Source organism: Phyllostomus hastatus, unplaced genomic scaffold (genome assembly GCF_019186645.2).
Source record: "Phyllostomus hastatus isolate PE091 unplaced genomic scaffold, TTU_PhHast_1.1 phas_scaffold_28, whole genome shotgun sequence".
In the NCBI taxonomy this organism is placed as follows: Eukaryota; Metazoa; Chordata; class Mammalia; order Chiroptera; family Phyllostomidae; genus Phyllostomus; species Phyllostomus hastatus.
In genome coordinates, this window is record NW_025334022.1 from 7521239 (window position 1) to 7653709 (window position 132471).

At 40.0% G+C, this 132471-nt stretch overlaps 2 protein-coding genes across 3 annotated transcripts; one reads left to right on the top strand and one right to left on the bottom strand.

The window, feature by feature from the left end:
* Positions 1-50395: 50395 nt before the first annotated feature.
* Positions 50396-107462, bottom strand: ATG4A (autophagy related 4A cysteine peptidase). Its single transcript, XM_045817588.1, has 13 exons — positions 107351-107462; positions 72375-72485; positions 69771-69842; positions 66819-66917; positions 64138-64239; positions 63887-63959; positions 60995-61074; positions 60068-60255; positions 59868-59946; positions 55565-55710; positions 53395-53451; positions 51445-51553; positions 50396-50930 (listed from the first exon to the last, which is right to left on the bottom strand). Exons 1-13 carry the CDS (start codon positions 107358-107360, stop codon positions 50860-50862), a joined length of 1197 nt encoding a protein of 398 aa, XP_045673544.1. The 5' UTR covers positions 107361-107462; the 3' UTR covers positions 50396-50859.
* A 129-nt stretch (positions 107463-107591) lies between these two features.
* PSMD10 (proteasome 26S subunit, non-ATPase 10) lies at positions 107592-117653 on the top strand. 2 transcript variants are annotated; one of them, XM_045817591.1, is made up of 5 exons: positions 107592-107767; positions 109886-109984; positions 110890-111036; positions 111131-111297; positions 116027-117653. In XM_045817591.1, the coding sequence occupies exons 1-5, from the start codon at positions 107654-107656 to the stop codon at positions 116178-116180; spliced, it is 681 nt and encodes a 226-aa protein (XP_045673547.1). In that variant the 5' UTR covers positions 107592-107653; the 3' UTR covers positions 116181-117653. The 2 variants fall into 2 exon arrangements, with proteins under 2 accessions (XP_045673547.1, XP_045673545.1); XM_045817589.1 differs by having other exon boundaries at positions 107601-107767; positions 111131-111218; positions 116027-116160.
* Positions 117654-132471: the final 14818 nt, after the last annotated feature.

The window sequence follows — 132471 nt, forward strand, 5'->3', positions numbered from 1 at the left end:
CATCAGAAGCCTTGCAACCTTGTAGTGTGAGTTATTACAAACCCTGGGCAAGCACACAATGGGCTATTTCCAAAGAGGCTGGGATCCAGATGTCCATAGTAATCCATCATCCTGGTTATTACTGAAGTGGCTACTGTGTACTTGATCCTGTGAAGATGCCACCTCTCTCCACTCAGTCCAGAAAGTGAATTTGATTGGTGGGCATACCCAGGCTGCAGACAAGACTTCTCTTGAACCTCAAGGAATTTCTTTCCTGGTTTAATTTTCATCTTCATTTGATTGGTCTAGGTGACTGCTGCTGCAGGGACAAAGTTGGTAAAGGAGGCTTAGACACAAAGGGAGGTGAGAGCTAACTAGGTCAGGAGATTCTCAAACACCAATGGTAGCAAATAAAACCCTTTCTTTTTGTTCACCTTCATCTCACACACACAATTGCCTTAGCACCACACTGAGCAGCCCCTGGTTGGGGAGGGATGAACCTAAGGCTGTGGTGCAAAGGCTAATATGACACTGCTTCAGAGGTTCCTTAGCAGAGGGTTATAGGGGTAGACGAGTACAGGGGTAAACTGGAATGCAGTCTCTGAGAGGGGCTGATTTCCTTCACCATGCATGTTGGTGGCTTGGCTGATCTCCACCTTGAGTGCCTTCATTTTCTGAACTTTACTGGGGCTATAACTTGCCTTGAGAGGCACCTGGGAAGATCTATGTGTGTCTATTTATTCATTGGGCCCAGAGTAAACTAAAATGTTAGAATCTTGGTAACCAGAGGTGCTTTCTACTCAGAGAATGAATTTTGCATTAATGAGGGAAATTCTGAATAATTACTGGTAGGCCATTTGTTATACTTATAAAACAGAACATCGGTAAAGCCAATTCTTGCTTTGTTGGGGGAGAAGGCTCTGAATTCAGGGATGTAAAGTAAAAGAGCCAGATACTGGTATGACTTGAAGGCTTGAGTTATCCTTATCACCATCTTGACCCTGCTTTGATACACAAGTGTGGTGTGGTGTATAGGACTGGACTGAGGCAAAAGGGAAGTATGTCTTTAATTTCCCCTGTTCTCTATTCATCTTTCCTTTTATCATTATTTTTCTTATCCAAGAACATTTCTAGAGGCCTGTCCTCTGTCCTGTCCTCTAAAGGTTTTGTTTTTATCTGGTTATTACTAGTGAAGAGAATCTATGAAACTGATCTGGTAACTTGAAGATGGATGGCTTTATATTTGGAGCCAGCACAGAGATACTTGTATTTTACCCAGCTTCTTTTTTAAAAAACATAAGGCAATGAAACTGCAGTGTTTGACACACTTGGGCCAATAGGCTATTGAAATTGTTGAGGCAGGAGGGTTTTATTCAGGGTCCGTCCCATGATATCATGTAGGGAGGCAATTTTTCAGCCTGGCCCAAAGGACTCAGGCCCAAGCCAAGAATAGGACTGGTATCTCATCCTGAGGTGCTTGCCCATAGAGCATATTTCCATAGTAACCCTGAATAACCCTGAGAAATAACTCCATCATCTCAATGTCTGGCAGGATGGAGATGTGGCCACCTATGAAGGAAGAGCAAGCCTATGGCCATCTCTCTACCTATGGAAACATGAGCCTGAGGTCTAGAAGCAGAAAGATGCTGCCCAGGCTAGAAAGTAGTGTCACTAACCTGACTGAGGCAGAAACCAGGAATGGCTTTGCAGGAACTATTCTAAATACTTCACCTTAAGTAAGATTAAAAAAAAACAACTATTATTCATTGAGCACATACCAGGATTCCAGGCACTGTGCTAAGTGCTGTTAGCATTATTTCATATAATCCTCACAAATACCATATGAGATAAGTACTGCCATTTACGCGATACTCAGAAAGGTTAATCATCTTGCCCATACAACTAGTTAGTAGTACAACTAGGTTACAAACTGAGCTTTGTTTGGCTTCAGAGACCAACCTCTTAAGCCAATACATTATACCATTTAATTTACAATTTTGATTTAGAAATAGAACAAATAGTCCAAAAATGACATCAACCTTCATAGTGGGAAATAGAAGTTGTATTGGAGGAGGAATGCCAGCCAGCTGAATAAGCAGTCTGAGTAGATAGGTTGTATACATATCTTTTAAGAAATGCAATTTGAGATTGATTTTCAGTATAGGCAACAGCTGTAGCAGTTTATTAGAACAGTTGGCTCCGTGGCTTAAAGCAGACTTTGGGGAATTCTTTTAATCAATAGGCAAGACTAATTTTAATTAGCATAGATACTTTTTGTAAATGGTACTTGAAGGAGTCAACATACAATTTGTTCACAAATATTTTACTAATTCTCCCCCTGTGATCTTATGAACTCTTTTATTTGCATTATTAATGAACAATGAAGAATTTACTAGAAGAAGGGATATGCATGCCGATTTTGATACCTTGAATATTAATATTGACTGACTCTTCTCCCTGAGTAACAGAGTTGGCAGTTTTAAATGAGGAGCTAAGGGAAGGATCACTGTTTGTCTGTTGTGGGCAAGAAAATGGTCTTCAGTGTTTGCCTCGTACAAATCTATGGGAACATCTAACCAAGGACAGTCAATAGGTTTCAACAAATCCCAACTGAGGTGCATCAAAAGAACTTGATGGTTTGGGAAAAGCCTCATTCCCCCTGAAAAAAGAGGCAGACATGTGAACTTGAGTGGTCTTAGCTTCAAACTCTTGTCATGTGGGCATAATGGATCCTTAAGACTAACTCAAAGCTCCCATCCTAGGGAGAGGTTCCATCTGCGGGCAGGGTGAGTAGGTCATTGACATTTGCTGCTGTTCCTGCACAAGCCACCACTAGGAAATCTTCATAGGTAACATTTGTTACAGAGATGACTGTCTGGCACTGAACATTGATGGTTTGGGAAGTGACATCCTGGCACTTGGATACTAGGGGCATTCTTATCTGCAAACAATTATACTAGAGCACAGATGGCAAACACAAGGCCTGCAGGCATGCAGGCTGCAAGGCCATCTGGCCCTCTACCTTGTTTCATCTGCCCAGCACCTTGTTTCTACCTGGCAGTAACACCAATCTCCTTGCCCCTAGTTAAGGAGTAGTTACAGTTATATAGCCCTAAAATTATATTCAGCCCTTTGAAGGCAACTGCAAGGCTGATGTGGCCCCCGGTGAAAATGAGTTTGACACCCCTGCACTAGGGTATCTCCCAAGAGCTTCTGATGCCAGAATTCTTATGTATTGGTTGCAGGTCCTGGGTGGGAAGAACTTGGTTGTGCCAGTTGATGGAATGAGAGTAAAGGTACATGCAGGGGGAAAATCATTCCTGACTTAGTGGGATCACCAGATGTTTACCTGTTACCATTTATAGGTATCACCTTGCCTTGTATTATTCCTGGGCCATATGGTCCTTCAGGATTCCCTGGAGCTCCCAGATTTTCAGGTATGAAATGAGACCAAAGGAAGTCACTGAGCACACCTGTGAAGACCATGAGCAAACAGGATCAGAGTATAGCCTGGTAGCATTTGGGGGTCCACATTTCTCCTGAGAGGGCAGCCTTGAGGACTGAGAAAATAGAATGGCTGCTGAAGAGTGCTTCATGGGGAGATGAGAATAAGATATGCCCTCCAAGAAACTAGGATTCTTGTCTGAACACCACAAATCCTACCTAGCCACACTGACTCACCTTTTCCCTTACCACTCACATTTGAGTTTTCAGGCCCTAAAGGGGCCTGTGACCTCCCTGGGACTCCAGGCCAGCCTGGATTTTGTGGAAATAAAGGAGAACCTAGAAGTCCAGAATCAGTTCACCTCATTGAATTGCCAGGTAAAGAAAGAAGCTTCTCCTCATCTACTTCTTTTTTGTGAGTATGTGTTTGGATTGTAGTAGCCATCCACCAATTGTAGGAAGTTAATTTTGCACTCTGTTGTAGATGGGATGGTTTTGATTTCATACTCAGGTCAGAGAAAGAGATTCTGATGAGTCAGAGGGAATTGTCCATTTCTATCACTTTGCTTAAACTCTGTCATTTCAACCTGAGCATCATTGTTCTACATTGCACCAATGGTTCTCAAACTGTGTTCTCTGGACCAGCAGCATCAGCATCATCTGAAAATTTGTTAGTAATGCAGATTCTTGGCCCTCTGGCAGAGCTACTGATCAGAAGCTCTGGGGTGGACCCAGAAATCTTGGTTTTACCAAGTACCCCTGTCCCAGGTGACTCAGTTTGAGAACCACTCCTGCTCTACGGCACAGGGCTCATCTTGGGCTATGTGCCCTGGCATTTGTCAGTGCCTCAGTTCTCTCTATGACCCAGAAAGAGGGAGGTATGACAGCAAGGGTTCTGAAGACTTCAGTAGAGATTAGAGCTTTGACAGAAGGTCCCAAGTATAATCTCTCTCTTCAGCCACTGTAGCAACCCCAGTGTTCCTGGGATCTGCCCAAGTCCTGGTCTCACTGAGCTAGAACCTCTGGGCAAATCCTCCCAGGACCAGAGACTCATGACCTTCAAGAGTAGTGTGACTCATATTATTATTTTTAAAGGTATTTCTTTTTAAGTATTGAGCTATAATTTACATATAATATTATATTAGTTTCAAGTGTACAACATAATGATTCAATATTTGTATATATTGTGAAATGATCACCATAATAAGCCTAGTTACCATCCATCACCATACATAGTTACATAATTTTTTTCTTGTGATGACAACCTTTAACACCTACTATCAGCAACTTTCAAATATGCAATACAGCATTATTAACTATAGTCAGCATGCTATACATTACATCCTTATGACTTATTTACTTTATAACTGGAAGTTTGTACCTTTTGACCCCCTTCACCCATTTTCACATCCCCTATCCTCTACATCTGGCAACTACCAATCTGTTCTCTGTATCTATAAGTATGTTTTTTTTAATTTTGTGGGTTTTTTTAATTTGGTTTGTTAGCTTTGATTTTTTAGATTCATGACACACATTATTGATATGTTCACTTTTCTAGTAAAAAACAATCTGTCTCAGAGAGCTCTACCCAGATCTAGGGCTTCTAAATCTCCATAGCCTTTTATTTTTGCCTCTTTACATTCAGGATTTCCTGGATCTCATGGGGAGAAGGGTTTGCCTGGGTTTCCCTGGAAAAGATGGCTTGCCTGGCAAAGTTGGCAATCCAGGTTTACCAGGTTCCAAGGGAGCCCCTGGTGACATCTTTGGTGCTGAAAATGGTGCTTCAGGGGAGCAAGGCTTACAGGGATTGCCAGGGGACAGAGGATTTCCTGGAGACTCTTGCCTTCCAGGACCCAAGGGTGACTGTTCCTGCCCCACTTATTTAACAACCTACAGAAAGTCTTTCCATAACCTATACACTTGCATGAACACTTGAATGAATCTGGGGTGATGGGTTAATGAGGGGGTTAAAATAAAAAGTCAGTCTGTTTGGGGAAATTTTTCCTAAATTGCCTAAGTCTATTTTCCTATCTTAGTAATTCCAGAAGTAACCATAGCCAATAGTTAGGTCTCTTGCAAAGCCTCTGATTAACTGCTGGGGATAGCAGCAAAGCTGAAGCTGAGAAGACAGTGGCAGCTGGGATGCAACTGGGACAAGCTTTTCTGGGGGAGTTGTTTTGGTGACAAGTCCCTGCTATTAATCCAGGCTGTGATCATCTGCCCCTTTCTTTCATTAGGTTTGCCTGGGAAGTTGGGCTTGATAGGTCCCAAAGGTGAACGGGGAAGCCCTGGAACACGAGGCCATATGGGACAGTCAGGCATCCCAGAGACTGTTGGTTTACTTGGCATCAAGGGCAAAGCAGGGCTACCAGGAACACCAGGCTTTCCAGGCACTTCAGGTAGGTCCTTTGGAGATAGAGCCCCAACTTGCCAGACCTAAACTAGGCTTTGGGCCCTGGCACCCCTAGGGACATTAGCAGCAGTGTGATGTGGCTGGAGTTGAGAAAGAAACTCCACTTTCCTAAGCTCTCAAGCTTTAAATCTCATCACCCTTGGAGTGCCAAGCAGAACAGATCTCTGCAGTTTAGCTTCCAAAATATTACCACAAATCCCACCCCATGCCCTTCCCCACAACCTTCCTCCCCCTTATCATGCTTCAGCTTCCCTCCTGCCTTCTCTAGTTAGAGAATCCCCCCTTGCCATGGAGGGGGGTCTAGCCATGTCCATGGACTTCACTGGGCCATGTGGAGTCATTGGGTCAAGGGAGAAGCTCGAGCAGAGTGTGGCATGTGGTGGCCTGCCTTTCAAGGGTGCATGTCTTTGAGGACTGTGGCCAAAGTGTCTCTCATTGGGCAGTGGTCCTGACACTACTAGTTCCAGAGTAGTGTTTGCAGCTTTTCTTCTTCTTGTACCACCCTACCCACCCTGCCTCAGTGACTATATCATCCCTCTCTACTCCTGGCCAAGTGACTACATAGAGTTATTTATAGAGCAACTGATATTCTTTTTACCCCCTTTGTCCTTCTGCATTTCTGGGGTCTTCATATGACCTTTCCAGATAATAAACTGGCACATAAGCTCACAGACTAACACCCCACTGGCTTTGCCTCTCAGGGAATTATCTTACTATACACTATAACCTGGCAAAGCCAGACCCTTGAACTCATGTTGTGGGATTGGTCCCCACTGAATTTCCTTCTCTTGTTGTGGAATCTCCTTCACAACCTCCCACTTGAATCCTGGGGCTTTCAGCTAGTTGATGCTTTTCAATCCATAGAAAGTCAAATGAGCCATTCATTTAGGTCCTCAGGGGCCCAAATACCTCTGTAGTCACTGGCTTAATCTTTTGGTTTTTTAATTTCCTTTCTTTGTACCTGAACATTCCACTTTGGCAGCAGCTCAGGAGGTTAATCCCATTGACCAACATAAAACATGGTGACAGAAGTCTCCAAATACCTAGGAGACCAAATGGGCCTTGAGGATTTCTACAGTACTTGGCACTAGGGGGTCTTTCAACCTTAATGTCAAGGAACTGGCTGACTTAACTGCTTGCATGAGGGATTAAAGGGGCAGCCCTGTATCCATGGTTCCCTGGGGAAGCTGAAACAATGGCTCAGCTTTAACCTTTACTTTACCGATTAGTTTAGGAAACAGCCATTATGGTGAGATACATATGGGAAGTTCCAGGGAATTAGAGTCTAGTTGCCACCCTGGCTTTCCAGAGCTCCATTCAGAGGCTAAAGTTTGAACCACCTTCATAAAATGGGGAAAAGTTATAATCATAAGGGGTCTGTGTGCCCTATCTATCAGCTACTGTGCCATGCTGGAAGTAATAACCATTGGTGTAGCACTCTGGATGGTAGGTGCTAATGCTTCAGCCAGCTAAGAACTCTGCCTGTTTGCAGCCTGCATAGGCCACTGTTGAAAGGCCATTTCAAAAAACAACCAGAAGTCATGGGAATGGGCAGTGGCCCAAATCTGGATGGAGTCTCACTTCACAGCTGTCCTGTGTTCTTTCTTGTGTGATTCAGGACATCCTGGAAAAAGAGGTCCAAAGGGTGAGGCAGGTTCCCCTGCATCAACTAGAAAGAGAGGTCTGCCTGGGCTGAAAGGCCTTCCTGGAAATCCAGGGTTAATTGGCTTTCAGGGGAACTCAGGCTTGCCAGGAGGCACTGCCAAGGGCTGCCATGTCTGAATGGTAAGTGCAGTGATCAGGAAGGCACCAGTGGTTGCCAGAAAAGGCTATCCACACTGCCCCAGCTTGCCCTTTCCCCTCTGCCGAGGAAAGGGGAACAAAGAGGGAGATTGGCAGGGCTTTTTGTGACAAGATACTTGGACAAGGATAAAGAGGACCCCACACAAGGTAAGTTACCCTCACTGCGTGCTATGTGGAACACTGGGCTGAATAACATGGTCAGTAAAGCCCAAGACTGTAGTAGCCTCAACTGGGTTTACTCATTTGTGCCACTCCTACCACAAAGCCTGACAGTTCTCATTTTCTGTGATTTTCCTGCTAGATACCAGAGATTGGGTAGGAGGCATTTCCATTTTATACAGGGAGAAGTGACTGGTCTAAGGTCACACAACTGGTTAGTAACAGCGCCAGACTTGAGCTCATCTCTCTGCCTCCTGGCCCTGGGCTTTTATGTGTGTATGTGCCACACAGGAGCTCTATTTTGACAAATCATAAAACACATGTCCACCTCTTCTTTCCATTTTGTTACTTAGTGTGATGTCCCTGTTCAGGGGAATAGTATAATGTGTAATGACTAGGAAATTGGGCTTTGGATTTAGAGAAACCTGGGTCTGAATCCTTTCTTTGCAACTTCCTAGCTGTATGACTTTAGGTAGGTTCATTAACCCCTCTGAGCTTCCATTTCCTTGTATGTAAAACAAGAATAATAATAGAAATTCCTGTTTCTCAACAGGTGAAAAGGAGTCTATTGGACCAATAGGTTTTCCAGGGATGCCAGGTCTCCCTGGTATTCCTGGTGCAAGCAGATTAAAGGGAATTCCTGGGTTAGATGGAAAAGTGGGACCACCTGGATGGGCTGGTAGCCCTGGTCAAAAAGGTAAGCTGGGGAATTGAATTCTGGAATTGCCATTTGTGCTTCCCAAGACACATTTTGTTTGTCAACTTTGTCATTCATTGGGCTTATACCAATCCTTCATCAGATAGTAAGATTTGGGGCTCCTGAATGAAGTCCTTTCAATGAAAAAGACCTAATTTCTTCTGTTACCACTGCATGTTAGAGGGCTTGTCATACATTACCAGATGCTCAACAGAGGATGGTTTTGAGTATGGTGTAAGTTGCTTGTGCAGTTTGGGTTTATTGAATGATAGAGCATACACATAAATGCAAAGCTGGGGAAATGGGTAGGCAGAAGAATCTGGATGGGCCCATAAAGGGGACCTGGGGGTGGTACAGGGAAGAGCTGATATGAAAGGTCAGCTCATTCCTGACTCCGTGTCTAAGCTCCCTCTTACACAGATCTCATGATCTCCATCCCTGCAGGAAACAGGGGTGACCTGGGGCCAGTTGGAATTCCCAGTCTAAGACTTCCAATGCTGAACCTCCAATTCAAAGGAGACAAAGGCTCCCAGGGCTCAGCTGGATTAGATGGATTTCCTGGATCCAGAGGTGCTGGGGCAGGGAATGGGCATGAGAAATGCCCAAGAAAGGTTTTAGAAGCAAACTCGACTTCCTTCTTGAGAAAAGGCTCCATACTACAAGGCCCTCCAGAGTGTCAGTGTGGGTGGTAGCAGGGGATCCAGAGAAGCTGACTTCCCTGAGCCCAAGGGGCACCTGGACTTTGAAACTGCTGATTTTCATTGTCTCTGTGTAACTGAATTTTTAAACCACAGACTGTTGTACCCTGAGAGGAGCCTGGCAGATGGTGGGGCATGGGCACTGAGCAGTTTTCCCAGTGCTGGAGCAGGGATGGCCCTGACTGGTACCCAGTAAGGCTGAAGGCACCACCCCAACCCCCACCTCCACCTCTGAGCTAACTGTCCTCTGGAGACAATTTTCCTGCCTGCAACCCAGGGCACCTGCACTTGGGGAGATTTTCTCTTACCCAGAATCTTTTTCCAAGCCATTTGTCTCTTTCCCAGGTGACAAAGGAGAAGCTGGCCTCCCTGGGTCACCAGGCTTACCTGGAGCTCGTAGATTCCCCAGTACCATCAAGGGACTTAATGGGAGACCTGGCTCCCCTGGTTCCACAGGACTACGAGGCTTACCCGGCCTGAAAGGCTCCCCTGGAATCTTGGGCTTCCCAGGAATTGCAGGAGAAAGTGTATGTGTGCACAAATCTTCGTCTTCCCACTAGGAAAGGTCCTCTATAGCAAAAGGATATGTCCTGACTGCCCACCATTTGATCCCAGTCCCTTCCCTAGCTTACCCCAGAAAAATCCCTTTCCTTGAGTCTGACAGGTCTTTCCCTCTTTTCCTGAATACCTCCTCCTCTGGGCCTTTGTTCTTGTTGTCTCCCCCATGTGGTAGACTTCCTGTTCTGCAATTGCCTAATACCTGTCCATCTTCCAGGCCCCAACACAAGTACCACTTCTTCAGAATCCCCCAAGCTTCCAATGTGCTGGCACACTATCCTTCTCACTACTTATATCCATCCTAATTGGTTCTGTGTGGGTCTGATTTCCTCAATAACATGGTTAGAACTTGAGAACAAGAACTGCCTTATGTGCATTTATCTGTATCTGCTGTCAGCATCCCACATGGAGTTTGGCACATCATAAGAACTTGGTACAGACTTCTTTTTTTTTATTGTGCATGTAAAGCACCTGGGTGTTTTTTTATACTTGTTCAAGTACAGTTGTCTCCATTTTCTCTCCACCACTCTCTCCCACCCCACATCCAACCCTTGATCCTACCCCCCTTTGTATATAGTACAGACTTCTTGATGTTTTTATTTCAGAAAAGTCTTTGTTGCCTGCATAAGAGACAACAACTGCCATATAATCAAATCCAGTTTCTCTGGGTTCTTAAAAGGCAGGGTAATAGATTAGGCTCAACATTGAGAAACACTTGGGTTTGAACCTCAGCTCCATCACTCATTAGGTCTGTGATTTTGTGCATATTGCTTAACTTGCCCAAGCCTCACTTTTCTCATCTGTAAGAACCTGCTTCAGACAAAAGTAAAGATTGAGATGATACATGTAAAGCACTTAAAATTGCATCTGGTGCATGGCAGTCTCTGAATAAATAGTAGCAATTATAGGAGTAGTATTGAAGGCACTAAATGAATCAGAGAACAACTATGCTCCCTGCAGGCAAAGTCCCTGTCCTTTAAAAGTGTCAGTCCATCTGTTGAAGAGAGCTCACACATACACATCACTGAAGCAATTGCAAAAGAAATAGTTCTCTGGATGTCCCTGACTACTCATATACTGAGAGGAATGGAATCCAAGAGGGAAAGAATTCTGGGGGGAGTCCACACATGAGAAAGGGATAGAATTAGTAGACATAGCAATGTGCAGAAAAAGCCACGTCAATGCAGCAGTGACCTGGGTAGTAGTCTAGTGAGCACAGTGACCCAGTATAGAACTCAGACTCTACCCAAGATACTAGGGAGCATATGTATTTACTGGGTTCATCTCAAAATGAATCAAAACCATACCAGATACCTGGGGAAGTATTATATTGGTGGTAGCTGACATGCCCACTTCCCAGATTCAGAGTGTGTTAGACATTAGCCACTGAAGCAGTTTTTCCTGTAGAAATATAACATTGGCCCAAATTCGGACTCATATCTGCACACATACAGCTTGATACCTGGTGGCAGAAAGATATTGTGCTCCCTGCTGAACCTGTGGCAGAGGACTAGCCCCACCTGTTGTAGCTATACTTTTTCCTGTGCATAATTGTTACCAAACAACAAGTGGGATCCTCCTGCCCACTACCACCCACTAGGCAAAATTCAGGAGGCAGAGGTTTGGTGAAAATGGAAAGGAGTCTTTATTCAAAACCTATACAATTTTGAAATAACAACTTTCCACATAAGCTGTTACTGAACTTAAGCCTACCAGCTAAAGCTGAACTCTTTTTATTTTATTTTAAAATTTTATTTTATTGATTATGCTATTACAGTTGTCCCAATTTTCCCCCTTTGTCCCCCTCAACCCAGTATCTCCCATTCCCTCCAGCAATCCCCCCTTAGTTCATGTCAATGGGTTGTGCATGTAAGTTCTTTGGCTTCTCCATTTCCTATACTGTTCTTAATATCACCCTGTCTATTTTGTACCTACCAATTTGTAGTTCTTAATTCCTGTATGTTTTCCTGCTTCCTCTCCCTTCCCCATCTCAGCTGATAACCCTCCAAATGACCTCCATATCCATGATACTGTTTCTGTTCTACTTGTTTGCTTAGTTTGTTTTAGATTAGATTATTGATTGTTATGAATTTATTGCCATTTTAATGTTCATAGTTTAGATCTTCTTTCTCTTAAATAAATCCCTTTAACATTTCATATAATGGCTTGGTGATGGTGAAATCCTTAGGCTTTAACTTGTCTAGGAAGCACTTTATCTACCCTTATATTCTAAATGATAGTTTTATTGGATAGAGCAATCTAAGTTGTAGGTCCTTGCTTTTCATCACTTTGAATATTTTTGGACAGTCCCTTCTAGCCTGTAAAGTTTCTTTTGAGAAATCAGCTGACAGTCTTATGTGAACTCCTTTGTATGTAACTATCTGCTTTTCTCTTGCTGCTTTTAGATTCTCTCTTTATCTTTAACCTTTAACATTTTAATTATGATGTGTCTTGGTGTCATCCTCTTTGTGTCCAACTTGTTTGGGATTCTCTATGCTTCTTGGACTTGTATGTCTAATTACTTCACCAAATTAGGGAAGTTTTCTTTCATTATTTTTTCAAATAAGTTTTCAATTTCTTGCTCTTTCTCTTCTCTTTCTGGCATTCCTATGATTTGAATGTTGGTTCATTTGAAGTTGTCCCAGAGGCTCCTTAGCCTATCCTTGTTTTATTGGATTTTTTTCTTCTTGCTGTTCTGGTTGAATTATTTTTTCTTCCTTACATTCATAATCATGGATTGGAGTCTTATCTTCATCCACTCCACTGTTGGTTTCCTATACTTTTTTAATATTTCACTTAGTGTAACCTTCATTTGTGCCTTTGTCTTTGTTGTGCTGTTGAAGTTACCAATGAGTTCCTTGATCATCCTAATAATGAATGCTTTCAACTCTATATCTGATAGATTGCTTATCTTCATTTTGTTTAGCACTTTTTGTGTAGTTTTGTTCTGTTCTTTCATTTGGGCCCTATTTCTTTCTCTTCATTTTGACACCCTCCTTGTGTTTGTTTCTATGTATTAGGTAGAGCTTCTTCAACTCCCTGTATTAGTAGCATGACCTATTGTACAAAAGCACACCAGTAAGTTGGTTGGTTGGGGTGAAGACTTAGGTAATTGCCTGGGCAGAGCAACCCATGTGACTCAGATTGATGTAGTCTCCAACATGGTATTGCTGCTCTGTGGCTCTGTGTGGGGAAGGGTTCAGAAAGGGCACAATGATGCAGCCTGGCCTCTAGAGTTTTTTCTGGGAGAAATCTGTCCCCTGCCACTGACCCTGATGCCAGACACTTCGATTTCTCCCTGTATGCCACTGGTGCCCTTTCAGCTGTGTCCCTGATGCTAGAGCCCAGAGGGAGTGAGTCTGTGTAAGTCCTAAGTCCACTGTAGGCCCTTTAAGAGGAGACACCTGAGAATCCCACAGTTTCTTCCACTACACCAACCCCCACTGATTTTTACAGTCAGAAGTTATGGGGACTTATCTCCCTGACACTGGACCCCTGGGCTGGGTGGTCTGGTGTGGGGCAAAATTCCACACTCCCAATGTGTCCTTCCTGGTTTTTATTCACTACACGTGAGTATGTGACTACCCATTCTGCTTTTCTGTGCTTCTCTGTGCATATGTACTCCTCCTACCCATCTGGATGAATGTGACTTCTTTAATTCCTTTGTTGTTAGACTTCCATACAGCTCATTTTTCTGATGATTCTGGGTGATAGTTGTTTTGTAGTTTAGTTGTAACTTTTGCTGTGGTTGTGTAAGTAGAAAATCTGTGTTTACCTACACCTCAATCTTGACCAGAGGTCTAAGGCTGAAATGTTTTTAACTCTTGAGTTCCAGCTTGAATCACTTAAGCCCATCAACTGAGGCTAAAATCTTAACTGGCGTTCCCCTATCATTCTCCTTGCTAGTTTTTAGTTACCTTATTTCTATAAGATTAGCTTATGAACTAAAACATGAGATACAAAAGCAACACAATTTCAGAAGAATAGCAGGCTCCAGCCTCAGAGCCAGTCCTCTCTAGAACACCCAAAGACAAATAATCCTGCTATCCTCTGCCAGGCCAGACTAATCCTAGGCTGTACCTTGAGTTCTCTCTCCCATTTAAAATACTATCCTTTAGGAAACACAGCTGGCTACAGCACAATCATCCAGGCATCCCTGAGGAAGAGAGAGAGAGAGAATCAGTCTCTGTCTTCCTTTTCTTTAAATCTTCCATCCCATAATTCTATGCACATTAGAGGTATTCAATTCAGCCAATCCCATCCTAGACTGTTTTCCATTTCCTCAAGCAACCTCCTCCTACAGCCCCTCCCTTCTCCTCCTCCATAAACTGATCAGACCTCTATCAATATCCCCCTTTAACATTTCCGGACCTTTGAAACCTTACAAAGGCAAATGGGTGAAGGTCTTGAGGTTATAGTCCTACCTATTCCCTGGTCCACAGAAACCTAATAAAAGGGTATCTGGAGTGGAGGAAGGCCTTCACATGAGGGAGAAGGATATTTCAGAGTCCAGGTCAGTTGGCTACCCCTGGTAAGCAATGTGCACAATGTCCAAAGGATGGCACTGCTAGACAAGGTGGCATCCTTGGTGATTTCTGGAAGTGACAAATTTGGCAAGAGGGTTAGAAGGCACAGTCAGAACCATAATAGTGAAATGACAAAGGTAGGTACTAATACAATGTCCCACATTAAGAAAGAGTGGCTTCTTTGGAGGAAGGTGTGCAAGGTGTGTCACACCTGTCCAAAGTTCTTTTGCACACTAAACTTGGGCTGAGGAAAAATTCTAGGATTCCCCCTTTTAACACCTTTAGGCTCTTTCCTGCCCCCTAAACTGTTAAGGCAGAAAAGGAAACAGTTTTAAGCAAAACTGACAGTCTCCTCCATACTTTACCAACTCAACCACTTAATCCAGTCAAATGATTGAGTTTTAGGAGGTGGAGATGCAGATGGGCTTCTCCAGTCAGACCTATACTATATAAATAATCCTCTAGATAAATGAGATCATAAGGTATACAACCTATAAAAACAAAAGTGAGAGCACACAGGTTACTTCACACAACAAATCACAAACCAGTCTCTGAGTCCATGAGACTGTCTTTTGACAAGACATCCACTTGTAAGGCCTTTGCTGGTATGACATCAAACAATGACAATTTGACAAATCCTTCTTGTCCATGAATTGAACATCTCTGGTAATGTCACAAACTTAGTTCAACTTTCAAGTGAAAACAAAACTTTGAAGACAGCTGTTCTAGAATCTAATGTTCACCACTGGCATTGTGATTTCCTTTTCATACACAATTTTTCTCCTTAAGATCACCCTCATTGTCACTAAAGGGACTTCATTAAGTTCAATTTTAATTTTTTGCCTGTTCATTTGCATTAACACAACAAGAGCAACCACTGACCACATATGATCTTTAAGTCTGCTTTGCTGGAACTCATGCAAGGAACCTGATTGAGCTTTAGTCAGTCCTTCAGTGCACAGAAGCCAAGCCACAGAACTGCCACATTGCTTTGCCTGAAGTATTTGTATTCCTCAAGTCCTTGAGGTTCCCATCATGTCTTAAGGTTCCTTCTTGCCATCTTTCAGGAAAGCAACCTTCATTCCTTCCTCAGAAAGGCTGCCAGGAACCACAGGACCAAACAAGGTACCAGACCACTTTTCTGGTGGGCTTTTGTTAGCTTCAAAGTCAATCTCAGTTCTTCAAGTCTTTCTGGTTACAATCAGAGTCCAGGCATGCCTCCTTCAGGCATGACATTCTAGACAAAGTCTTGGTTATTTAAACCACAATTGGAAAGTGGCCTTACTGGTTTTATGCAAAGAAACTTTATGCCATTACTCATTAAGAATGCCAAATTCATGAGGGATCAGGTAAGGGAGAAAAATACAAAGCAAAAAGGGAAATCCTTGTTCTTTGAATATTCATAAAATTGAACCTTCATGTCTTATACCCTCCATTACTTACTTTCCCATTTGATATTAAGTTTTAATTCTCCCTGGGAAACCTAAATTTCCTTTCAGAACAGAAACAAAGTGAAGTCTAAACCAAAAATAGAGCTCCAAAAAAGAGGGGGGACTAGGACTAGCCTTAAAATCTCATCTCACACCAACTAGTCCCACTAACCAGTCACATAGACAACCTTTCAAGATCACAAATGGCCCCAAGCCCCAATGATAGAGACATTCTCCCTCCTACCAGTGCATTCACTGGTTTCCTGGCAGAGATATGACCTCTCAACAACCAGTCTCATGGAAGAGACATGCTCTCTCATCCCAGCCAGACTCTAAGCATCACCATATGACTTTTCCTAGGTCCCAATGGCATAGAAATTCTCTTGCCTACCAATCTCATGGTAGAGACAGAGGATTCCAGGTGTACACAAAACAGCAAAGTTCAAATCATGCCCCTATAAGATCAGAATACAAGCAAAGAAACCAAGCAAACAGAATAAAGCAAAGAATACTGTACCCAGGAGCTGAGGTTTCCATTTCTTGCAAGTTTAAAACTTTCACAACCTTCTGTATGCCTTGTACTCATTCAGAAATAACCATACTCACTTTCAATCCTCGTTTGTTTGTTTTTTTTTTCAAAACTGAGAAGGACCACACTCAAACTCAGTATCTGATAAATGAAAGTCTCTAGCTTTCCAAACACGTAAATACTTTGCATTGGGGTTCACTGTCCTCTTCTGAAAGAGAAAATTCAAATCTCCTTCCAGAGTGCAGGTCCAGCATTCTCTTTTAGCATCAACCACAGTAGCAAGATTCAAGTCCTCCTTAGGTGATGCCTGTTTTATCTGTATGTGGTGAATTCAAGGCTAGATTCTCATTAGCTTTAGAGAAGAATGTGTTGTCAACAGCACATCATATCTTGGTGAGGACTTCCACCTTCTTTATTTTCCCTTTTGAATGTCAGGCATTCCCTTCTCCAGTGGCCCCCTCCTTGCAATGGGCACATTAATTGGTGCCTAATGGGTCTTTCCTCCCTCATTTAGATTTCCATTTCTCCTTCTGGTCTCCCCACACTGTTTGTAAGAAAACAATGGCCTGTCCTAACTTCCTTGCTTCCTGAGCATTGTAAATTTTAAGGCTATGTCCACCAGCTGAAATTGATTCATTCCCATTGTCCCATCTAAACAGTGGAGTTTATTTCTGATATCTGGGGCACTTTGGCCAATGAAAATCATGTTCACCATCCCCACAATGTCTGGTGCCTCTCGGTCAGCATCAGTGTGCTTTCTATAGGCCTGATAGATCCTTTTTAAGAATTCAGAAGGAGTCCAGACTTGATGTGGCTCAGTTGGCTGGTCATCTTTCCACAGGGCAAAAGGCCAGAGGTTCTATCCCCAGTCAGGGTACATGCTAGGGTTGTGGGCCAGGTCCGTGGTTAAGGTGAGTGCAAGAGGCAACAGATCAATGTTTTGTTCTCACATCAATGTTCCTCTACTTCTCTTTCTACCTCCCTTCCCCTCTCTCTAAAAGCAAATAAAAAGTTTTTATAAAAATTCAGAAGGATCCTCATCTGGTATTTGTTGAATTACCAGTATCACATTCGGGCTCTTTTGTTTAGATATCACTTTCTTTAACCCTTCCAGTATACACTTTCTGTAATGTTCCAGGAAGGCTAGTCCCCCATCATTTGGGTTCCAGTCAGGCTCAAGGATATTACCCCAGCTCTGCTGGCGGTCCCATTGGGATTCTTTTGGTGGAGATGTTGGGCTTCTTTGTTTGCTTTATTTATTTATTTATTTATTTATTTTTAGAGAGGGAAGGGAGGGAGATAGAGAGAGAGAGAGAGAAACATCAATGTGCGGTTGCTGGGGGTTATGGCCTGCAACCCAGGAATGTACCCTGGCTGGGAATCGAACCTGGGACACTTTGGTTCCCAGCCCGCGCTCAATCCACTGAGCTACGCCAGCCAGGGCTTTGTTTGCTTTATTTATAACCAGCCATTTCTCATCTACTTTTAACAAGATGTTATGGAGATCCTGTATATCTGCCCAATTTGCATGATGAATGGCAAAAATGGAGGTGATGAAATCTGCCAATCTCTGAGAATCCTCCCTATATGAGGGGTTGGAATTCTTCCAATTCAGTAAGTCTGAAGTGGAGAATGGAGTATGGGTCCAATAGTAGCCAGGAGGCTGGCCTTCTGAGTTATACCATCTATGGCAGGCATGTCAAACTCATTTTCACCAGGGGCCACACCAGCCTTGTGGTTGCCGTCAAAGGGCCAAAATAATTTTAGAACTATATAAATGTAACTATTCCTTAACTGTTAAGGGATTGAAATTACATTCAGCCCTTTGAAGGCAACTGCAAGGCTGATGTGGGCCCTGGTGAAAATGAGTTTGACACCCCTGATCTATATTGCCTCAAAGGGAACTGTCTGCTCCAGATAGAGATGCTTCCTGGCCAAATTGGGTGCCCTGATGGGTCTTTGAGGAGGGATATCCTTTCCTCATCACACAGGGTGGGGCCGTTGGTTCTGTGGACCCTATTTCAGGGGTATCTAGCAGTGGGAGTAGAGACAAGGGAGGTCTTCCTGCTACTAATCCTGTGTCCCCTGGGTTCAGGGCATTTATGAGACTTATTTCCTCATTTTCCTTTTCCTCTTGCATTCTACCATCAGGAGGTGTTTTGAGGCAACTTCCTACCTCTGTAGCATCAAACAATTCTCTGTCCCTGGTGAAACCCTATTATGTAACAACATAAATGCCTTGACATAACAGATTTCATCCCATTTGTCTAACTGTTGGCAATATATTTCTAATTGAATGATGGTACAGTAATTTAAGGAACCATTTAGGGGCCATTTTCTCCTGCAGTCTAAAATATACATAGGCCACACAGTATTACAATAAAGAACCCATTCCTCCTTAGACATTGGATAATGGCTGTATATGCTCCAGTCTGCTAAAATTCTACTCAGTGAGCTTCCTTCAGGAGCCAACACAGAAAAGCCCTTATTGTCCTAGATGTACAGGCCAAAAGCTATGACCAAAAGAATGTAGGCAAACTGGGAACATATAAGCAGAACTTGGACCCACAGCTCGATTATTCCAAATGAGTGCTCACAAGCAAGTTTTCTACTAACCAATCTCACAAACAGCGGCCTCCAAACAATGGCCTCCCAAAACTTGGCCAGTCCTCACCAGGACCTTGGTTCACAGACCCAAAACTCAGGTGATCCTCATCCCTTCTGAGAGTCTATGCCCTACCCAGACCCATTTCCTTTCCACTTACCAGGCATACATAAGCAGCCAATGCCTCATGTGGGCGTGCAGAGAATTTCCCAGAGATTGGGAAACCCCCTAGTCCAACTCCTGGGGTGTCAGCCTGCCACAGGCAGCTAGGATCCCACCGGAGTTGCCATTACTATTACTGTTACTGAACATCATGGGGTCCTACTGCCCACCTCCCATAGGCAAACTCCAAAGGCAGAGGTCTGGTGAAAAAGGAAAGAGGCCATTTATTCAAAAACCACACAATTTTGGAAGAATGGCAGGCTTCCATCTCAGAACCATTCCCTCTAAAACACCCAAAGAAAAACCCCCACCACCTTTTGCCAGATTAATTCAAGGCTGCACCTGGAATTCCTTCTCCCATTTAAAAATACCATTGTTTGAGCCCTGGCTGGTGCGGTTCAGTGGATTGAGTGCCAGCCTGCGAACCAAAGGCTCACTAGTTCGATTCCCAGTCTAGGGCACATGTCTGGATTGCAGGCCAGGTCCCCAGTAGGGGGGGAGTGCAAGAGGCAACCACACATTGATGTTTTTCTTCCCTCTCTTTCTTCTTCTCTTCCCTTGTCTAAACTAAATACAATCTTCAAAAAAAAAATAAATAAATAAATACCATCCTAAAAGGAAACACAGGTGGCTACAGCGTGACCATCCAGGTGGCTTAGATAGTTCCCAGTTGCAGGCTGGCTTCAGGCATCTTTCTGGAGTCTGTGTGCACCAGTGTCCTACACGCTCCTACTCACTGTGTGCTGTCCTTTCTTCTTGCTGCCCATTGGCCCACCACCTGTGCCCTATCCTTCAGGCCACTGGCTGGACAATGCATCCATGTGCCCAGATGAGTAGGACCGTGCAGTGTCAGTCACCCAAGCCCCTCTACAACACCCAAAGGAAAATAACCCTGCTACCCTCTGCCAGGCCAGACCAATCCTCGGCTGTGCCCAGAGTTCCTTCTCCCACATAAAATCCTGTCCTTTTGGAAATGCAGGTGACTACAGCACGATCATGTAGGAATCCTTGAGAAAGAGACAGAGAGAGCCAGCCTCTGTCTGCCTTTTGTTTCAATCTTCTGGGCCATAATTCTATGCACACTGAGGCATTTAGCTCAGCTAGTTCTGTCCTAGACTGTTTATGATTGCCTCAGGCAACCTCCTCCTATGGCCCCTTCATACTCTTCCTCAGTAATCTGATCATATCTCCCTTTATCTTAATGACTCCAGAGCCTTGGTCTGAGCAGTGATAATCAATTGTCCTCAGAGGACACTAAGTGCTTGGCCTGACTTTCACATTCCGTGTTTTCTAAGAAACTTGCTAGAAAACCTTGATTTCCTAAGATTCCAGTTTTAATAGGCATTGGGAAGTTATGAATGACAGGACCAGGATTAATCACAAGTCAAATATCCCCCCTAAAAACTCAAGGATGCATTCCTACCTTCCCCTCCGTAGGATGCTCATCATCTTCCTCTCTGCAGGATGTCAGTCCCCCCCCCCACCCCAATTCACTCCCGCCAGAGTACATGATAGACATCTCTCAGGGAGTGGTTCAGGAAGGGAAGGGAGTGTGAGAGTGGGAGGCCCTGAGCTGTGGGCAGAAATAATGATTCCTATATTGCTTTGAAGGGTTCACAGGGTCTCAGTGGAGCTCCTGGGCTCCCAGGAGCATCTGGCCTCCCAGGTTTAAAAGGTAAGGAGTATTTCCTTTTTTAATGTGTTTTGCCAGCTGGAGGTGAATTTCTAGCAATGCAGGGCTCTCCTGGGGCATAGTGTTAGGGGGACACTCTGTGTTTAGGGGAAAGTGTTGATTTATGTTTCTCTTTTGGCCAACCCCCCTTTGCAGTCTTTGTTCCTCCAAGACTGCAGCAAACAGTGGTTCAACTCTCCTGCCTTCCACACTCAGAAGTAGAGGAGAACCTTGGCTCTATATGGTCTTCTCCCCTGCTGAACCCAGCCTACTGAGCAGGAAAAATCCCCATCTTTGCTGTCATCATTGTTCCATTCTGGTGATGTTTTAGGGCCCTTTCCATTATCTTTTCTGCCCATACTGGGTCCTAGTAATGTTTCCTAATGAAGATATGTTACCTGTAGCAGCATATCCTGCCAATAGCTGAGTAGCACTTCAGCCTTTTTTGGTGATTGGTCAAATGTTACCCAATAGGTAATTTTGTCAAAGAACTCCTCTGGCTATTCTAAATCTGGAAACATTTTTGCCTTCAAAAGACCTTGTGACAAAATGAGCTATATGTTCTCCTGACCATTTGAACAATGTTTTGATATCCACAGGAGATCAAGGCCAGACACTTGGACTTTCTGGCAGACCAGGACCTAAGGGACAACCTGGGGAACCTGTCTTGCATGGTAAGGTCCTACTTTTGGGGTCACTCACAAGTTTATTTACTTTTCTTTTTTTATTTTTTTATTGTTTTTCAGTTACAGTTGTCCTTGTTTTTTGCCCATTATTCTCCCTTGCCCTACTCACATACTCTCCCACATTCAATCCTCCTCCACCATTGTCTTTCTCCATTGGTCCTTTATACATGTTCCTTGACTTGACCCATCCCTTTCTTCTCCTCGTTATCCACCCCCTCCTCCCCGCTGGTCACTGTCAGTTTGTTCTTTATTTATTTCCCTGTGTCTTGTTCTATTTTGCTCACTTGTTTATTTGATAGATTAGGTTCCACTTATAGTGAGATCACATGGTATTTGTCTTTCACTGCCTGGCTTATTTCACTTAGCATTGTGCTCTCCAGTTCCATCCATGCTGTCACAAAGGGTAGAAGCTCCTTCTTTCTCTCTGCTGAATAGTATTCCATTGTGTAAATATACCATAGTTTTTTGATCCACTCATTTACTGATGGGCACTTAGGCTGTTTCCAGAACCTGGCTATTGTAAATAATGCTGCTATAAACATAGGAATGCATAAGTTCTCTTGAATTGTTGTTCTAAGATTCTTAATGTATATTACCAGCAGTGGAACTACTGGGTCAAAAGATAGTTCTGTTTTTAATTTTTTGAAGAATTTCCATACTGTTTTCCACAGTGGCTGTACCAGTCTACATTCCCACCAACAGGGCACAAGTGTTCCCTTTTCTCCACATCCTTGTCAGCACTTGCTGTTTGTTGTACTTGAAAAACAATAAAAAATGTTTAAAAAATTATAACTACCTTAAAAAAAAGATGGCCCTTCTGACTGGTGTGAAGTGGTATCTCATTGTAGTTTTAATTTTCATCTCTCTGGTAGCTAGTGATGTTGAGCATCCCTTCATTTGTCTATGGGCCCTCTGTTTGTCCTCCTTGGAGAAGTGTCTGTTCAGGTCCTTCACCCATTATTTAGTTGGGTTGTTCATCTTTCTGGTGTTGAGTCATATGTGTTCTTTATATATGTATTTTGGAGATTAATCCTTTGTCAATGTATCATTGGCAAATACTTCTCCCACACAGTCAGTTCCCTTTTCATTTTGATGATGGTTTCATTAGCCATGCAGAAGCTTTTTAACTTGAAGTCCTGTTTGTTTATTTTTCCTTTACTTCCCTTGCACATGTACCAAAAATATTGCTATGTGGAATATGTGAAATTTTACTGCCTTTGTTTTCTGCTAGGACTTTTATGGTATCACAACTTACATTTAAGTCTTTTATCCATTTTGAGTTTATTCTGGTGAATGGTGTAAGTTGTTTGTTTAGTTTCATTTTTTTGCATGTACCTGTCCAGTACTTCCAACACCATTTATTGAAAAAGGTATTTGTACTCCATTATATGCTTTTGCTCCTTTGTGAAATATTAATTGACTATAGAGACATGCATCCATTCCTGGGCTCTCTATTCTGTTCCAGTGATCTATGTGTCTGTTCTTATGCCAGCACCAGACTGTTTTAATTACAGTGGTCTAGTAGTATAATTTAGTGTCAGGTATTGTGATCCCTCCAACTTTGTTCTTCTTTCTCAAGATTGCTGTGAATTTGGGGTTTTTTTCTTGTTTCATATAAATTTTTGAAGTATTTGTTCTAGATCTGTGAACTATGCCATTGGTACTTTAATAGAAATTGAGTTGAATCTATAGATTGCTTTGGGTAGTATGGACATTTTAATGATGTTAGTTCTTCCAGTCCATTGACACAGTATATGCATCCATTTATTTGTATCTTCCTCAATTTGTTTCTTCATTGTTCTCTAGTTTTTTGAGTACAGGTTTTTTACATCCTTGGTTAAATTTATTCCTAAGTACTTTATTTTTGTTGTTGCTGTTGCTATGATAAATGGGATGCTTTTTCTTAGTTTCTCTTTCTAATAGTTCATTGTTGGTGTAAAAATTAAAGGCCATTAATTTCTGAATATTGACTTTGTATCAAGCTACTTGCCAAATTCACATATTAGATTGAATAGTTTTTTGGTGGAGCCTACAGGGTTTTCTATGTACACTATCATATCATGTACAAGTAATGACAGGTTTATTTCTCCCTTTCCAATTTGGATGCATTTTATTTCTTCTTGTCTGATCACTGTGGCTAGGACCTCCAGTACTATGTTGAATAAGAATGGTTAAAGTGGACATCCGTGTGTTGTTCCTGATCTTAATGGAAATGCTTTTAGTTTTGCCCATTGAGTACTATGTTCGCAGTAGGTTTCTCATATATGGCCTTTATTGTGTTGAGGTATGTTCCCTATATTCCCACTTTGCTGAAAGTTTTTATCATAAATGGAATGGATTTTATCAAGTGCTTTTTCTGCATCTATTGATATGATCATGGGATTTTTGTCTTTCCTTTTGTTTATGTGGTGTATTACATTTATTGATTTGTGAATATTGTACCATCATTGCATCCCTGGGATGAATCCCACTGAATCATGGTGTGTGATCTTTTTAATGAATTTCTGAATCCAGATTGCCAGTATTTTGTTGAGGATTTTAGCATGCATGTTCATCAGAGATATTGGCCTGTAGTTTTCTTTCTTTCTTGTGTCTTTACCTGGTTTGGGGAATGGGATAATACTGGCCTAGTAAAAAAGCATTTAGGAGTCTTCCCTCTTTTTGAATTTTTTTGGAATAGTTTGAGAAGGATAGGTGTTAGTTCTTCTTTTAATGTTTGGTAAAATTCACCTGTAAAGCCATTTGGTCCAGGGCTTTTGTGTGTCAGTAGTTTTTTTTTTTTATTATTGCTTCAGTTTCACTAGTTGTCATTAGTCTACTCAATTTTTTCTGCTTCTTACTGATTCAGTTTTGGAAGATTGTATGTGTCTGAAAATTTATCATTTCACCCAAGTTGTCCAATTTCTTTGCATACGGTTGTTCATAGTTATTTCTTATAATCTTTTGTGTGGCATCAGTTCTTACTTCTACACTTTCATTTCTGATTTTATTTATTTGGATTCTCTCTCTTTTTTCTTGATGAGTCTGATTAATGGTTTGTCAGTGTTGTTTATCTTTTCAAAGAATCAGCTCCTGAATTAATCGATCCTTTGATTTGTTCTTTTAGTCTCTATGTCAATTAATTCTGCTCTGATCTTGATTATTTCCTTTCTTCTTCTTGTTCTGGACTTTGTTTCTTGTTATTCTGCTAGTTCATTTTTTTTTTTTAGATGTACGGTTTAGATGTAGGGTTTGTTTATCTCAGATTTTTCTATCTTTTTCAGGTAGGGCTGTATTACTATGAACCTCCCTCTCAGGACAGCCTTTGCAGTGTCCATAGGTTTTGGGTTGTTGCATGTTCATTTTCATTTGTTTCCATATACTTTTTGATTTCTTCCTTGATCTCATTATTAACTCATTCATTATTTAATAACATGTTATTCAGCCTCCATGTATTTGAATATTTTTGAGCTGTGTTCTTGAAGTTGATTTCTAGTTTCAAGCCACTGTGATCTGAGAAGATGCTCGATATTATTTGAATTTCCTTGATTTTGTTAAGGCTTGTTTTGTGTCCTACCATGTGGTCTATCTTTGAGAATGATTCATCTGCATTTTAAAAGAATATATATTTTGCTTCTTTTGGGTGAAATATTCTGTAAATATCAATTAAACCCATTTCATCTAGGATGTCATCCAATTCTGCAATATTTTTCTTATTTTTTCCTTTGGACGGCCTATCCATTGTTGACAGTAAGGTGTGAAAATCCCTTACAATGACTGTAGAGCTGCCTATCTCTTTCTTAAAATCCACCAATATTTTATTTATATAGGTAGGTACACCTAGATTGGATGCATATATGCTTACAAGAGTTATATCCTCTTGTTGGACAACTCTCTTAAGTATTATGTAGTGACCTTCTTTGTCTCTTGTTATGAACTTTGTTTTGAAGTCTATTTTGTCTGATATAAGTATTGCTACCACAGCTTTTTTTTTTTTTTTTGTCTACCTGCTTGGAATATTTTTTTGCATCCCTTCACTTCCAGTCTGTGTAGATCTTTTGTTCTGAGATGGGTCCCTTGTAGAAGGCATATACAGGTCTTGTTTTCTTATCCATTCAGCTACCTAATGTCTTTTGATTAGAGCATTTAATCCATTTACATTTAAGGTTATTATTGATAGGCAGTTATTCATTGCCATTTTCCCTTTGTACTTTTGTTTCACTCTCTATTTCTTTTTTTAAAAATTATTTTACTGTTGTTCAATTGCAGTTGTCTGCATTTTTCCTCCACTACTCCCCCCTGACCCCAGTGAAACCCACCTTCCTCCCTTGCTTCCACCCTTGCCCTTGGTTTTGTCCATGCATCCTTTACAGTAGTTCCTGAGAAACCTTGCCCTCATTGTCCCATCCCCCTTCCCCTCTGGTAATTGTTAGATTGTTCTTAATTTCAATGTCTCTGGTTATATTTTGATTGCTTTTTTCTTTTGTCCATTATGTTCCAGTTAAAGGTGAGATCATATGGTATTTGTCCCTCACCACCTGGCTTATTTCACTTAGAATAATGCTCTCCATTTCCATCCATGCTCTTGCAAAGGGTAGGAGATCCTTCTTTCTCTCTGCTGTGTAGTATTCCACTGTGTAAATGTACCATAGTTTTTTCATCCATTCATTTACTGATGGGCACTTAGGTTGCTTCCAGCATGTGGTTATTGTAAATCGTGCTGCTGTGAACGTTGGGGTGCACATGTTCTTTTGGACTGGTGTTTCAGGGCTCTTAGAATATAATCCCAGCAGTGGAATTGCTGGGTCAAAAGGCAGTTCCATCTTTAGTTTTCTGAGGAAATTCCATAATGTTTTCCACAGTAGCTGCACCAGTCTGCATTCCCACCAACAGTTCACTAGGGTCCCCTTTTCTCCACAACCTCTCCAACACTTGTTGTTTGTTGCTTTATTTATGATGGCCATTCTGACTGGTGTGAAGTGGTATCTCATTGTGGTTTTAATTTGCATCTCTCTGATGGCCAGTGATGCTGAACATCTTTTCATATGTCTTCAAACCCTCTCTATGTCCTCCATGGAAAAGTATCTGCTCAAGTCTTTTGCCCATTTTTTTAATTGGATTTTTGTCTTCCTGGAGTAGAGTTGTATGAGTTTTTTATATATTTTGGAGATCAAACCTATGTCTGAGGCATCATTGGCAAATACGTTTTCCCATATAGTTGGTTCTTTTTTCATTTTAATGTTGTTTTCTTTGGCCATGCAGAAGCTTTTTAATTTGATGAGGTCCCATTTGTTTATTCTTTCTTTTATGTCCCTTGCTTTAGGGGACATATCAGTGAAGATGTTGCTGCATGGAATGTCTCAGATTTTCCTGCTGATGTTTTTATGGTGTCATGACTTATATTTAAATCTTTTATCCACCTTGAATTTATTTCTGTGTATGGTGTAAGTTGATGATTGAGTTTCATTTTTTTCATGTATCTGTCCAGATCCTGCAACACCATTTGTTGAACAGGCTATTTTTACTCCATTTTATGCTTCTTCCCCCTTTGTCAAATATTAATTGACCATAGACACTTGGGTTTATTTCTTGGCTCTCTGTTCTGTTCCATTGGTCTGTGTGTCTGTATGCCAGTACCAGGCTGTTTTGATTACAGTGGCATTGTAATACAGTTTCATATGAGGTATTGTGATCCCTCCTGCTTTGTTCTTATTTCTCAAGATTGCTGAGGCTATTCGGGGTCATTTAGGGTTCTATATAAATTTCTGAAATGTTTCTTTCATATCTGTGAAATATGTTATTGGTACTTTAATAGGGATTGCATTGAATCTATAAATCGTTTTTGGTAATATGGACATTTTGATGAAGTTAATTCTTCCAACCCATGAACATAATACATGCTTCCATTTGTTTGTGTCTTCCTTAATTTCTTTCTTCTATATTGTATAGCTTTCTGAGTACAGATCTCTTACCTCCTTGGTTAGGTTAATTCCTAAGTACTTTATTTTTCTTATTGCTATATCATATGGGATTTTTTTCCTGATTTCTGTTTCTGGTGTTTTGTTTTGGTGTACAAAAACGCCTTTGATTTCTGAATATTGACTTTGTATCCCACTGTTTTGCCAAATTCATTTATTAGGTTGAGTAGTTTTTTGGTGGAGTCTATAGGATTTTCTATGCACACTTTCATGTCATCTGCAAACAATGACATCTTTGCTTCCTTCTTCCAATTTGGATGCCTATTAGTTCTTTTTCTTGTTTGATTACTGTAGCTAGGACTTCCAATACTATGTTGAACAGGAGTGGTGAGGCAGGCATCCTTGTCTTGTTCTTGATCTTAGTGGGAAAGCTCTAAGTTTTTGCCCATTGAGTGTGATGTTGGCTGTAAGACTCTCATGTATGGTCTTTATTATGTTGAGGAATGCTCCCTCTATTCCCACTTTGCTGAGTGTTTTTATCACAAATGTGTGCTCTATCTTATCAAATGCTTTTTCCACATCTATGCATATGATCATGTGATTTTTGTCTTTGCTTTTGTTTATGTGATGTATTACATTTACTGATTTGTGAATATTGTACCATCCTTGCATCCCTGGGATGAATCCCACTTGGTCATGGTGTATGATCTTTTTAACGTATTGCTGGATGTGGTTTGCCAATATTTTGTTGAGGATTTTAGTGTCTATATTCATCAGTGATATTGGCCTGAGGTTTTCTTTCTTTGTTATGTCTCTATCCGGTTTTGAGTTTAGGATAATGGTGGCTTCATAAAAAGAGGTTGGGAGTCTTCCATGTTCTTGAAATTTTTGGAATACTTTGTGAAGGATGGGGGTTAGCTCTTCCTTAAATACATTGTAAAATTCTCCTGTGAAACCATCTAGTCCAGGGCTTTTGTGTGTCGGGAGTTTTTTTTTTATTACTGCTTCAATTTCATCAGCTGTTATTGTTCTGTTCAGACTTTCTGCTTCTTCTTCATTGAGTTTTGGAGGGTTATATTTTTCTAGAAATTTGTCCATTTCACCTAGGTTTTCAAATTTCTTGGTATATAGTTCTTCATAGTAATTCCTTACAATCCTTTGTATTTCTGTGGTGTCAGTTGTAATCTCTCCTGTTTCATTTCTGATTGTTTATTTGGGTCCTCTCTCTTTTTTTCGTGATGAGTCTGCTTTAAGGTTTGTCTATTTTGTTTATCTTTTCAAAGAACCAGCTCCTGGATTTATTGATCCTTAGAATTGTGCTTTTAGTTTCTATGCCATTTAATTCTGCTCTGATCTTGGTTATTTTTTTTTCTTTCTACTTGCTCTGCACTGTCTTTGTTGTTGTTCCTTGAGTTCTTGTACATGTATAATAAGGTCGTTTATTTGAAATGTTTCTATCTTTTTTAGATAGACCTGTATTGCTATGAACTTCCCTCTCAGGACTGTTTTTTCTGTGTCCCATAAGTTTTGGATTGTTGTGAGTTCATTTTCATTAGTTTCCAGAAACTTTTTAATTTCTTCCCTAATCTCATTCTTGACCTATTCATTTTTTAATAGCATACCATTCAATCTCCAGGAGTTTGAGTGTTTTGAGTTTTGTTCCTTGAGGTTGGGTTCTAGTTTCAGTCCCTTGTGGTTAGAGAAAATGCTTGATATGGTTTCGATTTTCTTGAATTTGTTGAGCTATCCTCAACAATTTGTGTCCTATCATGTGGTCTATCTTTGAAAATGTTCCATGTGCACTTGAAAAAAAATGTGTATTTTGCTGCTTTGGAATGAAAGACTATATTTATCAGTTAAGTCCATTTGATCTATGGCATTGTTCAATGCCACAATGTCTTTGTTGACATTTTGTTTGGAAGATCTATCCATTTTTGACAGTGGGGTGGTGAAATCCCCTACTATAATTTTGTTGCTGTCAGTATCTTTGTTGAAGTCCTCCAAGATTTTCTTAATCTATTTGTGTGCTCCTATGTTGGGTGCATATATATTTACAATGTTTATGTCTTCTTGGTGGATTCTTCCCTTGAGTATTATGAAGTGACCTTCCAGGTCTCTTATTATGGCTCTTTTTTTGAAATCTATTTTGTCTGATATGAGTATTGTTTGCACATCTCTTCTTTTTTATTTTTCCTTGCTTGGAATATTTTTTTCCATCCTTTCACTTTCAGTCTGTATAAATTTTTTGTTTTGAGATGGGTCTCTTGTAGGCATATCTTGTTTCTATCTTTTTTAGGTAAACCTGTATCACTATGAACTTCCCTCTCAGGACTGCTTTTGCTGTGTCCCATAAGTTTTGGATTGTTGTCAGTTCATTTTTATTTGTTTCCAGAAACTTTTTGATTTCTTCCATAATCTCATTTTTGACTCATTCATTGTTTAATAGCATGCTATTCAATATCAACCATATACAGGTCTTGTTTTCATATCCATTCAGCTACTCTGTCTTTTGATTGGAGCATTTAATCCATTTACATGTAAGGTTAGTATTGATAGGTAGTTATTCATTGCCATTTTTCCCTTTGTACTTTTGTTTCTCTCTCTCTGTATTTCTTCTTAAAGCAGTACCTTTAGCATCTTTTGCAGTGCTGAAATCATGAAGATGTACTCTTTTAGTCTTCTTTTATCTAGGAATCTCTTTATCTTGCCTTTCATTTTAAATGAGAGCCTTGCTGGATAGAGTAGTTTTCATTGCAGTTCCTTGCTTTTCATCACTTGGAATATTTTGTGCCACCCCTTCTGGCTTGTAGTGTTTCTGTTGAGAAATCTGCTAGTAGCCTTATTGGAGCTCCCTTGTATGTTACTAGCTATTTCTCCCTTGCTGCCTTTAAGATTCTCTCTTTCTGTTTAAATTTTGTCATTTTGGTTGTCATGTATCTGGGAGTGTGCCTCTTTGCATTCATCTTGATTGGAACCATCTGTATTGCATGTACTTGCATTATTTTTTTCCCCTAAGCAAGTTTGGGGAATTTTCTGTTATCATTTTTTTTTCAAACAAATTTTCTATATCTTGCCCCTTTTTATCTCCTTCTGGTATCCCCATGATGCAATTATTGTTATGTTTCATATTATCCAAAAGCATCCTTAAACTATCCTCATTCTTTTTGGGTCTTTTTTCATTTTGTTGCTCTCAGTGTTTTTTTCTACTTTGTCTTCCAACACACTGATTCTATCCTCTGCTTCATCTAGCCTGCTTTTCATTTCTTCTAGTGTATTCTTCATTTCAGATATTTCCTTCTTCATTTCCAAGTGTTTCTTATTTAAGGTTTCTATGTTCTTTTTTATTTTACGCAGGTTCCACTAAGTTCCTTGTAGTTCTCACTAGGTTCCTTGTGCATCCGTATTTATAACCATTACTTTGAACTCAATGTTTGATAAATTGCTTACCTCACTTTCACTTAGGTCTTTTTCTGGACATTCCTCTTTTTCATTCTTTTGGGAGTTGTTTCTTTTTCTCCCCCATTTTAGTTGTCTCTTTGTGTTTGTTTCTATGTATTAGATTGATTTGCTTTGACTCACTGTCTTGTGAGATGGCCTTACCTGTTAGGGGTCCTGTGGGACCCAGAGGTACAGACTCCTTGATCTCCTGACCTGGATATTCTAGGAATGATCTTTGTGTGTTTTATATGGATCCATTGTATTTGGGTCCTGATTATTACTGGCCCATTGACTGATGGGAATTCCCCTGTGTCTGGCTCACTAAGGGGCTCAACCCCTACCACATGTTGTAAGCTGTTATATAGGTACTGGCAGAAGAAAGTAAAACAATATAAAAACAACACCAAAACAGGTACCCCCCCAACCACAGCAACATCAACCAAGAGAGCAAATAATAATAGCAAAAAGTGAAATGGAATAGTAGAGGAAGTAGGAAAGGAAAGCGAATATGAGAAGACTAAAGGAAAGAAAAGTAATCATGAGAGGAGAAAAGGGAGGAGAACTATTACTTGTAATGAATTGAAAGAGGAAAGCAGGGAAAAGGAACACAGAAAAGGTAACAAAAATCTAACAAGAGAGAAGAGAACAGGGGAATAATCCAAGATAAGAGTAGAATAGGAGATATTGAAGAAAAATAGAGCACCAAAAAGAAAAGGAAAAAATAGATACAAAAATAAAAAGGCTATAAAAAAGAAAAAGTAACTAAGATGATGAAAAAAGAACCAAGTGGATTTGTCTCAGCACAGTTTAGATCTTGCCTTCTGGTTTCTCCCTTTGGAAACTTCCCTGATGTCTGAGTCTGGTATAAACTAATGGCAGGTGCTATCTACAATTGCTGCTTTTCCACCTTTTTGAAGCTACAGGTGATCCAGAGTTTATGACTGATTCCCCTGGTCATGACCACTCCCAAGGTGGGCCAAGGTGCTATGCAAAGCTGGCTTTTATCAGCACTGGATCCAGGGGTGGATCAGCAAACATCCCAAGTCACCACATGTTCCACCTCTGCCTGTTTCTGCCTCTAGTCTGCTGTCAGTTGTAGCCTAGTCACAGACCTGACTACTTTTGAAAGGCTGCTGGTGGAAACAGGGAGCGGTGATTCCTGGATCTCCCATGGCAGGTGCCTTTCAGACTTCAGGGAAGATGGTGGTTGTGTCCCCCCACTCCAGCCACTAGTTTCAGTCTGTCTGGGATTATTTCCCTGTACCTGTCAGGGTGAGCCCCTAGCAGGGTTCCAGAGTCCAGAGTTTGCATCTACTGGACACCAGATATCAGTGGGTGTTTCTGTGGCTCTCCTGTGAGGGTGAAGTACCAGTGTGTTTCCCAGGATAGTGTATGGATTGGCTGCACCCTTCCTCTAGTCTCTGTCAACCCCTGAGTCTATTTATGTTGCTGAACCCTCAACAAGAGTTAAGATGAAGGATGGGAGAAAAGAAATAAAACAACAACAAAACAGAACAGAACACCAAGACAGAACAAAACTGAAAAAATAACAAAAAAAGTTGCTGAGTGGAGCAAACATGATTTCAGAAGTTGTGGTGAGGGGATTTCCAGAGGGTAAGGTAATTGACTCACAGGATGAGGTAATTGACTTTCCTCTGGGAGGTGCTAGCTCTTCTCAATAAAGTTCGTTGCTGTGGAGATCAGGTATATCCAGGCCCCCAAAATCCCACAGCTGCTCCCCCAAGACTCTCCCCAGTGCCTCTTACTCCAGACTCTCTTTGAGAGATTACAGTCCATGCCACCCTCCCTTCGCTGGAACCTGAGATGAGTAGCCGTAAACGCAAACCTTCTGCTTTGCCCATTTAAGGAAAAAAAAAATGGTGGGTTTATCTCCAGCAGTTTTTGTCTCTCCCCAAAGCACACAGACCCACAGCACAGACTTCTTGATCTCCTGATTTAGGTGCTCTAGGAATCTTATGTGTGGGTTATGTAGACTCTCCTGTTGTATTTTGGGACCTGATTTTTAACTGGTCCACTCTTTGTTGGGAATGTTCCCCCATCTGGCTAAGGGGCTCCACCCCTTACCCCAACCACCTCTGCTTTGAGAGGGCTTCTAGGTGTGGCTTGCATCCCCAGTTGGGCACATACAGGAGGCCACCTATCAACTCTTGTCTCTCACACCAATGCCTCTTCTCCTATCTCCCAAATCAATAGGTTATATACTGTATACATCATCCTCTTTCAAGTCTTATATCATCCTGATGGGGTGGGGAAAGGAAGGGAAGGGTCCAGCAGCCAAAGTATAACACTAGACAGTGGCAGGGCGCTCGTGCTACTCCCTCTAATGATTCTGAGCCTCCAGCTCCCACTGCTGCACTCCTGCCATGGTCTCTGCCGCCAGAGCAGCCCTGGCTGCCTCTCTCCACCCCCCAGAACTCCTGGCTCCTCCTCTGATCTGCAGCCTTCCTCAGAGAGACTGTCCTGTCCCAGGTTACAGCAGTGCCTGGGGCCTGGAAGGTGAGGCCTTCTGGCAATTATTGCAGTCCCCAGACCCTGGCTCCCAGTGGTGGCAGGGTATGCCCAGGGAAGAGGGCACAGAGATTAGTCTGGGCACCAAGGCACAACCACTCAGCAGATTCTTCTCAAGGAGGATATTATAATTTCCACAAGATGCTCCTGCTCCAAGTCTGTGCAGCCAGATTAGGCAGGCTGGCTGGCAGCAATGGCAGCAGCTCCACCAGGAGAGCTGGAGCAGCTTGGTTCTGAGTGCCCTCCCAAGGCAGACAGGTACTCGCAAACTTGCACATGCACCCAAAAACTAGTCCATGCACATGCTAACTCATACCCACTCTTACTCACACTCAGCTGGATTTTCAAGTTGATTGCTCTGTGGTTTATATGTAAGACCAGTCCAGGACTGGGAGCAAGTGGACGGAGTTTCCAGCTACTCTGCCACCTTCTTGGAACCTTCAGCATTTTTCTTGATATTAAGGTATGAAAGGAAAATCTGGACAAGTTGGTGACATGGGTTTCTCAAGAATTAAATGTGACGATGGGAAAGTTGGTGTTCCTGGAGATGTTGGCCTTCCTGGCTCTTGAGGAAGAGCCAGGAAGCAACGTGGCAACTTTACTCTGAAAAAGTTAGGATTTCCTTCAAGGCATGACCCATTCTGAACATCTGCCTTGGTTTCACTTTTAGGACTCCCTGGGATTGCAGGCATGAGAGGAAATCCAGGGCTTTCAGGTTCTCCAGGCCACCCAGGGCCTCCTGGGCCTGTGGGATCCCCTGGTATAATAGGAACTAAAGGTATATGTATTTTGAAGACAGTGAGGAAAGGGTTCTTTCCCTCAAAAAAGGACACCTACTACTTTATATTATGAGATACTAGCTGGGGTTAAGCCATATCCAGGAGAGTCATTGACTGGGCCACATGAGGGATAATGGGAAAGGGGGGTGAAGAGAAAAAAAATAAGGGCAGCATAAATGGGAAGAAAACAATTCAAAAGGTCAGTGCTCTGGGATATAAAAGCCTTTCCCAGATTTAGAGATTGCGCACTGAGTCTGCGGGAGCTGGCAATTCAAGGTATTGGCACTGGCACTCTGAGCTCTTCTTAAAGAAACCTAATTATCTATTATCCTGTTCTTTAAGCTATATTGGTTTGTAATAAGAGTCTGGAAAACCTACAGTGGGGTATATAGGTTAAGTGTGGTCCAGTCTCCCTTAGGGCATTAAGTAATGCCTCAAGAAAGACCATGACCTTTAAAATGAGGACTTTTCAATGCCCTTTGGGACAGGACATTTTTGCCAAGCCTTCGTGATTTACAGTTACTAGAACCATTTCTGATATTGTCTCTCCTCAGGTTATCCTGGAGTTTTTGGTTTGCATGGACTAAATGATCTTCTAGGAACCAAGGGGACCCATGGAACTCCAGGTAAGGAAGACACTCAAGGGCAAGGAGGAGAGCACCAGCTCAGCAACAGAAACCTGGAAGGGGCTGGCCATGAGTTCTTTACCATGGTGTATCCCTTAGACTGGGACTCATAGATCTCTTTGTCAGGCCCCAATTTGGGCTGCATTGATATGGGGAAGAAAGAGGATAGGGTTTGTTCTTCTACTTGAATGAGCTCTGCTTTCTCTTATTTCATACAGTCTCCCAGTAAATGGCATTAGGGCCTCACCCCTCACTGAGATCTGCTGCCCCCTTCTCTCTCCATCTCCTTCTAGGATCTAGTATAAATGGTGTGCCAGGGTCAGCTGGCTTGCCTGGTCCCAAAGGTGAAAAAGGTTCTCCAGGAATTGGCACTGTAGTCCTGGGGAAGCCAAGCATGAAAGGACAAAAAGGTGGCCAAGGTAAATGACCCCAAGTCAGGCCTTGTAGAAGCTGAGTAAAACCTGAGGAACCAGGGTTGCCATTTGTCAGGGACATGAAGCTCACAGGGTTGAGCTGTACGTGTCTTCATATGTCTGGGAACCTTATAACCCAGTGAAACAGACTACTGAGGAAAAGAGGGTAGGCATGTCTAGGGCTTTCCTAAGAAGGGGTGTCAGGGAGCAATTCAGAGAGTTCTGGCCTCCAGGTTTCCTCTCTCTTCCTTATTTGAACTCAGGGCTTCTCTTGCACACTTGGCCAGAGCCTGGGATTAATAGTCCTGAAGAATAGAACTTGTTCACTTAGTGGTTTGTCAGAAATTTCTTAGTGCCCATTGTGGATGGTATTCCCAGGGTCCTGGGAAGACAGTGTGGCTGCTGCATGGAACCCAAGACAAAGGATAAAAGGTTCCTTTTGACAGGCACACAACAGGCACTCAATTAGGATTTGTTGGATTTATGTAAAAGTTGGTTTTGCCCTAATCTTGTCCCCTAACCCACACATTGTCAGAAGTCCTTTTTTGAGCCTCCCTTTCCTCACCTTTCAACTAGTGAGAGTGAAATCTGATTCTTTCACTCTTGTTAGGAATGTTCTGAAGACCCATATGTATCCCACTCAGTATAAAAGAGGAAATGAATTTAGTGTAGAATTATGGTTAAGAGTATGGTCTCTGAAGTCAGACTGCTGGATTCAAATTCCAGCTCTACCTCTTAGTAGCTGTATGATCTTGAACAAGGAAGTTACTTGCCCCTCAGTCCCAAATGAACCCCTAGTTTTCCTTTCCTATGAAATGGGCATAATAAGAGAATTTACCTCAGAGGTTTGGTGAGGAATCAGGGAGGAGCAAGGTAATGTATATAAAAGCCCTTAGCATAATGTCTGGCATGTAGTAAGGTGCTCAAAAAATGTTACCCATTATATCATTACATGTTAGCTGAGGAAACATTTGCAAAATGTTCTGTTCCTCATAGTTCTGGGGCCTGGTGTTCCATATTGTACTTACTTATGAGCACATTTGTAAAGTGTTCATGTTTATATAACAGGTGTATGTTTCCCAGGATCTATATTCATATTAATTCAGTTCCTGACACATTTATATTGTCCATCTGCTGTCTCTCTTTATTCTTTCCTTTGGTCTGGCCCAAACTGTTCTTTTATGAAAGCCAGCAGGTTCTCCAGAATGAGGGCCCAAACAGGGTCTGAGCCTGTAGGGAGATTGTATGATTCATTTCACAGGTGATAAAGAAGAGGCCCAGATACAAGAAGTATAGGGGCATTGCCTTTTCTAATTTCAAATCTGGACTATGAATGCCTGGTCATTAAATCATTCATTTCCTTTAGTATCTCAGGTAATAAAGTCACAATTATAAATGCAATAAGCAGCACATGTCAGGATGGATACATTTCAGAAATGCTGAAAGAGGAAACAAAGCAAGTACCACAGGAATATACTTGGTATGATTCCATTGTTAAAGGTCCATACATAAGCAAATACAACCAATATATTGTTTGGGATACAAATATGCATGGTCAAACTGATGAAAAGGGAATGGTGAACACAAAATTCAGGAGTTGAGTGCCTCTGAGAGGGATGGAAGGTAGTAGGATCTGTGAAGGACATGCAAACAAAGATAACACTATCTTTTTTTCTTAAATAATTGAGGGTTAGAACAATGTTCATTGTATCTGGATTGTTTTTTACACATGATTTCTAAATATTCTTGTGCTTTTCTCAATGTCTGTCTCTGATTTTATCACAGAAATCAGTGTGAAATGATGATTTACCCCCAAGGAAACTTTCTAGAGCAATCTCTGACTCTATAATACCTTTATCTAAAGAATTTATGTTTTTTTTTAATTTTTAAACTTTTATTAGTATTTATTTTATGCTGAATTTACTCCTGGGCCATAAGCTTTTGTTTCTTCAGTTTCTTCTGGGATATCTTTTTCTTCTTTGCAACTTCCTCTTCTGGTTTAGGAACAATCTGCTCTTTTTCAGTAAATGTCCTCCAATGCAGCAGGGAGGGCTCATGTGTGGGTTAATTCTCCATGAGCACTGTAAGTTCTGCACCACATCTTGGGAGCTTTGTTCACCTGGATGTGCTCAATGACCAAAGAATCTACATCTAGACCCTTAAGTTCAGCATTACTCTCTGCGTTTTAAAAATCAGCACCCTTTTTGGGCCACTGACCCTGTGTCCAGCCCCACTGTTTGGCCTGGGCACGCCTATCAACTCCACTATTGTATCAATGGAATTGGACACACTGCTTCTTTAAAGTGACATCTTTCAGATACTTGGTGGCTTTTCAAATATGCATACCTTTGATGGCCTGGCCACTTTCATAAGTGTTCTTAAAATGAACACAAAAATTTGAACCTCTTGCTTTGCATGATTTTGTGGGGTTTTCTGGGTCAAGTGAAGACTGAACCATTTTCAGAGGTCACCTCTGGGCACTTTCGGGAAGAGTTAAATAATTTCAAAATACACTACTCATTTATATATTTGTACTAAATATTTAGAGGCTGAATTTGTGTATTTAGGGTTTTCTAAGGCTCTGACATTGGGATAAGTTGGGAAAATATGCCACCTTGCATTTTCATATGCTCATTTAAAGTGCCTTAATGAGTTTTTTTCTACTTGAGGTCAGTAATACCTTTATTTCAAGTTTAATGGTAAATTGTTGTGATTATAAAATAAAGAAACAGTTAAAAAGAGGAGGTGGTTCCAAACATTGAAATGGGAATTTTTATAATCCATGCATTGCCCACTCTCAGTCTATTATATATGGTGTCTCATTTAGTGGTTTTGCATAATTTCAGCATACACATTTTTTCAAGAAATAAACCAATATGTCTCTTTTCAAATTTTTACTTCTGTGAAGATGAAAAATAGTTCAAAGGTTTTTCAAGAAATACTTGACAATATTATAAGTAACACCATGTGGCTTGGCAACAAGTTCTTCTTTATATTTTTTAATTTGTTTCTTTTTTGGACCTGTAATAATTGGAGACTTTTCTTGAAATTTATTTTTTCCTTCTCTATATTCTCTCAGCATTCAATTAATTAAGGAGCTATTAAAAACACCACCAGTCTACCATCTTTCTGTACAAGTTTTCATGGATTTACCTTTACTATTCCTTCCCTAAGTATGAAAAATTCAGCATTAATATAATCAGGTTGTCAAAAATAAATACAACTAATATTTTTGGATTTTCTTGTCACAAACAAAAAATAAAAATCTCAACTACCAGAACAGTTTATCGACCAATTTGACTCTATTTCTCTTCATTTGAAGATCTTCTAAAATATACCAAAATAACAAGTACATTCCTTCCATGCTAAAAGTATAGTATGAACGTCTCCATTTGTGTGTATGGCTTTGATATGCTTTTTCATCAAAAGTTCTATTTATGTATTCAATGTGTGCATTAAATAAGTCTGTCACAGCTGAATTTTTTGCTTTGAACATATTATAATAGAAATCATTCTACAAACAGAACACTTGTAAAGCAGTATTAAAGTTTGAACAAACAAATATTCTGTGTCTGCTCTAATACATGACTATTCTCTTTGGCCAAAGAAGGGGGAGGAATTTAGTACAGAGAAATTTGCTCTCTAGCCTTAATTAATCATGCATGCAGCTAATATCATGAATTACCTATGCACGTATTTACCAGTTTTCCTAGAAGACCTAGAAGTTAGCTTTACAAGACATCAGGAGGCACAGTGCCCTGGGCACCTCCATTCTGACCCAACATGTGTCTATTCTGACTAGTTGGGGACTCTGCCCCATCTTGATCTGTAACCTTTTCTGAACAACAACATCAGATATAACTGGCTAACTTAATGAAATTTGCAAAAAGAATAATAGATTTAAAAACACTTTGGGAAACTGCAATTCCAGGTGCTGCAGTCATGCCTTTTTTCCTGATTAGGAGGAAATCTAAAATACTTCTACTGCCAGTGAGATTGGGGAGCTAGAACTTTTCAGAGCTCCATCCCAATTAAATGCAACACCTGCTAGGATGGCGGAGTCTCTGAACCCTGTCAGCTCCTTCATCTGCTGGCTGCCAAAGTAGAATGAAGGGAGAAGAGCCCTCTGTTGGTGTCTGCTGGTCTGGCAACTCCCTAACTGTTTCTGTTTTCTGTGTAAATGTCCATTTTCTCTGAGAGAGCCTGGCCCTCTGCTGGACGCATAAAGTCCACGCAACTTTTTATTTGTTCTTTGCAGGTTTTCCAGGTCTCCAGGGTCCAGCAGGTCCCCCTGGTGCCCCAGGCCTCTCTTTGCAGGACTGTCTGCAGACTCTGGGAGACCTGACCTAGATGGAAAACAAGGTAAAGACAGGAGCCCAAAAGGAAGCTAGCCAATACCTTTTGTCTGAAGTTTGGGGAGGTCCCATATACAGTCCAGCTCCATCCCTATGGCAGTAAATACATGGGCCTGCTTGGTCTCACATCCCTCCCCCAGCCAGGACATGGATGGGAACAGGCTGCATTTTGCTAAAAAGGTTTGGGAAGGTCTGGGACCACACTGGGACCCTACAGATGGCAAGATAACATTCTCTGCCATGGGGATGGGCTTTAGTTTCCTATCAATCCTAAGGCTTTCAGCAGTGGCTACTTTCTGCTCATCTGCCCTTACTTATCTCTCTTCCCATCTCATCCCTAGGCTTTCCAGGGCCCCCAGGGCCCCCAGGTACCCCTGGGCCATCCTCTGATCAAGGTGATCCTGGAGACACCGGCTTCCCTAGAATTCCTGGCCCTAAAGGGCCCAAAGGACACCAAAGAATTCCAGGTTTCTCTGGCCTCTCTGGAGAGCTAGGACTAAAAGGTACGACTGCTTGCTTGGTGGGCTGCTGGGCCCTTTCCCATTCTACAGTCAGGCATGTCCCCTTCCTGTAGCCCTGTGATGAGAAGCCAGCTGATAGTGCTCTTCCCACCCTCAGGTCAGACTAGTCTGTACTCGCTACCAGCAGCACCACCATGCCAGGCCCTGACTTGCTTTCCTTTGGAATTTGCCAGGCATGAGGGGCAAGCCTGGCTTCATAGGGACTCCAGGCAAGGTTGGGCCACCTGGAGACCTAGGATTACCTGGGATGAAGGGGAAAGCCGGCCCAAGAGGTGAGTTGAGAGCATGTGCTGGGATGGTTCAAGGGAGGGGTTTGGGGGGTCACATTCCTTCAGGAGTCACTGCACACCACTCCAAGAAAGCCTAGAGGCCTGAAACAGCTTGATTAAGCAACTCTAGGGAGGCAGTTTAGGGACATTTCTGCCTCCATCAACTCCTAGGACTGAAAACCACTGCTACTTTGACCCCATCCACCTCGCCACTGGTCTAGCCATTCTGCATTAGTGGGCATTGTGTTTGTACTCAGATCACTACTCATCCATTTGCTCAATCCATAAATGAAGAACCATCTTTCTCATCCTTTACCACCACCTCTGACACTCACAGATATCTGGTCCATTAGCAAGCCCTGAGGATTGCATCTCCTAAATGTGCTTTGTACCCATTCACCTCTTATCACCTACACCACTATTATCTAGGTCCAAGCCATTGATATTCCCCAGATGAATCACTGCAGTTACCTGCTAACTGGTCTCCCTGCTTCTGTTTTGCACCTTCCCCAGCAGTCACTTCTCCACACTGTGGTGGGAGAAATCTCATAAAAACTTAAATCATCTACTGGCTTCCCATGGCATACAAATTAAGTATGGCCACCAAACCCCTATCTGATGCCTCCCTCCCCTTTTCAGGTCACTGTGCTCTTGCCACACTAGCCTCTCTGTTATCTAAAAACACCTGGCCACAGGGCCTTTGCACATGCTACTTCTACTTCCTGGAATACTCTTGTACCACCACCACTCCCAGCTCTTTTTAGTGCTTTAATGGTCTTGGCTTAAATGTTACTGCTTATAAGATGCTACTTATCACTCTCTCTAAAGCAAGTTCTTCACCTGATAACTCCATGTCCTGCTTGCCATTGCCACTTCACTGTTTATTTCGTTTGTAGTGCTTCTCACAATTTGCAGTAAAACTAATGATATTTGTCAGGTTATACATTGTTCATTTTTATCACCACACCATAATGTCCATAAACATAGTATTCTCTGCTCTACCCCCTAATCTTAAGCAGTAGGCACTCGAGAAATAGTTATTCAATAAATTAGTAAGCAAATTGGCTTTAATAGTAAACCAGCTACCTAGGTTTGGGGTTCTAGGATGTGATGCCAACTGAACCTCTGAGATTGGAGGTGTCCCCTCACCCTCCTTCGCACTGTGCTCTTACCAGTGAGTAAACCAACCATCCTAGCTCCCAGCCAAGTCTCAGACTAGCATACTTACAACAAACATTTCCTGACTTGCCCACCATATACCAGGCCTTGAGAAAACAAGATAAATACAACTTAGGTCCTATGCTCAAGGAGCTACCAATCCACTGGGCAGGTGGATGGGTAAGAGGACATTGGGTAGTACTCAGTGGGGGCTGTGAGGACAAAGAGGAAGGGCAGAGAGCTAGTGATTGAGGCAGAAAGGAAGGCTTCCAGGCACCAACCCTGGCTGCCTCCTTGGCATTTGTCTGACATTTTCATACCCCTGCCCCCACCTGCCCAAAGGCTTTTGTGGCCCCCGAGGTGCTCCTGGCCAAACACCAATTGCAAAAAACATTCAGGCTCCTCCTGGACCCATGGGTCTACCAGGCATTGATGGCATCCCTGGTCTCATGGGAGATCCTGGAGTTCAAGACCCAGTAGGCCTATAGGTAAGGATGGTGCCTGAGAAAGGGGAACTGAGACATCCTTGGCTGAGAGGTCAAATAATCTGGCTGGGAAGCCCAGCTCCAAGGGAATGCCTTCCTCAAGTGTTTCGTCTACTCCTCACAGAGCTCTCAAGCTTCTTGGCAGGAGGGCCAGCAGAACCAGCAGTTATTCTTGGTTTTAGGGAATGTGTGGGCTGAGCATAACAGCTACTCCAGACTGCTTGACCCTTACTAACATGCTACTGAGAGAAGGAGGGAGTATGGCGGAGGATGAAAAGCAATGGAGAAAGTCCAGGGCTTGGGGAAAGGAAACCCAGCTTCTAATCCATTTTACCCCCAACTAGAGTAAATTAGCAGTCTCTCTGGGCTTCCATGTCCTCATTTCTGACATGAGATGCCAGCAGTGGCCTTGCATTCTTCCCAGTGTTGCTGGGAGAATAAGAGGAAGGGAGGAAGAAATAAATATGAAGTGGATCAGAATGGCTAAGTTTAGAGTGCAGTCCCAGGGCCCAGATGCCCCAAACATGAACTAAGGACTAGCTCACGAAGCTCAGCCCTGAGCTCAGTGTGTGCTGCAACATGATAGCCTGTGAGCCCTCTCCTTGTGAGTCTTAGGCATGACATACAAGTCCCCCTTTTCAGGAGGGTTCCTCCAGACTCTCCATACTCAGTACCACACACTGTGGGCCTTCTGTCTTTGTAGACTCCTAAGGTTCACCTGGCATCCCTGGCAAAGATGGCCCAAGTGGGTTCCCTGGCCCACCTGGGGCTCTTGGTGATCCCGGTCTTCCTGGACTGCAAGGCCCTCTAGGATATGAAGGTCTCGTGATGTTGACACTAGGGGCAGAGGGCTTCTGTGAGGGTTTGGGGCTTGGTTGCGAGTTAAAATCTCAAATTTGAGAATTAGGAAATCTGGTGGGAAAGCTTGACATTGCCCAGAGGCTAGAAAACTGGGTTCTAATTCATTCCCTCTGAGCCTGTGAAGGATTAGAGTCCTACATTCTTGAAGACAAAGTCCTGTTCCAAATCCTTTTCTTGGTTGTCTTCCAGCTCTTAAGAGCCCTGACCCTATTATATAATATAGCCTCCTGCCCTGCACCTCCTCTTTTCTACCCAGGGGTTCTGAAATGGCAGAATTATTGTTGTGGATGGGAGGTGGGTGGTTCAAGAGATAAGAAAGTTTGAGATCAGATATATTTTTCTGCTACTTACCTCCCATCTTATATCAGTGACAGCAAATCAGTTGTCCTGAGTAGAGAACAGTTCTGAGGCCCATGGCGAAATGGTATGATCATTTGCCATGGTCAGGAGAGGAGGCTGTGATTTTGCCCCACTAATCCCCACTCTGCTTCTGTTGTCTCTGATTCAACCAGTAAAGGTGCTTACTTACCTCCTATGAGAGCCTTGGCCTGTGAAGTAAACCCCTCCAGTGTTTTGGGTTCCCCTCTTAGAGAACCCAAAGCCAGGAGACTATGGAAGGGAAGTTGGATAGTGTGCTTTTTAAAGTGGGGATTCTGTAACTGGATACAATCATCCCCCATTATCTACAGGGGATACATTCTGAGATCCCCAATGGATGCCTGAAACCACTAAGAGTACTGAATTCTATATATAGTGGTTTTTTCCTATACATGCATACCAATGATAAAGTTGAATTTAGAAATTAGGGACAGTAAAAGATTAATAACAACAATAATAAAACAGAACAATTATAACAATATACTATAATAAAACTTATGTGAATGGATTTGGGGTCATTATTAGGCAAAATAGGGATCACTTGAACACAAGTGACCTGGTAACTGAGATGGCTACTAAGTGACTAATGAGCAGGGAGCATATACAGTGCGGAGATGCTGAATAAAGGGATGATTCACGTCTTGGGCAGCACAGAACAGGATGGTGCAAGATTTCATTATGCTACTCAGAATGGCATGCAACTGCTTAAAACTTATGAATTGTTTATTTCTGAAATTTTCCATTTAATATTTTCAAACGGTGGTTGACCATAGGTAACTGAAACTGCAGAAAGCGAAACCCCAGATAAGGGGGGAATACTTTACATCTAAACTGGCATCCTAGCTCCACACTTGCTAACTGGGGGACTTCTGAGCCTCAGTTTCCTCATCTATAAAGCGAGGTGATGAAATTGTGCCTTTCTCAACAGTCAGCACAAAGCGAGTAGCTGCTATTATTATTGGCCTCAACTGGCTCACCCCTTTTCTACTCTTCTCCTCTCAGGACCTCCAGGAAAACAGGGCCCCTTTGGCAAGGCTGGATTGCCTGGACAGAGCATGAGAGTAGAATACACCTTGGTGAAGCACAGTCAGACAAAACAGGAGCCCCTCTGCCCCTCTGAGATGACCCAGCTGTGGGTCAGTTATAGCTTCCTCTTCATGGAGGGGCAGGAGAAGCCCACAACCAGGACTTGGGTAGGTACTGATTCTCATAGCCAATTCTGGCCATCTGTCCTCACAAGAACCAAGAGCCATGCTCTTCCCTCTGCCCAGCCCTTGATGGGCCCACTCTTGGGTAGTGGGTTACAATCACCAGCTCTGGAATCAGGTCTGTGTTCTAACACTAGTCATGTACCCAGGGACAAGTTGCTCAACTTCTTTATCTTTCCACTTTCTCCTGAAGGGAACAAGGCTAATTCTAGTACCTATCTCATGAGATGGTGTAAGGATTACATGAACCACCCAATGTAAAATGCTTAGAACAACATTTGGCACATATTAAGCATCAGAAAATGTTAGCAATTAGTAGTAGCAATAATAACATGACCTGTGAGGCAAAGATAATTACCCAAGAATTAATTGTGTTGTCTACAGGTAGGCTAATTCTGAAAAGCAGACTCACTCTATTAAATGCTGGTTTTACAAAGCAAATTAATTAAGGAGACATTTTCAGTTTATAAAAATATTATTTTCATTATCAAACTACCCTGGTGCATTAAAAATAGGATTTGACCAACAGGCTTCAGTGTGTGTAGTGTTCCAGGATGGTAAGGAGAGGTGTCCCTGTTCTGGTACAAGTCATTAGATATAAAACCAAACCACCATGCCACTAAATCCTAGTAGCCCTGTGCATTGTCCCAGCCATACTCTTGCCTACATTATCTCCTTCCAGGGTTTGCTGGCTCCTGCCTGCCCCACTTCAGCACCATGCCCTTCATCTACTGCAACATCAATGAAGTGTGCCACTATGCCAGGTGCAATGATAAGTCCTACTGGCTCTCCACCACTGCCCCCATTCCCATGATGCCCATTAGCCAGACCAAGATCCCTCAGTACATCAGCCGCTGCTCTGTGTGTGAGGCACCCTCACAAGCCATAGCTGTGCACAGCCAGGATATCACCATTCCACAGTGCCCCCTGGGCTGGCGCAGCCTCTGGATTGGGTATTCCTTCCTCATGGTAAGGCCCTTACCCCCAGTGTAGAGACAGAGGGCAGGGATCTCTGGGAGGGTCCCTCAGACTTGACTTCCAGGCTCAAGGGACAGCAGGCAGAAATTGGAATTTGAAAGAAAGGAAAATGCTTGGCCTAGGCTTGGCTAAAGGCCAGAGAGCCCAGTTCTGTGTGAATGACAGGTAATTACAGATATGAGTAGAAAGGAACAGTTTGCACCCAGTGGTTCATGGGTGAGAATAGCTATGAATCACAGGCTGGACAGTGAAGGACAGGGTGTCCCCACTTTGGGCTGGGACACACTCCCACTGGTCAGGCTGGGCATGGCCCTCCCTTCTCTTCTGCTCACTTTTCCTCTAGCCACTGCTACCTCCTCCCAAAAGGCTCAGATGAGGGCATGCTGTGTTTTCATGTCCTTTCTGGGGTTTCTGCTGCCTTGCCATTTCTGATAAGAAGGCAATGTCCAATCATGCTATGAGATTGCTTAGCTCGGGCAATCTGTAAGCCCAAGGAAGCATCAGGTCCCTCAAATGACATTCCATGAATAACTAGGGACATTAAAAGAATGAAAAGGCAAGTTTAGTGCCAGGATATCTCCCAGGGCAAACCAGTGTGCATCCACAGAAGTACCTACTTCACCAGAGCTTCTTCGCTAAATCACCAGGGTGAAATGGTGAGAGTGTCTTTGATGAATTACCAAAGTGCAGTCTTCCTCACAAAAGTGTACCAACCCGGGGGTGAGGTACTTCCATTCTTGCTTTATCTTTGTGAATTGGGCAGTTTGTCCCAATTTAATGTAGAATCATTCACCTATCAGTCTGTCCTGTCCACTGAGATTCCACAAGGAATGGTACAAAAGTTATACAGGAAATCTCATGTACTTTGCTCATATGAGTTCTCTTAAACCCTCATTCAAAATCTCTTTTACTGTACATATAATTCTAACATACCATATATATATATTCCTGAACACGTGGAAAGGTGGGAATTTGGACTGCCTAGTAAGTCATCTTGAAGCAATCAGACATGCCTGCTGAAAGGGATAAAAGAGGGAGAAAATGATTCAAAGGCCACCCAAGAACTCTACAAGCTGCTGTGTCTCTTGGTACAGGGTACCTGCATCATCCTCCAAAGCAAAACCTGACATTCACATTGACAAGCATGGGTCATATGCAAATTGTAAAGTACAGTGTCTTCTGTTTAGTAAGGCAGGGTAATGTCATTCATGCTAGAAAGTTTTCTACCTTAGGAGCAAAAAGAAAAAATTTGATGCTTCATTTATTAGGAAACATCACTTTTATGGAGAAACACTTTGCCAGAGTTCTGCAAAGTAAGGTGTTACTGTGTGTTTCACTTAGGCGTTTGTCCCATTGGCCATTTGCCGACCTAGATGTGTATGGGGCCTCTACCCCCACCTCCTGTGGTCCAGATAATAACCCAGCTGAGGTGAGGCGGAGGGAGCAGGAGTAGGGAGAGGGGTCTTCTGTCTATGGGTACAGTGACCAGAAATTACCAGCTTATGAGTGGCACTGATGAGGAAAACCTGCAAGTGAGTGCTGTAGGAGCTTCCTAAAGTGAGAGCCAGGATGTTAGGCCAAATCTGAGGCTAACATGTATACAGCAGGTAACAAACACTATATGTCACCCTAAAGGTTGTGATACAGATTGAAAATATAAGTTGTAATGAAGGTAAATTCAGAGTAAGAGCTAATAATAGATATGCTGGGAGAGGGCTGATGGTTTAACCACTTTGTGAAATATTGTGTGCTCCTTCCCTTCTTGGAGTATACCAACAGGATCTGGAGTAGACAAAGTACTCTAAGAACAACTGCATTTTGAAACCTATTGAATTTTTCATAATTCAGCCTTTCTTATGCTTATATATCCATGGAATTTGGAGGGTGGAGCAACAGTGCACCTCCCCGCTCCAGGCACCAGCAGTTTGGGAAGTGGCTGGCTGTGATGTGGCTGCAGCCTATGCACAGTGGGGTGGGGGGACACCAGGGATCTTGGAGGGGATGTTCTGGGTCCTGAGGCTACTACAAAGGAGGATGAGAGGCCCAGGTCCTAAAATATAGCCTTTGGTCTGCTGGCTAGACATTGGGGTTGAGCAAAGGGGCCTGAGCTTAGGAATGAAGCACCTGTCCATCATCTCCCATGGGTCCAGCTCACACCTCACCCTTGTTCGTTTCAGCATACTGCCGCCAGCGCTGAGGGTGGAGGCCAGTCCCTGGTCTCACCTGGCTCCTGCCTAGAGGATTTTTGTGCCACTCCTTTCATTGAGTGCAGTGGTGCCTGCCACTACTTTGCCAACAAGTATAGTTTCTGGCTGACAACAGTGGAAGAGTGGCAGCAGTTTGGGGAGGAACCTGTGCCAGAAACATTGAAAGCCAGGCAGCACCACACCCGAGTCAGCTGCTGCCAGGTGTGTATGAAAAGTATATAGGGTGGCCCCTGCCACTCTGCCCTTTTCTCTCCCTTCCCCCACACAGTGGTCACCTCACAAACCCAAACCATCTCAAAAAGGAAGGCCTCAGCCCATTTGCCTATCTGCCAAGTTGTACACTGGAGTCTTGTTTGGCCTGGACTACTGGACAGTAGTTACGCCAACCCTCACACCCAGTGGGTGAGCCCTCCCTGCTGAAATCTGCTGTTCCATTTCCGTCAACTTGGTGCTACTGTTTAATTCAGATGTTTGTGTGACTATTCATGGCTACCTCAGAAAAACCAGCTGGGCTGCCACTTTCTTAGACTGCTAGCTTTCCTCACTGTCTTGATCACAAAGTGTTTCTATAGTAGCTGATAAGACATTTCCTTATGTCCAGAGGTCACCACACATTATTCGGCTTAAACCAGAACCCAGTGTTTCCACATGAAAAAAAAATTATCTGACTGAGCATTCATGGATAACTCAAGTCTGCATAGACAAGCGCTTACTTTTCAAGAAAACCCACTGTGACTAGGCAGGCAGCAGAATGAGAATGAGGTGCCAACCAGTAGCCCAGGGTGGGCTTTGACTCCTTCAAGAGTGATCATGCCTGGTCCCATATTACTTAGGGAAGTTTAAAGGCCAGCAGCCAAAAAAGGCTCATTAACTTCATATTGTCCTAGACAAATTACAGCCTCTTTACTGTCTCCCTGCACAGGCAATGACTATGACTTGGCCCAGTCCAGAGTAGAGTAGAGGATGCACCAAATGTGGTGAGGACCACGTAGAGAAATGAAAACCACAGTCCTTTCTCCTAGGCCAGGGGTAGAAGGTTGGGTGGGTAAAGAGGTATGAAGTTTACTTTTGACTCCAGGAACAAAAAGGTAAATCTCTTGTGCCAGTTTCTCAGAAGTCCCTGTTTAATTCAAATGCCATCCAGATATGTGTAATGTGGCAAACTGAAGCTCCAGTTTGTTGGTTCTTTTGCATTTTGAGGCTGTTAGAGGCTTTCCATTGCAGTGTCCTCCCCATTCCTCTTTTATAGGTAGCCTGTTAAGCTATTTTAATACATTTTTAAAACCTAAGTCAAGCCTGAGTTGTAAAGTGTATTATATTCTGTTTGGGGGGATTTATTTTAATGGTTTTCTTTAATTATCAGTTTCCCAGAATACTTAGCTATGTTGACATAAGACAATTCCTTCCAGATGACTCTATTTCCTTAACTATTATGTAAACTATGCCATGCAAACAAAACATAATCAGTATATTATGAATCATTGTTACCTTCACCTCTTCTCTAAGTAATAAGCATGGTGTCAGCTTTGTATATTGCAAATAAAGGAAATTAAATATGAACATTTGACTCTTGATGTTCTTTGATGAAAACTTGTCTAAAGTCCATCTCACTATAATTCATGAGTCCCTCTATGAGCCATTGGGGCTCCTGTTACTGCATGTTGAGCTTTATAACAAAACATTGATGTAGGAAAAAATACCATTAAAGTCAAAGGACAGAAGGAATTCTCTTCCAGGCAACAAATCTACAACCTATTTCAAACGAGTCTGTAACTGCTTTTAGCCCCATCACATGCTAGAGTTCAAGGAAGGAATTTCCATACTTTTGGGACCTCTGGATCACTTTCAGATAAATTAACAGTAGAAAAATGTTAAAGTCATTAAAATCAAGTCTAAGATATATATATATATATACACACACATATATTTGTATAATATATGTATAAAATATATCCACTAGAAAGATAAAAATTAATAACATAGTAAATCAGGGAATGAAACTGATATATGGGAGGGAGAGACATTTCATTGAATAGTATTTTGAATCATTTGAACTTTGAGCCACTGGAATATATTACCTACTGGGAAGAAAAGGAAAAATTGGAATCTAAGGAAACGAGTGCTATAATATTCTTACATATGCAAAAAACCCCCACAAATAACCTTTATTTGGTGCTAGCCTTCAAATTGCAGGCCTTCCTCAGAACTTTGTTGAGGATGGAGGTGACATGCATACTCACTAAGAGGGTAAGAAAAAACTTGGAAGACACTACTGCGACTTGAGCTGCATCCACACAGGTGAATGGGTAGCAAGGGCACTATGATGAATATGTGCTTTAAAATTTAATGTGTTGCTAATCCTTAAATGGTTTGGAATTGTATTTGATACATATATTAAATGTCACCACATGAATAATTCTTTCTAATATGGCTATCAACCAAAATAGAGTCTAATTCAATTATAATTTCTAATTTCTCAGACAAAGATCAATATTTTAAGTCAGTGATTGGCAAACTACAGCCTATGGGCTAAATCCACCATCCACCTGTTTTTGTAAATACAGTCATATTGGCTTACAACCAGGCTCAGATTGTCTATGGCTGCTTTTGTACTTCCAACAACAGTTAAATAGCTATGACAGAGGCGGCATGGCCTACAAAGCCTGAAACATTTACTAGCTGTTTTTTTACAGAAAAAGTTTGCTGACCTCTGATCTAGGCAATTGTGATTTTATTTAAGGACAGGGTGATGTCTGACAAAAATATCAGTAAAGAAGTGGGTGACCCATTAACTAGTAAGTTTTCCCCAAAGAGTCAGGAGATCAATAAATCCACATTTGATGTAATTTCTTTGACAAACTTTCTGATATAAATTATAATGAAGTATAATCCATCAAAATACATATTCAAATAATTTTACAAGAACTTTTTCTCCCTGATGTAATCACTTTATTATTAGAACAAAGGAATAAACTGCTTCTTAGTATTTAGCCCAAAAGAGGTCACACCTGAAAGGGTGAGGAAGCACAGTTAACCATATCTTATCTGCTGATGCTTGAAGCAAGATGGGAACTTCTGTCTATGTTCCAGATGTCCACCTCCTCATTTCAGTAGTGGCAGACTCCCTGTGGCTATGTAATACAAGCTGGGAAGCAAGGGATGACTCCTAATCTCTTTGCTCCTAGATTTTATAATTGTTCTAGTTCATTCTGGGGAAGGGTTATTCATTGTTTTTTCTGAGGAACAGTGATTGGCTCAGTCAGGATTGATTGCTATCACATTTGTATGCTGTTGGCATAACAGGCACTTGCTGACTAGAAAAGTTTTATGCACTGAGTTCATGTTCTTCTAGTACCAGATCAAAGACACACCTCAGGTTGAGTTCCTACTATTCTTCTATACACTCAGAATCTCAAAATCTTCCTCCAGGTCAAACTCCTCTAGTTGTTCAGTAGAGTCAATGAATTCTGTCAGAATACAGAAATGAGAAAGAGTTGAAAAGCTTGATGCTTAGGATGAAGTTCAAAATATTACTGAGTAGGAAAGACTATGCATTTTTAATTTGTTTGCTAAAGAAAAGCTGTTGTGAAGGAGGCTTACAGATAGGACCACTGTCAAGTATTAGAAATTCTCTATAAAGAATCAAAATAATCAGACTTTTTACATATTCCTAATCGCAGTGATGAGGATGAGGCTCTGTAACAACTTGGAGGCACCTTTTGACTCATTCATAGCTTTTGATTTGTTACTCTGAACCAGAGCATGGGGAAAAAAATGTCTAGTCATTATGATTTTACATGGAAGTTTTACGTTGAACTCATTATCTGCTATTAGCATTCTTTGAAATTGGTATCAGTTTATCAGAGGATTCAAATAATCACAAGCACCATTTCTTGATTAGTCTAGACAATTGCTTCTGTCTCATAAACCAATTGCTACATGTGGGTCTGCTAGTCATAGAGCACCTGAACAACCACTTACCTGCCCCAGTGGTTGTCACCTCTGGTTTGGCTGGAGGTACAAAGGGAGGCCAGTGTGATGGATGTTTCTGAACTAATTCAAACATCCTTAAGTTTTCCTTTAGAATTTCCTGAGGAGATACAGAAACAGCTATAAACACTGCAGAGTCACTATATTTCTGTCCAATTGGCAATCTATGACCCCAAGCCCTAAGTGTCCTAGTTGTGGAAAGATGAAAGCAAAGGCCAAGCAAACACAACCATGTTCTACTTGACCATCTAAAGGCCCAGCCCTCTTCAATTCTAGAACTTCCCAGGAAGGAAGGCCACTGAAGGGAGTATCCAATCGAAGGCCAGTACTCACTGCCCAAACTCCATCATAAGGTTCGGGTCATATGCCAGTTCCATGGGCTCAATTCAATTTAGGGGAGAGATGTTCCTGAAGTGTTGGCTCCAAAGAAATGTTGGTTAATCAAATAAAATCTGCCCCAAGGAAATACTGGTACATATTGGCATGGTTTCCATTTAGTCCAATACTTATGGTATACATCCCAATTTAAATGGCATAGTCTTATCAGAAAATTTTTCTTCTAACTTTAAATGTGATATAAACAGTTTTGCTGCATTCTGAAATGGAAGTATTACTTTTAGGAAAGGATTCTTTATGTCTCAGCTAATTATTAACTGGGGTTTCATATTCAGCTAGGGACATTCGTGTTATTTGTTCACTTGTGAACAAAAATCTTCCTTCCTTAAACCTGCAGGAGGATCTGGGCTCCCATCTCTCCAATCTCTTTGTTTTGCAGATAGGAGAACATTGTGTCACTTGCCACCCCATCCAGAGCTCTACAAACTACTCCCTATGATCTCCCTTCATTTTTTAAATAAATGTTTATCAATCTTCCACATATTTGGCATGTGTTAGAACAGGGGTGTAGAACTCATTTTCACTGGGGCCACATCAGCCTCATGGTTGCCTTCAAAGGGCCAAATATAATTTTAGGACTGTATAAATGTAACTATTCCTTAACAGTTAAGCAAGAGCTTGGCACTGCCAGCAGGTAGAAACAAGGTGCCGGGTCAGATAAAACAAGGTAGAGGGCCGCATTTGGCCCACAGGCCTTGTGTTTGCCAACTGTGTGTTAGAAGCTGAGGGTGAGAGAGGCAGAAATAAAGATTGGTGATCCAGCAGCACAATAAATACTCTTACACACACACACACACACACACACACACACACACACACACACAAAGGAACAACTTGCTTTAGGATTTACACAGATTTATGTAAACTGTAGTCTCCTTTAACTATCAGCATGACTATATTTTATATAAATCAGGCAGTTAATAGAAAGGCAAGTCCTCTAAAGCATGAGTGTCCAATCTGTGGCTCGTGGGGCCACAGGTGGCCCAGGGTGGCTATGAATGTGGCTCAACACAAAATTGTAAATTTACTTAAAACATTATAAGACTTGTTTGTGATTATTTGTTGCAATGTATTTAATGTGTAGCCCAAGACAACTCTTCTTCCAGTGTGGCCCAGAGATGCCAAAATGTTGGACACTCATGCTGGGCCTACACCATAATGGAATACATTAAACATAATTGGACCACTATATACATAGCAAAGTAGTTTAGTTTCTCAACCATCTCTGTCATGAATAGACTAAGGAAAAATTTAGGCTGAGCTATATTAAATTGTCATTTTAGGTTAGAATGGTAGAATATTAGTTGAATATTTCATGACTTAATATAGCTAAAACATTGCTCACTTGACTTACTAAGCATATTTCTAACAAAAGATTTTCATTGGTTCCCCCAAAGTTATGCACAGTTCCCCACATCTTAGTTTCCTTTTCTTGCAATGAGGTCATATCAGGCTAGGTTTGTGTTACTATGGAAAACAATCTCAAAAAGGAATCACAATGAATAACTTTTGTTTTTCAAGACTAACAAAAACATATATCCTTACCTTCTGAACAAGGTTACACCAGCTATCAAAGTCTTTTTCTTCTTTGCAGAAAAATCCCTTGGGGGGAAGCAAAAGAACACAGTTTAGGACTGGTCAGGTGGAGCCTAGGCCAGGTAGCTCAGTTGGTGAGAGTACCATCCCTATATGCCAAGGTTGTGGGTTCCATCCCCAGTCAGGACACATACAAGACTCAACCAATAAATACATAAATAAGCCCTGGCTGGTGTGGCTGAGTGGATTGAGCACTGGCCTGTGAACCAAAGGGCCACGGGTCTGATTCCCAGTCAGGGCACATGCCTGGGTTGTGGGCTAGGTCCCCAGTGTGGGGCACTCTAGAGGCAAGCGCACACTGATGTTTCTCTCTCTCTCTCTCTCTCTTCCTCCCTCCCGTCCCCTTTCTAAAAATAAATAAATTTTTAAAATCTTAAAAAAAATAAGTAGAACAACAAATCAACATTTCTCTCCCAAAAATCAACAAATAAAAACAAACGTAAAGAACAGTTGAGGGACACCAACAAGGGTCCCCCTGTACTGTAAGATGGAGCCACTGGCTCAGAGTCACATGTGGGATGTGGGCCACTTTCCTTGGATGTGATTTCCCAACAATTAGGAGGAAGAATGACTAGGCTTATCTCTCTCCTAGATTATTGACACAGTTGGATACAAGCGTTTGCTCATTCATTCTCCCCCACCCATTCCTCTCCCATCTCTTTTTGTCTGTCCCTCTCCCTCTATGTCTCCATCTCCCTCTCCCTCTGTTACTCCTGTGTCTCTGCTTCTCTCTCTTATTCTGTCTCTTTCCCTTTTTCCCTGTCCCTTTCCCTCCCTATCCCTCTCCCCTCATACTGTAAATAAGATATAGTAACTTAAAGCCCAATCTCCAAAATGTGGGATTAATTCCATTACATTCAGTTTACAAATATACACATCTATAAAGAATAGTAAACCAGTAAACAAAAGCCAAATAGTACTTCCAGGTAGAGGCAATACTTAATAAGTTGGCTTTGACCTTAAGGAAATTATCTATTATAATAAAGAGAACTATCAGCCTCCTTCTCCATCCTCAGAGCTATTGTACTGTACTGAAAGAGTGGTCCAAAATATGAGAAGGACTCTTTGGACACTGGTGCTCTGAAAATTGGATTAAACTGGAAGAAAGGGTAGAGATAGACCTCAGAACCACCAGCTCCTTCACAGGCAGCTACCCCTTCAATGTATGTAAACAGCATTGGTACTTCTGGGGAGGGGGAAACCCTGCAACTTTCTGGATTTGTGTGCCTAGAGGAATGGACACTGTCTACCCAGGGGGCTGTGCCCTCTTCACCATCCCTAGCTATGTCCCTTTGCCTGTGTGGCAATAATTAGAGGGTGAGAAGGAAAAGAGGAAAAGATGGTAACATTAATAATAAATAACATTTATAGAATGTTTACAACCATATAATTTCACTTATATATGAAATCTAATGAACAAAGTGAACTAACAAGCAAAATACAGACAGACTCATACATAGAGAGCAGGCTTATAGCTGTCGGGGGTTTAGGGGGCTGGGTGGGGTTGTAGGGGTTGAACAAAAAAGAAAAAAGACAGAAAAACTCATGAATACAGACAACATTATGGTGATTGCTGAGGGGAGGGGACGTGGGGGAAAGCAGAAGAAGCTATAGGTGGAATAAACGGTGATGGACAGAGACTTGACTTGGGGTGGTGAACACACCAGTACAGTGTACAGATGATGTGTTGTGGAACTGTGCACCTGAGACCTGTATAATTTTGTTAACCAGTGCCACCCAAAAAAATTCCATAAAAAGGGGGAAAAAGGAATGTATGCAATGTTCTAGGCACTGTGCTAAGTGTTTTATGCACAGCATTCTTCACACAACACTACAAGGAAGAAATTTCTGTTTTAATCATTTTAGGGATGAGAAGACTAAGGCTCAGAAAGGTAAAGGGACTCTTCCTAAGTCCATAGCTAGTAAGTGGCAGGGCCTGAATTCTAACTTGAGTAGTTTGGCTTCAGGGTCCATTCATTTTCCACTACACTATGCTACCTCTCCTGGGGATGGTAAGTGAATATATTATGCCACCTTACCTAGTTACCTGGATAACCCACAGGGAACCAATCTGTAATAGGGTGGCAGTGTATCTCTTGGCATACCTTCAGATACCCACCAATGCCACAGAAGGATCCAAGTTCAGAATGCTCATTCGCTGTGGTGACTGCAGACAATGGAAAGTCTGATCATCAACCATTCCATTCTCTTCAGTGTCAACAAAGGTCTGGGTTGTGTGAGGGTCCAAGAAAATGAGCTCATCACCTGTTGGAATAAGACATGCTTAACCCTCAAAGAACCACTGGCTCTGGCCCCACTGTTATCCTCGGGAGGAGGCACTCTGGTCTCCCTAACCCTTCCCTTGGTGACAATGAAAATGAGATGACAGAAAGCCTAAAGAAAGGTGAACATGCCTAAGGAAGCCACCTGTACCCAGATCTATTCATTCAATGAGAAGACTTGTCCTAGCATTCATATCTCCTCATAGTCCAAGTCCACAAGTAGAAAGCAACAGATTTGGGAAAAGGTAGAAATGAAAGATCACAGATGACGTGGCAGGCTCTGTGAGCAGCAGCAAAGAGGTTGTAGGTAGAATCACCAGGCTGTGAGTTCAGGTGCTATTAGGGGGCTTCCTGCCCCTTTCAACATTGGAAAGCATCTCTTTCCAGACCATTGGTTCTCATACCTATGGTCAGAGAGTGCATCTGGTAAGGAGAAAGACCTTGGACTCTAAAGGAAATGGGGATGCTGACTTGCTGTAGATGAAATATGAGGGAGCTGACTCTGGGTATTGATGAGCTAGCAAGCTAGTCATTGTTATCTAGTTGGTAATCCCTGTTAGAAAACACTGCTTTGGTCACGTGAACATCAGTACAGATACAGCTTTATGGGAAAACTCACTTTGAGATGATTAATATTTATAAATGAGAGGAAAGTCATGCTTTATTAAATTGAAAAAGCCTAGCCAAATAATAACCTTGGAGGGCTTCAGGATAATAACATTTTGACTTTTATCTGATATTCAAAGGGCTGAGACTCCCTCTAATGCTCACCAGCAGCATGCTGAGTAGACAGAAATACCTCAGGGGGGCACCCTAACCTCACTGTCCAGGCCTGAAGACCATCTGGACTTCTGTGGTTTAGACTTAGTTAGGCAGAAAAACACAAAGAACTAAACTTCTGTGGTTTTTAGACTGAGTTAGGCAGGAAAAAAAAAGAAAACCATGTGTAGCAGGAGGATGGGGTAGGAAGGGATGCGCTAAAGACCTTCCCTGCAATGGCATTCAGGAGTGTGTTGGGCACATCTAAGTGCTTCTGTTGGAAAAGAATGTGTTTCTGATGCCTCATGAAAACTTAACCTGTCTCTATCATAGACCTAGAACAAGCCTCTTAAATCACTGTCTTAATTTTCCTGTTTTTAAACTGGGGTCATTGGGCCTGTTCCAGTTACCTCATAAGGTATTATAAGAATGAGAATTCACCTCTGTGGAATGCTAAAACACAATGCAAATACAAAGAAGTCATAGAAGTATCTTGCTTAGACTCAAATGTATTTCCCTACAAATAAATGTTGGAGAGTATATGGAAATTAATGCTGCCATATGACATGTTCCCCCAGACCGTAGGTGGGTGAGATTAGTCAGAAACAACTAGGATGTTTAGAGGGAAGTCTACCTGAGACCATAGAAAGGTAAGAGGAGACGGAAGTTGTGCACAAGAAAATACAAACCCAAAGCAGGGTTGTAACCAACCAATCTGCTAGTGTGTTTCAAGTTAAAGTGCTGGGAATAACAGCAGCATCCTCTCTGCCTCCAACCCTTTCATGTGTGTATGTGTGTAGTGGAGCTGTGCGGGCTGCCTTGTTTCTGAGAATGCTTAAAAGAGTTCTAGCAGAAAATCTAAAAAGTTCTAGGAATGAGGTGGGAACTAAACCAAGGTCTCTAATGAGGCCTGAAGAATAGAGGCAGGCTGGTCAACCAAATGCAGACTCAGGCCTCACACTACAGATCTCCAGATGGCAGGCCCTACTGCCCCACAGGAGACAAACATTTCCTCTATATGCTGGAAAAATCTGACAGTCAGAGTCTCAGTTTAGTCAGAGTCTTTCACAGCAAAGCTTCTCCCAGCTACCCACCAGACAGCAGGGCACTAGGGAACCAATGTGGTACAGTAGGCAGGGATGACCAAACTGGGGTGTAATACTGGCTTTGCTACTTTCTAGCTGGGTGATCTTAAGGAAACAACCACTCTAAATCTTAGTTTCAACAGGTGTAAATGGAAACAACAATCTCTACCTCAAAGGGATGTTATGCTAACTATATGCATCTATGTATCTGTATGTATACATGTATATCTATACAGCTATATATAATTATCTATATCTGTACATCTATATATAACTATATACTTATATCTACATATCTATATCGATGTATTTATCTATAGCTCTATATGCATATATAACTACATATCTATATCTATACATCTATATATAATGATCTATCATCTATCTAAAGAGGGAGAACACTTGGCAGAGTCCCTGACACAAGACAGCTGTTCAGAAAATGGCATTTGTCATCCATTCCTTCCCTTCAGACATTCTACCAATATGGATGCCCGAACCTAATACACTAAAGGGGTGAGTTGGGGGAATCAATGGGACTTTGGAGCCTCAAGTGAAGATTAAACAAAGGATTTTTAGAAGGTAGAAGGCACTATGTAAACCTCTGTCTCTGGAACTAAGAATTTCCCACACCTCTTTCATGAGTAGTCAAACTTTATGAAGTTGCCCCAACCCAGTGGCCTCAGGAAACAAAAGAACTTCATGGACTTGGTGAATTCTGTCTGGGTAACTTGGGATAAGGAAGACTAGGGAGCCCAGGAGTCACATACACTATTTACTGAGATCCCTCCAAAATTATCTTCCAGCTTGTTTCAACTTTGTCCTCAAGCACATATAATAAGAAATAGATTTTTTGCAACATTTATTTGACAGGAACCTAAAAGCTTAGAAGCAGAGGACATTGAAATGTATATAACTATGCTTTTGTACTTCAAAACCTCCCAATTTTCCACCAAGTTGTAGTTCTTAGGCTTGACCAATAGAAGGGAGCACTACAGACAGCTGAGGCAACTGTGTAGAAACACCAGCCTTAAAGAGAGGAAGAAAAACAAAAGAAAAAAGATGTTGAGGTCAGGCAGGGTGCTTAGCTCTTTACTGAGTGCTCTCCTGAGTGACAACATGGTGAGTGAGATGTTAGGCCTATTTTCCATAAGAAAAGCCTAAGACTGAAAGAATTGATACTCTTCTGATGGTCACAGTGCTAGCAAGTGTGAGACTGGCATGTGAGGCCAGGTATGTCTGTTTTCACTCTACCTCACCTCCCTGCATCTCCAAGGAGGAGATGGTAGAGGGTGACCAAGCCCACCTCACTCTGTCCTCTGCACATCCCTCATATCATTACCCACAACTGCTCTGGCTCTCCCTTGCCATTCTAAGGCTGTGCCTTGCAATCTTCTTCGAGGTCCAGTTTTAAGCCACTCCACTCCTGCAAGAGGGGTCCTACACCAAATTTCCCTAGCTGCATCACTCTCTTCCTGGGGCTCTTCAGCACTAACCATGTGTCTATGCCCTTGCTATTCAAAGTGTGATGTGTGTACCAGCAGCAACAGCACTACCTAGTTAAAAAATGCACAATCTCAGGGCCTACCCCAGACCTACTGAACTGCATTTTAAAAAGCTCTCAAGGTGATTCTTGTGCATAAAGTTTAAGAAGCACTGGACTAGCTCATCGTGTGTGCAAAGGGCTTTAAGTATCTCTGGTCACAGCTAGTAAATAAGGTGGTTGGGTTTCCAGAGGTGTCAGCCTAGGCAGTGAATGCCGGGCTGCTTGTTAGAAGGTTAGTGTTTTCAAGGCTCAGCCTCCATTATCAGAAAAGGGATAACTGTCTTTGCCTCCTCTAATTCTCAACCAGTCATGGTTCTGAACAATGAGCCAGCAGGCCCAGCTGCGTGGACCTGGGAAATCAGAAGACAGCCCCTAGCCTAACTGCTAGAACCCTAGTAAGGCAGAGGTCAACAAGGCCAGGAGAGTGATACCCTGTCACCCTGGGCCCTTCAGAAAGGAGGGAGGTATGCTGAAGCAATGCTGTGAACAAGGAGCATTCCCATGGGAAAAGAGCGTGGAACCATCTTATGAAGAGGCAAGGAATGAACCATTCATGGGGGATCTGCTCTGTCAGGCATACCACAGTGTTATTCTCCACAGATCAGGCCAGAGACAGAAGCAGCTGACCAGAGACCATAGCATTTCCAGGTTGGACAAGGGTCCCCTAACTGGAATTGCCAGGTCTCCCATGCAAACCTTCTGCCCGCCCTCCCCTAGCCCACATTGACTTACTTGTGATTCCTCTTTTCTTACCTAAGAATCCTATGAAATAATAGGCGTTATTTGGTTTTCCTCCTAATGCCCCTAAAGACTGTGGCATCTTAAAACACTCCTAGAGGGAAAGACAATGCAAGATTCTCAATTCACTTGTGGACTGCTGCTCACGGATCTCTGTGCTCACATGGCAATGTGATGGGCAGGCGACAACGGGCTTGGAAAAGGGAGTGACTTACTTTGAATGCATCAACATAGACAGGATTGATTTGGTTTATGCCCAGGCGGAGGGGCACAATGAGCAGCAGGGGTTTCCAGGCTGGGCAGCAGGCAGAGGTGGCTTTATTGTGGTTCGGAGGATTCAGAGGGTCATAGGGTCTCTCACTGGGCATGCCAGCACTCAAGGGAAGGACACAACACATTTTTTCTAGAAACAGAAGACAAGAGAGCTGAGTAAATCAGGGATACCCAGCCCTAGGAAATATGCCAAGGGCAAAATTAAGGGACACCTCACATGACACCCCCTGCCTGGAAGACCTTCTACTCTCCCAGTAGGACCCACCTCATCCCACCTCCCATGGGAATCCCCGGCCACTTTTCCAGCCTTTACATCTTTTCCTGCTTGCAATTGAGCACTCCCTTACCTCCTGTCAGATACTATGTGCTCACTGAAAGAATCTCATTTTCTCAACTAGAATGCAAGGGCCTTTGGGACATGGACGACTGTGTCTTTTGGTTTCTTTAACCCCATAGTGGGGAGCACAAGGCTGGATTAGGATCAGCCTCCACAGAAGACTTGGTGGTGGTGTAATTGATTATCCACACTTTGGGTGTCCTGCAGGGAAAAGGTCCGGTACTGCACTAAGGAGCAGCAAAGATCCTCTAATTGTTTTCTCCCTTTCAGAAAGTTGAAAGGAAAGAGAAAATAGGGTTCAGGGGATGATTATTAACCAGAGTCCTGTGCTCCCATAAGTTCCTTTGCCCTGGTGGAGCAGGCCAGAGAGTAGGGGTGCATGTGCATGTGTACATGTGTGTGGTGTGCGTGTGTGTCTATCTGTCTCTGTTTATCTATACATCTATCATCTATCTCTCACCCCCAGTTTTGGAACGGTGAGGAAGGACCTCATCACCCACCACCCAGAAAGTTAAACAGGCTGGGGACTCACTGATATCTTCAATGACCACTGTGTTATCCATTGAAACATAAACAGCCAAGGAATTCCACTCATCAAATAAAGCAAGTTTTCTGTAAAGCAACACACAATGAAGTCACAATTTGGGAAGTTGGGAATTCCAGCAGGAAGCAACATAATCCATGCCCAGTGTTCTGAAGTCACTGGATACTGAGCCTCAGCAAGGAGGTTCAGGTTAGTTCCAGCTCCTTTGAGCAAACACTGAAACATTTTGTGTTCAGGGACCTTGAGAACATGCCACAAAGTCACAGTGTCTGAACCTTGAAAAGGAGACCCTGCTCTACAAAATGGAAAAGTATATCTCACAAGATGAGGCTACTTTTCTTGGGTAAAACGGAAAACTTACAAAACATCTTGTTTTCTTGCCTTAAATAAAAGATACTCTGATTTACTGCTTTTTTTTTCAATAAATACAAACTCATTAAAATGTGTATTTGTTTGGGAGCATAGATAATATAGAGAATAAGCTCCAGGACAAGAGAGAAAGAGGGAGAGGTGATCTTTTCTGTCCTTCCCATGTGCTATGAGAACACTGTTGGAGGACACCTGAGCTGCAGATGGCCTTGGGTGCGCAGATGAAGAGACAGAACATGCTGAGTTGCATGACCTAAGACATTAGAAAGAAAACCCCTTTCAGAGCTTATCTGAGGTCTGAACAAAGTATCATGATTATTTCTCCTTTATCTTCTTGTCTTTTTGCCAGTTTGAAAGAAAACACATTTAACCTGGCTACTCTGGGATTCCTGGGTAAAGTCCAGCCTCACTAGACAAAAGAAAAAAACAGTCTCCCAAACTGAAGTAGCTCCTAGAAAGAGGATCATTACCATTATACTTTTGGTTTACTTGTTTTAATATACTCTATTTTCCCCAAAGAATAATGAAAATACGTACTGCTGTTACGGATAATAAATAACAATTGAATCCGAACCCACTTAAATTCTTTTTAAAATTTATATTTCCATTTGATATTTTTGTTGGAAACCTCAAAATTGAGAAGAAAGAAGCAAATCCTGAGGAATATTTAAACACCAACCATTTTAAATTGGGATTTGGGCTCAGCACAGCTATTGTAACCTACACTTTCTACCCTGGGTACCCACAGTGGTTCCCAAAATACTGCCAAATCCTCACTCAGCAGAGTTGATGGTGTCCCAAAAGGCACTATAGACTAAGGTAAAAGTGGTTTCAGGCAGACTACACTGTGAGCAAAGATATAGGTTTCACCTGGGTCCACAGGAAATCCAGGCTACTCCCCTCACAAGAACACTTACAAAGCATTCTAGTTCTTTGAAGACTGATTAATAATTGAATCAGCACCCCATCTGTACTTTGCATGGAGCAGGTTTCACTGTTATGCTCCAGAGAACCCAGGATTGAAGCATGCTCCATCAAAGGAGATCCAATGATTTCAGTCTTCTGATGCCTAAATCCAGTCCCAGATTCTGGCTACCATTTTCATTCATTCATCGAATATTTACTAGACACTTATGTGTGCTGGGCAGTTTTATGTACTAGTGTTCCAACAGTGAACAGTACCAAATACAACTACAACTCTGCCCTCATGGAGTTTTCATTTGGTGATATGTTGTGAGGAACTAGAGTGACAACAGGTGAGATGGCCTGCAGGTGCAGGTCCTGATGCCTCTCACCCTATTCACTTACAAAACATCAGTCCTGGCCTCTCCACCTTGACCCTTGCTGTGGGAGGTAAATTCTGGGATTTAACAGAACAAGTGCAAAAGTATTAGGTTGGCCAAAAAGTCCATATGGTTTTTTCCATAAAGTAAATGACACATTTTTCCTTTTCACCAATAACTTTATTGATTTGGATATTTTGAGTATGTCAGCTATCTCCCACATGGTATAATGTTGATTGTTCTCAATTAATGTCTTGATTTGGCCACTATCAACTTCAATTGGTCCACCTGACTATGGAGCAACATCCAGCAAGAAATCTCCAGCACGAAACTTTGCAAACCACCTTTGACACATTCAATCAGTCACAGCACCTTCTCCATATACTGCACAAATTGTTTTGCATTTCAGTTGAATTTTTACCTTTCTTGAAATAATAAAGCATAACATGCTGAAAATGTTGCATATTTTCTTCCATCTTCAATATTAAAATAGCTACATAAAAATTCACCAATTCTGAAAATGATTTTCATACACACTGATATGACATCTGTCACAATACAATCTAACAAAATTGTTTTGAATGAAGCTAAAGACAGCTAAGTGCTACTACAGCCATCTTATGGAAAAAAAAACAAACAAATTTTTTGGCCAACCCAATATAATGCTTGGGTGCCTGAAGTCTGCTAAGAGACCACGGACTGACTCCAAGATTCACTTGGGGTTTCTCTACTCCAACAAGTCATGAGTTCCTTGAGGCAAGGACTATGCCTAGTTCATTTCTATACACCAAGCACTTAGTATAGTAAAGGTACCCAGTAAATGTTGAGTAAATAAATAGATGAATGAGTGGGTTTTAAATACTCTACAGGGTGGGAGTCCATGTCTTGCCTAAGCTGGCTCAGCCTCCACTACTTAGTATGAATATTTTGGCTTCAAAGTGACTTTCATGCTAGTGCCTCCCCAGCACCCATGTGTAGGCTGTGTAGGAAATACTGAATGAGTCCTGATGTGCCACCACATATACTTGTAGTAATGACTATAACTCTGATGTACCAAGACAGTTGTGTCCTGTTACACATTTCAAAGAACTGTCTGAGCAATACGGTATAGATTTTTGGTGGCTTAGTGTGATGGCAAGAATAGTAAGACTGATGGAACATTGAGTTGGCAGAGGAGGGAGGCATAAGAGACAGTATAATAAAGTGAATGCCAGACTCTTTTACTTACTTTAACACCTGTGCGACTGTATTTGGTCCAAACCATTCACCAATTGACTTCCCTTCTCCTACACCCATTTGTGCTGTTTTTAAGTGGAAAGAAATAAACAAGTTAGGAAAAGGTCTTCCAGCATGCCACAAAATCCTATTTTTTTTTTTTTTGCCTAAGTAACTAAACAGATGGACAGTTTAGTGGAGCCACATGCAAGGCAGGGAATTCGGGGAGCAGTTATTGTCATTAAACCACTGATGTGACCTTACCCATTTGATGAATAGAATAGCAACAGTCTTTTCTATCTAAGAAGCACTGTAGGATCCGCTGGTATTCTTTGGGTTGTTCTTTTTGTTTCTCCCAGTTCCAGTCTTTTAGGGGAAAAAGATGAGTTAAGTAATTTTTATAATTGCTTATTACTTCTCTGAACTCTTGTTATAACTACAAGGTTAGAAGGACAACAAAAAAGGCTGTATCTGAAAGCCAGGAATGATCAACTTAGAAGGTTCCTAAAAAACTTGAATTTTGATCACAAAGACATCCGGAAACTGATTATTTTCAAAGACTTGATGGGTGTAAAGCAAGAGTAAAACAAGAACTTGACCAAGGAATGGACTTAGCCTCAGGGCTTGAGCTAGATAAATATATGAAAACAGTCTCACAAAGGCCTTTCTGGTCAGGCTGTCACACAAAACTGGGCAATATATCTGTATATCACCCAGACACCAGTGTCTCATCTTCACACAAACAGTAAGAGCTTTGTCCTTATATTCTGGCAGCATTGCCAGTAAAGTCTCATGGGGGGCAAGTGCTATTCTGACACACAACAGTTCACAGGGGAATATACACAATTTAAAGTGAAGGAAGCTTTAAAAAACTGTCATGCTACCATTTTTACACAACCTTTAAAAAGTCCACACTGAGCTTTGGAAAAACAAATACCTTTGCTATCGTCATTCAAGGTTTTCTTACGACCAAAACCAAAATAATCAAATCAAGAGGAATCCCATTCATGCCTTAGACACCATACCCCGAGTCCTACAAAGGCTACTTATTGCTACTGAGGACAACTGCAAAAACTTGCTATAATCACTGCTGTGGATGGGATGCACTACTCCCATTCCCGCAGCTCTAAGGACTCTGTCTACTGGGACAGAATTCTGAGTCTTAATTTGCTTACAAGACTCTCCTGAGGTATTAGAGAGACTTTGAATTCACAATTGGAATATTCTTGAAGCCAAAGGCCATTGTTTCAAGAGTCTTCCATTCTCTTTGCTTCTAGTATTTCTGAAACCAAAGTTTTGAACTTCATATTCAGCACCAACTTCAGAGGGCAAACTATACCCAGCGGTTTTTCATCGGCTACCAAATTGTCCAAGTCTGGAGAAATCTTGATTAGCTGGCTGCAAGTACCACTAAAAGGTTTCTGATGATGGTGATAAGTAAAGACCTCACCTCAATAATCAAATAGAAGACACTCCAAAATACTTCTTTACAAAATTACACCTTCTAATTTATCTTTGCTACAAGACCTATCCCCCAATTCTTCCTGTTACTTGCTTTTACATTAAAACAATTGAAACAGCGGAATGGGGTTCTTTCTTCCAGTTTGCTTTTCACAAAATTCACTTACAGAAGTGTCATCTTAAAGTGTTTTATAAATAAGAAAAAGTTAAATAGTAAGAACAAGTCTGCTCTAAGAAATATGTGTGCCACAGAGAAATCTCTGGTCAAGGAGACAGAAGATTTGCATTGTATTTCCAAATCTATGCTTTCTTGCTGTTGGACTCTAGGCAAGTCACCTTACTTCCTAAGACTCAGTTTTTTCATCTGTTAAACAGAAAGCAGGCACAGGATATCTTAAACCCTTAAAAACAGGCTTTAGGCCCTCAAACCTCCCAGACCCTCCTGCAATTGTCAGTGATAATAGCAGCAGAGTGTGTGAGGCTGTGCAGTGGGAAAAAGGAATAATGTTTCCATGCCTCTGATCTCAATGAGTTCAAGAGCCCAATCTCATTCAAGGTGTCCTTTCACTCCCTCCTGCTCAAGTTGAACCAGACTTTCACCCAATTGCCTACACATGGATGTCCATGCATCGCTGGCATCCAGGTCAGAGTCAGCCTACAGATAGATACCCATGGGGAAACACACAGGTTTTAAGAAAGCAAGACTTAAGAGTTCCAAAAGTGATGAGTGAAACATTCTTTTTAAAAAAAAAAATATTTATTTATTTTTAGAGAGAGGGGAAGGGAGGGAGAAAGAGAAGGAGATAAACATCAATGTGTGGTTGCCTCTCATGAGCCCCCGACCGGTCACACGGCCTGCAACCCAGGCATGTGCGCTGACTGGGAATTGAACCGGCAACCCTTAGGTTTGTAGGCCAGCACTCAATCCATTGAGCCATACCAACCAGGGCTAGTGAGATATTCTTAATGAAATGCCCTTTTGAGGAAGCTAATTTAAGGATCCCTTAATTATCATCAAATGAACATCTTTAGTGAACCAAAAGCAAAACAGCACTAGCTCCCTCATTAGACACTTCCTTTATGTCATTTACATCCTTTGGCAGGCACATACTTTAAATGAGGTCAAGAAACAGACTTACCACCACACCTTTCCTCCTGCTCCCTTTGTTATCTGACCTGTTTAAGGACCCAGTCAAACACTAGCAAAGATGGAAATTAATGACACACCTGCCTCAATGTTCAATTGTGTCCCAGGAAAATAACTCTCTGGCTTGGTAAATTACAAGGAAATGTCACCTGTTTCCTTCTCATGGGAGACTTTGTCAACTTATCACCCATACCACTTGAGCTTACAGGGAACACTTTAGGAACTGCTATGGCTCTGTTAGTGAGTGTTCCTCAAGTTCAGTACCAATGCGAAACCACCAGCAGTAAGCGCTACTGAAGAGATCTCTAAGGCAGTATAGAGAGCAAACTTAACTCACCCCTTCCCAAATGTCTGCAGATAAGAGCTTGAGCCAGCATCATCTGTCCACAGCGCAGCATACACCCCCAGCCAGCATCTGACGAAGGGCCTGTTCCCCCTGTTGGCAAAATGGAGGGCAGTGAATATGAGCTCTTGAAATTGCCCTTCCACCAAACAATCAGCATACCTGTGGATCACACAAGACAGACCGACACACATACCCTGAAAACAGAGGCAAGAGATATAGCTAGATATCAAACAGGGTGTGTTATAGGGTGGAACTTGCAAAGTTAATGCTGAGTTAACCAAAACAGATTTTATGGCCAAAAACAAAACAAACAAATGAACAAAATCTACCCCTTATGTTTTCTACTTGGAGACTTCTACGTATACATGCAATTTTGGTAGATGGCTGCCATGTATGACTATGGACACTTAGTCCATCCCATATCACCATCTGGCTGATAAAACCTGCCTTTGCACAGCTCACCTCTCAGAGAAACTAGTCTTTTTAAATTGAATTTATTGGAGTGACATTGGTTTACAAAAGCATACAAGTTTCAAGTGTACAAATCAACAAAACATCATCTGCCAACTATATCATGTGCCCATTGCCTCAGAGTGTCTTTTGTGCCTACTTTCTTTTCCTTTACCCACCTGTACCTACCCCTACTCCCCTTTCCTTATGAGTATCAACACACTGTTGTCTGTGTCTCTGTGTTTTATATATATATATATGTGTGTGTGTGTGTGTGTGTGTATTTTTTTTTAATTCTTTCACCTTCTTTCATCCAGCCCTCAATCCTCATCCCCACTGACAACTGTCAGTCTATTCCATGTAGCCATGTTTCTATTTTGTTTGTCAGTTTATTTTGTTCATTAGATTCAGGGAAACCAGTCTTACCTTAGTTAACAAATAAATGCTACCAAAGGCAATCATCAAAATGGTCAAAGAGATCTGGAAGGCTCTTGACTGTTCCAAATGTATATTATAGAGATATGAACAGCAAGAAGGACAATGTAAAACGAGGAGAGTCTTAAATTAGGCATCAGAAGACCAGTCTCTAGTAATGCAAATTATGGAATGTAAATCTTATCTATAGACTTGGGATAATAGCATATATCCTGCCTATCGTTAATGGGTATTCTAAGAATTAAATGAGAAAGTATCTGTGGAAGTGTTCTACAACCCAGTAAGGATAATGTAAATATTTGGTGATATCAGTAAGGTCACAATTAAGAGTGCTATTAATAAATTAGAAGTGTACTTCATCTTTAAGTGGCATAAAACTAGTTAATAAATAAAATAAGAGAAAGAGTTCCATTTTAAGAACACTTGATATATCAAAAATCCCACATATGTGGCCAGGGTGAGCTCAGTATCTTTTTTCATGGCACCAGTGAAATCAGATAACTTGGATGGCAGAGGAGATATTCTGCTTTCATTTCTTTTCTTTCCCAATATGGAAGTGGAAAAGTATGCCATAAGCATGATCACAAAGAATACTGTATTTTGCTGTGTTTAAAACACTTTTTTTGTCTGCATTTTGAGGGAAAAATAAGGATGTGCATTATACATAGGTAGTTCTAATTCTGTAGCTAAATAAATGTTTTTTAATTCTTTTATTTATGCTTATGCATTAAAAGTGTAACTCCTGAAAGCAATAATGATATCTGTATGCAAAATAATTCCCTGGAATACGATAACTGGTTTTGTTCCTAAATATAAATAAGTAAAACATTGAATTAAAAAATTTAAATGAAAGATATTTTTCCTGAAAGTTTGGGCCAAAAACATGGGTGCACATTATACATGGGAGGGAGCGCATTATACATGGCAAAATATGTTAACTTTAAAGGGGGCCATCAAGCTTATAAGACCAGTGGGCCACAGTGGCTGTCCCTTTCCTTTTGTTGTGGGGACTGAAGATTTGCTATAGCAACAAGAAGAGGGTTGAGCCTATTTGTGAGCTGGAAGGGGAGTTCTTTATCTTTTGCTCATTTTGGGATTATTGGCCTGATTAGTGTGGAAAAGATGCTATGAAGCCCACATAAAGAAGAGAGCATTTATTGCTAAAACGTTGTCAGAGTTGAACTGTAAATGTTTTCAAGACTTGCAAAAACCTCTCCACCCAGAGAAAGTTAACAGTTTAGAATCACTGGGTACCAAAAATTGTTCTTTTGTTTGTTTTATGGATAAGGTATTTCCTGTGGAGGGCAAAAAAAAATTTGTCTGTATGGACTCCATTTTTGGTACTTATCAGAAAGGTGGATCTGACACTAATTACTAGGTCCAGTACTGCACCAGAATTGGTCAGCCAGGTTTCCTGCTAGGAAAATAGCTTCCACCATTTGGGTTTGGTAATCTTTTCATACAGGGACATGATACTAGGAATAGGTAGGTCACCCTACTTGCAAACATTTTGCAAATTTTCTCTAGAGAGAGCCTGTTCACTTAGCTCATTAAACTGTCCTTTCTTCTAGACAGCAGCTGGTACTCTAACAGCCTAGTATTAGGTCCAAGTGGCCTAATTATCTCCCAGTGGCAAGGTGTTTTCATTTCATAGGAAAAAACAATCAAAATAATTATTTTCTTTCCTTCAGGTACAGTTGTCTCTAATAATCAAGAAGCTGCACAAAGCAGTAGATTATAATTTAATAAACACTGCTCAAACCAAAAGTGACTTTTTCCTTACTCTCAGAAGTAAAATAAATAATACTATCCAGAGCCTGAACACTTAGAGGTGGGCTCAAAACAATACTGGCATTATACATTCACACTATGGAGACATACATGACGAGGTACCTTGACAATGAATCTTTTGCATAAAGTGTAAGACTTAAATACTCCCCTAAATCAAATTCTTAACCATAATGAGCTGTTAATTTGGAGGTTTCTATGAAGTCACTGATAACTTCAAGCAAGCTATCTACAAGGAAGAAAGCACAGTACAACAAATGATATACCTACCAATTGGTGAAAATTTCCTTCTGTATGTAAACCATAGACGAGCACTTATATCAGACAACAGCTTAGATTTTTCTGTAATTAAATGTGAAATTCAAATTAAATTACTATATCTCATATTTGCCTTTGATTTCTGAGCTAGCAACAAACTCATTTTCAAATAACTAGTTAATTCTATTGTTTTGGGGCTAGGGGAATTCATAGGAAATCCAATCTCATTTTAAACAAATAACTTCAGCATTTCTTCCTACCTATGTTTTGACTAGAGCCACTGAGTATTACAATGATGCTGTGTGGTTCTTGTCTCTTTTTCAATGAGCTCCATGGCTCTGGCGGGTACTAACACTGGGTCATGGCCAGAAGACAAGGAATAGGATAAGCAAGGACACTGAATAACTCACTAACAAGGCAATTTAGCCCCTGCTTGAATGATGACAATTGATTGGATCTGTCATTAGTATTCATTGTCTGTTATCTAAAACTGGGTGTGGGTGTGTGGGAGGGGTGGCACACAGGTGTACACATTTAACTAAAAAGGAAATGTCCCTGTTAAGCAAATTAAGCATGTAAGAAGTATATCAGTACCACCTAGAGCAGGGTGTCAAGCTCATTTTCACTGGGGGCCACATCAGCCTTGCCATTGCCTTCAAAGGGCTGAAATAATTTTAGGACTATATAAATGTGACTACATGTTAACTCTTAAGGAGTTGAAATCACATTAGGCCATTTGAAGGCAAATGCGAGGCTGATGTGGCCCCCGGTGAAAATGAGTTTGACAACCCTGACCTAGAGCAACTGGCATTTATAACCTAAATGGATGTATAACATCATAAAAAATTATATCTTTTTTGAAAGCTTGCTTTCTTGTATTTTATGACAAATTTAATTTGATGGCCACAAATATGGCTTCCATATTCTCATTGGTACTTAGATGTGGTTCTATCTTAGTCTTCTCTCTTCCCCTTTTTAACAACATAGCCATGCTTGTATTCTGTGTAGAACTTATAGCCATTGCATTTAAAAAAAAAAAGGAAATTCAATTTTAGCCTATAGTTTCTATTTTCTGTTCTGCCTTTCCTTTGAACTAATCATAAAATTGAACTGTCCAGATTTTCCAGCCCTTTCATGCCCAGAATGTCCAGCACATTTTGGGAAGCAGATGTCTAAAGGTTAAGAGAAAGATTCTTAGGAGTCAAACTCCTTTGGGTTTGAACACTGACTCTGCTACTTACCAGTTGTGTAGCCTTGTCACTACGATTCACTTTCCTCATCAGTAAAATGGGGAGGATAATAGTACCTACTCCATAGGGCTGTGAGCATTCAACAAGTTGATACATGGAAAATGTTTAGATGCTACAGTATGCAGTAAGCCTGTGATAAATGTTACATACTATTATATATACTTCCTCTCAAAATGTTCAGATCAGTCACTCTTTCCTCTGATATTCTCTATACCTCTCAGTTTGCCTATATGCTAGAACAGCTGGGGAAGTTATATGGACATCTTAAGAATTTCACTTAAAAGGCATTTTCTAACTGAACATTTGAATATGGGCATGTTTGACAATCTAGAGATTTCTGTTGTCATGGAATACAGAACTAGAAGAGATGATCTCCAAGCCCTTCACCGTATGTGCTAGTGAAGGGAGTTAAACTCCAGAAAGAGCAAGTGATTTATCTAAGGCAGGAGAAAAGTCTGAACAGAAAGATTCTCCTAATTGCTATCCTTGAGTATTCTGCCCTGTTTAGGATTTGCCTATCAAAATGATGAAGCCAGATTCAGGAGCTACAAAATACCCAACTTCCTCTCCTGCCTTTTGATCAGCTTCTTCCTGTTTTTCCCTCTATCCTATGGCCTTTTCTCAAACAGATACAAAATCAGAACTGTCTCTCCAAGCTCAGGCTTTATCTGAGTGCAAGGTAGCAGTTTTAGGTTTAAAGGTCTTTCCCAATCTACAAGACTGTAAAGGTAAGAAAGAAAAACTGAAGCCTCCTCTCCATCTATCTAGCTACAATAGCTGTAAGTTCTATATAAAATCAGGATAAATTAAGGCAGAACTACAGTCAACAAAATATCTAAAACTACAAGACTTCTCAGTGTCTGATATTGTTTCAGACAGCCATGGACTGTTTAGAAGTCTTCTGAGTGATAGCGTTTTTAATCTAGACAGAAAAGGGCATGTGAGGAATTAAAAGTATGTAGCCCAATCAGCAAAGACTAGATACTAGTAAGTGATACCAGGAGTGGCTCCATACTTTTTTGGGACCTAAGGCTTATAGAATTCAGGGGTTCTTATTTAAGGAAAATAATACAAATATGTGATTTTTCACATTGTACAAACACTTAATGACGGTGTGAACATGCAAAACTGGCCTCTTAGGGTCTTGGAAGGGGCCTGTGCAAGTGAAGGGCCTAAGGCTGAAACTCCTTTTGTTGTATGATAAATCTGCCTAGGAGTAGAATTAACAGGTTTCAAGGTAATGTTCTGCCAACTCAAGGAGGAAAAACATATAGGACCTTAACCTCAAGCACCCACCTCATTTTGGGTCTCACAGACAAATGTTACCAAACCTTACCTGTTTTTGTTTTGTGTTTTTAAACCTTACCTGTTTTAAGGAGATGCTGTTTCCCCAAGATCCATACCAGCTCATCTGTGTCTGGAAATTCTTCTAGGTAGTCAGTGAAAATAGTAATCTGGTTTTCATACTTGGATAAAACTGAAAGAAAACAAACAAACAAAAAACAGGAAAATTTAACAGAAGGGGTTTGCTTGTGTAGTTCACTGATTATTACCTTTGTACTAAGGGTGAAAGGCCATGGGCTTCAATCTAATGGAAGCAAATTATTTTTTATTTTTTAAAAAAGATTTTATTATTTATTTTTATAGATAGGGGACGGGAAAGAGAAAGAGAGAGAGAGAAACATCAATGTGTGGTTGCCTCTCGTGTACCCTCTACAGGGGACCTGGCCTGCAACCCAGGCATGTGTCCTGACTGGGAATTGAATTGGTGACCTTTTGGTTTGCAGGCCTGTACTCAATCCACTGAGCTACACCAGCTAGGGCCAAAGCAAATTATTTTCTTTGAGGAACAAGGACAGTCACAAGGCTGCAAAATCCTTCAGCAGGGTTATTTCCTCTTGATCACCTCTTTTGACCTGGTCCTATTTGGCACCATGTCTTAATACTTTTTTGGCCACAGTTATCTCAAAACCTTTTTTCTCATGGGGCCTTCTTTGTAAATAGCCACTTATCTAGCTTTTCTGAAGGTGAGTGTATCAAGATAATGCAGTACTATCTGAATATCTAACTCCTGCTTATGTCACAGGGAATATTGTGAGGTTTCTAGTGGCTAGTGGCTTGGAAGGGTCAGCCTGAAAGATTATACAACCGTGAAAATGTAGTATTTTAGCTGGAAGACTAAATTTTTTTAAGTTTAATAATAGTTTTCAATTTTTATTATTTTTGACATTGTTATATTATTACCAAAAAACTCTGTTGTATTTACTTAATGGATTTATAGCATGTTTACAAGTCTGGACAGTTACTTAACAAATCTAATCATTAACAACAACAACAAAAAATCCCAATATTTGAAAGTATCATGATAATAAAGTTGTATTTTAAATGTTTTGATGGTACTTTTATTTGCCATTTTACTCACATATGACTTCTTCAAAGAAAGATCTTATGGATGATGATAAATACAGGGTGGGAAAAAAGTAACTTTATCATTGTGAGTATGCAGAACACAGGGTTTACTCTCACATTATTATTTATTAATTATTGTATTATTTTCCATACAAACAACTGTAAACATATCTTTGCCCCATCCTGCATAACTTCTTCTTGGGATTCACCAATGACTATGATAATCTCTCAAAATAAAGTAAGATATACCTATATCTATATCTATCTATCTATATATTATATATATAATTAAACCTCATAAGATCACATGCAAAACTCTTAGAACTTATAACCATGTAATGTAGGAGGAGTTAAAATTCACTTTTGTACTACTATGGGGAAAGCGTCTGCTAAAGTAATCAAGACTGACTTATGAAGGGGTTTTATCTCAAAAGGTCTCTAAGTAATTTTATGAGGGAAATAATATTGTAGACAGTAAATAAGCTTCCAAGGCAGCCCACAAAAACCTATTTAACCTACAACCAGGAAAATCAAATTGATAGTATATTTCATAGGTTATGGTGTTATATCTGTAAGACCTATAATATACATCAAGTTCAATACTAAGACACCCAACACATACCTTCTCCTCTCAGCTCTCAGAGTCTCCCCATCCCCTGTGGGGAGCAAAACTCAGAGAGAGTAAGGGCCCTTCTGTGCAGCTACAAGCAGCTGCGGGGACTCTCCGAAAGTGATTGCTAAGAACCCCATGTGAATGGTTTCCTATAAAAATGGCATTGTGGGATGTGTTTAACTCACTTGAAAGAACAGATTGTTTTCTAAGGCAGGAGCATACTCTTTTCATAGAAACAAATGTTTCTAAATATAAATGGGTCATATCTGGTCATGGAAACAGGTTCATCTGCTCAAAACACTTAGTTGGGGTTGAAGTTTTACTTTACATAATTTATACAAGTTGCAGTTATAATTTGCTTGAAGTTATAACTTTAGAAACACAGCTACCCAGGTATACTGCCTTTCTTGAAACATTACAGAAGTCTAATGTTTCAGGGATTTAATTAGCCTTTCTCCTCAAGATGTTTTCATTATTAAGGTTATAGTTTTGGCAGTATTTCAAAGATAAAGAAGTTGGAAATGAGCCAACCACTTTTTTCCCCAATGAAAACTCATCACTGCCAAATATTCCTGAGAGCCAGTGCTATCTTAGCCTTTCTGTCACTGGCCTCAGTCCTTGGTCCATGTCCAGGAAATACCAGGCTAAAAATGATTGCCCAGGTCAGGCATCCCCAGGAGGTGGTGGACTCAGGTGGTGTAATATCACACTGTGTACCATCCACCCTACTCTCTACCCCTCACAGGCTGGAGGATTCAGGTTAAAATGAATATCCAGTATATCCTAGAAAGAAAAAAAGTCAGAAAATATGTAGCTTGAGAGGAATGTGGGAAAGAGGTAGCCTCTCTGGCATTTCTCTGATTGGGGGGAGGAAGGGTGGCATTGGATGAATGTATAGAATTGATGTGATATAGGCCTTGGGTCTCTCTTTAGTACTTGTTTAAAAAAAAAAACATATCTATCACCATCCCTGTCTCAATGTCATGGCCTAGCTATCCTGTCAAATTAGTACCAGTGCTTAAAGCCTGTGATCACTGTGCTGCTTCCCTTGGGGTGACTCTGACCAAAATGGTAGCCAAAGAATTTTCCTCTTCCTCTTCAGCTCATCTCAGGCCAGCAAGAAAGTCACTATTGTCATTATTCTATTTAATCCTTCTCTTCCTTAGACAATATATTCCCAGAATGCATTGTGTCAGACCAGGGCCAACTCAAGTGGAAGCTACGCGGTGAAACAAATGAAAGCCAGAACAGGGGATGAGACTAACAGAAGCAAAGAGCAGTAACATAACAGAGTATGTATAAGGAGGTCTAGGGAGGAAACAGAAATAGGTCTTCCACAAGGAGATCTCAGGGAGATGAAGAAGCAAACTGGGACATGGTTGAGATTTGGAAGAGAAACTGAATTTCCAACAGAATCACTTCTGACAACAGTAGGACCCCCTTATTGTGGTTTTGATTTCTGCTGGATCAGTTATCTGCAGTCAACAGTGGTTGGAAATACTAAATGAAAAATTTCAGAAATAAGCATTCATGAGATTTAAATTGATACCACTCTGTGTAGCATGACAAACTCTAGCTCCATCCTGTTCCATCTGATAACACAGGGATCTGGTGAGATCGCTGAGGAGAGGGAAGGGATCCTGAGGTGGGGTGTGACAGCCTGTGTTCCCGATGGTAAGGGAGAGGTCAGGAAATGCCAGAGGTGGCAGGACTGAAACCTCAGAGTGTTGTGTGACAGATTAGCATATCCCCAGGTCAACGATAAACAGGCAAGTGCACAGGTGTTGCACTGACCCCGCAACTGAGCAGCACAGTGTGATACAGCGGGAAGAGGCCCCTGCATGGAGCATGCACCAGACTAGTGAAGTGTTTGGAAAGAGGGAAAAAGCCCTCTTACTTACTTCCAGAGTGCATGGAATTTTCAGACCAGAGATTTAAATAGAGGGCAGACAGAGTCCCTGTCAAAGGGAGCAGAGCGCTCGCATACTGGCAGGCACTAGAAGCTGTTTGGCCAGGTGACAGGCCTGGGGCCCCTCCCAGCGCAGAAAGTAGTGGTGGTGTAGGTGACTAGTGTGGCACAGTCCTACTCAGTCAGGTGCATGGATGCTCCAGCAAGCCAATGGCCTGAGGGATGGGGCACAGGGGGTGGGCCAGCATGAAGCAAGCAGAAGGGCAGACAGCACACGACAAGTAGGGCACTCATGCACACAGATTCCAGAAAGATGCAGACTCCAGGAAGATGCCTGAAGCCAGCCTGCAACTGGGAACTATCTAAGCCACCTGGATGGTCACGCTGTAGCCACCTGTGTTTCCTTTTAGGATGGTATTTATTTATTTATTTATTTTGAAGATTGTATTTAGTTTAGACAAGGGAAGAGAAGAAGAAAGAGAGGGAAGAAAAACATCAATGTGTGGTTGCCTCTTGCACTACCCCTACTGGGGACCTGGCCTGCAATCCAGACATGTGCCCTAGACTGGGAATCGAACTAGTGAGCCTTTGGTTCGCAGGCTGGCACTCAATCCACTGAACCGCACCAGCCAGGGCTCAAACAATGGTATTTTTAAATGGGAGAAGGAATTCCAGGTGCAGCCTTGAATTAATCTGGCAAAAGGTGGTGGGGGTTTTTCTTTGGGTGTTTTAGAGGGAATGGTTCTGAGATGGAAGCCTGCCATTCTTCCAAAATTGTGTGGTTTTTGAATAAATGGCCTCTTTCCTTTTTCACCAGACCTCTGCCTTTGGAGTTTGCCTATGGGAGGTGGGCAGTAGGACCCCATGATGTTCAGTAACAGTAATAGTAATGGCAACTCCGGTGGGATCCTAGCTGCCTGTGGCAGGCTGATACCCCAGGAGTTGGACTAGGGGGTTTCCCAATCTCTGGGAAATTCTCTGCACACCCACATGAGGCATTGGCTGCTTATGTATGCCTGGTAAGTGGAAAGGAAATGGGTCTGGGTAGGGCATAGACTCTCAGAAGGGATGAGGATCACCTGAGTTTTGGGTCTGTGAACCAAGGTCCTGGTGAGGACTGGCCAAGTTTTGGGAGGCCATTGTTTGGAGGCCGCTGTTTGTGAGATTGGTTAGTAGAAAACTTGCTTGTGAGCACTCATTTGGAATAATCGAGCTGTGGGTCCAAGTTCTGCTTATATGTTCCCAGTTTGCCTACATTCTTTTGGTCATAGCTTTTGGCCTGTACATCTAGGACAATAAGGGCTTTTCTGTGTTGGCTCCTGAAGGAAGCTCACTGAGTAGAATTTTAGCAGACTGGAGCATATACAGCCATTATCCAATGTCTAAGGAGGAATGGGTTCTTTATTGTAATACTGTGTGGCCTATGTATATTTTAGACTGCAGGAGAAAATGGCCCCTAAATGGTTCCTTAAATTACTGTACCATCATTCAATTAGAAATATATTGCCAACAGTTAGACAAATGGGATGAAATCTGTTATGTCAAGGCATTTATGTTGTTACATAATAGGGTTTCACCAGGGACAGAGAATTGTTTGATGCTACAGAGGTAGGAAGTTGCCTCAAAACACCTCCTGATGGTAGAATGCAAGAGGAAAAGGAAAATGAGGAAATAAGTCTCATAAATGCCCTGAACCCAGGGGACACAGGATTAGTAGCAGGAAGACCTCCCTTGTCTCTACTCCCACTGCTAGATACCCCTGAAATAGGGTCCACAGAACCAACGGCCCCACCCTGTGTGATGAGGGGAGGATATCCCTCCTCAAAGACCCATCAGGGCACCCAATTTGGCCAGGAAGCATCTCTATCTGGAGCAGACAGTTCCCTTTGAGGCAATACCCTATAGATGGAGTAACTCAGGAAGGCCAGCCCACTGGCTACTATTGGGCCCATACCCCATTCTCTATTTCAGGCTTACTGACTTGGAAGAATTCCAACCCCTATATAGGGAGGATCCTCAGAGAATGGAAGATCTTATCACCTCCATGTTTGCCACTCATCATCCAAACTGGATAGATATACAGGCTCTCTTTAATATCCTGCTGATGGCAGATAAAAGGTGGTCGGTTATAAATAAGGTTAATGAGGCTCAGCACCTCCACCAAGAGAATCCCAATGGGATGCCCAACTTTGCTGCGGCAATTCACTTGATGGAGTCCAACTGGGCCCCAAACAGTGGGTACCTAGCCCTCCTAGAACATTACGAAAGGATTTGGAGTGTGAGTCAAAAATTAAATAATATGCATAACATTTAGGGCAAAACACTAACCATTTTACACAACTTTGCTCATTGCAGGTCCATCTATACATTTGATGAGCCTGCCAGGCGACTGAGTCTTACTAAAGACCTGAAAGACATGTATAAAATGGGCACCACTTGAGGAGGACTCAGACCTTGCTACTATGGTTGATGCTGAAAGGGGAAGCTGGACCTGCACTCCTGAAGGAGAAGTGAAATTCCTCTTTTGGAAAGGTACAGCAGCTTCCATAGCTGAGTTCTTTCTTTTTGCATTTCCCAGGTGGTGGCTTTCTCAGCAAATTTATTCTGCTTAGGGTGAAGGGGTGGTGCCACACAAAGCCCCATTCCACAACTAGGATTTCACAAGAAATAGGACAAAAAGCCTATGTTTCAAGAAGTTATGTAATGTGTTTCCAAATCTAGGTACTTTTAGCTGTCTGATAGAGTTAGAGTATGGTCCTTTCCATCATTAAAAAGATAAGCATTGAAAGTGAGTTAGGTTAAAATGGTTATTTCTGAATGAGTAAGGTTTATGAAAGTTGCAGAAGGGTTGTGAAGGATGTGGAAGGTTGTGAAAGTTTTAACTTAAAAAGAAAGAAACCTCAGTTCTTGGGTAGTTATTCTACACTTTCATTCTTTTTAAAAAGACTTTATTTTTAGAGGGGAAGGAAGGGAGAGAGAGAAAAACATCAATGTGTGGTTGCCTCTCGAGTGCCCCCTACTGGGGACGTGGGCTGCAACCCAGGCATGTGCCCTGACTGTGAATTGGACCAGTGACCCCTTGCTTCACAGGCCAGCACTCAATTCCTGAGCTACACCAGCCAGGGCCTATGCATTCACTTTTATTGTGAGGACTTGGTTTGAACTTTGCTGTTTTGTGTACACCAGGAATCCTCTGTCTCTGCTACTTGGGGCTTTGTGCCATGGTGCTGGTTGGTGTTCTGGCTGGGGTGAGAGAATGTCTCTTATGTTCAGGCTTTTTAGACCTAGTAGAGGTCATTTGGGATACTGGTTGGCATACATTTGCATGAGAAAAGATTCTAAGGCTAGTTCTAATCCCTCCTCACCCCCACCTGCTTTTTAGAAAATCCATCTTTGCTTTAGATTTTGCTTGTTTCTGTTCTGAAAGGAAGTCAAGGTTTCTAAGAGTTTGTTAAAATTTCACATTAAGTTGGAAAGAAATTGTATGGTATGACTAATAGAAGGCATAAGGCATGGAGATACAATTTCTCTTTTGTATCCCTGGAGGGGCTTTTCTTGTGATTGCAAGATGTCAATTTTTGAGGAAAGGGGTGGGTACAGGGCAAGTGAAAACATCACAAAACTCATGATTCTTACTGAAATGCACCTGTTTTTCTTGAATACATACTCCCCAGATTGTTGTAAGACTTTGGTTAATTTCCAGAGTTCTGAAAAAGTTCCTTCTGAAAATTTTTGCCAGTTTTTCCATTGCTATTATGGGTAGAATTTTCTGAGGTCCCCACTCTGCCATTTTTGCTGATGTCTTACTTTAATAATATGTATTCCAGCGATTGACTATATTTCAGAGGGTTATTAAACCATTAAAATTCAAGTAAGTGAAAAAAATCACTTTGAAATTCTAATTTTCTCATATGGCTTAACAAAGACACTTGTATATCAAGGCTCCTTAGATTCCGTAGGGCTTGTGACCACAAACAACACTGTGAAGAAAAAAGGCACATACTAAACCTGACAAGCTCAAGGGAAGCCTGTGTGGCAGCCTTACAAACTTGGGGACCTAAAGTAACCACATAGGATAGTCTGAAATTTAAAAACTTTCTTACTAAAGGCAGGTCACCAGGCAGTAATTGTCCCAGGCTAGAATCTTCTCAGACAAAGGTCAATTATTACTTTAATTGAGCTTGTCTATTATATTTTTTGCATCTAAGATAACATACCTTTGGAATGGCAAGGTAACTTCACATTTTCCAGAACCCTCTGGATACAACAGCCATACCAGAGCAGAGACCACAAATCCCCTCACTGTTATTATTATCATGTTAACTGTTGACTATCCTCTAACCACCTGCATTCCTAAAAGAAGAAAGCCCCCCGAGGCCACTGATTTTTAAAAATCATTGTGCAAATTTTTTTTCAAATTATTTTATTATTGTTCAATTACAGTTGTCTGCATTTCCCCCCATCTCTCCCCCTATCCCAGCCAAATCCACCTGCCTCCCTTGCTTCTACCCTCCCCATTGGTTTTGTCCATGTGTCCTTTATAGTAGTTCCTGACAACCCTTCCCCCCATTGTCCCTTCCCACCTCCCCTCTGGCTATTGTTAGACTGTTCTTAATTTCAATGTCTCTGGGTATATTGTGTTTGCTTTTTTCTTTTGTTGATTATGTTCCAGTTAAAGGTGAGATCATATGGTATTTGTCCCTCACCACCTGGCTTATTTCACTTAGAATAATGCTTTCTAGTTGCATCCATGCTGTCGCAAAGGGTAGGAGATTCTTCTTTCTTTCTGCTGCATAGTATTCCATTGTATAAATGTACCATAGTTTTTTCATCCATTCATTTACTGTTGGGCACTTAGGTTGCTTCCAGCACTTGGCTATTGTAAATTATGCTGCTATGAACATTGGGGTGCATAGTTTCTTTTGGATTGGTGTTTCAGGGTTCTTAGGATATAGTCTCAGCAGTGGAATTGCTGGGTCAAAAGGCAGTTCCATTTTTAGTTTTCTGAGGAAATTCCATACTGTTTTCCACAGTAGTTGCATTGTGCAAATTCTTATGTTAAATTAAACTATTTAAGTTTTGCTGTGATACTGTTTTTTCTTCATTATGTGATGGTACAGGAATGATGTTAAATGAAGAGGTAAGTATTACAGGTGAGAATTTTAAGTCACAGATGTAAAAAGTTATAATACTTACAATTTTTATGAGTTTAAGTTTATTTTTTATGAGTTTAAGTTTATTTTTATAGGGAATATTTTTCATCCCGGAAATAGTTTTTGGAATGGCAATTTGTTTCCATTATTAAAAGTTGATGTTACTTGAAAAAAAAAAGTATGTCTATCATTTTAGGGATTATTTTTTAAGATTTTATTTATTTATCTTTAGAGGGGAAGGGAAGGAGAGTGGGAGAGAGATATCAATGTATGGTTGCCTCTTGTGCATCCCCTGCTGGGCACTGGCCTGCAACCCAGGCATGTGCCCTGACTGGGAATTGAACCACAATCCTCTGGTTTGCAGGCCCGTGTGCTCAATCCACTGAGCTACACCAGCCAGGGCTCATTTTACTTTTTATCCAACCCTAGAGGTTTCCCCATGTTGCTTTCTCCTGCCTCTCTAATCTATCACCAGTAGATTTCATATAATCCCTTTATGCCTACCCCTCTGATTGTAATGTATAAAATAAGGTATGAAACTGCCATTTTCTCAACACATTGAGGTTTTGCTTACCAGCAATTGTCATCAGTTTGGCTCACATGAACTCATAAAAATTCTTACAGGTTTTTTGATAGGGGACTCAAAAATTGGAAAATTTTAGTTTAAGGTAAATAATTAATAAGCCTAGTAGGGAATGCATATGTTAAAGCTATTGTTTCAGGAACTGCAGATAAGGCCCACCACTCCCGGGAAAGACAGCCCACCTCCTCCTGGGCCACAGCTAAAGACCACAGCCTGGAGAACAAGTGGAGGCCATTGTGTTCCAGGGAGAGAAAGATGACCGCCCTGCCTAGGGAAATGGCTAACCACCTAGGGTGAGAATGCTGCAGTTTTCTTTTATCTAATTTCCCCTGAATTTCAAAACCCCTCACCACACCTTGTGTATTCCCTGTTATAAAAAGGCTGGCTTGAAAGAAAATGTAAGCCAGACCATTAAGGTATGAACCTGCCCTGTTCTCAGATCGCTGGCCATCTGAATAAAGTCCCCATAAAGATTCAATCCCTGTCTCTGCTTATTGGGTTTGATATGTGACAGGCAGCATCAATGTCCATCTTTTCCAGTTTCAGTTTGGATGTCTCTTAAATTGACAACATATACTCTCTCAAGTGAAATGAAAAGGTCACAGAATCTCAGGGCCACAAGGAGTCTGAGATACTATAGTGTAGCTTCCTTGTAGGTCACCTGATCCTAAAACCATGGCAGGATACTGCTGGTTCCCAAACAGCCTTCTCAGCAATACATGCATATTCAGCAATACATGCATATTCACTGTCAGGTCACAGCTTCAAAAGCTTAAGAACATACCCTTGGAAGACAGGTATAGTAAGGATTGAATATTCATTAATATATTCATTCCATAAGCTTTTACAGAGTATCTACTGTGTGCTAAGCACAGAGGATAAAATATCACTTAAAGAGAGCTTCTATCCTCCAAAAACTTTTGGATCTAGTGGAGAGGATAGGCCTGGAAACAACTAATAACAGTAAATACAAGCAGAATAGGGTTAAGAGGCTTGCTCAGTTGTGAAAATAACAATCTTTGCTGAGCTGTCTTGCAGAACAAGCACTTCCCTGAAAGGCTGACCACAAGATGATAACACCCTGTTCCTACTGAAATCAGATAAGGATGCCTAAAAGAAACACTGACTCTGTTTAATCTTAATACTAAATTCCCCTCCCCAGGCAGAGTTTACCTACCATTTTCTGCACATATGATATAAAATAAAGCATAATCCCTTATTGCACCTATGCTAGAATGACCTCATCTCTGCATATAATGACCTCTTTTTTGATGAATATGCATAACTAGTCCCAATAAAAGTAATTCCCCTTGTGTATTTGGAGACACTGCTTTGGGAATTATCCCCAGCATTCCCCTTACTTGCTACAAATAATAAACTTTCCTTGATCATATTCTGTCTTGGTCGAGATTCATTAGGTTACAGTCACCAAGAGATGAAGCCCTTACATTCATTAACATAAGTACTATTTTTTAAAAAGTGATATAGAAGGCAACAAATGATTAATTCCAACTGGGGGTGAATGGGCTTTCCACAACCTAGAAAAGGTGATATCAGAGCTGAGCCTTAATGGAAATAAGACATAAGACTGAAGGGAAAGGGGAGGAAATTCCTAGTTGAGGGAACACCAAAAAGATTTGGCGAGCAATTGAGTGTGGGGTGGGACCAGGGAGAATGAAAGAGTCAAAATGACTTGGTTTTCAAGTGTGGGCAATGAGATGGTAGCAGCAACACACATTGGGGGTAGGGAAATAAACTTTGTCTACCCAGAACAAAGTTTATTGGCTTGGACTGTCAAAGGAAGGAGAGATTAAAAAATAAGCGAAGGGAATGTCAACCAGCACAGGGATTGTGAAGCAGGATGTGGTAAACGGTAGGTTGATTAGAGAGCCTAGTAAGGCAAGAGGAATCCAGAAGAACAAAATTCAGCCTAAAATGCAGCTTCATCCCCTTCTTCCTGGGTCCACTTAGTGCCCTGGTCTTCCCAGACTCTGCTCCCCTGAGCATGGGCCCTGTCCCATCTTTATTTCTCTTCCTCCCAGTGCCCTGCTTTTCTGAAAACCAAGGACTTAGAAAATTGAGAACTGGACAACAATTCTTAGCATTTCAAGGGGAATTTTCATGTTCAAAACTGCATGTTTTCTTGAATTTATTCAGCAAGTGACACTAACTATGCTGGGTTGTCATAATGCAAAACACAGGAATGATTTCTCTATAGACCAGTATATACGCTGACATCCCAAGAGAACACTGTCATTTTCAGCCTTAGAGCCGAGAATCTTAACCAAAGGGTTAGCATTCAGTTAGACTTTATGAGATTCTATTTAACTGTCTAGGGTTTACTGGTGGTGGTAGAGCACAGGAGACTGCATGCACTTGACAAACTGTGGGGCAACTCAGCAACCAGATAACCAATCCTTTTGGCAAGAGACAATTGTTAAGTAATAAGGTCCTTTGATTTTCAGCTTGAAAAATAAATTGGGTCATAGATAACTTGACACCACAAAATACATCTCTTAGATATTTCAGTCAGTTCATGCTACAGACCATGGTGATAAGAATCAAATGTAATGCAAAATTGGACTCTTTGGTCTTCTTTTAAAGTGATGCTTCTCAAAAGCTCCTTGCCTTTTTAAGTATGCTTTTGTTGTTTTTTCCACTTAAGGACAAGTTTGCCTCCTGTTTTCTGACTGAAATACATTTGGACATATCCATGAGGAAAAAGAGATTCCATGCACAAACTGGTCAGGAATGCACCTAACACAGAGACCACTGTACCTCTAAATTGCTGCCTATTTTTGCTCTCAGTTAGATAACTCTGCTCTTTTTGGAGGGATGCATTTTTCAGAAGAATAAAAAGATACCACTTTTGTCAATGTTTTCTTTGTTGATAAGGCATAAAAAGAGGGTATCATATTGAATGGACAGACTGATGGAGAAAACATATTTGCTTGGCTTTATAATTCAAGACTTGAGGCAAGTATTCCAAGAACTCAGGTGAGAATCACCTTGATTCTTCATCAACAGGTTTTGTTGTTCTTAAGAATCAACCCAGTAGTGGAAAGAATGGTTTTATTCCCCAGGAGGCAGTTTTACATTAGTGCCCCTGACAGGCGGTAGGTCCAAAGTAAGTCTCTGTGGTATTGTAGCTTTGATTTTGGACACTATCCAAACCCACAAGTACCAATACTCAAATACAGAGCACATGGTTCATGTAGGAAGCAAGACACCATGACATTTAGTTGAAATAAATTATTTAGTCGAAATAAAGAATGTAATATTTAGTCGAAATAAAGAATGTGTCACACGATTTTTCTCCAACATCAGAAAAGTTGGGGGACATGTTTAACAGAAGGAAGAATCATTCTTCACCCCACCTGAAAATATCTCTAGCTTAGGAACTCTAATAGTTGGCCCTATCCTACCACTAACTAGCTATGTGACCTTGCAGACTCTATTGCACTTCTTTGGGCCTCATATCATCCACCTATAAAATGCGCAGTGTGTTTTTCAAACAGCACATCATAATTCATCAGAGATCTATGAAATCTATAGTGGGTTGTAAACAGCATGAAATTTAACAGAATATAAAATATTAAAGTATATTACACAAGTTAAGGTGACTATTTTTTCAAGAAACTTATTTGTGTATATATAAACTGGGTTGCAATATAAAATGTATTTCTCATTGTACTGTTGGATCAAAAAAGTTGGAAAGCCACTGATCTAGACTGACGTTGTCCAATATAATAGCCATTAGCCATGGGCAACTGTTTACATTTAATTAAAATTAAATACAACTGAAATTCAGTTACTCAGTTGCACTAGCCATATTTGAATCATTCAATAGCCATGTGTGGCTAATGGCTACCATATTGGACAGCACAAAGAATAGTTCCATAATCACAGGAATTCCTATTGGACAGTCCTATCTTAATGGCCTTTCTATGGTTCTATAGGAAGTGGAAATAGGGTAAGTTGTTAGGAGGGGTACTCCAAGCTCAAGGAAGGGAAAATGGGTTCACCTGTCTCTCTTAAGAGAGTGTGTATGTGAATTTCTAAATAAACGAGTCAACTATGTTCTATGAGGAATACAGAGGAAACATCCTCATAAATATTCACTAAATGTTAAATGAACAAACTAAAGCATCATAAAATCATAACCTAGGTAAAGACATGAGCTTTAGGTAAATGAAAGAGCTTATAATAAAAGGCAACATATAAGCAAATGTTGATGATAACTAAATGCTCTAAAAATTTAGCAAAGGTAGAAATAAATGAGCATTGGAATCATCAAGGAAGATTTCAAGGAAGATACAGGATTTGAACTGTTCATTAAATTATCGCTTGGATTTGGATGAGCAGAGATAAGAGGGAGAATATTCCAGATGGTAAAAGCACCATTAAGAGTGTGTGTGTGTGTGTGTGTGTGTGTGTGTGTGTGTGTGTGTCAGAGAGAAGGAGTAGATTCTGCAGAATATAGAGATAGGAAATTAGAGAGGTGGCTTGGGACTAGATTGTAGAGGGGGTAAAGCCAGCCAGTAGAGTCCAAGTCTTAGTAAAGCCATTGACAGTTTTCAGAGTGCTTTCACATGATCCTCAAGACAGATCCTTGAGATAGGCAGGCCAGGAATCATTACTTCCTTTTTGGAGTTAAGGGAACAGAGTCTCAGAGAGGTTATATGACTTGCCCAGGATCATATAGCTAGATCCAAGACACTGGAGACAGGGAGAATGATGAAAAAGTTGTAAATATCCAGACAGGAAGTGTTGAAAACCTGGCCTAAGGTGGCAAGAACCCAGATGCTCTGGTTATATAATACACTATAAAACAAACTGGTAATGCAGTATCTACTGTTTAAAGGAAAGTAAGAGTTGACAGTCTAAGGTTAGAATAGGACAGTTATTTTTAACTGGAAGTGATCTAAACTACCCCAAAGGAATAAATATAAACAATATAATTCATATAATGTGTCTGGATTTTTCCAGACAGCTGAAGGCAATGTTTTGGACATGATTCCCAAACAAACACTTTACATGTCTATGCATTTCTGTCTTGCTAGTGCTTCTTTCCTCTGTCAATTTCAATGTTAATTTCTCAGAACTAATTAGTCATATGATTTCTAGTGAGAAAGGACTAGTACAATAAGGTCAAGGAGCCACAGACCTTGGAGTTTTTCCACATTATTTAGTATAATTATCAGCTTAGCAATTAATTAGTTAATAATTATTTACTAAGAAAGTACTAAAGTAGACTATTATGAGGCTCTTTTTTAAAAAGGTTTATTTTATTTTACTTCAAGAGGAGAAGTGGGACAGAAAGAAAGAAACATTGATGTGAGAGAGAAACACTGATCAGCTGCCTCACCCCAACCAGGGATCAAGCCTGCAACCTGGGCATGTACACTGACTGGGAATTAAATCAGCAGCCACTTGGTTACCAGACAGTGCTCCAACCAACTGAGCCACTCCAGCCACAGTGCCACGTGACACTCTTAAAGTATCTCTCCACCCACATCAAAATCATCCACAGACTTCCAAGTTTGCTCCAACTGATAAGAATCAAATATAAACTCATTAGCCTGGCATTTAAGGCCATCTCCAATGTGGCCACTTCCTACATTTCTAGTTGTTCCGCACTGCTTATTACTCCTTTATGAGAGCTATTCTTTTCAACCAAAATAAATCACATGATACCCAGGAGGCTGTTTGCTCATTCATATCCTTCTTGTACTTATCCTACTTCAAATGCCGCTTTCTCTATCCTCACTTTAGTACTTGCTCCTTCTTCTAAGCCTCTATAGTCCTTTATATCTCTTTTATGGTACTAGGCACTTTGTACTTCAGATTATTGTTATTTGCAGGCATGTCATCTCTCTGCTATTGGAACAAACTCCCATCTCAGTCCATGTAATGTTCATCTCTGCATCTCTTACAGCTCTGATCATAATGCCCTGCTATAAGTTGTCCCTTAATGTCCATCAAATGTTTATTAAATGAATGGACACACTGACAGAAGTCTAAAAGCTGGTTTATACATCCATCCAAATATCAATTTAGCAATCCTTTACTGAATGCCAACCATGATTGGCACTATTCTAGGCCCTAAGGATAGCAACATATCTTAAGCAACTTCAAGTCTAATGTGAAAAGACAGAGGGAGTTCATTTTGATTGGTATGACTGTGCACAGAGGGCTAAGGGGGCAGATAAGACAGTCATCTACACCAGTTTGGGGTATAGAGAAGGCTTTGGAAAGAAAGGTGATGGCAGAACTTAGCCATTAAGGATGAGAGTTAAGTAAACTGGGCAGGGGGAAGACATTCTAGGCAAAGAGAGGAGAAGCTTGTGCCAAAATACTGAGAGCTGAGAGAGTATGTAATAGTGATGGTATGTGGAGACTGTCAAGGGTTGAGGCTGGAGAAGCAGGAAGGACTAGGAGATGCTAGCCTTGGAAGTCTTGGTAAGGATTCTGGCCTTAACTCTGGCTTCATGTAGACCCCAAAGTGTTTCAAATACACTCAGGAGGAGGATTAGGTATTGAACTATTTGCAGAACAGACGTGATGCAACAAGTAACTGGCAGTAATGCAAATCCTGGTTTTTATTTTTTTTTATATTCACCATCAAATTAAATTCTGTTAAAAAAAAAAAAAAACACCACCAACCTGAAGTAACCATTTGTTATCAAGGAAGGGTTAAGATGGACCTCTGTCTTGTGGCATGTTCAGTACTACTGTACACTGGGAGAAATTCTGAATACAGGAATAGTATTCTCCATTGGAGCATTTTCCCAGTTTTCTCTTATTTACAATAACCTCACCTGCCTCTCAGACCACAGGAATTTCCCCCATAACCTTTCAATATCATACTTCATTAGTAAATGTTGCCAGCAGACATATGATGTTTAGAAATTCTTTACCTTTGATGTAATGTAAAATTATAATGCCAGAGTTAAGTTTTGGGATCACATAAAATCACATGTGTATCTTTACTTTCAAACCAAAAGATATATTCCAAGTTAATTTATAAGGCAAATTTCTATAAAGTGAACTTCATTTTCCAACATGATTTTATGATCATTTGAGCCAAATTGCCCAAGAAAAGACAATTTGACCCCATCCAGAAAAGATACAGTGTGCAATAAAATGCTTCCTTATCCCTGATGTGCACTCTATGCACCAGACACCAGGAAAATAAATATCTACCCACAACCATGAAAGACCCAACCCAACAATGATAACAAAAAATGTTCTCTAATATCTAGCAAGCAAAGAATCTTAATCTGCTAAACAAAACCCAGATCCATTTTCATCTCCAACGACAACAATAAAACTAATACTATACACAAAACATGGATGAATTTCACAGATATAGTGTTAAACAAAAGAAGGAAGACACAAATTAGTAGATAAGTTATGATTCTATTTATATACAGGTTGAAATCAGAAAAAACTAATCTATGATGATAGTGGTTGGAATAGTTGTTAGTTTTGAGCGGGTATGTTGACTGAGGAGAGGCAAAAGGGAGCCTTCTGAATGGCAAGAAACATTTCTATATCTTGATTTGGTTAGAGGTTACACATGTATAAAATTTCAGTGAACTGTACACTTAAGGTTTGTGCACTTTACTGTCTATAAGGAATACCTAAATTCAAGAATAGAAAGGTAAGTCTCCATATTGTATTGGCAACACAGAACAGAATTATGCTAACAACAAAATATTATTTGTTATCAGGAATAGAAATACATTTCTGAATTTACCCCACCTACCTGTACACACAAATTTCAAATCCCAGTGCAAGTAGTTCGGGGATTTAAATATTTAGATATAATGCTAATTTACTGGATTTTTTGACACATAGCATTCCAAAATGCTATTTATTTTTACAAGCTCACTTTGATTATAAATTCATAAGTTTATTAATTCTTCTTTTCTACTATAGCATTAGCTGGCCTTCATCAGAGAAATACATTGAATTTGTTCCCCAAATCTCAATGGAAGAAGAATGCATACCAGACTAAAGAGAACACTGGCTTCTGCCTTTTACTAACCAAATCACCTCAGGCCAGTCTTTAAGCTAAGATTCCCTTTCCTTATCAATAAAATGGAGATAATATCTTCTCCACAGGGCTATAGTGAGGATCACAGGAGAGAATAGATGTGAAAGTGCTTTGTAAACTTTAGGGAATGCTAATATTTCCACAGCTAAGTGTTTAATTAGAATTTGTGCCTGGGTGTGGCCAACAGAAAATGCACTTAAATTTCAAAGTTTGTACTTTAGTTTCATATATTTTATACTTCACCAGAGAGATGGGATCAGCAAATACACTCAAATTCTAACATTTTTGAAAAGTTGAAATAATTCCATTATGATAAATATAGGAAATACATTAATAACTGCCTCCCTTGCTCTTCCCAATTATGACATTTATTCGTATCTCTAGTTATGTAGTACCCATTATATTCAGTTCACACTTCTAGAACTTTGAACTGCTTCTGTAACAATAGTTTCCCCTCTCCATTATAAATTTCACAGTAACTGCCCCTGAAGGCTGCTCCCATTTCTTCCCTCCACCAACCATCATGACAACCAGAGAAAAATTTTTTTTAATATTCCTCACTCTGAACTCCTTGTCAGAGTCCCAAATACTCCTTGTCAGAGAGCCCCAAATGGAGGGTGTCTTTTCATGTATCAACTTCTGAAGTTCGTTTCTCTGATAAGAGGAAGTGATATAGGCCAGAGTTGCCTCAAAATGCTTCCTGTCCCCAACTATTCTTTCTAGAAGACCCAGGAGGGTCTTATAGACCCTGATTGGAGGGCCATGCAGTATGAGAAGTGCTTGACAGAAAGAAAAATTAGAATAATTTGATTTCAAGAGCCCCAGTGGTTCCTTTTCCTGGAGATTTTGTTCGTACTCCCACAGCAAAATTCTCTAAACTACAGCATGCCTGCAGATAAACAAAACATACTAGAGAAAATAAATCCTTACCCTGTCAAAATTGTTGAGAAACATTGCCTTCAGGAATCAAATCCCAGTTAAATATTTTTGTTGAACCTACTTAGACAGGGAATGAGGATCAATTTTACAAAGTAGATTGACAGCAGCAAGAAGGACCAACAGATAAGAAAATCATTAAAAAAACTAATGTGGATTCATACATACACACACATGCACACAAAGACTAAATAGTCTAGAACCATTTATTACAAGGGCAAATATTAAATCACATTTCAATAGGTCTTAGAATACCACTGCACTATACCAATAAAACAACAGAGAGTCATAATTATGATCTTTAATACAAAGATCAAATTATGTCTACAAATGCTATATAAAATTTCAGAGGAGTGGATTGTTTGTTTTTGGAAAATTCCATTCAGAATGATAAAATGCTAAAAGCTTGTGGTGCTTAAATAGAGAAAATCATAAGTGCTTTGGAAAATGTGGTTATTAAAAATGCATTATTCCAAAAAAGAGTCAAGTAATTGAGGTTTTACTCTACTTGGTAAGATAAGATAAATGTTGATGGAATGGCTGGGGTTGCAGGGAGTGGTGGGGGGGAAATGGAGACAAATGTAAATGAAAATCAATAAAAGTGTGAAAAAAAGATAAATGGTGTGTTACACAGTAGAAAGAGTGTAACAGGAGGTAAAAAAAAAGCAGGTGAATATGGCATAGCATAGTCAGAGAAGGCATCACAGAGGCAGAGCTCAGGGTTGGTTTACTTTGAAGTCTCTCTCAATCCAAAGCCTGGTTCTCCCTTTCTTGATTGCCACCATTAAGCAGTCCTGCCAGGGCCTCAGGTTCAGAGTCACTAAAGGAGATTAGTCTTAAGGTAAATTTAATTATAGTCAATAAAGAGAATATAAGTCCTAGCCCCATAAAGACACCATAAAGTAGCTAACTAAAGCTTCCATGCCTGAATAAGCCAAGCCTGTCATGTGAGCAGCAATTTTGCCAAGTAGCAAAGATGTTATGGGAACAATGAATGGTACCCCATCATAGTTCTACACTCTTAAATTACTGGAAAAGCAGTTTAATGAAGAATTTGTACTTGATAATCAACTTTTAATTTAGTATATAGATGAATATCAATGGGAAACCACAAAATATAACTGGAAGAAATTAAAGAGGACACAAGTAAATGGAAAGAATCTGTGCTCATGCATTGAAAGACTTAAAATATTATTAAGATGTCCATACTACTCAAAGTGATGTACAGATTCAATGACATACCTCATAATCCCAATGTCAGTTTCTTGCAGAAATAGATAAATTCATTTTAAAATTCATAAGGAATCTCAAGGGGACACCAGATAGCCAAAACAATTTTGAAAGAGAATAACAAAGTTGAAGGACCCACTCTTGCTGATTTCAAAATATATTTCAAAGCTATAGTTATCGACAAGTGTGGTACTGGCATAAAAACAGACAGATAGAATGAATCCATAGAATAGAGATCTCAAAAATAAACCCTTTGTATATGATCAACTAGTCTTTGGAAAGGGTGCCAAGAGCACTTAATTTGAAAAGGACAGTCTCTTCAACAAATGGTGCTGGAAAACTGAATATCCCCATTAAAAGAAAGAATGAATCGGACCCTTATCACACACTATATACAAAAATTAACTCAAAATGGATTAAAGATCTAAACTTAAGACCTAAAACTATAAAATGCCTAGAAGAAAGCATAGGATAAAAACTACATGACATTGGATATGGCAATGGTTTTTTAGATATGAAACTAAAAGGACAGGTAATAATGGGAAAAATAGGCGAATGGGCCAGCATCAAACTTTAAAACTTATGTGTGTTAAAGAACACAATCAACATAGTGAAAAGACAACCTATGCAATGGGAGAAAATATCTGTAAATAATATATATGATACAGGATTAATATCTGGAATATATAATGAACTCTTACAACTAAAAAAAAAATCAAATAACCTGATTTCAAAAAATCTACAAAGGGCTTAAATAGACAGTTCTCCAAAGATGATATACAAATGACCAATTCACATATAAAAGGATGATCAACATCACTAATCATCAGGGAAATATAGGAGGTCTGTCCATAAAAAGTCCAGCCATTGTTTATATAATGAGAATAGTTTGTATAACATTGATGTAATCTGGCAGCCAAGGAGAGTGGACTGGATGAGCAATGACAACTTCACTGTAATGGTCAGTGGGGGCAGTAGATGCCATTGAATGAGCATGTGTACTGTGCGGCTGTCAAATTCAAAATGACTGAGTAAAGCAACGAATTTGCATCAAATTTTGCGTTAAGCTTGAACATTCCTCCATGGAAGGTATTTGGATGATTCAGAAGAGTTTCAGGGATGATGCAATGAGTGCAGCACAAATTAAAGTGTGTGAAGCATTTACTTCAAAGATGGTCGAGAATCTGTTGAAAGTGGTCCACGTTTGAAAGGCCTCCAACAAGCAGAACACCTGAGGATGCTGAGCATGTACAGGCTATAATCAACAAAGATCAGTGACTGACAGTGTGAGTAGAACCTGATCTGGGGATTCCAAAAACTACTGTGTCCGAGATTTTGATGGAGGACCTTGGCATAAAATGTGTTGTGGCAAAATTTGTTCTGCTGCTTCTGCTACCAGAGCAGAGGGAACATAGTGCTGCAGTTCTTAATGACTTGATTCAAACCACTACCAATGAACCAGATCTCCTCAAGAAAGTCATAACTGGAGATGAATCATGGGTCTACAGCTATGATCTAGAAACAAAGGCCCAGTCGGCATCATTGTCCTATATACAACATTTCTTGTATCTTGTATCTTCTTTGATAAATTTCTCTATATTCCGTGGTACATGGCTGGATACTTTCCGGAAAGACCTTGTAAATCAAACCTTCAATGTGCTACTACCTCACATCCATTAAGATGGCTATAGAAAATAAGTGTTATTGAGACTTTAAAGAAACCAGAAACCTTGTATACTGTTTCTGGGATTGTAATATGGTACAAATACTATGGAAAGAAGTATTGAGGTGCCTCAAACATTTAAAACAATTGTCATATGATCCAGCAATTCCACTTCTGGCCATATATCCAAAAGAATTGAAATAAGGATCTCAAAGAGATACTTGAACACTCATGTTCATAGCAACATGAAACTCAGTAGCTAAGAGGTAGAAACAATCTGAATGCCCATCAGTGGATGAATGAATAAACAAAATGAAGTATATGCGTACAATGGAATATTATTTAGTCTTAAAAAGGAAGGAAATCCTCTCACATGCTACAACATGGATGAAACTTGAGGACATAATGCTAAGTAAAATAAGTCACAGAACAACAAATACTGATTCCACTTAATACGAGATATCTAAACTAATTTACTTTCCGTTACGAAAGTAAAATGGTAGTTACTAGGGACTAGGGAATAAGTAATTTGTTTAGCGGGTATAGAGTTCTAGATTTGTAGGATGAAAAAGTTCTGGAGATCTATTTCATGACAATGTGAATATATTAACACCACTGAATTGTACACTTAAAATTAGATATGATGGTAATTTTTGTTATGTATTTTTAAGTATATTTTATTGATTATGCTATTATACTGTCCCATTCCCCCCTTTTATCCCCTCCACCATGCATACCCCCTCCCACCTGCATTTCCCCCTTTAGTTCATGTCCATGGGTCATACATATATGTTCTTTGGCTTCTATATTTCCTATACTATTCTTAACCTCCCCCTGTCTATTTTCTACCTACCATTTATATTTTTTAATAATTCATATTTAAAGTGCCATATTTTTTTAGATTTTATTTATTTTTAGAGAGGGAAGGGAGGGAGATAAAGAGAGTGAGAGAGAAACATCAATGTGTGGTTGCTGGGGGTCATGGCCTGCAACCCAGGCATGTACCCTGACTGGGAATTGAACCTGCAACACTTTGGTTCACAACCCGTGCTCAATCCACTGAGCTATGCCAGCCAGGGCTTCTACCTACCATTTATGCTGCTTATTTCCTGTCCTTTTCCCCCATCTCCCTTCTACCCTTCCCCACTGATAACCCTCCATGTGATCTCCATTTCTGTGATTCTGTTCCTGTTCTAGTTGTTTGCTTCGATTCTTTTCGGGGTTTAGGTTCAGTTGTTGATAGTTATGAGTTTGTTGTCATTTGACTGTTCACATTTTTCATCTTCTTCTTTTTCTTAGATAAGTCCCTTTAACATTTCATACAATGAGGGCTTCATAATGATGAACTCCTTTAACTTGACCTTATCTGGGAAGCACTTTATCTGCCCTTCCATTCTAAATGATAGCTTTGCTGGATAGAGTAATCTTGGATGTAGGTCCTTGCTTTTCATGACTTCAAATACTGCATTTTCTAGCCCCTTCTTGCCTGTAAGGTTTCTTTTGAGAAATCAGCTGATAGTCTTATGGGAACTGTCCTTTGTAGGTAACTGTCTCCTTTTCTCTTGAAGCTTTTAAGATTCTTTATCTTATCTTTAATATTAGGTAATGTAATTATCTTTATCTTTAATGTTAGGTAACGTAATTATGATGTGCCTTGGTGTGTGCTTCCTTGGGTTCAGCTTCTTTGGGACTCTCTGAGAGTCCTGTACTTCCTCGAAGTCTATTTCAGTTGCCAGACTGGAGAAGTTCTCCATTATTTTTTCAAATAAGTTCAATTTCTTGCTCTTCGTCTTCTCCTTCTAGCATCCCTATGATCTGGATATTGGAAGATTTAAAATTGCCCCACAGGTTCCTAAGCCTCTCCTCATTTTTTTGACTTCATGTTTCTTCATTCTGTTCTGGCTGAATGTTTATTTCTTCTTTCTGGTCCAAACCGTTGAATTGAGTCCCGGTTTTCTTCCTGTCACTGTTGGTTCCCTGTACATTTTCCTTTATTTCACTTTTCATAGCCTTCACTTTTTCCTCTATTTTGCAACCATACTCAACCTGTGAGCATCCTGATAACCAAAGTTTTGTACCGTGCATCTGATAGGTTGGCTATCTCTTCATTGCTTAGTTGTATTTTTTCTGGAGCTTTGATGTTTTCTTTCATTTGAGCCACTTTTTTTAATCTTGACATGCCTGTTACATAGTAAGGGGCAGAGCCTTAGAAATTCGGCCAGGGTGGGGCAACTCACATCACTGTGGTGTGGCACAGTATGTGGGGAAGGGTTCCAAGAGGAAACAATGCCACTTGCTCAGCTCTCGGCTGGCTTTCAGTCACTTCCTCCATAACCCACAGTCAAATTGGGTCCTTCTGGTGCTGATTCCGGGTGGATGGTTTTGTGTCCATTCTAGGACCCCATGAGTCTCTCCAAGGAACTCTCCTGTGAGGCTGGGAGTTTCTCCTGCTGCCTCAATCCCCACAGGTTTTTACAGTCAGAGGCTTTAAGGCTGTATTTCCCTATGCTGGAACTCTGGGTTGTGTGATCCATCTTGCTCCCTAGTTGTTCCTCCTGGTTTATCTGCATGCAAATGTGGGACCACTGGGTCCACCAGCCACCACCTTGCTGTGAGTCGTCTCCACCCGGCTGCCTATCTACGCCCCTCCTACCAGTCTGGATGAATGTTTCTTCTTTTAGTCCTTGGTTGTCAGACTTCCATACAGTTTGATTTTCTGGCAGTTCTGATTGTTTTTCTTTTTAAATTTGTTGTTGTCCTTCTTTTGGTTGTGTAAGGAGGCACAGTGTATCCACCTATGACTCCATCTTGGCTGGAGTCCTAAGTCCTGTTATGTATTTTTTTAACCACAGTGAAAAAAAAGCTAAAAAAAATTAGTATGCCTATGGGGGTAAGGGTGATTTTATCCATTCTTAACTAGACTTTTACTGGGAGAAAGGCTATAACCAACACATCCATGTTTTCTTTAAGGAACCATTTATACAACTTCTGGTTGTAAGAAAACATAGGATAGACACACTTTTAAAGTTCTTCCCAATAAGTACAGCTAAAAACACTGTGCATTATTACATATATATATTATTTTTATATATTACATGTATTATAGATATACATAACTTTGAAGGAGAGAAGAGGTCAGTCTGGATTGGAAATTAAACAACACATTTCTATATAATCCACTGGGCAAAAAGGAAATCTCAAAGGAAGTAAAAAAATACATGGCACTGAAAGGAAAAATTATAGAACTTATCAAAATATGTGGCACACAAGCAAGATGACAGAATAGCAAGTCTTAGCCCTCATTCCCCACCACAGAAATACCAATTTAACAACAATATATGGACAAAAAACACTTGTATAAGTTTTCCAGAATCCAGTTAGGAAGTTACAGAGCCCAAGGTGAGCAAAAAGCTGGGAACAGCTGCATTGGAACAGGTAAGAGCAATTTAATTTTAGTTATATCAGCCCTCCACCAAGCTGGTACAGCTCAGTGCCAGGAGAGAATGCCCCAAGACACCAACTTCAGGGGAAAGGTGAGGATGGGGAGTATGCCTCCAATATTCTGGCTTTCTGGAGGACTGCTCAAGGAAATGGTATGTGTCTCACCTCTCTCAGAGCACTGATGGAATTGACATAGTTTGGATGTTGGGGAGCACTGAAAACAAAGAAGATCAGAGTGCAGTTTAATGGGGCTCACATAGCTTAGTGCAATCAGAAGGTGCACAACTTGAGACTTCTCCCTCAAGAAGGAAGAAGAGGAGTTAAATGTGAATCCAGTGTTGATTTTTTTTTGAGGTACTGCCTGAGGGAGTGGTATCTGTCTCACATGAATTGGGAGTGCTGACAGGGAGCTGGCACACATTGGATTCCTAGTGGCCCCCAAGACAGCAACACAATAGTAGAAGATTTCAACACCTCACTTTCAATAATGGATAGAACATTCAGACAGGAGATCAGTAAGGAAAGAAAACTCTTCAGCAACATATAGATTAAATGAGCCTAACAGATGTATATAAAACATTCTACCCAATAGCAGTAGAATACACATTCTTTTCAAGTGCACACAGAACATTCTCCAGGCTAGATCACATGTGAGGTCACAAAAAAATTCTTAACAAATTTTAAAAGACTGAGATCATACTTACAATATTTTCTAATCACAATGGAATGAAAGTAGAAATTAATGGCAGAAGTAAAACTGGAGAATTCATAAGTATGTGGAAATTTAAAAAAATACCCTCTTCAACAACTAATCAGTCACAGAAGAAATCAAAAGTGGAATTAGAAAATATCGTGAGTCAAAGGAAAATGATAGAAAACTTAAGGAATATAACAAAAGCAGTACTAAGAGGAAAGTTTGTACTGATAAATGCCTACAATAAAAAGAAAAAAGTTCTCAAATAAACAATATGACATTATACCTCAAGGAACTAGAAAAAAGAACACACTTGGTCCAAAGTTAGAAGAAAGAAAGGAATAAGATTAGAGCAGCAAGCTGAAATAAACAAAATTGATGATAGAAAACCAATATAATTAACAATAGTAACACTTGGATTTTTTTAAAATAAAAAAATGACAAAGCTTTAGCTATCTATATTAGCTAAAAAAGAGAATACTCAGGTAAATAAAATCAGAAACAAAACAGGAGATATAACTTATGCCACAGAAATTAAAATAACTGTAAAAGACTGCTATGAAAATTATATGTCAACAATTTGGATAACCTAGAAGAAATAGGTAATTTTCTAGAAACATACAACTTACCAACACTGAATCATGAAGGAACAGAAAATCCAAAAAGAACTATAACTACTAAGGAGATGTAATCAGTAATCAAAAGCCTACCAACAAAGAAAAGCCCAGGGCCAACTAAATTTATTTGGTGAATTCAATCAAACATTTAAAAAATGAATTTTTTTTAAAGTATTGTTGACAGAGACCAGGGACCTCTTTTCTTTTCTTTCTTTCTTTTTTTAAAGATTTTATTTATTTATTTTTAGAGAGGGAAGGGAGGGAGAAAGAGAGAGAGAGAGAAACATCAATGTGGGGTTGCTGGGAGCCATGACCTGCAACACAGGCATGTGCCCTGACTGGGAATAGAACCTGCGACACTTTGGTTCGCAGCCCGTGCTCAATCCACTGAGCTACGCCAGCCAGGGCAATTTTTTTAAAGAATTAATTTTAACTTAATTCTTTAATTCTTGGTTTAAAAAAAATAACCCTATTCCTTTTGAAAAAGTTTTAGAAGCCAATCCTTCTCAAACCCTTCCAAAAAACTGAAAAAGAAGGAACACTTCCAAACCCATTTTGTGAGGCCAGCACTACCCTGATACAAAGCCAGAAAAGGACAGTGGAAGAACAGAGAACAAATAGGCTAATATCCCTTATGAATATAGATGCAAAAACCTTCAGCAAAATGCTAGCAAACCAAATTCAACACAACATTAAAAGGATCACACACTAAGACCAAGTGAGATTTATCACTGGGGATGGAATGATGACTCAATGGATGTAAATCAATGTGATACACCACATTGACAGAATGAAGGTGAAATCACATAATCATCTCAATAGATGCAGAAAAAGCATTTGACAAAGTTTAATACTTTTTCATGTTGAAAATTTAAGTATTCTAAACTTAACAAACTAAGAATAAAAGGAAATTACCTTAACATAATAAAGGCCATATATTAAAAGTCCACAGAAAACATCAAAGTCAATGGTGAAAAGATGAGGAATAAGATAAGGATGCCCACTCTCACCACTTCACTTTGATATACTACTGGAAATCCTATTCAGAATAATTAGGCAAGAAAAAGAAATAAAAAGAATTAAAATTAAAAAGAAGTAAAATTAGCTCTGTTTGTAAATGACATGACTTTATATGCAGAAAACCCTAAAGACTCTACAAAAATTGTTAGTACTGATAAAGGAATTCAGCATACTCTAAATATGAACTCTCTGAAAAGGAAATTTAGAAAACAATTTCATTTAAAATAGTATCAAAAAGTATAAAATACTTAGGAATAAATTTAACTAAGGAGGAAGAAGAATTGTACACTGAAAATTACCAAACATTGATGAAAGGAATTTAAAGGCACAGATAAATACAAAGACATCCCATGTTCACGGATTAGAAGAAAATGTTGCTCAAAGTCCACACTATCCAAATAAATCTACATATTCAATCTGATACCCATGAAAATACCAATAGCATTTTTAAATGTATTTTATTGATTATGCTGTTACATTGTCCCATTTTTTCTCCCCTTTACTCCCCTCCACCCTGCACCCACCCTCCCACCAGCATTCCCCCACCTTAGTTCATGTCCATGGGTCATATATATATATATATATGTTCCTTGGTTTTTCCATTTCTCATACTATTCTTAACCTCCCCTTATTTTCTACCTACCACTTACACTTCTTATTCCCTGTACCTTTTCTTCACTCTTCCCCCTCCCCCTCCACACTAATTACACTCCCTGTCATCTCCATTTCTGTGGTTCTGTTCCTGTTCTAGTTATTTGCTTAGTTTCTTTGGGGTTTAGGTTCAGTTGTTGATAGCTGTGAGTTTGTTGTCATTTGACTGTTCACATTTTTCATCTTCTTCTTTTTCTTAGATAAGTCCCTTTAACATTTCATACAATGAGGGCTTCATAATGATGAACTCCTTTAACTTGACCTTATCTGGGAAGCACTTTATCTACCCTTCCATTCTAAATGATAGCTTTGCTGGATAGAGTAATCTTGGATGTAGGTCCTTGCTTTTCATGACTTCAAATACTGCTTCCCAGCCCCTTCTTGCCTGTAAGGTTTCTTTTGAGAAATCAGCTGATAGTATTATGGGAACTCCTTTGTAATATGTATTACATATTATGTAATTATGGTAACTAATTTTGTATTATGGTAACTAACTGTCTCCTTTTATCTTGCAGCTTTTAAGATTCTCTCCTTATCTTTAATATTAGGTAATGTAATTATAATGTGCCTTGGTGTGTGCTTCCTTGGGTCCAGCTTCTTTGGGATTCTCTGAGATTCCTGGACTCCTGAAAGTCTATTTCAGTTGCCAGACTGGAGAAGTTCTCCTTCATTATTTTTTCAAATATGTTTTCAATTTCTTGCTCTTCCTCTTCTCCTTCCAGCACCCCTATGATCCAGATATTGGAACATTTAAAATTGTCCCAGAGGTTCCTAAGCCTCTCCTTGTAGTAGACTGTTCTGTGCAGCGTGGGCCCAGCTCCCACTCAGAGACGTACAGTACCCAGGCCCACAGATGGGTTCTCCTGTGGGGAATCAGGCCTGCAATGTACCTAGGCTGCTATGAGTCTTACTTTTTGCTAAAACTCGCTCACACTGAATTGAGGACATTTACTGCAAAGCAACTTCCTAAAATCCATGCTAAACCTTCCAAGGATGAGTGTAATCAGTTCAACCACTTTTGCCTTTTCATTTGCAAATATCCCTTTTCTGTGATGTGATTAGCAGCATTGGCTCCTTTGTTTTCTGTAAATGGTAACAACCTAAAGCGAACCTGTGCATAGTAAATGAGGACCATATGTAATGGGTTGAGAAACCAAATAAAAGGCCTGTCATGGTGGAGGCCAAGGCTTTTGGTTCCCCTTGACAGAAAAACCATGCTGTCCCTTTTCCTCCACCAGACTTGGTTGGTAGTCTGTGTGAATGTCTCATTTCATCCATAATGATCCGGACACTCCGAGCTGGTGTCTGCATCACTCCTCATTTTTTTGACTTCTTGTTTCTTTACTCTGTTCTGGTCGAATGTTTACTTCTTCCTTCTGCTCCAAACTGTTTATTTGACTCCCAGTTTCCTTTTTATCACTCTTGGTTCCCTGTACATTATAAAGACTCCATATTATGTGGAGCCTTTTAGTACTATTTTTGTAACTTCTTGTGAATCTGTTATTATTCAAAATAAAAAAATTAAAAAGAAACGACTTATACAGAAAATAGCTCAGAAACAAGAAGGTGGAAACTGCCCTGGCTGGTGTGGTTCTGTGGATTGAGTGCTGGCCTGCAAACCGAAGGGTCACCAGTTTGATTCCCAGTCAGGGCACATGCCTGGGGTGCAGGCCAGGTCCCCAGTGGGGGACATGTAAAAGGCAACCACACATTGATGTTTCTCACCCTCTCTCCCTCCCTTCCCCTCTTTCTAAAAATAAATAAATAAATTCTTTAAAAAAAGAACGTGGAAGCTAAAGCCCAGGAAGTAAATAAAATGTTTTATTATAAGAGCCTATAAAATATGCCAGTTTCATGAAGGATTAATTTTCAAATAGGGAAGGTTTGTATAAGCCAGTGATATACAATACCAAGGACCTTAATCTGTAGCACCAAAACATGTGTTTAAAAATATTAGAGCCACATGGTTAAAAAGAAAACAAATTTTGCCTGTGTTCTCCTCTAGGACTTTTATGGTGTTGCAACTTCTATTTAAGTCTTTTATCCATCTTAAGTTTATTTTTGTGTATAGTGTAAGTTGGTGGTCAAGTTTCAATATGAAGAAATTTAAAAAATAAGAAAAGAAACAACAAAAAAATTTTACCCTTTGTGACAACATGGATAGACCTGGAGAATATTATGCTAAGTGAAATAAGCCAGTCAGAGACCAATAAGTACCCTACGATTTCACTCATATGTGGAATCTAATGAACAAACGGAGCTAACAAGCAAGATAAAGACAGACTTATAGATAGAGAGCAGGCTGACAGCTCTTGGTGGGGAAAATGGTGCTGGGGTTGTGGAGGGATTGAGCAAAAAGAAAAAAGAAGAGAATTCATGGACATGGACAACCAATGGTGTGGTGATTCTAGGGGGTAGGGGAGTGGATGGAGGTGTTAAAAGGGTATAAGGAAGATAAAGGTGATGAGAAAAAAATAAATTAAATTAAATTTAAAAAATTATATATTAGAGCCAAAGATTAAGACATGTCATTTTAACCAGGCAACTGGCAATTGTGAAGTGCTTGCAAAATGCCACATAAACAAATCATATCTGCACACAATGGAAAATCAGTTGCAACAGGTCTTTGGGCCAGTTCTTTAAACTTTAGTAATTGATGAGAATGGAGAAGTTTCGTTCTGGAGAAACCAGAACCTATTCCTGTGACTGTCACACATTTAATTGATTTGCATAACCCTATGTGGGGTGTCCTAAAGTTTGTTTCACTATAGAGTATATTTATTTCCAGTTGTGCTATGGAAAAATATTTGCACTGGTTAAAATATTCAGTGATAATTAGAAAGGAGAAAATGGGAAATTGCCTCCCTCTGCACTGTCCAAAATGATAAACATTAGCCACATAAAGATACTTATATGTAAAATAATTTAAATTAAATACAATTAAAATTTTAGTTCCTAGACACATCTCAAGTGCACACTGTGGCCAGTGGCTGCCATACTAGAACAGCATAGATATAGAACTTTTCTATTATCACAACATGTTCTATTGGACAAAATTCTTTTAGAACATGAAAAACATGTCATTTCCCCAAAATTACAGCCAGAATTATAGCCCAAATAGCTCTGACAAGAATTAGTATTGCATTATCTGAGGTTTGCATTTATACATAATTTTATCTTTGGAAATACTGAGCACTATGTTGTAGTAATTAAATGTTAGCTAGGGCTTTGGGGTAAAGTAATCATCCATTTCTAGTTTAGCTCCAATTTGTACTAAATTGTATGAACTTATGCATGTTCCTTTACTTCTCCGTACCTGTATTCTCCTTTTTTAAAAGGTGGGGACTGGGGGATAATAGTACCTACCTCACAGGTTTGTTGTGAAGGATTAAATGAGATAGCCTAACATCTCATACATGTGATCTATAAATGTTAGTCATTCTTAGAATTACTCTGTTAGGTTGCAAAAATGAACATGGCTTGTTCTATGACCTAGAATGTGGGTGACCAGTAGAAAAGACAATAGAGAACATTCAATCACATAAGCAACAACGGAGTCAGTTTCTCACAGCGCCACCCGTGCCCCCCACCACCTTTGACTCTTGATAGATAAAATGGCAACCATGCTGTTCCTCCCAAACTTGGGGCTAGAGAGAAAAGAGAAGTGGCTTTCTCCCTCAGAGATCTATTTGTCTTGTAGCTTTCAAAAAGTCAAGAGGTACTTCACCCTTGAACTTAAGGAACTCAACTGAAAGTTAAGTGTAGTGTCATATCAAATAAAATAAAAGCACAACACACTGTCTATAACAAGTCACTCAGTAGTCAAGGCCTTTGGAGCTGTTTTTTCCAGCTATTTCTAATAATCAAATCCAATTTCTTCACATAAAAGTATGGTGAAATGCTACTAAACACAATCCTTTGTGACTACTACATAACAAGCCTGCTGTACTTCTATAATCAACTGGATAAATATTTATTGAACACCTTCTACAAACAGGACACTTTTGTCTACACCAATCATCAGCAAACTACATCTGACAGGTCAAATTAAGTCCATTTTGGTTTTGTGGAGTATTTTGTATGGTAAGTAAGGTAGGAATGACTTTTACACTTTTAAATTGTTAGAACTGCCCTCAAACACTGAGTGGCCCTGAAAATTAGCTTTTGCTGCAGACTTGATAATGTTTTTTAATTAATTCAACCTAAAATTACAAGTCAAAATAGCACTTACATGTGAAATGTATACAATGGGAAGAGATTTCAACAACTAACATTGGTTGAATCACAAGTTATGACAACATGCTTTATACACTTCCTATGTTGTCACAAGTCAAAGCAACAAAACAAAAATGAGATATCACTTCACACCCACTAAAATGGCTACAACTAAAAAGATAAACATTAATAAGTGTTGGTAGAGATGTAGAGAAATTCAAACCCTCATACATGGCTGGTGGGAGGGGAGAATGGTATAGTCTCTTTGGTAAGGAATCTGGCAGTTCCTCACAGAGTTAAACACAGAGTTGCTATATGGTCAAGCAATTCCACTTCTAGATATGTATCAAGAGAAATGAAAACATATGTCTGACAAAAACTTGTACATGAAGGTTTACACCAGCATTATTCATAATAAATAAAAAGTAGAAACCACCCAAATGTGCATCAACTGATGAATGGATAAATAAAATGTCGTATAGCTACACAATGGAATAATGTTCAGCCATAAAAGGTAACAAAGTATTGATATATACTAAATTTTGGATAAACTTCAACACAATACACTAATTGAAAGAAGCCAGACACAAAAGAGCACATATTGTATCATTCCATTTATCTTAAAGCTAAGAAAAATGAAAACCCATAGAGACAGAAGATAGAAGAGTGGTTGCCTAGGGTTGGGAGTGGAAACAGGAAGTGACTGAAAACAGGCATGAGGTTTCCTTCTGGGGTGATGGAAATGTTTTAAATAATATTGTGGTAATGGTGACACAACTCTAAAATATTCTAATAATCATTAAATTGCACACCTGTAAAAAGTATATACCAAAATCATGGTTCATAGAACAAAAAATTATAAAATTGGGCCCCATTGAAATTCAAAGCTCTTGCACTTCAAAAGATACCACTAAGAAAATGAAAAGACAAGCAACCCACTGGGAGAAAATAGCCACATTTCATATATATGACAGGGACATGTATCCAGAATACATAAATAATTCTTATAGCTCAACAATAAAAAGACAATAAAGACAACAACTCAATTTAAAAATAGAAAATATATATAAACAGATCCTGCACTGAAGAGGACATACTAATGACTAATAAGCACACAAAAGATGCTCACTATCATTAGTCATTAAAGAAATACAAATTATAACCACAATAAGATATCATTTCATAACATTTATAATGGCTATAATAAAAAGACAGATGATAAGAAATGTTGTTGAGTATTTGGAGAAACAGACACCCTCATACTTTGCTGGGGTAGATAAAAAATCGTGGTGCCATTTTGGAAAACAGTTTTGCAGTTTCTTAAAAAGTTAAATATCAATTTGCCACATGATTCAGTAACTCCAGCCTTAAGCATACATCAAAGAGAAATGAAAACTTGTCCACACAAAGACTTGCACATGAATGCAAGCATTATTCACTAGAGCCAAAAACTGGAAACAAGCCGGATGCCTACCTACTAGTGACTGAGTAAACAGACAAAATGTATTATATCCCTAAAATGGAATGTTATTTGCAATAAAAAGCAACGAAGTATCAAAAATACCATGCTAATTGAAGGAAGCTACACAAAAAGACCACATGTTGTATGATTTCATTTAGATGAAATGTCCAGAATAGGCAAATTCATAGAGGCAGAAAGTAGATTAGTGGTTACCTGGGGCTGGGCATGGGAATGAGGATTAGTTATAAATGAGCATGAGGGACCTTATTGGGGGAGGTGAAAATGTTCTGAAACTGATTATAGTGATGGCTGAACCACTCAGTAAAGTTACTAAAAATCATTTAATTATACACTTGAAATGGATGAATTTTATGATATATAAAATATATCTCAATAAATCTGTTAAAATAGGAAAAGCACAGTAGGGAAAACTGGGTGAGAAGTAAACAGGAACTCCGCACTATCTTTACAACTTTTCTACAAATCTAAAGTTATTCTGAAATAAAAATCTATTTTAAAAATTAACAATATGGTATAGGATTCATATCTGTATGTGGCAATCCCTGTCTATGTAAAAAGGCATTTACAAAATGAAATAGTTAAGATGTCATTACAAATCAGCATTAACAGATAAATATTTGGAACAATTTTGATAATACAGAACACTGACTGTAAGCCCCAATTAAACAAAATGTTAGCCCCCCAAAAGAATTCCATTATTCACACTATTAGTCCTGTATTACCAAAAACACTCTACTGTTGTTATTATTATATTTTGAAATTCATCAATAAACATTTGTTGAAATTTTTCTCTTGTTATATAAGCACCTACAAATTATTCAGGATTTTGCCTTTTTGTCCACAAAGCCTAAAATGTTTACAGAAAGTTTGCCAAGCCCTATTCAACACCATAATGATATATATATATATATGTATATGTATATATATATACACACACACATATATATACATATATATACATACATATATATATATATATACATATATATATGTATATATATGTATATATATATATAACATAGTTCTCTCCGGACTGTATTCTTATCATTACCTAATTTTGGCATGCTGTCCTTCTGGATATGTCCTATAAAGGATAAGCTTTGCATCTCTTCAGTTATGGCACTATTTGGGATTTCCTTAAACAGAAATACTATGAGCTTAATAGTTCCAGCAAAGCCTAGATATCATCGTTATTACCGCAATATTAAAGGGCTAACACAATACCACTGTATCAAGATGACCCACATCAACTTGTGTCACCAGGCTACGAACTCACGGAGGACTCCTATGGCATTACACTCTGCCTTTGGCATCACCCTAGCACATCACCTTACTATGGTGCCATATGCTGTCACTGCTGTGACACAATTCTGTTCTGATGCTTTTCTGCCGAGATGTCAGAATAGTTTATCCCTACTTCTTTCCACTCTTGTGCTGGCGGTAAGGAGGGGGAGGGTTGCCACAGCCACCAGTAAGAAGAGCTCAGTGGATAGTACCCAAGTCCTACTGTTGTCCCTTCCGCCTGCAGGTCAGAACCCCCGTGGGACAGGACCTTTAGGCTCCCATAACTCTCTTGCCATGATTCCGCAACCGGTTCACAAGGCCAACTCAAGGCCCCACAGCGACCACCCACCCCGGTTCCACACGAAGCTGATCTCAGTACCTGACTCCATTCTCCAGCTGTCATCCTGGGCCAATTCCACTCGGCCTTAGACAACGGTGGCCGCGAGGTACTCTGGAACTTGTAGTTCCGCGCTGCTAGGGGCAGAATCAATGAGAGCCACAGAGGCGCCGCCGGAAACTGAGCTCAAACTGCAACTCCCAGACGCGCCCTGCACTGGGGAAAGGAGCAATGGAACGAGGAAGGTCGGTGATTGGTGAAACTCCTTTGGTTCTTTTGATTGGCAGTTGGAGCCGGCTACGGGAGGTCGTTGGTCTAGCTGCACGGAGATTCTGGGAAAGCGAAATGGAAGGGTTTGTGTCTAACCTGATGGTCTGCAATCTGGCCTACAGCGGAAAGCTGGAGGAGTTGAAAAAGGAGATCCTGGGCGATAAATCCCTGGCTACTAGAACTGACCAGGTAAAGCAACGCTGGGGCCTTTCCTCAGGCGGCAGCGGTGACGTACACAAACGTGACTGCCTGGTACGGCCCCAGCAAAGGCCTGTTCCCTGAGGGCCAGATCCCCGCCCCTGTCGCTTCAGCCTCACCCCTCAGGATACAGAATGGGACGGTCGGAGCTAGTCCTGCAAACCTGAGTTTTGTTTTTGTTGTTGTTGTTGTTTTGTTTTGTTTTGATTTGTTTGCCTAGTACTTAGCTAGCTGAATTTTGGGTATTGTAGATTGCTGCGTTTCCCAGAAATGCCCCATTTTTGAGCTGTCCCTGAGGAGGAAAGCTTTTTTTTTATATGTGTGTCTTTTACAAGTGATTTTATTCAGTGAAACACGTGTAACTGAACGCCTCGTCTGGGCCAGGCAGCTTGCTAGGAGTTGGGGAGACGGTCGAGTGGAAAAAGCGGATATGCATAAAGTAAACCCAAATCATATATTCGATCACAAATTGTGAAATTCAGGAAAGAAGTTTACGTGGTGCTTTCAGAACATATAAAGGGAGGACCTGCTTTAATCTCCCTTAGAAAAGCGGAATTTTATTGAAAAGGCTGTGCGAAGGAAGTTAGACCTTTCAGGATAAGTGGAATTTTCTTGGAGGATGAAAGGGCATTATATACGCAGAGGCAGAACAAATGTCATTGGACTTTGGGAAGAGTTTTTTTCTGCCCTCCTGCTCAAAGGACTCTCGTGCTTTCACTCTCGGTTTCTAAGAAGATTCATGGTGCCCTTAGTAAGCCACCAAGTATTTATAGATTGCCTCCTATTTGACAGGCACCGTGCTAATAAGCAATAGCGATACAGTGTCACATAATTAGAGATCTCCATTTTGTGTCTTTGGAAAGAGAATTAGAAATCAGGAGACGTTTTTTCCTGGAACTTTCCTTTATTGCTTAACCTGAAAATGGCTTTAGCTGTGCCTAATTTATCTTCATTATGGTCTAGTAATATTTAATACTTAACTTAAGGATGTTAAATTATGATCAAATGATAATTTCAACCACTCTTCATCAACTCAATGGCGTAAAAAGAGGGAAGCTATTCAAGGCCAAGAGACTTAAGAAACATAACGGAATGCAACTTGTGGGCCTTGTATGGATCCTGATTGAAATAAACCAACTGTGAAAAGACAATTGTGGAATTCTGGGTATTAGATGTTATAAAAGTTAGTGTTAATTTATTTTTTTTTAGAGTTAATGTTAAATTTAATAGGTGTAATAATGGTTTCAGCACTATGTAGAAAAGTGCTCTTGTTTTTTAGATACTGAAATATTTAGGGATGAAAAGTCATAATATTTAGGGTTTGTTTTTAAAAACTTAAGCAAGGAAAAATTTGATGAAGCAAATATGGCATATGGGTTTCTATTATATTCCCTCTATTTTTATATGTTTTGAAATTTCTTGACATAAAGTTTAAAATACCATTTTCTTTTACATGGGGCTAAGAAATACAGCTTATTATTTTTTTAAAAAGTAATATGGCTCTCTAGTTCTGTATGTGGTATGTATTTTAAAAGGATATACAGATAATTTCAACTAGTTTTATTAACATTTTTCCCCATAAGATACATTTGGTCTTTCTAGAGAATTGAAACAGAAATTTATGTCCCAGCCTCACCATTTAATAGCTGTGTGACCTTGGACAAGTTGCTTACCCTGAGGGGTCTTAGTTTACTCATCTGTAAAATGGGGATAATATCCACTGTACTGGGGATTAAATGAGGCACATGTAAAACTAGCACAGTGCCTGACATAAAAGTAGAGAAATAATGCAATTATAAGCAGCTAAAGCTCTATTTCTGCCAAAGCATTCAAATCAGTTTCTTACTCTACTGCTTTCATGGCTGTATTCTGTCCAGAGTTACTTATATTCATCAATGTATTATCCCCATATTACTAAAACCTTGGTCTCTCTTATATTAGTAATAATATGGTTTAAGGTCACCTACCTGAGGATCCAGTGCTCCCCATTTCTTGTTTCCAAATTACAGGTTTGCTGGCCCCCATCTTATTTTTTTCTGCTTTCTTACCTTAGTTGTTCTATTTCTCTTCAAAAATGTTGATCTAATTGTTTCTCTCTTTCCTATGTAGGACAGCAGAACTGCATTGCATTGGGCATGCTCAGCTGGACATACAGAGATTGTTGAATTCTTGCTGCAACTTGGTGTGCCAGTGAATGATAAAGATGATGTGAGTACTAGGAAGAATTGATCAATTCTCAGTTATCTGTAAACTTCATACTGCTGTTTACTGAAGCCTGAGTATTAAGCTTACAAACAAAATTGTAACCTTTATTACTAGGAAATTACAGTATGGCCCCGGTGACCAAGTACAGAACTAATGGTTGTATTATTTTAAAATATTAGTTTTGCCACTAATACCCTATAATTTAAGGTAAATATGCAGAGCAAGGCTTATTACAATGTCCTTTTCACAGACTATAGACCTGTTCTTTTATGTTGGAAATTTGTTTTTGGTAAATATTGCCAAAATTATGAGGGCCTAGATATCTTCTTTGTTATATAAATTATTGTAATGGTTTGGCTATATTAGGATAAGAATTGTGAAGAATAAGGATGAAAACTTTTTTTTTTGACAAAGATTCTTTTTCAAGGATGCTCACTGAAGTAATACTTAATTAGTAAAGGAATAAAAACAATTCAGTGAAGGAACGGTTGGATGCAGTGAGTATATCCATATGATAAAATAATATGCACCAGCAAAGTTATGATTCTAAAAAATGACAGAAAAATTCTCACAACAAAATGATAAGTGGAAATTGTGGAAAGTGCAACTCACAGAACTTTATATCCTCTGATCCCAATCACATTGGGATCACACATTAGAAAACACATTTGAATTACACTTAAGTATCATTGCCTCTGTGTTATGGGATTATGAGTGGTTTTTCTTTTCTTTGGTATACATCTGCTTTCTGAATTTTCTGTAGTGCTTAATGAGGGGAAAAGAAAGAATGTTGTCTTTTTTAAGATCACAAACAGTTCTTTGTAAACCCTGCGTAAATGTTACTATTAATCTCTATTAATCTCGGTGCCTTTGCCCCCTGGTTTGTGTACTGCCCCACTCTTTTGCAGGCGGGTTGGTCTCCTCTTCATATTGCTGCTTCTGCTGGCCGGGATGAGATTGTAAAAGCCCTTCTGGGAAGAGGTGCTCAAGTGAATGCTGTTAATCAAAATGGCTGTACTCCCCTACATTATGCAGCTTCCAAAAACAGGCATGAGGTAGGGTTTTATTCCTAGGTGACTCCTTGTGAATTCTAAACCTGTATGCAAACACAAATAGATCTTGGCATGGTTTTCTTCTCCATCCTTCCAGATTGCTGTCATGTTACTAGAAGGTGGGGCTAATCCAGATGCTAAGGACCATTATGAGGCTACAGCAATGCACCGGGCCGCAGCCAAGGGTAACTTGAAGATGATTCATATTCTTCTGTACTACAAAGCATCCACAAACATCCAAGACACTGAGGGTAACACTCCTCTGTAAGTGACAAGTAGCAGTCATTTGTATTCTATCTGACATTAGCCCTCTTACACTTATTCTTACACATCATTTCCTTTTATTATTCTGCTTATAAAGGTAATACATGTATATGTATACTTTTGAAAGTACACAAAAGTATAAAGACAAAAATTTTAAATGCCTATCATCTTGCCACCCAGAATCAACCACTGATAATATTTTTATGAATTTTCTCCCAGTCTTTTATGTGTAACTGCATATTTTACTTTTTTTTTGTAAAACTGGGATCATACTGTATATGTAGTTTTATATGTTGTTCTTTTCACCTCATTAAATATCATGAGAATTGTCAAATGTTATGAAGTATTTTTAAAACATTTTTGAATGGCTATATACAATTCCATTTTATGGATATTCCATAATTTATTGTTCCTCTGTTACTATATATTTGTTTTTTTTTAATTTCCCACTATTATAAATAATGCTACATTGACCAACTTTCAACAAAAATTTTTGGCCATATTGCTGATTATTACCTTAGTTCAGATTGGGTAAACAAATAACACACATTTTAAAGCTATTGGTATATGTTGCCAAATTACTCCCAGAAGGGAGTATCATTATGCCCTCCCAACGGCAGTTTGAGAGTGCCTATTAGCCCCTCACCAACACTGAAAATATCCTTTTTTTGTATGCAAAATGGTATTTCATAGTTGTAATATACATTTTTTATTATCAGTGAACCTAAACATTTTTAATGCCTACAACTGTACCTTTCTGTTTTCTTTTTTATTTCCTTTTCATGAATTAATTTATTTTTATTGATTTTTAAGCACCTGTGACTTGAGAGCAAAAATATTAATCTTCTGCCATGTTAGCTGAAAATATTTTTCCAGTTTGTTTTTTCATGTTGTTCATGACTTTTTTAAATAACACAAGTCAAACCTATTGATTTTCTCTTATGACTAGAAAGATTTCCTCACCCTGAAATTAGTTAAATATTCACCTTTATTTTATTGTAGCATGGGTTTTAGTTGAGAGTTATTGTTACTGTTTTTCATTTAACTGAAATCCATTTGGAACTGATTTATGTGTATGGCCTGAAGCCATCATCTACCTTGATATTTTTCTTATAGTACTTGGCCATTTTTCTTTATTGAATGGTGACTCTTTTTGAGCCAGATATTCTGATTCTGCTTTTTGGTCCAAAGTGAGATTCAATATTTTCTAATTTGACGTTAAACCAGCTTTTTAAAAAATATTGTTTTCTTAACTCTTAGTTTTAAAAATCTTTTCTGTAGTTCTGAGTGACTCTGTTTAGAAAGATTTGCATATTACTCGTTTTTCCAAAACAAGAAAGAAGGTGGCCTGGAGAAATCTAGATGTTGGGCAGTATAGGGTCTTGGAAGAGCCTAGGATTTACAAACTCAGCCACTTACCAACTATATTAAATACTTACGTAACTTGGAGTAGTTACTTAATCTTCCTGAGTTTTAATTTACTAATCTGTAATATGAGAATAATAATTTTTCCTCAGTAGATTGTTGTGAGATAGAAATAAAATAACATGTTAAGTGTCTAATACTCTGCCTCACAAACTGTAAGTGCCCAACAAGATTCTCCCCTCAGTTGTTGCTCAGTCATGTTATCAGAGGCAAGAACTTTAATATCTGTCACAATTTCAACTATAAAATGGTGGTAGAAATACCTCATTAACTTACAAGGTGGATATAAGAATCAAATGAGATAAAATATTTTACACTACTTTTAAAATATAAACCACACAAATTCCTATTAGCAAATTATAAATAGGGGCTTTTCTAAATTTAAACTTGAAATGATTGCATGTGTTTGGTTTAAATTACTGCTAACCTCAATAACAAGGAATTTTTTTCTTAGTTTGGGATTTATTTTTTTTAAATTACATCTTATTGTTTATTGTATTACATTTGTCCCAGTGTTATCCCCTTGCTCCCCTCCATCCAGCAACCCCTCCCTCAGGCAATCCCCCCACCAGTGTTCATGTCCATGGGCCATGCATATAAGTTCTTTGGCTACTCCATTTCCTATACTGTACTTTACATCCCCATGGCTATTCTGTAACTACCTATTTGTACTTCTTAATCCCCTCACCTCACCCATTCCCCTATACCCCCTCCCATCTGGCAACCATCAAAAAGCTCTCCCTGTCCATGATTCTGTCTCTATTCTTGTTTGCTTAGTTTATTTTTTAGATTCAATTATTGACAGGTATGTATTTATTGCCATTTTATTATTCATAGTTTTGATCTTAAGTCCCTTTATCATTTCATATAATAATCGTTTGGTAATGACAAACTCCTTTAGTTTTTTCTTGTCTGGGAAGCTCTTTATCTGCCCTTCAATTCCAAATGATAGCTTTGCTGGGTAGAGCAATGTTGGCTGTAGGCCCCTGATTTTCATGACTTTGAATATTTCTTGCCAGTCCCTTCTAGCCTGCAAAATTTCTTTTTAGAAATCAGCTGACAATCTTATGGGGACTGCCCTGTAGGTAACTCACTTCTTTTGCTGCTTTTAAGATTCTCTCTTTAACCGTTGGCATTTTAATTATGATGTGTCTTGGAGTGGGCCTCTTTGCATGCATCATAATTGGGACTCTCTGTGCTTCCAGGACTTGCATGTCTATTTCCTTCGCTGAGTTACAGAGGTTTTCTTTCATTAATTTTTTCAAATAGATTTCCAATTTCTTGCTCTTTCTCTTCTCCTTCTGACACCCCTATGATGTGAATGTTGGAACAGTTGAAGTTTTCCCAGAGGCCATGGACACTATCCTTGTTTTTTGCATTCTTTTTCCTATTATTCTGATTGATTGTTTTTTTTTTTTCTTCTTTATGTTCCAAACCATTGCTTTGATTCTTGGCTTCATTCACTCTACACTTGTTTCCCTGCAAATTGTTCTTTATTTCAGTTAGTGTATCCTTTGTTTCTATCTGGATTTTTTTATGCTGTTGAGGTCCTAAGTTCCTTGAGCATCCTCATAACCACTGTTTTGAACTCAGCATCTGATAGATTGCTTATCTCCATTTTGTTTTTCTCTATTTCTGGATTATTGATCTCTTGTTTCATTTGGGCCTTGTTTCTTGTCTCCTCATTTTGCCAGCCTCCCTGTGCTTGTTTCTATGTATTAGGTAGACCAGCTATGACTCCCCGCTTTGGTAGCACAGCCTAATGTATTTTGTGTCCTGTGAGATCCAGTGGCACAGCTGCCCATATCATCCAAGCTGGGTATTCAAGGTGTGCCCTTCATGTGGTCTGAGTCTATCCTCCTCTTATAGTTGAGCTTTGGTTCCTATTGGCAGGTCAGGGGGAGGGATTTACCCAGGCCAGGGTATATGCAAGGATTGGCTGTGACCACTGACCACCAACCTCTGCCCTCCATGGAGGATCAACTGTGCAAGGGCAGGGTGATGTTGCTCCAATGTGGTCTGCTGCTGTCCCCTGGATGCTCAGACCTTGGGATTTCCCCGGGTGGTACAGGCCAAGGTCAGCTCCCCCCTGTGTATTGTCTGGGGCTACCCTGCCTAAGTTATAGAGCAATCTGAGATAGCTGCTACTTGTGCTAGGTTTGGAGATTCCCAGGTGAAGCCAAGCTATCAATATAGACTGGCTGCTGCTAGTGCTGTGCTTGGGGCCACTTCATGAGAGGTATAGGGGCTGGGGCCTCACTGAGGCTGGCTGTTGCTGGTTTGAGAGGATTTAAGGAAGTTGTGAAGCATGAGCCAAGACCAGCCATTCTTATGGAAAAGCAGCTTGGGTGGGCCTGTAAGTTGAGTGGGACAGAGCTTTGGGGTATCTCCAAGGTGGAACACACAGTGTTAACCAGGTTGATAGAGTCTCAGATGTAGCAGCTGCCTGCCCTGTGGCTGTGTGGGGTGAGGGTTCAAAAAGGGAACATGGCCTCTTCCCACATTTCTCTCTGGGAGAAAGCTATTCCCCAGCTCTTGCTTTGATGCCAGACACTTCAGTTCGTCCCTGTATTCCACTGGTGCCTTTTAAGCTGCTACCCCAGTGCTAAAGCTCAGAAGGAGTGAGTCTGAGTAGAATACTCCATGTATGAGTTCCATAAGAGGAAATGCTTGGGACTCCAAAAATTTCTTCCACCAACTCAATCTCCACTGGTTTTTGCAGCCTGAAGTTGTGGGGACCTACCTTTCTGGCACTGCAAACCTGGGCTGGAGGGCCTGATGTGGAGCTGGGATGTCTTGCTTTAGAGAAAGCCCTCCCAAATTTTTATCCACCGCATGTGGATATGGTAGAGCCCATTCCACATCTGCATCCCTCATACCAGTCTGGATGGATGTGGTTCCTTTAATTCCATAGTTGTCAGACTTCCATTCAACTTGATTTCTGACAGTTATGAGTGATGGCTGTTCTTTACTTTAGTTGTAATTCTGATGTAGTTGTGGGAGGAGGCAAGCCGTGTTTACTTACTTATTCTGCCATCTTGCCCAGAAATTAGGCTGGCATTTAGATTCCTTCTTTTATTATGGTAGGACTAGATTATGATTTATTATCTGATGTTATAAGGCTATTTCACTGAATTTTAGCTTATAAACACTGCTCCCCATGCAAATTGATTTTCCTTTCCTGATTAAATAACTTTCCAATATTACACTACCTAATAATATGCTCTTTAGAGTACCTATCAGGAAATCTTAGCCATTATGTAGAAGTAGTAGTGATTTATTGGTCTTTGTTTCTCAATTTCAGACACTTAGCCTGTGATGAGGAGAGAGTGGAAGAAGCAAAACTGTTGGTGTCCCAAGGAGCAAGTATTTACATTGAGAATAAAGAAGAAAAGACACCCCTGCAAGTGGCCAAAGGTGGTCTGGGTTTAGCACTCAAGGGAATGGTGGAAGGTTAAGCAGCTTGGATTTATTTTTACTTCATATGTTTTGTGGTTGTCCTCAGTGTCCTGGAAACAAATATACTTGTGCATAAGACATCATCTAGTAATATGAAGGTTTTTTCACCTTCAAAGTATTATAAACACTTTGGCTATTGTTTCTGCTGAGATGTTTGTTCTAAGCTTACAATTTGCTTTCCAGGCATTGAATAATGTTGAGATTGTTCTACTACTGTTGTATATAGAATTTTGGTTAATTTTGAATAAGTGACTCTGTGGTTATTGTGAGACTTCATCACTCTCCCATGCACCCTGTGTCCTTCTCTGAGTCAAAACAACCCCATAGCCTCTGGCCAGTTGTTCTACCAAATGTTTTTAGGTGGATTCTAGAATGTTGCTTCTATACAATTGAAACACATCCTAACTCGTTTTTCAAGCTCACTCAGGCCTACACCAAAAATTTCTGTTTTTTCAACAGTACATTTAATTTATTTTTGTTATAGGAAGAATACTTACATATTTTAGAGGACCATACTTTCAGTTGGAAAGTCTGCTATTCCGAGTTTGGCATTCAAAACCACTAAAATAGTGACCAATTATAGCTTATGTGCCCATGTATCTTTTTAATGTGCTATTTCCCTCCATAAAAAGTGTTGTTTTTAAAAAGGAAGTTTTAAAGTACCTATATTGTTATCCTGTATTAAAAAGAATATAAATCTTGTTAACATGCTATGTTACAAAAATGTACTTTGATTTGTATTTCAGAAACTAAAAAAACAAAATGCTGAGAGAATGAATCTGCCAGTGTTTCTTTCAAATCAGTTAAATGCCCACTAAAGCCTCACAGTCCTTCATAAAGATACTTGTCAGTTTTTGGAAGTTCTAAAGCCAACAAAATTCATAAAGCTTGAACGGAAGCTAAAATTCTTTAAAAGTAGTAATCTTATGAATTGCTAATTAAGTGTGGAGCCAAAGGAAATTAATAAGTGTAAACTTGATCTCATTTTAGAGAAATAGTCTTAAAAGATTACTAATCATAAAATCTAATGACCTCCAAGTAACTCTTCATATTATTTTTTAATTTGAATTTTATACTGCAAATAATGCTTGAAGTAAGTCAACCCACAACTTAACATTAATTTAGGATCAGAGACTTAATGACCAGCAGCTAAAATGAGTTTTATAAACACAAAATGTGGATTTGCAAACCCTTTCTACATAAATATTTTGAGTGCTGATCTTTACAAATATTAATCAGGGAAGAAGCATCTTCTTAATAGAACTAAACTGTGTTTATTGAATGCCAGGGATAGATTTGTTCATAAAGGAAATAATTTCTTCCCAATATTTTTTAGCATGATTGAAGTTGTACATAATACAGCCTGTTAGGATTGAAAGAGTTTACTCTTCATAAATAACTGAATTCACTGTATGAAGTAAAAGAAAACTCATCCTAGTTCTTTAATAAGCAATAAACATGGTATTACTGACCAATTGTTTAATTTATTTTTACTTTATTAATTATACTATTATAGTTGTCCCAATTTTTTCCCATTTGCCCCTCTGCAGTCAGCACCCTCCACTCCATCTGGCAATACCCACACCATTATTCATGTCAGTGGGTCATTCATATACATTCTTTGGCTACCACATTTCCTATACCAGGCTTTACATTCCCATGGCTGTTCTGTAACTACCTATTTGTACTTAATCCCCTCAACTGTTCACCCATTCCCCTATACCCCCTCCCATCTGGCAACCATCAGAAAGCTCTCCCTGTCCATGATTCTGTCTCTTATTTGCTTAATTTGTTTTTTAGATTCAGTTGTTGACAGGTATGTATTTATTGCCATTTTATTCATAGTTTTGATCTTTTCTTAAGTCCCTTTATCATTTCATATAATAATCATTTGGTGGTGATAAACTCTACTTTAGTTTTTTCTTGTTTGGGAAGCTCTTTATCTGCCCTTTGATTCTAAATGGTAGCTTTGCTGGGTAGAGCAATATTGGCTGTAGACCCCTGCTTTTCATGACTTTGAATACTTCTTGCCAGTCCCTTCTAGCCTGCAAAGTTTCTTTTCAGAAATCGCTGACAGTCTTATGGGGACTGCCCTGTGGGTAACTCACTGCTTTTGCTGCTTTTAAGATTCTTTAACCGTTGGCATTTTAATTATGATGTGTCTTGGAGTGGGCCTCTTTGCATCCATGTTGTTTACAACTCTGTGCTTCCTGGACTTGCATGTCTATTTCCCTCACCGGGTTACAGAAGTTTTCTTTCATTATTTTTTCAAATAGATTTCCAGTTTCTTGTTCTTTTTCTTCTTTTCCTTGCACACCTGTGAGCAAATGTTGGAACATTTGAAGTTTTCCCAGAGGCCACTGACACTGTCCTCGTTTTTTGGATTCCCTTTTCTTGTTCTGATTTGTTGTTTTTTGCTTCTTCATGTTCCAAATCATTGATTTGATTCTCAGCTTCATTCACTCTACTGTTGTGTCCCTGCAAATTGTTCTTTATTTCAATTAGTGTATCCTTTATTTGTGATTGGATTTTTTTTTATGCTGATGAAGTCCTTACTAAGTTCCTAGAGCTTCCTTATAACCAATGTTTTGAACTCAGCATCTGATAGATTGTTTATCTCCATTTTGTTTAGTTAGTTTTCTGGAGTTTTTATCTCTTCTTTCATTTAGGCCATGTTTTTCTTTCCTAGTTTTGGCAGCCTCCCTGTGTTGGTTTCTATGTATTAGTTAGAGCTGCTGTTATACTCTGTCTTGGCAGCACAGCCTAATGTATTTTGTGTGCTGTAGGTCCAGTGGCACAGCTTTCCCATCACCCATGCTCAGTACTTGAGTTTTGCCCTTTGTGTGAACTGAGTGCACCCTCTTCTTGTAGTTGAGCCTTGGTTTCTGTTGGCAGATCAATGGGAGGGATTACCCAAGCCAGTCAGTTGTAAGCATTGGCTGTGACCACTGACCACCAACCTCAGCCCTCCATAGAGGATCAGCTGTGTAGGGGCAGGGTGGTGGTGCTCCATGTTGCCTGCAGCTATCCAGTGAGTGCCCAGGCCCTGAGGTTTCCTGGGTTGTGCAGGCCAATTTCAGCCCCCATCTGTTTTGCCTGGGGCCACCCTGCCTGAGCTATAGTTCAATCTGGGATGGCTGCTACTTGTGCTGTGCTTGGAGATTCCCAGGTAAAGCATAGCTGGGAATCTAGGCTGGTTTTGCTAGTGCTGTCCTTAGGGCCACTTCACTGTTGGTAAGGGGGCTGGGGGCTCACTGAGGCCAGATATTGTTTGAAAGGATTTAGGAAGTTGTGAAGCATGAGCCAAGACCAGTCATTCATATGGAAAAGCTACTGTTAGCAGTTGTAAGATGGATGGGACAGAGTCTCAGGGGATCTCCAAACAGGGCAAACAATGTTAGTCAGTGTAGGAGACCATTCTGCCCCCAGTGACAAACATTTACTGCAAAGTAACTTCCTAAAAACCATGCAAAACCTTCCAAGGACCAGTGTAACCAGTTCAACCACTTTTGCCTTTTCATTTGTAAATATTCCTCTTCTGTAATGTGATTACCGGCATCCTCTCCTTTGTTTTCTGTATAAGCTAACCACCTAAAGCGAGCCTGTGCATAGTTAATGAGGATCTTCATTTAATGTGCCCAGTAAGACAATAAAAGCTCATCAAAGCTAGGGCCAAGGCTTTTGCTCCCCTTAAGAGAGAAGCCGCTCGCCCTTTTTTCCCACAGGATTCAGTAGACCATGTGGATTTCTTTTGTTTCAGCTACAACACTGTGGACCCCAGGAGCCGGGGTTCGAAACTTGTCAGGTTGATAGAGTCTCAGATAAGACACCCTGCTGGCTTTGTGGCTCTGCCTACCTTTCTGCCTGGGAGAAATCTGTCCCCCAGCTCGTTCCTTGATGCCAGACTCTTCAGTTCCTCCTTATATGCCACTGGTGCCTTTCAAGCTGCTGCCTTGGTGCTGGAGCTTAGAAGGAGTGAGTCTGAGTAGGTAAGTCCATGCGTGGGTTCTTTAAGAAGAACTGCTTAGGACTCCAGAAATTTCCACCAACTCAATCCCTGCTGCTCTTTGCAGGCATATGTTATGTGGCCTTAACTTTCTGGCACTGGTGTCCTGGGATGAGGAGCCTGGCATGGAGCTGGAATCCTTCCTCGTGAGATATCCTCCCTGATTTTTATCTACCACATGTTTATTTGGGTCCATCCCATTCTGGGGTTTGCCCCTCCTACCAGGCTGCATGGATGTAGTTTCTTTAATTCCCTTAGTTATCAGGCTTCCATTCAACTCAATTTCTGCCATTTCTGAGTGATGTTTGTTCTTTAATTTAGTTGTAATTTTGATGTGGTTGTGAGAAGAAGCAAGCCATATTTGCCTCCACCACTATCTTCGCAGGCTACTGACATTTTAAATGAAGTGCCTTGTTAACAATGTTTAAGTCACTTAGTTATATAAACTAAAGATATTGATGGCCTAGAATATTGATCAGATTGCCTTTATTATCATCTCTGAATTCTTTGTTTTGTTTTTAAACCAAAGCTTCAAAGACAAGTGAGATTATTGAGTCCTTATTGATCAGTTTGAACCTTTTGTAAGACCTATTTTCTAGCACATAGATATTGTAAAGCCACACAAGCAAACTTAAGCATTGGAATTAGTAGTTTGGTATAGCGGAAAAAGCATTACATCGGGAATCAAAATTTGCAGACTGGTCTTTGCACATTCACAGGCAGATTATTTTACCTCATTTCACTGAGGTATTCTCCTCTGGGGAATAGCTGAGTATATATAGCAATGACCCAGCCTTTTAAAATTACATTTACCCCTGCCTGTCTCCCCTACTAAGAATGTAATTCTGAGCCCTGGCTGGCATAGATCAGTGGATTGAGCGCGGGCTGCAAACCAAAGTGTCGCAGGTTTGATTCCCAGTCAGGCCACATACCTGGGTTGCAGGCCACAGCCCCCAGCAACCCCACATTGATGTCTCTCTCTCTCTCTCTCTCTCTCTCTCTCTCTCTCTCTCTCTCTCTCTCTCTCTCTCTCTCTCCCCCCCTCTCTCCCTTCCTTCCCTCTCTAAAAATAAATAAATAAAATCTTAAAAAAAAAAAAGAATGTAATTCTGCATCATCTCCCGCCTCTATCTCATCATTGTCAGGAGTGAGCCATTGTGTGTTGTGTTATCACCCTCAGGTGCCCTGGGATTAGAAAAGGTTGGGTACTATTGATCTCAAAGCTTCTTCTCAGCTCTTCTAGCTCTTCTTACTAAGAGGTCATCAAACTTGAGTTACACACAGTCCAGTATAATAGCTGCAGATTTTGACTTCTCAGCATATAATACTGAGGGGAAAAGTCACCTGGTACTCTGAAGGTCATAGAAGATATCAATATACAGAGTGGGGCAAAAGTAGGTTTACAGTACTTTGTATGGAAAACAATACAATAACTAATAAATAAGAATACAAGATTAAACTCTGTATTTCATGTACTTACAACTGCAATCCTACTTTTGCTCACCCCTGTACATGGTTTCTTAGCTGTTGGTCAAGAATTACTATGGTTTAGTCCCTTTTCATTATAGATCGCTACAATTTACAGTACAAATTCCAGCCTTCCTCCCCGAGAGACAACACATCACTGTTGATAACATGCCAGACTTGTCATAGCAAAGCTGTATACTCCCAGAGGACAAGAGCTAGCTGTGATTCTACTCACTATTTTATTGCCAGCCATAGTACCTGGTTCATTGCCATTCAATAAATGTCCAACGGGTGACTGAATGAACATTAATTTGTGGAGAATAAAGACTTAAGCCCAGAAGCTGTTCTGTTGACTTTAGCATATCCTAGTTGCTAAATGCAGAAACAAAGAGAGAAGTTTCTAGAAGTATTTTGGGCTGGTGAGAAGTGAATGATTAAGAAGCCCAAGCCTGGTTTGGAATTTGGTTCAGACTACCCACTTAAATTTTAACTGCCTATGGCAAAACAAATCACCTAGTGCATTCTCTGAATAAGAATTATGCTGAAATAATTTGGTTGAAGTTTAATCAGAATATTGAAGCAATTACCTATTCCATTACATATTTTCTGAGCCACTGATAAGTAAGTAGAAATATCTTGTTTGCTTATTGAAAAGCTCTTTAACATGAGTCCATTTTCCTGCCCAAGTTAGATTTATTGAAAATGTTATGATTACATATTTCATAGGTTCTCAAGATTCAGTGCAAACATAAATATATGGTATATTATTAATGTAATAACAGAAGATGAAGGAGGCTGGGATGAAAGTCACATTGACCCTCAGTAGCCTTATGGTGAAGTCAATGGTAACCCATGTGGTTTGATTTGGGAGGGGCTGAGGCCCTCTTTTTACAAATAACTCCTCTCTGGATTGTTCAGTCCTTGAAATACCTCCATTTAGACTCTGGATTAAGGAATTATCTTTGTTCCAGAGTCACCTGTTTAAAGGTAAATATTAGGTTGCCCAAAAAGTTCTGTTTAGTTTTTCCCATAAAAGACACATTTTTCATTTTCACCAATAACTTTTTTGACTTGGATATTTTGAGTATGTCAGCTGTCTCCCAAAATTGGAATATAGTGGGTAGAGCCAGGGGTACTGCTAATCATATTCTAGTGCAAAAGACAGACCCACAGCAAAGAATTATTTGGCCAAATGTCAACAGTACCAAGAAACTTCACAAACTGCTTTTGACATGTTCAATCAGTCATAGCACCTTCTCCCTACACTGTAAAAATCTTTATTTTTTGCATTTCCATTGTGTTTTTACCTTTCTTGAAATAATAAAGCTTAATATGTGGATAATGTTGCATATTTTCTTCCATCTTCAATATTAAACTGGCTGCATAAACATTCACCAATTTTTGTAAGATTTTTTTTTAAATGCACACTGGTATGACAGCTGTCAAAATACAATCTAACAAAAAAAAATTTAATGAAGTTAAAGACAGCTAAGCACTACTAGAGCTATCATACAGAAAAAACTAAATGAACTTTTTGGCCAACCCAATACTTCTAAGAGAGCTAAGTACTTATCAACCTGAATGACATCACTGGATGATGAAAGATCATGTTCACTGGACAAGAATAGGTCACAGAATGGCTACCTTTTGAAAGGGTGGCAAAGGCCCTGAGCAATGAATCCTGTCTGAGGGATGCAGATCTGAGTGGGTCACTGAGCTAATAGATATATGAGAATCCTGAGTGTTTAGAAAATAAGATGCCAGAACACCAGGAAGGGCACTGAAAGGAGAGATACAAAAATACCACTTCAGATGAACCTTACCTACTTTCCAACCTTGCCCAGGTAGGATTTCTGCATGGACAACACATACTCTCCATTTTTAAATGCTGATCTCTCCCTACAGTATCATAAAATCCATTGTTATTTTCAGCTCAGCTTCACGCTATCAACATTATTTTCTAGAAACCCAAGAAGACTGAGGGGGAGATGTCATGAGATAGTGGAAGCTACACTAACTACCTTCCAGGACCAGGATTTATAAAATTAAATCCTGAATAATCAACTGAACACTAGTGGGAGAGAAGCCTCAAAACCAAGGACAGACAGAAGAAACCACTCCACTACAACAAGACTGGTAGGGAGTGTGGAGGAGGTGTGAGAGACCAGCCAGGCTTCCACAGGCAGCAGCTGAAGTTATGGAGGGATATTTCAGCAGCCAAGTGGGTTCCCCCTGAGAAGTGTGAGGTTTAAACCCCAAGCTGGCTCCCCAGCCTACAGCACCAGAACCAAGAAAGAAACCCTGATAACATCCAGCTGTGAAAAGCAGCAGTCTTTCTATCTGCCAGCCAGAGGTGGCTCAGAGACTCGGAGCTTCTTAAAGAGCCAATGCACAAAATTTTGTTTGCAGTCATTTATCCTGGGCTCTGGCAGAGGGAGGGTAGAGTGGAGTAGAGATGCTTGAAGAGAGTCTGGGGTTGGAAACTCTGGGGAGAGAAGTGTAGGAACAGCTGCCAGCATCCCCGGGCTGAATCATTCCCCATTCTGCAAAAGCTATCTTTCTCAGCAGAGCATTCCTCTCCATGTGGCATCAACCCAAAGGAAAGCAATAGCCCCACCCACAGGAATTACTCTGTCCCACCCTATAGTGCTTAAAACAAGCTGCTTATTACACCCTGAGATTATAATCACTGATCAATTTAACAGCTAAGGTCCAAAACACAAAGGAACAGCAAAAATGGAAATACAAAGAAACAGATCCCAAATGAAAGGATAAGAAAGTTCTCCAGAAGAACGAGATGAAATGGAGGCAAGCAATTTAACAGATAGAGACTTTGAATAATGATTATAAGGATACTCAACAGCATGAAAAAGACATGAAAACCATAAAAAAGACCAGTCAGAAATAAAGAATGCAATATCTGAAATAAATAATACACTGGAAGGAATAAACAATAGATTGAATGAAGCAGAGGACTGAATCAGTGATTTGGAAGACAAAGGAGAAAAAAACACATAGGGAAAGCAGCAAAAAGAAAACAGTCCCATTCACAATTGCTATAAAAAGAATAAAATACCTAGGAATAAACCTAATCATGGATGTAAAAGACCTGTACTTAGAAAATCATAAGACACTTAAGAAAGAAAGAGAAGAAGATACAAATAAGTGGGAGCACGTACTGTGTTCATGGATAGGAAGAGATAACATCATTAAAATGTCCATAATACCCAAAGCAATCTATATATTCAGTGCAAGTCCTATCAAGATTCCAATTATGTATTTTACAGAACTAGAACAAATATTTCAAAAATTTATATGGAACCATAAAAAGGCCCACATAACAACAGTGATTCTGAGAAAGAAGAACAAAGTTGGATGAATGATGCTACTTAAAATTAAACTATACTCTAAGGTCATAGCAATCAAAACAGCATAATACCAGCATAAAAACAGATACATAGATCAATGGAACAGAATAGAGAGCCTAGAAACAAACCTATGCCTTTATAGTCAATTAATATTTGACAGAGGAAGCAAGCACTTACAATGGGCAAAACATATTATTCCATAAATGGAGTTGGGAAAACTCGACAGATACATACAAAAAATGAAACTAGAACACCTTCTTACACCACACACAAGAAGAAATTCAAAATGGATCAAAGATTTAAATGTTAGACCAGAAATCATAAAAATCACAGAAAAAAACAGGCAGATTAATTTCAGACATTGCTTGTAGCAATATTTTATTGGATATATCTCCCAAGGCAAGGGAAACAAGGAAAAATAAACAAATGGTGCTGAATCAAACTAAAAAGTTTTTGCGCAGCAAAGGAAAACATCAACAAAATAAAAAGACCACCCACAGAATGGGAGAACATATTTGCCAATATGTCTGATAATGGGTTAATATCCAAAATTTATAAAGAACTTACAAAACTGAACACACACACACAACAACAACAATTAAAAAGTGGGCAAAGGTGTTGGGGAACCGCCCTGCCTGGTATCTGAAGCTGTAACCCCCGCCAAGGCTAAGGCTGACGGAATGACCTTGGACCGTAAGCCAGCAAGGAGACAAAAGCTTATCTCCCTGGCAGGAGCGCCGCTTCTGCTCCTTTTACTTCATCCATAGCTGGCCCCCAATTCTTGGTCGGTTAGCCAATGACTGGTAAAATTCCCCAAGGGGGGAATGACCTAAGATAGGCACGATCACGTGGGAGGCCCCCAAGGAAGGAACTTAGGGGCTACAGCAAAAGGGAGTGATGGACCCTCGCCCCTCGGCTTTGACATAGCCTGAGTCCTCATTGTCTGTGAGAAAATCTCCTAATCTCTTGGCTGCCTTACTTCCCTTGCTCCACCTAAACCTGAAACAATGACAGAGGGTAGTGCAGCCTTGTGCTGGAAAGGGTGAAGAAGAAAGAATATGTAAAATCCTGTGAAACCTGCTTTGTTTAGAATGCTCTCAACTAAATGACAAGGGTCCAAGGAAGAAGTAAGTTTGTTCCTTAAAGTTTTTTACAGCTCTTTAGCTAGCTGACCCTGACTCAAAATAAGCCCTCAGAGTTCCTTGTTATTTGATCCTTACTTCCCAGCAATGAGTAATGAGCTTTACCTGAATTCTTGTGTCAAGGAACCCAATAAAAGTCGTTGAGGAAAAGGCTCTTGGTCCTTCTCTTGTGAGAGATGGGCCACCTTTCCTCCCCAAGCAGATCATGTCTTGGTAGACTTATTCTCATCCGTGGCGGCCGGGCAGGGGAGCCCTGCGGGTGGAGCCCCCCACACACAAAGGATCTGAATAGACACTTCTCCAAAGAGCGTATACAGATGGCCCATAGACATGAAAAGATACTCAACATCACTAATCATCAGAGAAATGCAAATTAAAACCAAAATGAGATATCATCTCTCACCTGTCAGAACGGTTATCATCAATAACTCAACAAACCACAAGTGCTGGCAAGGGTGTGGGGAAAGGGGAACCCTTATGCACTGTTGGTGGGAGTGCAAATTGGTGCAGCCACTGTAGAAAGCAGTATGAAGACATCTAAAAAAATTTAAAATGGATCTACTTTTTGACCCAGTCATCCCACTTCTGGGAATATATCTGAAGGAACACAAAACACTAAATTCAAGAGAACATAAGTGCCCCATGTTCATTGCAATGTTATCTACAAATGTCAAAATATGGAAGCAGCCCAAGTGTCCACCAGTAGATGAGTGGATAAAACAACTATGGGACATTCACACACTGGAATACAACTTAGCCATAAGAAAGAAGAAAATTTTACCCTTTGTGACAGCATGGATGGACCTGGAGAACATTATTCTAAGTGAAATAAGTCAGTTAAAAAATACAAATACCATATGATTTCACTCATATGTGGAATCTAATGATCAAACTGAACTAAAAAGGAAAATTGGGACATACTCATAGATGGAGAGCACTATGAACACCAGTGGAGGGGGCAGGGAGTGAGGAGGTAGAGAGATTGAGCAAAAAGGAAAAAGGACTCATGGATATAAACAACAATGTGGTGATTTCTGTGGGGAGGGATGTATAAGGGGACTAAATGGTAATGGAAAAATACAATAATGATTAATTCTTTAAAAATAAGATAATTTTCTTATGATTCTGTCATATAGAATAGTTAGCCATTTCCTTTAGAAAAATACATCCACAGATTTATTGTGTACCTTACATGTTTTTATCAAAGTCATTGGTTTTTAATCTTGGATTCAGGCTGTCTGTAATTTATTTTAAAATGTACATGACACTTTGTGTGTATAAAACTTTAAGGAGAGGGGTCCAGAGTTTTCACCAGATTCTCATGGTGATCCATGACCTCAGAAAAGGTTAAACACTGATCCAACTGTTTGGTATTTTGAACAGAATGATGCTAATAAAAACAGAGTTCTACAAGACCACCAAGAACAACTTTCATCAGAAATTTTGGGATGTAGTGGTCGACTATTATATAACAGTTTTGTGTGTTTTGCTTTTGTTATAAAATTAGAAGGAAAAATTGAATTCCAGCTACTTTACCATTCTGGTAGTTGCAATTTTTATATTGCTGATGTTTAGTTTTTAATATCTAAATATTAGGTCATTTTTAACACCATTTTGCTTCCTATACCCATTAGATACAATAGATCATAATAGATTTAATCTGCATGTAAGTACAGATACTTTGAGAATCTCTGGGGTTAGCTAAAATTAACAGACAATTCAATGAAAATACATAAGTTAAAGCTTGTTATGTCTCCTCTCCATGGCTCTGAACAAGTGTAATGTGAATTTCAATGTCAAATACCCTAAAACTTACAAAGACTTGACCTCAAATACTGTACAGGTAAAATCTACAAAGAAAGGGCTCCACAGTTTTAAAAATCCTCTACATGAAAATCTGGATGTGGTAACTTAGAGATTCATTACTTCATTTAAAAAGGATTTGCTTTAATAAAGAAAATCTTAGAGGACTTCAAGAAAGATATTGATAGCAACACACTTATAGCAGGGGATTTGAACACCCCACTGTCAAAAATGAATAGATGTTCCAAACAAAATATCAAAAAGAATATTGCAGCATTGAAAAATGCCCTACATCAAATGGACTTAACTGACATTATATATATATATGGAGAGAGAGAAACTTTCATCCCAAAGAAGCAAAATACATATTCTTTTCAAATGCACATGGAACATTTTCAAACATTGACCATGTGATAGGACACAAACCAAGCCTCAAAATAGTCAAGAAAATTGAAATTATATCAAGCATTTTCTCTGACCACAAGGGCCTTAAACTAGAAACCAATCCCAGGGGAAAAAAAAAAAAACCAAAACACTCAAACTCATGGAGATTGAATAGAGTACTAGTAAATAATGAATGGGTCAAGAATGAGATCAAGGAGGAAATCAGAAAGTTTCTGGAAGCAAACAAAAATGAACTGACAACAATCCAAAACTTATGGGACACAGCAAAGGCAGTCCTGAGAGGGAAGTACATACCGATACAAGCCTACCTAAAAAAGACAAACATTTCAAACAAATAACATAACTCTACATCTACAACAACTGGAGGAACAGAAACAAACAAAGCCTAGAGTAAGTAGAAGGAAGGAAATGCCCAAGATTAGAGCATAATTAAATGACACAGAGACTAAAAGCACAATTTTAAGGATCAATAAATCCAGGAGCTCATTCCATGAAAAGATAAACAAAACCCACATACCTTTAAGCAGACTCATCAAGGAAAAAAGAGAGAGAACCTCAAAAAAATAAAACCGGAAATGAAAGAGGAGAGATTACAACTGATACCACAGAAACACAAGGGATTGTAAGAAATTGCTATGAACAACAATATGCCAAGAAATTTGAAAACCTAGGTGAAATGGAAAAATTTCTAGAAAAATATAATCCTCCAAAACTCAATGAAGAAGAAGCAGAAAGCCTGAACAGAACAATAACAGCAGATGAAACTGAAGCAGTAATAAGAGAAAAAACATCTGGCATACAAAAGCCCTAGACCAGATGGAGTCACAGGAGAATTTTGTAAAATATTTAAGGAAGAGCTAACCCCTATCCTTCACAGACTATTTTAAAACATCCAAAAAAAAAAAAATGGAAGACTCCCAAACCCTCTTTATGAGGCCAGCATCATCCTAAATCCAAAACCAGATTAAAATACAAGAACGAAATAAAACTACAGATCAATATTGCTAATGAACATAGATGCTAAAATCCTCAACAAAATATTGGCAAACCTCATCCAGCAATACATTAAAAAAGATGATACACCACAATCAAGTGCAATTCATCCCAGAGATGCAAGGATGGTACAATATTTGCAAATCAATAAATGTGATGCATCACATAAACAAAAGGAAAGACAAAAATCACATGATTATATCAATAGATGAGGAAAAAGCATTTGATAAGGTACAGCTCCCATTTATGATAAAAGCACTCAGCAAAGTGGGAATAGAAGGAGCATTCCTCAACCTAATAAAGGCCATATAGGAGAAACCTTCATCTAACATCATACTCAATGGGCAAAAGCTAAAACCTTTCCACTAAGATCAGGAACAAAACAAGGTTGTCCATTTTCACCATGTCTACTCAACATAGTATTAGAAGTTTTAGCCACAGCGATCAAACAAGAAAAGGAAATAAAAGACATCCGTATTGGAAAGGAGGAAACAAAACTGTCATTGTTTGCAGATGACATGATACATGGAAATTCTATACACTCCACCAAAAAACTGCTCCACCTAATAAATGAATTTGGCAAAAGAGCAGGATACAAAATCAAAATCCAGAAATCTAAGGCATTTTTGTATACCAACAATGAAACAGCAGAAGCAGAAATCAAGAAAAAAATCCCATTTGATATAGCAACAAGAAAAATAAAATACCTAGGAATAAACCTAACCAAGGAGGTAAAAGACCTATATGCAGAAAACTACACAACACTGAAGAAAGAAATCAAGGAAGACACAAACAAATGGAAACATATGCTGTGTTCATGGATTGGAAGAATTAACATCATCAAAATGTCTGTACTACCCAAAGCAATTTACAGATTCAATACAATACTTATTAAAGTGCCAATGGCATATTTCACAGACATAGAACAAACACTTCAAAAATTTATATGGAACCATAAATGACTCTGAATAGCTGCTGAAATTTTGAGAAAGAAAAGCAAAGTAGGAGGGATCACAATACCTGATACCAAATTGTATTACAAGGCCACCGTTAAATAAATAAATAAATAAATAAATAAATAAATAAATAAATAAATAAATAAAAGCCTGGTACTGGCATAAAAACAAGCACATGGACCAATGAAACAGAACAGAGAGCCCAGAAATAAACCCAAGTCTCTACTGTCAATTAATATTGGACAAAGGAGACAGCAACATAAAATGGAATAAAAATATCCTCTTCAACAAATGGTGTTGGGAGAACTAGACAGCTACATGCCAAAAAATCAAACTCGAGCACTGATTTACACCATACACAAAAATAAATTCAAGGTGGATAAAAGGTTTAAATATAAGCCATGACACCATTAAAGTCGTAGAGGAGAACACAGGCAGGAAAATTTCAGATATTTCACGCAGCAACCTTTTTACTGATATGTCCCCCAGAGCAAGGGACATAAAGGAAAGAATAAGCAAATGGGATCTCATCAAAATAAAAAGCTTCTGCATGGCTAAAGAAAACAGTATTAAAATAAAAAGAGAACCAACCATATGGGAAAACATTTTTGGCAATGATACCTCAGATAATGGTTTGATCTCCAAAATATACAAAGAACTCACACAAGTCCACTCTAAGAAGACAAACAACCCAATTAAAACATGGGCAAAGGACTTGAACAGACACTTCTCCAAGGAGGACATACAGAAAATCCAAAGACACATGAAACGATGTTCAATATCGCTAGCTATCAGAGAGATGCAAATTAAAACCACAAGGAGATACCACTTCACACCAGTCAGAATGGCCATCATAAAGAAAGCAACAAACAAGTGTTGGAGATGTTGTGGAGAAAAGGGGTCCCTAGTGCACTGTTGGTGGGATTGCAGACTGGTACAACCACCATGGAAAACAGGATGGAATTTTCTCAGGAAACTAAAAATGGATCTGCCTTTTGACCCAGCAATTCCACTGCTAGGATTATATCCTAAGAACCCTGAAAGATCAATCCAAAAGAACCTATGCACCCCAATGTTCTTAGCAGCACAGTTAACAATAGTCAAGTGTCAGAAGTAACCTAGGTGCCCATTAGTAAGTGAATGGATCAAAAAACTATGATACATTTACATAATAGAATTGTATGCGGCAGAAAGAAAGGAGCTCCTACCCTTTGCAACAGCATGGATGGAGCTGGAAAGCATTATGCTAAGCAAAATAAGCCAGGCAGCAAAGACAAATACCATATGATCTCACCTTTAACAGAAATCTAAATAACAAAACAAACAGGCAAAATATAGCCAAAGACACTGAAATAGAAAATAGGCTGACAGTGACCAGAGGGGTGATGGGGGGAATTTCAGGGGAAAAGGGGAAGGATTTACAGGAACAAGTATAAAAGACACATGGACAAAAACTATGGGGGTTGGAAATGGGCGGGAGGTGGCAAGGGCTGGAGGGGTGGGCTGGGATGGGAGTAAAAGACAGAAAACTGTACTTGAACAACAAAATAAAATTAAAAAAAAAGAATTTACATGAAGAAAATGTGGAAAAAGTTCTGAACAGACACTTCTGTAAGGAAGATATAAAGAGGGCCCAGAGACATATTAAAAGGTGCTCAGTATCACTAGCCATCAGAGAGATGCAAATTAAAACCACACTGAGATACTAGTTCACGTTGGTCAGAATGGCCAGCATAACCAAATCAACAAACAAGAAGTTCTAGTGAGGTTGTGCACAAAAGGGAACCCTAGTGCACTGTTGGTGGGAATGTAGATTGGCGCAGCCACTATGGAAAACAGTATGGAACTTCCTCAGAAAACTAAAACTGGAACTGCCTTTTGACCCATCAATTTCACTGCTGGGAGTATACCCTAAGACTCCTGAAACACCAATTCAAAAGGACCTATGCACCTTGATGTTCAAAGCAGCATAATTTACAATAGTCATGTGCTGAAAGCAACCCAAATGCCCATCGGTAAATGAGTGGATCAAAAAAATGTCATACATTTGCATGATGGAATACTATGCAGCAGGAAGAAATAAGTAGCTCCTACCCTTTGCAGTATCTCAGATGGATCTGGACAGCATTTTTCTCAGTGAAATAAGCCAG

Excerpts from the sequence above, each read along its gene's own strand:
- ATG4A (XM_045817588.1), bottom strand. Across the intron at positions 69,843-72,374 it reads ACAGCATCTCCTTAAAACAG|AAAAATCTAAGCTGTTGTCT; the intron begins GTAAGGTTTAAA and ends ATTTAATTACAG. Across the intron at positions 55,711-59,867 it reads TTATTTCATAGGATTCTTAG|GTGATGAGCTCATTTTCTTG; the intron begins GTAAGAAAAGAG and ends TTATTCCAACAG.
- PSMD10 (XM_045817591.1), top strand. The coding sequence starts at position 107,654 with ATGGAAGGGTTTGTGTCTAACCTGATGGTCTGCAATCTGGCCTACAGC. Across the intron at positions 107,768-109,885 it reads TGGCTACTAGAACTGACCAG|GACAGCAGAACTGCATTGCA; the intron begins GTAAAGCAACGC and ends TTTCCTATGTAG. Across the intron at positions 111,298-116,026 it reads ACTGAGGGTAACACTCCTCT|ACACTTAGCCTGTGATGAGG; the intron begins GTAAGTGACAAG and ends TCTCAATTTCAG.